Below are 142,688 nucleotides of genomic sequence, written 5' to 3'. Positions count from 1 at the left end.
TCGATTCCGGAAACATGCTTGTAATCTAAAGCACTCTTATATCAAAGCGATTTCCCCATAAGAAATAATGGAAACTCAGATGATTCGTTCCACAACCATTTATTCATAAATCCTTCAGTTTGTAGTCCATATAAAAATATTATAGCATTGCGATAGGTTATATAACCATAAAATGTCCATCCACAAATAGCCGCTTCCACAAGGGGATTAGAAGCAAAATCCAGCAGGAGCTACAGAGTATAAAAGAGAAGAGAGGCGCCTCTAAGTGTAGCAATATGGTTCCATTTAATGAAGGTACAACATTTAGCAACTCACATGGTTGATGAATAAAACAGGCAGGCAGGCATGCAAAAAAAGTATGCAGGCATCCGGGGTAAAGCTGTCCACATAGACTATCTTCTGCACTGCCGGCTGCCAGTCTGTAATCCTAACCGGGAAGACCACCCTGCAGTAAAGCGATCTGAAAGCGAGGGGCAGCATGGAAGGGATGATGTAGATGGCGGTGCAGAGGATGGTCTATGTGGACAGCTTTAGCCTGAATGCCTGCATCCTTAGATGTGCCTGTTCCAATCAACAACCATGTGAGTTGCTAAATGTTGTACCTTCATTAAATTTAACCATATTGCTACACTTAGAGGCGCCTCTCTTCTCTTTTATACTCAGCTGTGACTTGAGGCTACTTGTATATCAAGACATCGCTTGTATATCAAGTCAAAATTTATTTGAAAATTTTGCTTGTCTTGCAAAGCGCTCTTAAACCAAGTTACTCTCAAACCAAGGTTTCACTGTAATTTATAGTCATTTTAGTCATATTTTGATTAATTTGGGGCAAGCGCTGTATATAGCCTAGGCTATTTTTCTGTTATTCACTCTTCACTTCACAGCAGCTGCCATACACCATTTATTTAATTATTTATTTAATTACTTATTTAATTTATTTATACTGGTTTATAGCAACCTTTTGTCCTAGGCGGGGAGATACACTTTTTTTAGCCTAGTGTTATCTTTTTTCCATGAACACAGGGTATTGACAGGGTATTAAAGTCATAACGAGTCCTAAGGGAGAGAATACAAATAAATAATCAAAAATCAAGTATCCCTGTTAGGAAAGGCAATCACCTGCTAGTGATAAATACAGAGGCGCCTCTAAATGCAATCTGTAAATGTAATTTAATAGTAAATGACACACTGATTGAAAACTCACATTTCCCATGTGTGTAAAAAGCTTTTTAAAATAGGGGTGAATGGTCCCTCTATTGTGTCCTGGACGATAGAACTTGAAAGTCTCCAGCAGGTATAGCAAGCCGTCTCACCTTTGTCCCCTCTGTTGGTGTCTTGCCGGCAAAATACATTTACAGTCTGCATTTAGAGGCGCCTCTGTATTTGTTTCTTTTTCACATTTTTTCTTTCTTCTTCTTTTTCCTTTCTCTTCCTTCTTCTCTGTGTCTTGCCTGTTTGACACGCCTCTGCGTTCTATGCCAAATGAACCCTGTCTACCTACAATTAATGGAACCTACTCTAATATTGTTGCTTTTTCCCTCTTATTTTTATTGCTCTTCACACCCATTGAAGGGAATGTGCACATTTATGCTATCTGTGTATGGGAGACTGTTCACCTCCATTTTTATGACTTTCTTTATACTTATACGTCTGCTTACAAATGACTCATGTATTGTTATGCATTCCTGTTTGTTCTTCATTATGCTTCTTGCTTATGTGTTCCATTTTTCATTGTATTCATTCGTATGGCCTTGTTGTATACTTATGCTCGCTATACAATAAAAACTTTTGTAAAAGAAATATATTTTTTTCATTTTTCACCAAGTTATTACATACCGTGCCTTGAAAAGGTATATATACCCATTGAAATGTTCCACATTTTGTCATGTTGCAACCAAAAATGTAAATGTATTTTATTGGGATTTTATGTGATAGACCAACACAAAGTGGCACATAATTGTGAAGTGGAAGGAAAACATAAATGGTTTTCAAATTTTTTTACAAATAAATATCTGGAAAAGTGTGGCATGCATTTGTATTCAGCCCCCCTGAATCAATACTTTGTAGAACCACCTTTTGCTGCAATTACAGCTGCAAGTGTTTTTGCAACCTTTGTCGCAGTCTCAGTTTGCAGACTTTCTTCTAAGATTGCTCTGTATTTGGCTCCATCCATCTTCCCATCAACCCTGACCAGCTTCCCTGTCCCTGCTGAAGAAAAGCATCCCCACAACATGATGCTGCCACCACCATGTTTCACAATGGGGATGGTGGGTTCAGGGTGAGGTGCAGTGATCGTTTTCCACCACACATATCGTTTTGCTTTTAGGCCAAAAAGTTAAATTGTGACCAGAGTACCTTCTTCCACATGCTTGCTGTGTCCCCCACGTGGCTTCTCGCAAACTGCAAAAGGGACTTCTTATGGCTTTTTCTTTCAACAATGGCTTCTTGTCACTCTTCTATAAAGGCCAAATTTGTGGAGTGCACGACTAATAGTTGTCCTGTGGGCATATTCTCTCACCTGAGCTGTGGATCTCTGCAGCTCCTCCAGAGTTACCATGGGCCTCTTGGCTGCTTCTCTGAATAATGTTCTCCTTGCCCGGCCTGTACATTTAGGTGGACAGCCATGTCTTGGTAGGTTTGCAGTTGTGCCATACTCTTTCCATTTTTAGATGACGGATTGAACAGTGCTCCGTGAGATCTTCAAAGCTTGGAATAATTTTTTATAACCTAACCCTGCTTTAAACTTCTCCACAACTTTATCCCTGACCTGTTTGGTGTGTTCCTTGGCCTTCATGATGCTGTTTGTTCACTAGGGTTCTCTAACTGACCTCAGAGGGCTTCAAAGAACAGCTGTATTTATACTAAGATTAAATTATACACAGGTGGACTCTATTTACTAATTAGGTGACTTCTGAAGGCAGTTGTTTCCACTAGATTTTAGTTAGGGGTATCAGAGTAAAGGGGGCTGAATATAAATGCATGCCACACTTTTCAGATATTTATTTGTAAAAAATGTTGAAAACCATTTATCATTTTCATTCCACTTCACAATCATGTGCAACTTTGTGTTGGTCTATCACATAAAATCCCAATAAAATACATTTACAGTTTTGGTTGCAACATGACAAAACGTGGAAAATTTCAAGGGGTGTGAATACTTTTTCAAGGCACTGTATCCTAAACCATTTCACTTACTCTTCTATTCACTTTTTCTCTCTGTTCATTTTCTCCTAGCGTGTTCCCTCCTCCTCTCTTTCTTAACAGATGTTCTTCCCTCCCCTTGTTGGTATTACTATAATCTCTCTGATGAGCTGTATCTCCTTTCTGCTGCTTCCCTTTTACAGGCCACCAGCACCACTAAAAGGCTAGGCTGACCCCCTACCTGGATATGGGCACAATTACTTTGTAACTGCATCGAGCCATGCCAGAACTACGGAGAGGCCGACACATTTACCCAAGAAGTTAGAAAGTGTTGACTTCTAAGCAGGGTGAGTATCTGAGTTGAGTAGCTGATTTCAAATAACTAGAATTAGAACTGGCTTAGAACGCAGTGGTCAGACATTCCTACTAATTATCTAGTAGCTTGATTCTAAATTGCCAAATCTGAAAATATATTGTTTGTCTTCTCATTTATTTCTTACAACTGTAAAATCAAGTAGATTGGTTTATTCGGGCAATATTCAGATCTCTGTATGTGGTATGTGTGATGTACTAAAAATATCAATACGTGTAAAATATCTGTAAAACACGTCTAAAATGAACCGCATGAAACATGCAAAGGTGTGGATGTAGCCTTAAACAATGGGCATTGTGCAAGCCACATAAATTCATAGAAAACAATTAGATGTTAACATAAATATCTTTCACAACATTGTACTTTCCGGGAATGGGATCCTACTTCTTGCTATGTTCATTATTGCAGTATCTTTAGACTGTCTTGAAAAAAAAACACCTAAGCATGTCTGATTTTATAGTTAATTTCATATTAAATGCATTTGGAATCATTACAGCAAAAGTCTAGATCAGGCATGTCCAACCTGTGGCCCGAGGGCCTCATGCGGCCCGGAACCGCAGGCAATGCGGCCCACTGCTCCCTGACAATTTTTTATTTTTTTTGCTGGGGAGGAAGGAAGTCGAGTCGGGGGCACAGCCACAGAGCCTGCCTCGGAGGAGATCATCCACTAGTTGTGTTAAATTAGTACTGGGGGGGGGGGGGGCGCATCAGCGCGGGAAGGGTGCGGCGGCGTTTTATTACTTATATACCTTAACTATAGTATATATTTATATGCGGCCCTGAGAAGCCAAAAGGTTGGACACCCATGGTCTAGATAAAAATGTGTTTTAATTTTGGATAGGGTGTGGAAGGGTTATAACGCTTTCCTGTTCCTCTCTCTCTGGTAATATTGTGATGTGTGACTCCAATGGAGAGGATTCCCCTCACTTCCTGTGTGTTTGACAGGAAGTGTGGGGAATCACTCGAACCGGGCCACAGACAGAGTGGAAGGATTAGAACCCGTGTTGGGCTTTTATTTCTGTCTGTGTTCTTGATGGGAATATACTTCCTGTATGTTACTCAGGACAAGAAATGACAGGGAATATCTTCAATGTGGACTAAAAGAGATTATAATCCTTCCCTGCACTATCCAAAAATAAAAAATAGATAGATAAATTAAAAAAAGCTTTGGATACAGTTGGGTTTTTAACGTTATTCTACAAATGATTAAATTATTCTCCAAAAGGTTTAGGTCCCTTTCACACTTGTGCGACTTGTCCTGCATTTTGGGACTGCAAAGTCGAATGACAAGTTGTAGTCCATGATTTCCAATGAGTACCGTTCATATCTGAACGACTTCAAGTTGCAACGACTTCAAAGCAGTCCCTGCACTACTTTGGGATGATTTTAATGGGTTTTGAGGTCCAAAGACATAGGCATTGCTTCAAGTCCTGTCAAAATTACAGCAAAATCGCATTAAATCGGGGCAACAAAATCGCAGCAAAATCGCTGTAAAATCACGAGACTTTAAGATTACACAAGTGTGAAAGGGCCTTAGAGTCGGTTCACACCGGGGCGACACGACTCTGTACTACTTCGGGGGCGACTTGTGCATTCCCATGCACCACGACTTCGGAGCGACTTGCAGGGACTTCACATAATGGAAGTCTATGCAAGTCGCTCCGAGGTCGTCCCGAAGTAGTACAGGACCCTTTTTCTAAGTCGGAGCGTCTTGTGTCGCTCCTATTAGAACGGGTCCTGTAGCGGTCAATGGACAGCTGACAAGTCGCCTGACAAGTCGCGCTAGTGTGGACCGGCTCTTAATAAGATGTAACATGTAGCTAAACCTTTTTGTATCAGTACTGGTTGGACCTTATAAGAAGAGGGTTAAAGCGGAGTTCCACCCTGGATTTTTTTTTTTTTTTTTTAATACCCCCGGGACAGTCAGGGCTAGTGCATTCCACAATGGCTAGCCTCTGATCTGTCCCGGGTTGCACTTACCTGTTAGGACAAATACTTACCTTGCAAACGTCTTGTCCAGCGCTGCCATCTCAGATGTGGGCAGCTTGAAGCCAGCGCGTCCTCTTCGGCGTCTTCTTCCGCCTTCTTTGGTCCCACGATGCTCTGCGCCGGCCCCGACATCACTTCCGGGTCGTGCGGAACTGACGTCGGGGCCGGTGCAGGCGCAATGATTCCTGGGAGCTATGACGTCCAGCTCCCAGGAATCATTGCAGAGCCAGGAAGTGACGACGGGCCGCGGCCGAGGAAGGAGGAAGAAGGAAGTAAGGTAAGTATATTTTATTCGCTACGAGGTAAGTAAAAAAAAAAAAAAAATATGCGATTATCCATTTCTTTTTCAGGTGACCCGGAGCGAGAAGATGGAGGTAAGTATAAAAATAGGGTGGAACTCCACTTTAAACCCCAAAAGCCTGTCCTAAAAATGCAACTGTTTGTGCAAATTAAAAAGTATCATTAATGGTGATCAATTGTGTTGTTGTAAATGGACTAATACGGCTACATCACCTTAACCACTTCAGCTCTTGAAGGTTTACACCCCTTCATGACCAGGCCATTTTTTGCGATACGGCACTGTGTTACTTTAACTGACAATTGCACGGTCCTGCGATGCTGTACCCAAATAAAATGAATGTCCTTTTTTTCCCTGCAAACAGAGCTTTCTTTTGGTGGTATTTGATCACCACTGCGGTTTTTATTTTTTGCTCTATAAACAAAAAAAGACTGACTATTTTGAGAAAAATACTTTTTGCTATAAAACTTAATTTAAAAAAATCTTCAACAATTTAGGCCAATATGTGTTTTGCTACATGTTTTTGGTAAAAAAAAAAAAATCCCAAAAAGCATATATTGATTGGTTTGCACAAAAGTTATAGAATCTACAAACTGTGGGGTAGATTTATGGAATTTTTATTTTTTTTTTTTACTAGTAATGGCGACGATCAGTGATTTTTAGCGGGACTGCGACATTACGGTGGACAAATCTGACACTACGTGACACTTTTTGGGGACCAGTGACACCAATACAAAGATCAGTGCTAAAAAATGCACTGTCACTGTACTAATGACACTGGCAGGGAAGGGGGTTAACATCAGAGGCGATCAAAGGGTTAAATGTATTCCCCGGCAGTGCTTGCTAACTGTGTGGGAGTGCTTTGACTGGGGGAAGACAGAGCTCCGTGTTCCTGCTCAGCAGAAACACAGGATCTCCATCTTCCCCTCTCTGCCTTGTTTAAATTGGCAGAATGCTGTTCTGCCTCTCTCGGGAACGATCACCATCTCCCGGCGAACATCGGGTCCACCAAACCTGCTGATTGGCTCCCGCTGTGTCCAGTCAAAGCCGGAGCAGGTCACCGGCAGCACACATGCACGCCCCAGACCCATTAATGGAAATCATGTACAGGTATGGGATTTTGCGCTGAAGAGCCACCGCGCTGCAGTATATGTGCGTAGGGCTCTCTGGAAGTGGTTAACCATATCACCTAAAACCATAAAAAAGCTATAGGGCAGCAGAGTGACTAAATGGTTAGCACTTCCACCTAGTAGCACTGGGGTCCCCGGTTCAAATCCCAACCATGACACTACCTTCCTGGAGTTTGCATGTTCTCCCTGTGCCTGCATGGGTTTCCTCCCACACTGTAATGGCACGCTGGTAGGGTAATTGGCTACCGTCTATATAGGCCCTAGAATGTGAGTTTGGGACCTTAGATTGTAAGCTCCTTGTGAATGCATAATATAAATGTGAAGCTCAGCATAAATTGACAGCACTAGATGGGAACCTGTAATAAATAATACCTGTATATGCTAAACAACAGGGAAATTTAAACCTGATCTCTTGATATAATAAAGGCAAATAGACTGTGCAGTTGCAGTCAGAAAGAGAATTTGCTCCAGAGCTTAGTAAATGAGATGAAGCTTCACTGTGCAAAGAATACCCAATCGCATCCAAAGAAAATAAAAAACAAAAAAATGTTTGCTTGCACGTGATTTAATGATAGACATCAGCAGAGCTTCATCTCATTTACTAAGTTCTGGAGCAAATTTCCTTGCAGATTGCAACTGCTCTTGCAAAGTGTGTAGACTACTTGCCTTTAGTAAATGAACCTGACTATGCCCTAAACAAGAGCTTATACAGAGAGATATCAGCAAGCATCCAATTAATTCTAAGCCCACATGCACACTGGACATTTTTAACACTGCTGTTAGGGGCATCTGGTGTTTTTTTTTCTGCCTCTAAATGCCCCTACATGTTTGCATGTGACGCGTGTAAACATATTAAAATGCATGTTAACGCAAAGTGCAAGAAGCGCTTGAGCATTAATTTATTTCAGTGGCCAAAATAAAATATTATTTTACTTGCGTTTACAAGTGTCAAGCATTTTTTTTGCCTAAACACTGCTGCCAAGAGAAAAGGCATCTTGGAGAGATTTGCAAACACCCTGTGTGCATGAAACCTTAAAGTGATATTAAAGACAAAATTTTTGTTTTTTTTTGGTATACTTACCTGCCCTGTGCAGTGGTTTTGCACAGAGCAGCCCCAATCCTCTTCTTCTTGGGTCCCCCGCCAGAGCTCCTGGCCCCACTCTCCTGCCAAGTGCTCCGAGAGAAAACAGCTTGGTATGGGGGCACTCAAGCAGACTCGCTCCTGAGCCGCTGCTCTGAGTGTCCATTCACACACAGAGCTGCGTCTTAACCCCACCCCCTCTCTTTTCTCATTTGCTCACTGGCTGTGATTGACAGCAGCTGAAGCCAATGGCGTTAGCCCAGCACACCGCTCAATCGTGATGAGGCTCAGGTAAGTATAAGGGGGGCTGGGGGAAATGCTGCACACAGAAGGTTTTTTATGCATGAAGGTAAAAAAAACCTTGGGCCTTTAGAACCACTTTAAGCTCGCCATACTCTGATAGAAATTCGGCCTGTTCAGCAATCCCCACTTAATTGAAGTTGATCATTTGATCGACTTCTGTTAAAGGGACATGTTGGAAAATATTCCTCGATCAGCAGCTGCAGCCACTGATCGGTGTATTTGAATATAATGACCTGCATCCTATCTGTTTGTTTGTTTTTTTTGTTCAGCCCCATGGCCGAATGAAAAAAAAAATGAATCATGTATAAGCAGCTTAAAGGAGAAATACAGCCAAAGCTCAGTTCGTTCTGCACTCCTGTGACCCGCTGAAGTCTACTCTCTGCTGACGTCACGGATTCGGTCCAGGCTCGGGCATCATCATGACCATAGAGTCGGGATCCGCCCACATGCCTGGACTGACACCTGGCTCAGCCTCTCAGCAAGCTGCTGAGAGCCTGAAACAGCCAATCCCGACCCCTCCACAGCCCAGCGCTCCAGTGAGTAAGGAGGGGGCAGAGAAGAGAGCTGCTGACTCACAATCAGCAGCTCTCTGCTTGGGGAGCTGTGAGAACAGAGCGATCGGCGGTGTTCGATTGCTCAGTTCTCAGCGTAGAGGTGTCGGGGGACAGATGCAGCAGCCACCTAGGTAAGTATGTATCTTAAAAAAAAAAAAAAACATACATCTCTTTTAGGAGACACTTTAACTGCTTGCCGACCGCCGCAAGTAGATTTACTGCGGCGGTCAGCCCCTGCCAGGCAGAGTGATGTTAATTAACCGCGCGTGTGACCAGCGGACCCGATGTCCGCCGGCCACTCGGCGATCGTCGGGGGAAGAGGGAGAATGTCAGGCAGCTTGTGTAAACAAGCTGCCTGTCATTCTCCTCGCTGTAAAGACACTGATTACACGGATCTAGTATGCAGTGTATTTTTACAGTAACAGTGCATATGTATAGCACTGATTACTGTAGAAATGTCACTGGTAACCCCAAAAGTGTCAAAAATGTCAGTCAAGGGTCTGATCTGTCCGCCGCAATGTCGCAGTACCGCAAAAAAAATCGCAGATCGCCGCCATTACGCGTTAAAAAAAAAAAACAACAAAAATCTTTCCCTTTGTTAGTAAACGCGATAACTTTTGCGCAAACCAATCAAAATACGCTTTTTGCGATTTTTTTTTACCAAACATAGGTAGGATAAAACAAATTGGCCAAAAATGTTAAAAAATTTTGATTTTTACATTTTTTTTGGGGGGAATTTCATATAAAAAAATGTGAAAAATATTGCTATTTTTGCAAAATTGTCGCTCTTTTTTTGTTTATAGCGCGTGATCAAAAAAATCGCACAGGTGATCAAATACCACCAAAAGAAAGGTCTGTTTGTGGGAAAAAAAGGACGTCAAATTCGTTTAGGTACAGCGTCGCACGACCGCGCAATTGTCCGTTAAAGTCACGCAGTGCCGAATCGCAAAATACCCCCTGGTCTTTTAGCAGGAAAATCCTCCGGGGCTTAAGTGGTTAAAGGGAATCTGTAAGAAAGACTACCATTAACCAATCCTAAAATTAGTGCATGTTATGGGGAAGAGCTTATCTCAGAAGTCAATCATTGTCAGTCTGTAGAACTGGACGGGAGTCTTGGCTCAGAAAGAAAGAAAACTTTTAACAGCTCTTTAAACAGCCTCACACTGCTCTGACATGAAAGTCGCGCGACTTCCGATCCGACTTTGCCCTGCAACTTCAGATCCGACCTAATGTGACTTTTTACACTCTATGGCAGGGGTCTCCAAACGTTCTAAACAAAGGGCCAGTTTACTGTCCTTAAGACTTTTGGGGGGCCAGACTATGGCTATTGGGAATAGAAAAAGTCCCGATGTCAGTGGAAAAAAAAAACAACGCTTCATCTTTGGTGTCAGTGGGAGGAATTGTGCCCTATCGTTGGTGTTATTGGGAGGGATTTTGCCCCCCTATTATTGGTTTCATTGGGAGGAATTGTGCCCCTCCATTGGGGTCAGTGAGGGGGAATTATGCCACATTGTTGGTATCAGTGGACGAAATAGTGCCCCAAGGGCCAGATAAAAGCAAGCATAGGGCCGCATCTGGCCCCCCGGGCCACACTTTGGAGACCACTGCTCTATGGCACTGAAGTCGTAATAAAGTCAGACCAAAGTAATGCAGGAACCTTTTCTAAAGTCAGATAGACTTGTGTCAGATCAGTTTAGATGGCTCTCATAGGGAAACATTTAATTTGACATGTCATGCAACTTGTGCTGTCACAAGTCGGATCCCATGTCGCACCAGTGTGACCCAGGCCTAAGCCAGATTTAGGATCTACAGCTACCTACCTACTTCATTCCAAAATCCAAGTGGTGAACTGAAACAATTCAGTCTTAAATGAAAAATGTCCTACTTTGACAACTAAATGTGTGTTTATCAGATCTAAAGCAAGATCACATCATTGTAGAACACAAAAAACAAGACATTTCTTTTATTTTTTACATTTATCCTACCATTGTTGAGTAATCATTTGTATAAAATCATCACTTTAAGGCACTACTTGTAAGACAAGTCCGTAGCAGATAGTTGCATAGAGTCGGGAACTCTTAATATAGCTCTGTGTGAAAATGACATTCAAAATGCACTGTAATAATAAATACGACTCATTTCAATTGTTATCAGTGTGTTCTGTCCCCATGTAGCACTTGTTCTGTCTTATTATGTGCTGTTCCAGGCTAGCTGTAAGGTTGGACGGGTTCCCCTCCTAGCTGTCCGACAATGCAGCTAGTAAGGAGATGACTGTTTTGACTGACAGCATTTTTCTCTGTCACCAAGCACTTACACAAGACAAGCGTCTCACAATAAAAGCGGAGGGGTTGTTGTGTCAGCTAAAATGTTCAATTAAAGTGTGCAAGTGCTTGGAGATAGGGAAAAGAGCCGTCAAAGCAGCCATCTCTTTGCTAGCTGCGTTGTCGTTGGCTGTGCAAGGAGTGGGGGTTTCCTGTCCAACCTCACAGCTAGCCTTAGATAGCACATAGGAAGATGGAACAAAATACTACATATATTTTGTCCCGTTGGGGGCAGAACTCAATAATAAAAATGATATTGGGACTTCTCCTGTATAGTAGATTTAATCCCAATTGCTAAGATCTCAAATAATCTTGCTCACATTATTCAAAAGTAATTTTTATTATTTTTAAATATCTGCAGCTTTAACCACTTGCCGACCGCCGCACGACTATCTACGTCGGCGGTCAGCCCCTCACAGGCAAACTAACGTAGGGCTACGTTGCTTGCTTGTGAGGGTCTAGGGAGCGAGCGCGCGCCCCCCGGGGCGCGCTCCCGCTCCCGCGTGGTCACGGACCCCCCCGCGCGTGTGACCAGCGGACCCGATGTCCGCCGGTCACTCGGCGATCGGCGGGGGAGAGGGAGAATGTCAGGCAGCTTGTGTAAACAAACTGCCTGTCATTCTCTTCGCTGCAAAGACACTGATAAAACGGATCTGGTATGTAGATCCGTTGATCAGTGTCTTTACAGCTAGAGCCACAGCCAATCACAGTAGAAACCACGCCCCTAGGGACACACACAGCCCCTCCCTTCCAAATAAAGTTAACCCCTTCACTACCAGTGTATTTTTACAGTAACAGTGCATATATATAGCACTGATTACTGTAGAAATGTCACTGGTAACCCCAAAAGTGTCAAAAATGTCAGTCAAGGGTCCGATCTGTCCGCCGCAATGTCGCAGTACCGCAAAAAAAATCGCAGATCGCCGCCATTACGCGTTAAAAAAAAAAACAACAAAAATGACAAAAATCTTTCCCTTTGTTAGTAAACGCGATAACTTTTGCGCAAACCAATCAAAATACGCTTTTTGCGATTTTTTTTACCAAACATAGGTAACATAAAATAAATTGGCCGAAAATTTTTAAAAATTTTGATTTTTACATTTTTTTTTGGGGGAATTTCATATAAAAAAATGTGAAAAATATTGCTATTTTTGCAAAATTGACGCTCTTTTTTTGTTTATAGCGCGTGATCAAAAAATCGCACAGGTGATCAAATACCACCAAAAGAAAGCTCTGTTTGTGGGAAAAAAAGGACGTCAAATTCGTTTAGGTACAGCGTCGCACGACCGCGCAATTGTGCGTTAAATTCACGCAGTGCCGAATCGCAAAATACCCCCTGGTCGGAATGGGGGTAAAATCTTCCGGGGCTTAAGTGGTTAAAGAGGAAGTAAACCCTCCTCTGACACTTTTACCTATAGGTAAGCCTATATTAAGGCTTACCTATAGGTACTGTAAATATCTCCTAAACATGTACCGTTTAGGAGATATTTACCTTACATGCAGCCAGTGACGTCACTGGCGCATGCGCTCTGAAGGAACGGCCGCTGGTGCCGTTCCTTCAGAGTCCCGTGCCGTGACCGTCGGCTCCCGCGCGCGTGCGCGGGAGTGACGTCACCGCGGCTCCGGCCAAGCAGATGGCCGGATGCCGCGATCCCGGAAGACGGGCGACTGAACATGTCGCCCGTCATACAGGTGAGTGAGCGGCACGGCGGGGGCTCATTGTAAGGTAAGTATTTCATAATGAGCTAGTATGCGATGCATACTAGCTCATTATGTGTTTGTCTTTCAGGTTGTAAAAAAAAAAAAAAAAGTTAAACGAGTTTACAACCTCTTTAATTAAAATAACAGCTAGTAATCCTGCCATGAAGGCCCTTCCTTCCTTCCTTCCTTCCTGGAGGTAGCAATGTTTATTCCCTGTCTCCAAATTGCCACACTGTAACATTTTCTTACATTGAAGACGTAAGGGGGGATTTACTAAAATGGGAGATTGCAAAATCTGGTTCAGTTCTGCAAATAAACCGATCAGCTTCCATTTTTTTTTTACCGCAGCTTAATTGAACAAGCTGAAGTTATGGCCCGTACACAGGATCCGAAAATTGGACGACAGATCGTCCGTTTATCTTTGCATGCTAGTCACATATCGAAAATGGAGAGGTTACTAAAGTTATGAGGAGGGCCGCTGATAAGGCAGTACAGCCAGCCCTCCCGTATCAGGCCCAATCAGTTCAAAAGAGGGGCCCAGGCACCTGTTGAGCAGGAGCGATGGCTGTGCTGCCTTATTGCCAACTCTTGTGGCTCCCACTGCCGGCTTCTCCTTCTCCTTTTTCTTCCTCCAGCTGGACTGCAGAGGGATTTTTATCTGCTCCCCCACTGCTGTCCGGGCCTCCATGTGTGCCCTCCTCCCCTGCAGCATTGCCGGGTTCCCTGCTCTCCTCTCCCACCAGCAGCTACTGTAAGCAGACAGAGGAATGGAGAGTGGGAATTGTGCAGTAAATGTGTACTTATTACCAGTCCCTTCCTTTTCTGAATGAACACAATAGGTTATTGGCACTGATCACTCACTGTGTCCATTCATCACTGAAACATAGTAAACTGTGTTTACTATGCTTCGGTTTGTGAATAGACTGGGAGCTTCAGAGTGCTTCCCATTCATTCACTGTCCAGTGCAAGTGAGGCTGTCTGTGAGGGCGGCCCTGTCAACCCTGTCAAGTAGGCTGTACGGGGCCCCGTGATTTCTAACAGCAGTCCTGGTTATAAGAATTCTTGTACGATAGGTTAAAAATTTGAAAGTGATGTAATGTGTTGTAATGTATTTGTATTGTATTTTCAGACGACAACTGTACTGATTTAACGAAAATTGTAAAATCTGGTATCGTATGGGAAATATTTTCGTGCTTGTCCGATCAGATAATATCGGATGAAAATTTCGTGATCGGCTCTCGAAAGCTCTGTACTAACAATCCGATTATCGTATGATCTCATCTAAGGCCCCTTTCACACTTGTGCGACTTGAAAGTCACATGATTTTACCGCGATTTTGTTGCCGCGATTTTACCGCGATTTTTATGGAATTTTGACTGGGCTTGAAGCAATGCCTATGTCTTTGGACCACAAAATGCATTAAAATCGGGCCAAAGTAGTTCAGGAACTATTTTGAAGTTGCTGCAACTTTAAGTTGCGCATATATGAATGGGTATCATTGGAAAACATGGTGAACAACATGTCGTGCAACTCTGATGTCCAAAGTTGCATGACAAGTTGCACAAGTGTGAAAGGGGCCTTAAGTGGTATTTTACGCCCGATTCAATTAAATTAACCCCTAGGTTTTTTTGCCGATGATCAGGCCTCATGCACACTGGACATTATCAAAACATCAGTAGAAAGCTGTAGCTGTAGAATGAGCTTTTCAGCTTTTTTGCAGTAGCGTTTTCCAGGCGTTTTTAAGCACTTTTTTTCAGCTGTAGGATTTTTTAGCTTTTTTTAGCAAAACTATACTCCCACAAAAGCTTATGGCTCAAAAACTTTGATAATACGTTGAAACGTGGCAGAGTTAGAGCGTTTTTACAGTTGTAAAACGCCTCTTAAAACCCACTAGTTCTGGGGGGGCTTTTTCCAGCCAGAAAAAGTCCCTGCCAAAAACTGCTGATAACAGCCTATGTGTGCATGGACACATAGGAGAACATGCTGGGGAGTTTACTGGCTGCAGAAAAAAACATCTGATGCCAAAAACAGCCGCTGTAAAAATGTCCAGTGTGCATGAGGCCTCAAGCTTGCTCTGAGCAAGGGCCCGCAGCCACTACTGGAAAGAGGAAGGGGCTTTCTAAAAAAAAAATCATATTTGTAACAATTACATGCAGTTATGAGCAGATGATACTGTTTGCGTCCAGTGCTGCTTATCTGTTCAAATCAAAATAAGTATAGTTGTTGGATCAACACAACATCCCAAATTATACTGCAAAAACATTTTAAAAAGAAAAGAATGGAATTTAGGCTCGGTTCACACTATTGCGATGCGGGAAGGCTGCGAATTCGCAGCCTGTTCCCGCATCGCACACGCACCCCCGGCAGTTCACAGTGCCATATGCGATCCGCTGGGGGTGTCAATGTAATCTTAACGACACCCCCAGTTTGATCGCATATCGCAGTGCGATCGTGCAGTTCGCACAGGATCGGATCGCACAAGTGTGAACCGCTGTGCGATCCGATCCTGATGCGGCAGCAAAAATGCCTCCTGTGCGTCTTTGCTGCGGGTGCGGTGCGAATTTAGCCATACAAACTGTATGGCTAAACTCGCACCGCACAGCTGATCGCATGTCATGTCGGAGCAGTGCGCTCCGACATGACATGCGAACCCGGCACACGCAGTAGTGTGAACCGGGGCTTAAGGGTGCTAAAAACCTTCCAACAGAATAGTACACCAATAAACTTTTATTCTAAAACATTGTAATTTTTTTTACAAATTCAGTAAAAAAGTTTTCCTGGAGTATTCAACCCCTAAAAAACGTGAAAGTATTGAGCACACCATATTCATGATTGCAACCCCGGTTTGGAGGCCCTCCTCATATACAGTATCATACAGAGATGTTTATACGATAGAACATCACATATATCAAGAAAGAGAGAGAAAGGGGTGCCTCATCCCGATAGCTGAGTATGGTTGCTGAAAAGATCAACCATACTCAGCTGCACCCCTTGAACCCCTGAAGAAGCTTGTTGAGCGAAACGTGTTGGGAAAAGTCACCCCTCCCCCTCTCTTTCTTTATATATGTGATGTTCTATCCTATATACAGTACTTCTCTGTATGATACTGTATATGGGAGGGCCTCCAAACCAGGATTGCAATCATAAATATGCTGTGCTCAAAACATTCATGTTTTATAGGGGTTGAATACCACAAGATAACTTTTTTAACGGATTTGTAATAAAAATAAAATGTTTTAAAATACAAGTTAATTGGTGTAACATTCTGTTGGAAGGTTTGAACACCCTAAAATCCCGTTCTTTTCTTTCAAAATGTTTTGCTGCTTATCAGTTCCTAAGTGCAGGTATTTGCTTCATGTGCAACTACATGAGGACCACTATGAGCCTCTCAGCCTGTCATTCATTTGTACAAACTAAATGGCTGCAGCTGAACATAAGCATCTGGCTGTAATCACCACAGAAATATGCTGATCTGGTCGGTGTACGGCCCTGAAAAGCCATGTGTGTAAGCCCTTAAAGTGGATGTAAACCCTCACATATACCCAGTCAAGTAAACAGCCTCAGATGATACACAGAGATGAGGCAAATCTCCCTACATAAGTTTGACATGTATATCTGCTTTCTTTAGCTTTCTATATTTTTTAGAAAGTGCAGATGTGTTATAAATATTTCTTCCTGTTCCAGCAGTGGCTGTGGAGTCTTGGCATACACTTTGTGAGAGCTGATTGGAGGAAAGGCACACACCCCCTCCACATAAGAAAAAACCTGCAGAGCTGTGCCGTGAATAGACAAACTTTCTGCTTATCTGTCTCTAAGTTACCTCTCTGACACAAATTTCCAGCTGCTTTTATCTCTTGTGTTGGAGAACTTGTCAGAGGTTATCATGCTGATAACAGAAGAACAGAGCAGCAGAAAGACACTACAGATATATGTGCCCAGGGCACATTTAATTCATGGAGTTTACATCTACTTTAATGTCCCCCAGTTTCACATTGCCCCACTGTGGTTTCCCTGCACTGCAGGTGCAGTGCAGTGTACCTGCACTTTCCCATAGACTTCTACTAGATTAGGCCCTTTGGTGACCTTTCTGAAAGTGCACCAAATATGCCACATGCAGGACTTTAGGTGCTCTTTCAGAAAACGAACCAAAAACGCCCCATCTGATAAAAATCTATCGGAAAGTGCGGGTGATCCTCACAAAACCTGCAGGTACACTGTGCTGCACCCGCGCATCGGGGAAACTGCAGTGGAGCAGTGTGAAAACGCCCTTAGGGTTTATTTATGGAATTGTAGGCCACACTCCCGCATGACTAGCTTAACCACTTTACTACCAGTCACGTAACCTCTACGTCGGCTGACTTTGAGTGGTTATACCGGGATGATGCCTCTAGCTAGAGGCATCATCCCGGTACCGTTGTTTGAAGCCGACGGTCGGCTTTCCGTCGGTAACGATCGATGCGGCTCGGGAGCCGCTCGATCGTTACCCGGGGGGGCGGGAGGGGACGTCCCCCCCCTCCCGCCGCCTTCCGCGGCTTTGCTCGGGGCTACCGTCCCACCGGGAGCCCCGAGCACCCAGCCGGCACGTCCGCCGGCTGGATGGAGTCCCGATGAATGCCGGAAACGGCATCGATCGGGTCTCCGATGACGTAACCCGGAGGCGGCGTCCATGACGTCACTTCCAGGTTACTGTGCTGCAAAAGGCGGCAGATTTGAAAAACGGCTGTATGCAAAAATGCCGTTTTCGGCGTTTTGCATACAGGGAAGTGTAGTGGAGGGGTCTAGGGTCTTTTAGACCCTCGATCCCTCCATAAAGAGTACCTGTCACGACATATTGCTGTCACCAGGGATGTTTACATTGCTTGTGACAGCAATAAAAGTGATCAGATTTTTTTTTTTTTTAAAAACCTGTAATAAAGTTTAAAAAAAAAGAAAAAATAAATAGGAAAAAAAAAAAAAAAAAAAAATTTAGCCGTCCCCGTCACCGTTAGCTCGCGCACAAAAAAAAACGTATACGCAAGTCGAGCCGCAAATGAAATCGCTGTTCAAACCACACATGTGAGGTATCGCCGCGATCGCCAGAGCGTGGGCAATAATTAAAAAAAAGAGCTACACTCTAACTCTAAACTGGTAACCGTTAAATAAATTTAAAGCGTCGCAGATTGAGATCTCTATTGACCGTAGTTTTTCGCCATCCCACGGGGGGGCGCAATTTTAAACCGTAACATGTTTGGTATCTATTTACTCGGCGTGACATCATCTTTCACAATATACAAAAAAAATGGGCTAACTTTACTGTTTAGTATTTTTTAAATGCAGTGAAATGTGATTTTTCAAATTTTTTCCAAAAAAATGGCGTTTTAAAGACCGCTGCGCAAATACCGCGTGACAAAAAATTTTGCAATGACCGACATTTTATTCTCCAGAGTCTTTGCTAAAAAAATATATATAATGTTTGGGGGTTCTAAGTAGTTTTCTAGGAAAAAATACTGGTTTTAACTTGTGAACAAAAAGTGTCCGAAATAGGGCTGGGGCTAAAGTGGTTAATACACTGTGCTGCACCCGCGCATCGGGGAAACTGCAGTGGAGCAGTGTGAAAACGCCCTTAGGGTTTATTTATGGAATTGTAGGCCACACTCCCGCATGACTAGCTTAAATGACTAGCCTAAATAATAACACTGACTCACAGTTTGGCAAGAAAAGGCCGCGGCACACTTTATTGGTTTAATATAAATTAAATCATAAACATTTAACTGTTTGTAAAAAACACTCAAATACCGGAATAACTTTTAATTGCTCAGTTAAACAACTCGAGCAACAATAATCAATAAATTACCATTATGAAAATACAATGTCCCCCCTAGGATACCAGGGTGACCCAACCACACAAAGGTGCTCGCGACAAAGGGAGGGGGGGGTGGGGAACGTTCTTCTTCTTGCTCTTCGGTGCAAAAGGAAGCACCCCAGACCGGACCAAGCTTATATAGCCTATGCTATAGCCTACTAGAACCTTCCTCATACCCCTATTGGTTGACACCTGCTGCAGTGCACAGGTAAAATTTAACCCCATAATAGCCTAATCCTGCATACCTTATCCCCCTTATCGATCTAACCTAACGCTGCTAGGGGTGGCCACAATCCCACACCAGTGGCCACATAATGTGCCCCCTTTTATATTCTTTAGTTCAGACATGGAAAGCCTCAGTAAAGTGAGCCTTTATGACGTTAGTGAACTGATGGATGTGCAAGCACTGACGACAGGTTCTCTTAAAAGGTTAAATTCCTATTTACTATGTGATCCAGCATGGGAATGTCTTCACCTCATCATACATATGGTTCTTCTAAACTGTTATTTGTAGTTCCCCAATATACCCCACACCACCTGAGTTTTGTCTGACAACAGCTACATAACAGGAAAGACGCAGCACAGCCTGGTTATGGCTATAATCACCAGTCAAGAAAAAGCTCATTGGCTGCTATGTGCAATTTCTTTTTTTTTTTCTTCCTTTTGTTAGAACCAATCCATTGCATTTACCCCACACGTACTATAATAAACCTCCCACACAAAGCATTGATGATGTATTCAGTCCCCTTCTATGATGGTATTTGAAGGACTGTCAGTCTTTCTAATATTTATCATGGCGGCTTTACTGTTCATTTATAATGTGTGCGCTGCTGGCCTCGAGATGATCTTGTCACACACACTGGATTCCTGTGTGTCACGCTCAGTCAACACACAGGAGGGGGTGACAAGTCTACAGCTTTAAAGATTCTAATCCCCAGGATAACGGGTCATTAGTGACAGCAACAATCTGTGGGCAGCGTTCCTGAGATTATCACAGACATATAGGAAGAAGCACGCCTATGGAAGGAGTCTTCATTAGTCTAACATAATGTGTGTGTCTAATACATTTACCAGGAACATTATTACTGCCAACAAAACAGCAACTGACCTCACCTAACAACAAACGTCTCATATTTTCTCCCTTTTAGTCTGCTGGTATACCATTGAAAATACTGTATACTGTGCTGTATGTAATAAAAAACTTGTGAGCAGATAACTTTCTATGCTCTCTACCTGTACTGCTCTGTTAGAATTGTACAGAGCTACCCTCTTGAACTACAGAACACCTCCCCTTATGGTTTGGAAAAGAGAAAAGGGGGAATTGTTCTGTAGTCCTAATACACGAAGGCCTCATGCACACTGGGCCTGGGGTTCTAGCATCTTCAGTCTTGGCATTCTTATAAATGCACATGCTTACCTAACTGTAATTATCACTTAGGGTGTTTTCACACTAGCACTTTTGGTGCGCACCCGGGTTCGATTGACGTCAGAATTTGGTTCTTTTTGATGACGTGAACACTGTCTTTGAACTCAGGTGCGTACCCGCGAACCGTACCACTTACAAAAGGGCGTTTTATCTGCAGTCCTAACTCTAAATTTATGAGAGCCTTCTCAGAAGAAGCACATGCATTATAATAGATAGACAGAGGACAGGTAAGCCTGGAGGGAGCCCAGCCCTCCTTCAAGTCATAGGTAGGGGCACACCCAGCATACAGCACAATGGCAGCCAAGGTGTCCAGTGTGTGTGCCCCCCCCCCCCCCCCACCAGTACAAATGGCCACTGCCCCCTATAGGTAGGGGCAGTGATCATTTGTTTGTTATGTTTTACCTTTCTTGGTTCTTTCATTCCCCCTCATCAACATGCTAATAAAATTATTAATTAAAAGTTTTACTTTTCATTACATAGCAAATAAAGAAAAAACAATATAGCCTATACAATCGTGACACAAGTCATATTGTATTTGAATGTTATTAAAAATTATCTTTCCTTTTCAATCTGCAGCTGTTGTAATTTTCTGAAAATGCAATGCAATATGGCTACCTGGGGCTGTTCTGTACACAGAATGTATACTGACCACACCCCACGAACATCATTTCCTGCTTGTGTGATTGGCTCACCAATTTTCCCAGAAGTCTGCCTAAGATACAAGTCAGATTTCTGTCATCCCCTGCAAGAAAAATGACATTTTTGGTGAGATACTCCCAATAGGAACACATCTAAAGGGATGCAGACCCAGCAGGTTTCCTAATTAGTGCCCTGCAGCTGCCACAGCTGAAAGATAATTATGAAACCACTCCCATTTGACCCACTCAACACAGAGGAACAAACAATGATATCTTCAGAATAACAAAAGGTAGGAATCTGCAACAAAGTTTGTTACAATCCTTGTAATGTACAGAGATCACCCAGAGGGGAATGTTTTTTTTTCTCAACAAAAGTGGAGTTACGCTTTAATAAAACACCATACCATACATACCTAGACAGTATAGCCACGTTTTTCTGCTGCTTTTTTATCATTGCCTTCTAGGTGTAGTGTTTAGTGTAGCTGTAGTGTTTTGTCATATTCAGTACGGTGTTAGTGCTGTTATCCTGAAATCCTTCTAATTCACCGTGTCTTACATCAGCCGTATTTTCATTTGTCAGAGCTTGGAAGCTTTGCACTGGAGATCAGAACGCTGTGGCCATGCTTCCCTCGGCTGAAATCCTATTATTGACAGTCAGCCTTACTTTCCAAATGACTTCAGGTACAGTATACATATTATATTGCTGGAAGAAGAAAACTAGGAAGGGAGAGCCAATACTCTAATGGAACCAAGTATGACCACAAAACTCATGAACAACATTAACAGATTTATTTTTAAATAGAACAGAAAAAAAAAATAATTATGTGTGATAAGTGAACTCACAGAAAGGGTTTTATTTGTGCAAGAGTATTTTAAAGAGAAGTATGGACTTAAAAAACAAATCATCTATGTGGATGTTACATCTGTCCCTCGCCAGCTCTGCACCAAGAACTGAGTGATCAAACACTGCTGATTCTTCTGTTCTTCCCCTACGCTCTAAATAGAGAGCTGTGACTCTCAGTTGCCGGCTCTCTGCTCTTTCCCTCTAGCGCTCACTGGAGCGCTGGGCTGTGGAGGGGGTGGAAGAAGCTGGCTTAGACCATTGGCGGATTGCTGAGAGGCGGAGCCAGCCACCCACATCCATAGGCCCTGTACCAGCCAGCCACAGGTACTGTACCAGCGAGCCAGCCAGCCACCCACAGGCCCTGTACCAGCCAACCACCCACAGCACCTGTGCCAGCCACCCACCCACCACAGGGTGCCAGACAGCCAGCCGCCCACCACAGGGTGCCAGACAGCCAGCCACCCACAGGCCCTGTACCAGCCAGCCACAGGCCCTGTACCAGCCAGCCACCCAAAGGCCCTGTACCAGCCAGCCACTCACAGCCCCTCTGCCAGTCACCCACCTACTACAGGGTGCAAGCCAGCCACCCACCACAGGGTGCAAGCCAGCCACCCACCACAGGGTGCCAGCCAGCCATCCACCACAGAGGGCCAGCCAGCCACCCACCACAGGGTGCCAGGAAGCCAGTCATTAAGCATTAAACAAAAATTAACATGTTCAGTACCGGATTTGTGTCAAAAATTGTCTTTATTTTTCAAAGCTTTAAATGTACAAAATATCAGCCCATATCCGCCGATACCGATATGTTGTGACCAAAATATCGGTATCGGTATCAGCCCTGAAAAAACCATATCGGTCTATCCCTACTAAATGCCTTCTCTTATCAGCAGTATATAGCATTCTTGTGACTTCTATCAGTGTCTGGTTAAAGCTTGTAGGAGGAGTTTTCATACTGCACTGGCTGTCCTATCAGGCTGCAGAACACCCGACCCTCTGTCTGGACAGTGCTGATTGGCCCTGTGCTGATCACATGCACTCTCCCAAGAAAAAAAACCCTCTCTAGCAATACACACCAAACTGAGCATGTGCAGTCTGACTCCAAAGGGTTTAGTAACATTTTAAGTGCCAATCTATCCAAACATGATATTTTAGTTAAGCTGAAGCTTGTAGAGCTGGGTCAGTTCCTGATATGTCTGAGTTAGGCATGATTCTGCCTATCTTTGCATAATCTCCCAACTTTTCCCAACTCAACCCTTGAGTTAGACACGATTCTGGCAGTCTTTACACATTCCAGTTTTTCCTGTTCCCTTCTCCATAAGGCTTTGTTCGCACAGGTGTACTTAAAGTGTTACTAAACCCAGGAGCCTGCATTCACAATATCTGGTCTCCCACAGTACACAGAACATGCAAATGCAATTATTTTAGTAAATATAAACTGCTAAATACCTTTTCTCATCAGCAGTATATAGCAGTCTTGTTACTTCTATCAGTATCCAGCCAAGCACTTAGCTAAAGCTTTTAGGAGAAGTTTTTATTCTCCTCTGACTGTCCTATGAGGCTGCATGACCCCTTTACCATTGTCTGGACAGTGCTGATTGGCCCTGTGCTGATCACATGCACCCTCCCAAAAAAAACAAAAAAAAAAATTCTCTAGCAATACACACCAAACTGAGCATGCGCAGAGTGCCTCCTAGGACTCTGTTCTATCAGCAGATAAATTGTGGACACTAAAAGAAGGGAAGGATCAGATAAGACAGGATCAAACAGCCTTTTTACACAATACGGAAAATTAACCCCTTAGGTTCCACAGTGAGTATAACAAGCATGCTTTACTGTTTATACAGACTGATTTTACTGTTGTGGGTTTAATAACACTTTAAGCTTACACTCGTGCAAAGAACCAATTTTGCCCACACAGGATGCAAAGGGGAACCACTGGGATGCAGCGGCTGCATGGGCACAGTTTCTGTTTCCAATTTTACATACATGTGGTTGCCAGTCCCCAAACACAAACACTGTGAGTTTAGGGACAACTACCCACATGGATGTCAAATAGACTGCAACGGCTGTGTCCATGTAGCCGCTACATCCCAATTAATATGAATGATACTGCCTGCACGTGGATGCACAGAGCACCTATGCATCCCTTGCGAGCAAAGACAGTCCTTTTGGGTATACACTTAGGTATGCCTATGAAAAATTAGGTCTACTACAAAAAAAAAATAGTACAAAATCCAACAGCGACCCTCAAATGGGCAACAGTAGATGTGCAGACCTAAGAACTCAAGCACATATATCTCACCAATAAGGTCCCTGGGAGAAATAAAACATTTTTATAACAATGTAGGATGTACAGTGGTGGCTGAGTGGTTGGTAGGCTTCTTTTGCAGTACTAGGGTTCTGGGTTTAGTTTACACCACTAACTAACAATAACTGCATGGATCTTTTATGTAAGCTTTTGACCAAGCAGTAGTGTGCATAGTTTGTGTGCTTTGATAACTATTATAGGGACATTAGATTGTAAGCTCCTACAGGTTAGCTGTTTAGGTAATGCAGACACTGCATAATTTATCAAAGCTATATAAAGAAGATATATTATATTTGTTTTCCATTTACATATTACATGTCAGCATAATCCATGGAAGAGAAATATAAATCCGCGCTTAGTGTACAGTAGGGACATTAAAAATGAAGGAGGTGGGTGACGCTACCAAAGATGTAAGTAGGAAAGGATGAAAAATCCTTGGAATTAGTATATCTTGGGTCAGATAAACCTTATGTGAGGTAGATATGTACACTCTAAACCATTAAAAAACTACACACTATGTACATATACAGTAAATATATAAATAAAGGCAAATAAGTGACTTTTAATGTGATTTGAATGAGTGCAAAAAATTGCTAAAGTGACTGGGGGATTTGAAGAATCAATCAAGTGCGATAAAGCTGAAGGTGCATATTTAAAGTGCTGACGTGCTTAAATAGATAAATTAATTCTAGAAAGGTCACTGAGAATGTGCAAGTGGATGATAAATTAACTTAATATCCACACTAAGGTGACAATAAATAAATGATGTGATATATTTCAATGAAATGCGATATCAAAATCACAAAATAAAGGAAACAGTAAAAAATAAATAAAAATAAAAATGTGAAGCATATGATTACTAAAACAAAATTCAGTTCAAATCGCACCACTAAAAATTCCAGTGCTGGGTAATCTTTAATATTAAATAATAGTCCCAAATCGCATTAACAAAAGTGCTTCAGTGCAAATATTGATGGTGCAACTTCACAGCAAGGGTGATCTATACGTCTCCAGTGCTTCTTTAAGTGTGGCCGGTGTGGTGGGTCAGGGTGCTCCCCACTCTCCCAGGACCGCACTTACCAGATGTAGGCACCCCTACAGGGGTAATGGGCCTGTATAAAAATGGCTCCAATATCCTTCCCTGGTGGTTAAGCGGTTCCTCTGGTACCAATGGCCTCAATAAGAGTCCTATCAGGTGGATATAGACAGTACTGGGGATCGTGTACTGTGTATTCTCAAAAGCTCAGGTGTGGTCCGGGTAACATATGAGGAGAAAAAACTTGTATAGTGCAGTACTGTATTTAAAAACTTCCAAGTTTAATAAAGTATGTACTCACATTTACAATGTAAAAATCGGGCATTCAGATCAAATACAAGCTGGGAGACCGGCCGCTCTGTAGGACTTCCGGAACTCTATGCATTCCACCGCGACCTGGAAGTGCGTTCCAAAAGGGCGGAAGTGATGCAGTGAAGCTCTACGCGTTTCGTCATCAAGACGTCATCAGAAGTCATGTCAGACCTTTGTAAAATAAAGTGTCAGACTTTATATGTATGACTTTGCATGACTCTAGAATTTTCATATTCTAACTCTCTGTACCTTTCTTGCGTTCAGGAGATCAGTGCTCTAGTGGTAATAACATCTTCACAGAGATCCTAGAAAACAGTCCTAATGGGACATTTGTGGCTAACCTTAGCATGTTCGGGGACCCAGTGACCAGCACAGTAAAGCTCTGTCTCAGTGGTACAGATGCGGACTGGTTTTACTTGGATGGGAAGAACGTCTGGCTCAATGTGTCATCAGGAAAAACTCTAGACCGAGAGGTATGATATTGCTAACTAAGACATACTTCAATAGTATAGACTCATGATCAATTGCCCTCTTAAAGGGTAACTCCACTTTCGTTGAGAGAAAATTATTAAATTAAAAAAATAATATAGCATATACAATTGCGACACAAGTCATATTGTAATTGAAGGTTATTAAAAAAGACCTTCCCTTTTCAATCTGCAGGGCTGTAATTGTCTGTAAAGTAGAATGCAATATGGCTACCTAGGGGTGTTCTATACACAGATGGTGTACAGGACACCCCCCAGGTATGTCATTTCCTGCTAGTGTGATTGGCTTACTGTTTTTCCCAGAAGTCTGCACTGAGATACAAATTGATTTTAAGCATTCCCTGCAACAAAAATGTCATTTTGGTAAGATACTCCCAGAGGGAAATCACATCTAAAGGGATACAGACCATAGATGTGCGCATGTTCTGCATTAGGGTGTGCACCCCAAAGCTCAAACACACATGCCTTTCTTTGCAGCCTCAGCTGCATGGGACAGTGAATGAATAGGAAGTGCTCCATGCTAAAAGGCTTCCTGTTCATTCACAAACCGAAGCATAGTAAACACAGTTTACTATGCTTCAGTTGTGAATAAACACAAAGAAAGAGTGTGTTCACTGTGTTCATTTAGAAAAGGTAGGGGCCAGTAAATTACATATTTACTAGCCCCTTTCCCCTCTCTCCATCCTAAAACATCCTCTGCAGCAGCTGGGGGGGAGAAAAGGTAAGCCAGCAGCACTGCGGGGTGGGGGGGAGCCCGGGCAGTAGGGGGAATTGGCACCACACATATTGATCAGGGTGTGCCTAGGCACACCTGGTGCATCACCGGCGCACACCTATGATGCAGACCCTGCCACTTTCCTCATTAGAGCCCCACAGGTGCAGCAGCTGATTGATAATTACAAAAGCACTCCCATACAGATTAATTAAGCACATGGACACAGACAAACAAACAGCTATTTCTCAAGAATAACAAAATTCAGGAATCTGCAATGTATATCACCCAGAGTAGAATATTTTTTTCTCAACAAAAGTGGAGTTACTCTTTAAATGTGTTGCTCTTTAAACATCATAGTATGAATGAGGCTATTTAACTTTATCGTTCATTTTGTTTCAGGCACTAAATTCCTCAGTTCTCCTAGTTACTTTATCCTGCTCTGAAGAAGGATATGCTACGGTAACATACTTCTATAATATTATATATGTTATATATATATATTATATATGTTCTACAGAACTCTAAGGATGGGTCCCGGATGGACACTATATTTTGCCTATATTTGGGTTGTGGCCCTTTTAGGGGGATGACTGGTTGCAGTTGGTGTACTCAAAGGTTTTTATCCATGCAGAGTGAGGGGTTCTGGGGTAGTCTGGTCAGAGAGGAGAGGAATGATTTACCATTTTTTGGATTTGTAAAACCTCATTTGGGACCTGGAATTTGGGGGCTCGGAGAGCTTTTTGGGTGGGAAAGAGCTTCCAACCCCGACTACAGGGAATCTGTTCCTGAAATAATTAACCTACTTCCAGAAAGAGGCCCTTAAATACAGGAATCTCCTAGAGCAGAGAAAAATGCATTAGGCTTCATGCACACAGGGTCTCTTTAGCCCCTCTGAATGTCAGAACCCCTGGAAGGAGAAAGCTGCTCAAAGGCTCTGTATTGCACAGGCATTTAGGTGCGTCTAGTGTTTGAGCATTAATGCATTCCATTGGCCTGAATATTAATTTATTCTGGCCATTGAAATGCATTATTGCTTAAGCACTTGATGTGTTTACACACGTTTAAGCATGTCCAGCGTTTTTTCAGCTCTTTAGCTCCTCTCCTGAACACGCTTTTGGTGGGCAGTTTTTTCAGTCTGTAAATGCTCCTCTTCTAATATGTCTGTAAATGCCTTTGTGTGCATGGACACATACAGTGCACCTGGAAATTATTGGCAGTGCTTCACTTTTTCCACATTTTGTTATGTTACAGCCTTATTCCAAAATGGATTAAATTCATAATTTTCCTCAAAATTCTACACACAATACCCCATAATGACAATGTGAAAGAAGTTTGTTTGAAATCTTTGCAAATTTATTAAAAATACAAACTAAAAAAAAATCACATGCACATAAGTATTCACAGCCTTTGCTCAATACTTTGTTGAAGCACCTTTGGCACCAATTACAGCCTCAAGTTTTTTTGAGTGTGATGCTACAAGCTTGGCACACCCATTTTTGGGCAGTTTCTCTCATTCTTCTTTGCAGGACCTCTCAAGCTCCATCAGGTTAGATGGGGAGCTTCGGTGAATAGCCATTTTCAGATCTCTCCAGAGATGTTTAATCGAGTTCTGGGCTCAGGCTGGGCCACTCAAGGACATTCACAGAGTTTTCCTGTAGTTACTCCTTAGTTATCTTAGCTGTGTGCTTATGGTCGTTCTCCTGTTGGAAGATGAACCTTCGCCCCAGTCTGAGGTCCAGAGCGCTCTGGAGCAGGTTTTCATCAAGGATGTCTGTGTACATTGCTGCATTCATCTTTCCCTCGATCCTGACTAGTCTCCCAGTTCCTGCTGCTAAAAAACATCCCTGCAGCATGATGCTGCCACCACCATGCTTTACTGTAGGGATGATATTGGCCAGGGGATGAGGGGTTCCTGGTTTCCCCCAGACATGACGCTTGTCTTTCAGGCCAAAGAGTTTAAGAGTTTCATTAGACCAGAGAATTGTGTTGCTGTCATGTGCCTTTTACTGAGGAGTGGCTTCCGTCTGGCCACTCTACCATACAGGCCTGATTGGTGGAGTGCTGCAGAGATGGTTATTCTTCTGGAAGGTTCTCCTCCCTCCACAGAGAAACACTGGAGCTCTTTCAGAGTGACCATCAGGTTATTGGTCATCTTCCAGACTAAAGCCCTTTTCCCTGTTCCCTCAGTTTGGCCGGGCAGCCCACTCTAGGAAGAGTCTTGGTGGTTCCAAACTGCTTCCATTTATGGATGATGGAAGCCACTGTGCTCATTGGGACCTTCAGTGTTGCAGAAATTTTTCTGTACCCTTCCCCAGATCTGTGCCTTGATATAATCCTGTCTCAGAGGTCTACAGAAAATTCTTTGGACTTCATGGCTTGGTTTGTGCTCTGACATGCACTGTTACCTGTGGGACCTTATATAGACAAGTGTGTGCCTTTCCAAATCATGTCCAATCAACTGAATTTACCACAGGTGAAACTTCTCGAGGATGATCAGTGGAAACAGGATGCACCTGAGCTCAATTATGAGTGTCATGGCAAAGGCTGTGAATTACTTATGTACATGTGATTTTTATGGTTTTTGGATTTTAATAAATGTGCAAAGATTTCAAACAAACTTCTTTCACATTGTCATTATGAGGTATTGTTTGTAGAATTTTGAGGAAAATAATGAATTTAATCCATTTTGAAAAAAGGCTATAACACAGGCATGTCCAACCTGCGGCCCGGGGGCCACATGCGGCCCAGAACCTCAGGCAATGCGGCCCACTGCCCCCTGACAATTTTTTTTTTTTGCTGGGGAGAAAGGAAGTCAAGTCGGGGGCATGGCCACAGAGGCAGCCTTTGAGGGGATCATCCACTAGTTGTGTTAAATTAGTGCTGGGGGGGTGGGCGCGGCAGCACGGGAAGGGCGCAGCGGCGTTTTATTACTTATATACCTTAACTATAGTATATATTTTAGATGCGGCCCAAGACAATTTCTCTATACTCAATGTGGCCCAGAGAAGCCAAAAGGTTGGACACCCATGCTATAACATAAAATGTGGATAAGGTGAAGCGCTGTGAATACTTTAGGACTGCATGGAGTAGCTTTTACAGGCTAAAAAAACGCCAATGCCTGTAAAAAAATTTTTAACTCTGTGTGCATGAGTCCTAACTGTTGCACTCGGCTGGGAGCTGCTTAAACATGCTCAGACTGGGTAATACTTCCTGTGGGTGTGCTGCTTTTTTCCTATTGTGCTGAAAGTAAGCTGACCTTTATTTTGACGCTTTGCCGAAATTAAGCCATTTTCTGTTGGCTGCTGAAAGCATTGTTTTGTTTGGCTTTGCAGAAATAAAGACCTCCTGTTTGTTTAAAACTGTTTTTCGTGTGGTTCTGGAGCACTACCACTGTTGCTAATAACCCCAAACTTTACAATGAATCTAAATAAATATGCATTTAAATACTGTATATTTGCAGAATACTGGCACCCAGTTAGAAAACATGCTCAAAGTATACCCATTTATTGTGCTGAGTTTGTAATGTTATTATATACAGTCATGTAAGTGCCCATTCACACTACCACAACTTGTCAGGCGACTGGTCAGCCTGACAAGTCGCAGTCTATGCAGTGCTACGGGAACCGTTCTAATAGGAGCGACTCAAGTCGCTCCGAATTAGAAAATAGTTCCTGTACTACTTCGGGGCGACATCGGAGCGACTTGCATTGGCATTCATTATATGAAGTCCGTGCAAGTCGCGCCGAAGTCGCGGTGCACGCGACTTCACAGGTCGCCCCCTAAGTCGTGCCGCGGTAGTGTGAACCGGCACTAAGAGTAGACCTCAAAGAAATTGTTAACTTTTTCAAAATATTCAAACAGGCAAATGATTTATCAACATTTAAAGGGATTGTAAACTCAGAAGGTATTTTATCTTAATCCATTTTATGCATTAGGACAAAAAGCCTTCTGTGTAAAGCAGCCCCCCTAACACTTACCTGAGGTCCCACTCTGTCCAGCGATGTCCACGAGTGTCTCAGCCATCTGAGATTCTCCCTTCTGATGGGCTGAGACAAAGCAGTGGCACCATTGGCTGAGGCTGCTGTCAATCAAAGTCAGCTAGGAAATCAGCAGAGAGAGGGCTGGGGCCGGGGCCCGGGCTCCATGTCTGAATGGACACATGGAGCTGTGACTCGGCTCGGGTCCCCCCATAGCAAGCTGCTTGCTGTGGGGTCACTGAACAGGAGGGAGGGGCCAGGATCACAGAGGAGGGACCCGAGAAGAGGAGGATCCGGGATGCTCTGTGCTAATCCACTGCAACAGAGCAGGTAAGTATAACATTTTTGTTATTTTTATAGGGAAAAAAGGAGACTTTACAATCACTTTAGGTTATTACTTACAGAAAAAAGTGATATATTTAAATAAGAACACAAAAAGCCTGCTCAATTATTTACAAAATTTTGACCATTTCTCCATGTAAAACTCTTTCAGTTGCAAGATTCTTGTCATTTCATTGCATAAACTGCCCATTTAAAAAATCTCCCCATAACCCTTAATTTCTTACTTTTTGGCCCTTCATTGGTGGGTTTGCTAGTGTGCTTCACATCATTAGGATGCTGAAAGACTAATTTCCGGTTCAGCTTCAACTTTTGGAAAGGTGGCCTCACATTCTCATCAAGCACACTTTATTAAGATGCAGAATGTATAGCTGACTCAATATTTGAAGCTGCTGAAGCCCTTAAAGTGGAGTTCCACCCATTTTTGGAACTTTAGATCTTTGTAATCCCCTTTAAAATGGCTTTTACCAATGGAAACTTTTTTTTTTTTTTTTTTGCTAGTAAATACCTTAATTTTGGCTTTATTCCCCCTCTCCTCACTTCCTGGTCCGATCGGCGATGACGTCATTCGGCGATCCGCAGTGTCTGCTGGGATGTATTCTACTTGCAGTAGCTGTATCTGTACTGAGCCGTGCCTGCCCCGCCTCCGCCCCGCCTCCTCTCATTGAATTGCATTGTATGAATGTATTAAGGCTGTTCTCTGCCCAGCCTCCGCCCCGCCTCCTCTCATTGAGTTGTATTGAGAGGAGGCGGGGCGGAGGCTGGGCAGAGAACAGCCTTAATACATTCATACAATGCAATTCAATGAGAGGAGGCGGGGCGGAGGCTGGGCAGAGAACGGCCTTAATACATTCATACAATGCAATTCAATGAGAGGAGGCGGGGCGGAGGCTGGGCAGAGAACAGCCTTAATACATTCATACAATGCAATTCAATGAGAGGAGGCGGGGCGGAGGCGGGGCAGGCACGGCTCAGTACAGATACAGCTACTGCAAGTAGAATACATCCCAGCAGACACTGCGGATCGCCGAATGACGTCATCGCCGATCGGACCAGGAAGTGAGGAGAGGGGGAATAAAGCCAAAATTAAGGTATTTACTAGCAAAAAAAAAAAAAAAAAAGTTTCCATTGGTAAAAGCCATTTTAAAGGGGATTACAAAGATCTATGTATTCCAACCTATTAAAAATGGGTGGAACTCCGCTTTAAGCAGTAAAGCTATCCACAACCATAACATTTTCACCACCATGCTTCACAGTTGGTATGATGGTCTCCTGAAGTATTGTCTTTGGTGTGTAGCAAGCATGTCTAATGGTACTGTGACCAAACAACTTTTTTTTTTTTTGATCAGTCTTCAGTAAATTGTTCCAGAAGGCCTGGTATTTCCCTATATGTTCAATAGCAAACTGTAATCTTGTTCTAATATTTTTTTGGGCAGAAAAGGCTTTTTCCTAACACACCTATCATGCAGGTTGAAATGTTGCAATCTCTTTCTAATTGTAGACAAATACACGTTGACACAGAACTGTTACAAGAGTTATTCTGATCACCTCAAAATACATTTGGGAGTCTTGGGGTCATCTTTTAGCATCATACAATTAGCTCTTGGGTTGAGTTTGCTGGGCTAATCAGTCCTGGAAAATTAGCAGTTGTATGTCTTCACAATTTGCAGATTATTTTCTTTAAAGTGGAATGATTAATTTCAAATCATTTGGCAATCTTTTTAAATCCCTTGCCAGACTCATAGGCATTCACAGTGTTGCTTCTGAGGGTCTTAGAAAGGTCTAATTATTTTGCCTTGAAGCCACATGTACCCACAACCCCTGTATATGTGCAGATGTGAGGTGAGAATGCCCCCCCTACTTATTATTGGCTGTCCACAGTAATAGCTTCCTGGTGGGATAGATCAGGTTATTCACCGCGTGTCTGAACACACCTGAGCTCACCCCCACCCACTAAGAGGGTTCTAACTATTGGCACCTAATCTGGAATATTAGATTCAAATTTCAGTGGCGGTAAAAGTAGAGGTGTACTTACTTTTCTATATGACAATATCTACGCTTAATGGGGATTTAGAGACACTAATTTCCTATCAGGTCCATCCCTGTGTGATTGACAGCAGACAGATCCATAGCTATTTGAAAGCCTGCTATTGGTTATATCATCTGTCCACTACCTGCTGTTAATCAAAAAGTGAGTGTATCTGATAGGGATTAGGGAACTAATCCCCATCAGCTTTGACAGCTGTAAGTGTCAGCCTTGAAAGGAGCCTTTCAACTTCCTTGACACATATAAAACCCATTTACATTCTAGTATTTGTAGCAAGGAATGTTTCACAATGCTTTTTTTTATATTTTTTTAAATCAAAGATGACATATATAAAAAAAGATTATATTTGGCCCAAGGCAGTAAGAAACCAATGCTATAAAGGTATAAAAATGTCAGTGTCTATGACAGATTCATGTACCTGAAGGATACAGATACATGAGTTTGAGACATCCAGGGAGTGGCATTGAGGCCATTGTGCCCCTACAGCAAAAAGTGACCAATAGTTTTATCAGCATCATATATGTAGCACCACCCCCGCAGGAGCTGCTGATTATATTATTGGGTCTACACCCTGCCTAACAACCCAATCAAATTGGCTCGATCCCTCCTCAGGCACAACTGACCCAGAATAGGACTGGACTATCAAATAGATACACAGGTTGGAATACAATACTTCACTATGCAACAATACCTTGTTACCTTCTTGAATAGTAGTCCTTCTGGGTGACACAATGGAACAACGCACAAGATTGTAATTAACCAAACTTAGTTTACTATGTATCAAATTGAATAGGGGAGATACAATACAATACAATACAAGTCCATAAAAGGTTATTTAAAACAGCTTTAAAAAGGTAAAAGAATGCCCCCACACTCCTCCTGCATTAAGGCTAGACACAGTACCAGGTAGGTGGGCCTATCTGAGTCCCTCCCCCAGAGTTCTCTTCTTTCTTGTTGATCTTCGCTAGCAAGGTTATTGAATAGAGCTCATTTGTAATCCAGATTAGGAATAAAGATCAAGAGAGAAAAAACAACGAGCTGTTAGTTGTCACCGCAGGGTGTCTGCGTAACTGAGCAATAACTTCTGCGAGAGAGATAAGCCTCTGGCGACTCCTTTACAGACCTTATTGTTTGTCTATGAGTCTCCTGAGAGAGTATGGTGATAAACCCCGGGGTTTTATCACCTCCTGCTGCGCTACCGCTATCTGTAGATAAAACTGTCTCTTCAGCAGATAAAGTCAGTTATTGGGCATGTGCCCTCTCACCAACAGAAGTTTCTCCTTCGCGCGCTTCCACTGCGGTCTCAGTCCTTTGGCTATATGCCAGCCGCGCGGGGTCCTTCTGGCGGATGACTTCCGGTCTCGGCAAACAGCAGTATGACCTCCAGGAATGTGCCTCGTGCTTGAGATGGGACGGTTCCACGTCGTCCCTCCAGGCTAAAAGGCTCTGGCCCAATATCCAGTGTCAGTCCTTCACTCTCGCTCGCTGGTTCCTCAGAGTCCAGCGCAGAAAAGCCCCCCCCCTTCGCGCGCTTCTCTCTTCCTTTAAATAACCTCCCCCATAGTGCCGTGCGGTGCAGCCGTGCACCCTGGATCTTGCAAAGCAGCCTGGGAGATGTAGTTTCTTCATCTTGTGAAAAGGAAGTCACAGCCCGGGAAATTCCATGCAGCTACCACTAGAGGGAGCCTAGTTCCTGGATCTTGCAAAGCAGCCTGGGAGATGTAGTTTCTTCATCTTGTGAAAAGGAAGTCACAGCCCGGGAAATTCCATGCAGCTACCACTAGAGGGAGCCTAGTTCCTGGATCTTACAAAGCAGCCTGGGAGATGTAGTTTCTTCATCTTGTGAAAAGGAAGTCACAGCCCGGGAAATTCCATGCAGCTACCACTAGAGGGAGCCTAGTTCCTTCCCACATATCAAACAGTGTCTTTAGGCATGTTTAACCCCGCTACACACTCCCCCCACTTGAGAAACTTTGGTCCCCAAAGAGGTCAACAGTATGTACCCTAGTGCATAGGTTGGCATTATACAACAAAAACATTAACATTTTGCTGAAATAAGTCAATCTGAATACATCCAACTTTGTATTCTAATAGCAGTGCAACAGTAAAACGATAAAGTGCAATTAATAAACAAATAAGTGATTTCTACAGTGTTAATATAGTGCTGATTTCTAGTGCTTTTATATAGTGCTCCTTTAAAAAGCACATGTGCCTTTGCAATTTCTTAAACACTTACATCTTAAAGTTTGTGTTGAAAAAAAAACATCAAAAGGTGAGAAAGAGAAAAAAACATATAGTGAGGTCAGAGCAACAAAATGTGCGCAAACATTAACTCACAAAGTAAACCAAATTGTGAACATCAAAAACTGTGCTTATTATAATGGCCAAACCCAATATCCTTATGTACAAACTTAAATGCAAACGTTTTCTACTTCAATACTTTGTTCTCATGATCTCTCACAGACCCCCCAAAACTTGGGTGGCTTGTACAGTTGTGCCTGGGGGTGAGCTAGGGTTGTCCCCCACCAAATCTACAGTGGAGGAACTAGGCTGGTCAGGAGATCTTTTGGAGGTAAAAACAGCTTCTTCCGAACATTCACCCAATTGATCATAGGTCAGTCTCTTAGGTGGGTGAATGACTCTCCTTTCCCTCTGTTCCCGTGGAGGCATGCTCTCAGAGGTGCTAGGATCAGGCACTTCTGAGGATTCTTCAATGTCCCCCTCCTCATGTTCCAACACAGAGGAACCTGATGGTTCAAGAGAGGTCAGTTCTTCTTCAGAGAAGGGTGCAACCTCCTCCTCAGGATCTTCATCCTCAGCTGCTTCTTCTGGAAGCATATGAAAGGGTATGAATTCAGGGGCTTCTGCCCGAAGGGCTCCTCTATCAGCCAAGTCAGATGAAGACAGGGAGGCAGGTGTGGGTTCTGGCAACTGAGATGACCACAACCAGTCGGGTACCTCCTCTTCATCTTCCAAATCTTCAGATGGAGAACTTCCCTCTCCCTCATCTGGGAGCGTCGTCTGAGATCTGGTAACTGGTCTGGACCGGCGAGAAGTCGAAGGGGCCTCTGACAAGTCTTCCACAGGGGGCATACGAACCGCTTCAGAGAGAGGCAGCAAATGGTTCCGATGCCAAGCCTTCAATGGACCCACACTTCCTTCAGGCCGAATTTGGTACACAGGAAGGTTTGGCAGTTGCTTGCAGATAACATAAGGTTGGGACTTCCAGCGGTCTGCCAACTTGTGTTTTCCCGGGACACCCAAGTTTCTCAACAAAACCCTGTCCCCTGGTTGCAGGTCATGGATCCGAACTTTTAGGTCGAAATTTTTTTTATTCCGCAGTCCACGTTGATCAGATGTGGCCTGAGCCTTGTCATAGGCCGCTTTCAGACTCTTCCGCAGTCGGTCCACATATCCTCTATGCGATGCTGAAGAGGTATGATCAGGCGAAATGCCAAAGGCCAAATCCACTGGCAACCGAGCCTCCCTTCCAAACATCAGCCGATAAGGGGAATATCCAGTAGCATCACTGACAGTGCTGTTGTAGGCATGCACAATGGCAGCTACGTGCTTGCCCCAATGCTGTTTCTTCTCTGAGCTCAAAGTCCCCAACATATCCAAAAGAGTCCTGTTAAATCGTTCAGGCTGGGCATCCCCCTGTGGATGGTAGGGAGTGGTTCTAGTCTTTTGAATGCCTAACATATCTAACAGTCTCTTGATCAGTCTGCTTTCAAAGTCCCTTCCCTGATCAGAATGGAGGCGTTGTGGTAACCCATAATGTACAAAGAACTTCTCTACAAGAACTTTGGCTACCGTTGAGGCCTTCTGATCCCTTGTTGGGAATGCTTGAGCATATCTGGTAAAATGGTCTGTTACCACAAGGACATTCCCCTGGCCACTCAGATCAGGCTCTAAGCAAAGGAAATCAATGCACACCAGCTCCATGGGTCCCTGACTTTGTAGATGGCCCATTGGGGCTGCTTGACGTGGCAGAGTCTTCCTCTGTATACACCGGACACAAGAATGACAGTATCCTTCAACTTCGGCCCTCATACAAGGCCAGTAGAACCTGTCCCTGACAAGCTGAAAGGTTCTTTCGGGCCCCAGATGGCCATGATTATCATGAAGAGCGGCCAGAACTCCCTCTCTGTATTTAGCTGGTAAGAACAGTTGCCACTTCTCCTCCAGATCTTCAGATGGACCTCTCCGGTAGGCCACTCCTTCTCTGATCTGTAACCGGGTCCACTCTCTATGCAACAGACGGGCCCCCTGAGGGGAGTCAGTTAGAAGCAACTCAGGGCTCTGGATCTCCAGGGCTTCCAAGAGAAGTTTTCCCAAAGGGTCTTCCAACTGCTCCTTCCGCAAGTCCCTTTTGGACAGCCGGGGCAAACCCTCCCCTTCAACTTGGGTCACCTGGCAGTAGCATTTGGGTACTCCGATAGCCGAAACCCCAATCTCTTCTGCTCTTGACCCTCCTCGGGATCGAAATTCAGTTCCCTGATATAGGGCACGCACCCCTTCTGGAGCCAAATGAGTCCATTCTTCCGCAGGTTCCTGTGGAACATGCAACCTTCTGGATAGGGCATCTGCATCCCTATTTCCGATTCCTGGCCGATACTTCAGGCTAAAATTGAAGCTAGAGAGGGCAGCCAACCATCGATGTCCTGTTGCATCCAGCTTGGCCGTAGTCAACAGATAGGTGAGGGGATTATTATCTGTCTTGACAATGAATTCAGCTCCGTACAGGTAGTCTTTCAATTTGTCAACCACTGCCCACTTCAAGGCCAAGAATTCAAGTTTGTGAGTAGGATAATTCCTTTCAGCAGGCAGTAGGCTTCTGCTCACATAGGCAACAGGTCGCAGATGACCCTCATGCTCCTGATAAAGTACCCCCCCCAGCCCATCTCGGCTGGCATCAACATGCAGTTCATATGGTTTTGTGGGGTCCGCATAGGCCAACACAGGGGCAGTGGTTAGGGTTTCCTTCAGCTGGACAAAGGCCCCTTCGCATTCCGGGGTCCACTGATCCTGGATGGATTCCTTAGCCTTCCGGGGGCCTATGGTGGACTTCGCCGGCTTTACCAACTCAGGGACATCATCTTCTTCATTCTTCAGGAGCTCATTTAGGGGTCGGGCAATCTGGGCGAACCCCTCCACAAACCTCCTGTAATAGGAGCAAAAGCCCAAGAATGACCGGAGTTCGGTCACATTTGTGGGTCTCGGCCAGGAAGCAACAGCATCCAGCTTGTCCGGGTCAGTGGCCACCCCTTCTTCAGACACGATATGGCCCAGGTAATGGACCGAGGACTGATAGAATTGGCACTTCTCAGGAGAAAGTTTCAGACCTTCTTCATGTAGCCTCTTCAAGACCTTTTCCAACCTCTCCTCATGTTCTTCTAAAGTTCTGCCAAACACGATAACATCATCCAAGTATACCAGTACCTCTATCAAATTCATATCTCCAACGGTCCTCTCCATCAGCCTTTGGAAGGTAGCAGGGGCCCCGGACAACCCCTGAGGCATGCGATTGAACTCAAAGAACCCCACAGGGGTGATGAAGGCTGTTTTCTCCCGATCTTCAGGGTGCATGGGGATCTGATAATACCCACTCTTTAAGTCCATCACACTGAACCACTTCGCCCCTGACAGACTCTGTAGGGCATCTTCGATTCGAGGAGTGGTATACTGGTCTGGGATGGTTCTTCTGTTCAGCGTTCGGTAGTCGATACAAAGCCTCAAAGATCCATTTTTCTTCTGGACTACCACTATCGGGGAAGCATACGGGCTCCTGGATTCTCGGATAATCCCGATCTTTTTGAGCTCTGCCAGCTGTTGACGTAGATCTTCTAAGTCACCTAAGGGGACTCGCCGGACTCTCTCCCTGAAAGGCTTGTCCTCACTCAGGCGGATCTTATGAGTGGCGCTCCTGGCACATCCCACGTCAAACTCGTCCTTAGAGAATATTTCCCTACATCGAGCAAGTTGTGCCTTGGCCCTCTTCACCCATTCCGGCGGGAGGGCAGCGTTTCCAGAGCAAAGCTCCTCTATAACCGCTTCACCCTGTTCCTTTTCTTTGAAATCAATGGGGGCAACTGGGGTAGCCGGGTTGACTTGGCCCAGGAGCACTCTAGCCGGTACCTTCACTGGTGTAATAGAGGTGTTTCTGACACTCACTAAAACCCTTCCACGGTTTTCCTGTAACACCTTCAAAGGGATCACCTCAGGGATCACTTCTATCCCTCTCTGTCTCTCCTTTTGACCTGATTCAAAGATGATGAAGGGACCCGGCTGTTGCCATGTGAGTTTAACAGAAGCCTTAAAACAGGCCACCTCTCCTGGCTGTAAGACCTTTTCTGCTCTATCCAGCTTCCAGAGTCGTCCAACTCCTTCTGCGGGGGTCTCTTGCTCCAACACTAATCGTTGGTAGGCCTGCCGTAGCATGGGATGGATCCTTGGCGCCTGAGCATCTTGTCCCTGGACCAGTTGTATCAGAAGGCGCCTTACCAGGTCAGTGTTTGTTCCTACGATGAGAGAGCTTTTGTTGGCCCCTGGTGGACGAGGACAGACCACCGCTAAGGTGTCGAAGGTTTCCGCTTCACCAGCCACTGATGGATCAAAGGTCAACTTGATTGGCAGATACCCGTCATAGGGAAACTTTTGGGTCCCAATACCCCATATCTCCAGATCTTCCAACTTCTGCAAAGGTAGATGGGTAAGATATTTATCATAGAAGTCTCTATACAAAAGAGTCACCTGGGCCCCTGTGTCAAGGAGGGCTCTTGTGTAAATTCCTTCCACCTGAACCGAGACCACTGGGGAGGGCCCGACCAAGTTAGTTGGGAATTCTCTTGATGTAGCCTGGTTGTCTGATTCAGTTCTCTGTACCCTGGCCCTCTTCTCCTTTTTCTTCCTTGATCTGGGCCCCCGCTGAACCCGGTGTGCATTGACCTTCCTTCCCTCAGTAACCCGGAGTCTAGAACTGGGGGTATTATATTTGGGTCTGACCCCCTGACTCAGTTTCCCTGATCCTGCACCACTTCTGGAGTCCCTTAAGACTGGCGGACACCCGGTTGACTCCTTCACCGGTGTCCTCTGAAGTTTCCCGCTGGCTCGCGAGGTTTCGCGGCAGCATTTCCTGAGCTGGGACATACCCTTCTAACATGCCCAACTCCCCCGCAGTTGAAACAAGTTAACAATCTTGCAGGCCGTGGCTCTGGATCTGTGCTGAGACTAACAGGTTCATCTGGCCTCTCCGATATACTCCCCTTGGGTAGAGTGGATACCTGACCAGTCAGGATGGACACCATTTCTATCAACTGAGACACTTGGGTCTTTAGGAGTTCAACTTGAGAGTCACCCTCTTCCACACTTATCACTCCAACCCGGGCAGTTGAGTCAAACTGCCGACTTTTCTTCTTGTTGTCCAACATAACCTCTTCCTCTCTGACCATTCGAATCAGATCGGGGTATTCTAGAATGCCGCCATCTCGACGAGTTCGTAACAGTATGGCAATGGGATCTAAAGGTTGAGCCCCTTTCAGAACCTGTCGTGCACGAGTCTCATCTATTTTCCGGTGGTCTATTCCTTTCTTTAACAGAATCTGGTGGATAATCCTATCCAGACGTTTAATGAATTCGGACAACTTCTCCCCCTCTTCTTGATAACAGTGGTCCAACTGGTAGAGAAGTTCAGCCGCGTTCTCCGTCCGACCAAACACATCTTGCAGAATGTCCAAATAATCCTGTGCAGTGCAGTTCTTCTTGCTAAGCTTTAGATTACGTACGGCCTCTAATGCAGGTCCCCTTAAACTCTCTGTGATTCTCTGCTTCTTGTGCTGTTCTGGTACCTCCCATTCCTCCAAAGCCTGAGTGGCGGTATCTAACCACTCTTCGAACCCATCTTCTGCTGAAGGCACAGGCTGTTTCCCAGAGAATGTCCGGAGCTTCCTATATCCAGTCATCAAATAGCTCGAGGAGTCCCTACTACATTTTGCCACAATCTCCCCAAGAACAGCACACAGTTCTGAGCTAAAAGTCGACAAAGGTGATGACTCAGGATGCCCTTCTTGGACACCTTTTTCTTGGCTGGATACCCCAGGGGTGGTGGATGAGGGACCCGCAATAGGAACTCCTGGATGTATCAGGAAAAGTTCTGTTTGGTCAGTAGTTTTTACACTGTTTCCGTTGAAATAATCAGGGACCCCCTTCCTCCACTCACACAGTGCATACGTGTGTGGGACAGTGGTGTCAGTTTTCATGTCAATCACCCAAAATTTCCTGTCTGTGGATAGTGCCCTCAAAACAGGGAGGAGCTTTTCTTCAGTCCAGGCTTCTCCCTTGATTTCAACCACCAGGCCATTTTCCACTATGACATTCTCTTCCTTGCACCACTCAGCAGCAGCGACAGGATCCATTTCTGCGTGGGAGGGGATTCTATGGCTGAGAGGGTTGTATTGCAGGACTGTAGAAATCCCGGACGAGCCCCCACGTGTAGCACCACCCCCGCAGGAGCTGCTGATTATATTATTGGGTCTACACCCTGCCTAACAACCCAATCAAATTGGCTCGATCCCTCCTCAGGCACAACTGACCCAGAATAGGACTGGACTATCAAATAGATACACAGGTTGGAATACAATACTTCACTATGCAACAATACCTTGTTACCTTCTTGAATAGTAGTCCTTCTGGGTGACACAATGGAACAACGCACAAGATTGTAATTAACCAAACTTAGTTTACTATGTATCAAATTGAATAGGGGAGATACAATACAATACAATACAAGTCCATAAAAGGTTATTTAAAACAGCTTTAAAAAGGTAAAAGAATGCCCCCACACTCCTCCTGCATTAAGGCTAGACACAGTACCAGGTAGGTGGGCCTATCTGAGTCCCTCCCCCAGAGTTCTCTTCTTTCTTGTTGATCTTCGCTAGCAAGGTTATTGAATAGAGCTCATTTGTAATCCAGATTAGGAATAAAGATCAAGAGAGAAAAAACAACGAGCTGTTAGTTGTCACCGCAGGGTGTCTGCGTAACTGAGCAATAACTTCTGCGAGAGAGATAAGCCTCTGGCGACTCCTTTACAGACCTTATTGTTTGTCTATGAGTCTCCTGAGAGAGTATGGTGATAAACCCCGGGGTTTTATCACCTCCTGCTGCGCTACCGCTATCTGTAGATAAAACTGTCTCTTCAGCAGATAAAGTCAGTTATTGGGCATGTGCCCTCTCACCAACAGAAGTTTCTCCTTCGCGCGCTTCCACTGCGGTCTCAGTCCTTTGGCTATATGCCAGCCGCGCGGGGTCCTTCTGGCGGATGACTTCCGGTCTCGGCAAACAGCAGTATGACCTCCAGGAATGTGCCTCGTGCTTGAGATGGGACGGTTCCACGTCGTCCCTCCAGGCTAAAAGGCTCTGGCCCAATATCCAGTGTCAGTCCTTCACTCTCGCTCGCTGGTTCCTCAGAGTCCAGCGCAGAAAAGCCCCCCCCCTTCGCGCGCTTCTCTCTTCCTTTAAATAACCTCCCCCATAGTGCCGTGCGGTGCAGCCGTGCACCCTGGATCTTGCAAAGCAGCCTGGGAGATGTAGTTTCTTCATCTTGTGAAAAGGAAGTCACAGCCCGGGAAATTCCATGCAGCTACCACTAGAGGGAGCCTAGTTCCTGGATCTTGCAAAGCAGCCTGGGAGATGTAGTTTCTTCATCTTGTGAAAAGGAAGTCACAGCCCGGGAAATTCCATGCAGCTACCACTAGAGGGAGCCTAGTTCCTGGATCTTACAAAGCAGCCTGGGAGATGTAGTTTCTTCATCTTGTGAAAAGGAAGTCACAGCCCGGGAAATTCCATGCAGCTACCACTAGAGGGAGCCTAGTTCCTTCCCACATATCAAACAGTGTCTTTAGGCATGTTTAACCCCGCTACATATATATATCAATAAATCATGGGCGTAACTACAGGGGTTGCAGGGGGTGCAATTGCAACCGGGCCCCATGCTCCAGGGGGCCTTCACGGCTCCCCTGTACACCTGGGTAGGAGGGGCAGTGGGGGCAGGATGAAGAGAAATCACTGTCCTCCTTTTTCCTTCTGTAGCTGCAGGAGGAAAATAGAGGAGATTGGTTATTCTGTATGCTGCCCCCCCCCCCCACTCCTCCCATCCAGTTCACTTGTGTTCTGCTGTCTTTGCAGGACTTGTGAAAGGGTCCCACTGCGGGACCGTAATAAAGGGCCAAGCTACGAGAGTAAAGGGTCCAAAGAGCAGTGGGAAGAGCCCCAGGCTTGAAGGAAAGGGCCCTGGCCAGGGGTCCAGGGGCTCTTCATAGTTTCTTGCACCAGGGCCCTGAAGGTTCTAATTACGCCTCTGCAATAAATCACACTGAAAAAAAAAGTATATGAACCCGAGTCTGATTCAAAGGTAAGATCAGTGCTTCTTGTGGTACTTTGTGGTGGTTCTTATTACCCGTGTTAACTCAAAACAATTCCATGTCCCTGTGGAACCCTTCTGCCCCTAGTTCCAGGATGTATGTGAGGCCTTCACTGTCCACTGATGATATGACATTTAATGGTTGATTGACAAAGGTGGGTATTCATAATCTCAACATGGGCAAAAGTCAACTCATACAGCCTAAGCCCCGTACACACGATCAGATTATCGAACGATCTGTCGTCCATTTTTTTGTGGCATGCTGGTCTGATGTGGAAAGTGAAGAGGTAATTTTCATACAAATTTTCCCGTAGGACAGAATTCTACTTCAGAAGTGATGTCATGTGTTGGATTGCTTTGTACGTGTTCTTTCGTCTCTGAGCATGCCTAGTCTTGCTTTTAAGATTTTTTTCCATCGAAATCTGTACTAATGAGACGAAAATAGGACGTTGTATTACAGAGGACAAAAATTATATAGCCAGTACATCAGGATTTTGTCAGCCGAAAAGTCGGAGTTGGCTGTCGAAAGCACCATACTAACAATCCGAAAATCGGCAGATCGGTCGTCGGACGAAATTTCCCTTCAGAATTTCTTATCGTGTGTACGGGCCTTAAGTTTCAAGGGAGCTCTACAGGGGCATAGGGATTAATCTGAAGACTAACAGAGGCATCTGAAAACACCACAAGGTGCTGGTACTTCTTCACCATTCTTACCTTAGGAATAGCTTTCACCAGGTTAGGTTCACTGAACGGCTCTACCTTCTGTTCTTTGTTCTCTCACCTCTAAAGAAAACCTATCATTAGGGTAATATAAAGTTTGCCATTTCAGACTTTTCTTTCAGAAATGTGCCAATTACCCAGGCAGGGCAGCTGTTAAAGATCATGGGGCCCCGTACAGCCTGACAGGGCACCCCTTCCACCCCAAAATGATCAAACAAAATTTTTCGCAAAAAATACACTAAAATCAATATTGGTGGACACAAACACAACAAAATCCCTGCTAAATCTACAAGATAAAACTGTATTCATTTATTAAATATAGTTCTGTGTGTGAATGAGGTCTCCCTCCTGAAATTACCCCCATGTGTGCCCTCAGCTGCTGCCAGCGGGAGGTAGAGAAATGGAGGGAAGCCAGCAGCGCTGTGTGGGAAAAAGCACACAGGGTGGCCCGGCTAGCAGAGGAATGGGGATGATCTTATCAGTGGAAAGGTGGGGGCACAGAAACTTGAACCAGTCCTCCTGCTGTGCAGAGGTAAAGAGAGAGGAGGAGAAGCAGGTATGACTGCAATGGGAGCCACAAGAGGTGTCAGTAATACAGCAGGCCCTCATGCTCGGCAGGTGCCCGGGCCCCCCTTTTGAACTGATGGGGTCCAGGCCCGGTACAGGAGGGCTGGCTTTATTGGCTTATCAGCAGCCCAGTGCCCAGGTGTGATGCTGGTTCTCTTGCTTTAATATTTTGAGTCACCGAAGCAAGAGAAGCATGCAGATAACAAAGTTTGGCTTTTCCTAGTGGATCAGCATAACAGCAAGACAACAGATCAGCAATGATAGACACAGCATTTCTCTCATAATATATTTATGTCATTTATTTCTAGATCCAGTATAGGATAATAGTTCAAGTTCTAAATGAAAACGACAATAAGCCAACTTTTTTAGAAGAATCAATATTACCACAGAACATCAGTGAGGTAAGTAATAAGAACTTTTCATGCTTTGCACAATATAAAAGTGTACTCAAGTACAAACAGTGTTTGACAAATGGTAGGAATTCCCTTTATACAGGGCTTTTTTCAGCAGGAACGCAGGGGAACGCAGTTCCAACACCTCCACAACTAAATGTATGTACAAGCAAGGGGTGCTAAGGTGTGCTGGAGGGTCTATTGATGATAGGGAATCTATTGTTGCTGAAGGGGATCTATTTTTGCTGAGGAAGGGGGTCTATTGCTGCTGGAGAGGTCTTCTGTTGCTCGTGGGGGATCTATTGTGGTTGGGTCTTATGTTGCTGGGGGGTCAATCATTGCTGGGAGGAATCTACTGTTGAGGGAGGGGTCTTTGTTGCTGACTACTGGAGGGTCTACTGATGCTGGCTGCTGGAAGTCCATTGTTGCTGGGGTGGATCTATTGTCGCTGTTGTGTCCATTGTTGCTAGATCTATTTTACTGCCTTTCTTATTATTATGAACACATTCCATACAAAATACTTAGCACCACAAAATGATACTTGGTTCTGTAGTCTCTAAAAGGGTGGTACTATGAGGTGGGTAAGTGGTGGAATAAAGGTATGGTGTTCGGGGGTAGTCAAGGGTTGACTCAGAAGGGAGGAGTTCCTGCACCTATTCTTTGAGAAAAAAAAGTCCTGCCTTTATATGAGCTATACATAAGATAAACTGGGTAAAGATTGTCCTGTAAAGGGTCTGTCCACAGACTTTACACTTCACATATGGATGCTATTGGGATAAACTACCCATTGACTTCTTAGAACTCGCTCCTTCTTATAACAAATGCACTCCAACATGGAGATCTCCCTACTTTATTCCCTTAGTCTGTCCCTCAATCTCCCACTATTGAGCTGAAAGAGAATTAATAACGACGTTGTGTTCTTTTTAAAGCAAAGTAAATGAAAAAACAGCATAAAGACTGAGCAAGGTTATAGTTAAAGGGCAAGTTATATGCAGATATGACACCAGTGCAGAAACTTAAATAGCAATTGTAATTAGTGTTGAGCGAACACGGACTGTATTATTCGTGTTCGTACCGAATAATTGGATTTTTTTTACCCGAACACGGACACGGACACTTTACTGTATGTTCGGGTAAAAATCCGTGTTCGGTCGTTTTATTTCCGGGTTTTGCATGCTTTGGCGCTCTTTTCATGGCGGGCTTTCAACAGCCAATCAACAATCGTTTAACTGGTGTGCCTTAAGCCATCCCAGCCATGCCTGCAAATGTCTTAGTAGCTGTGATTGGCCGTCTGAAGCATGTGACCAAGTCTTTATAAGTTCGAGGCAGCCGCCGCAGCAGCGTCATTCTGCTGCTTAGCTAAGGGACAGAGCACACATCAATGTGCTGGCTGCTGATTAGGGAAAGATAGGCAGGAAAAAACCATTTGTGTCCGGATAGAATTGAGGGACAGGTCGGAGTGTTTAGGCAGGGCGAGTTGTAGGCATTTTAGGGATAGAGTCTGCTGAATTATAGGGTCAGTGTCTTCTACAAACTACAATCGATATTGCTGTGTGGGGGGTGGGGTGAATCTGCACTCAATCCTGATCTACGATCTCTTCTCAATCCTGTTAGGGACAGAGTCTGCTGAATTTTAGGGAAACTGTGTTCTACAAACTACAATCGATATTGCTGTGTGGTGTGGGATTGGAGATAGGCAGGTGTCAGTGATCCACATCCATTTTTCTGTGTGTGAGCTGCAGTGAACACAATCTTTTTGGGCTGCAGTGAACACAATCTTTTTGGGCTGCAGTGAACACAATCTTTTTGGGCTGCAGTGAACACAATCTTTTTGGGGTGCAGTGAACAAAATCTTTTTGGGGTGCAGTGAACACAATCCTTTTTGGTGTGCAGTGAACACAATCTTTGTGGGGTGCAGTGAACAAAATCCTTTGTGGGGTGCAGTGAACACAATCTTTTTGGGGTGCAGTGAACAAAATCCTTTTTGGGGTGCAGTGAACAACATCCTTTTTGGGGTGCAGTGAACACAATCTTTTTGGGGTGCAGTGAACAAAATCCTTTGTGGGGTGCAGTGAACACAATCTTTTTGGGGTGCAGTGAACACAATCTTTTTGGGGTGGAGTGAACAACATCCTTTTTGGGGTGCAGTGAACAAAATCCTTTTTGGGGTGCAGTGAACAAAATCATTTTTGGGGTGCAGTGAACACAATCTTTTTGGGGTGCAGTGAACACAATCTTTGTGGGGTGCAGTGAACACAATCTTTTTGGGGTGGAGTGAACAACATCCTTTTTGGGGTGCAGTGAACACAATCTTTTTGGGGTGCAGTGAACACAATCTTTGTGGGGTACAGTGAACAGAATCTTTGTGGGGTGCAGTGAACACAATCTTTGGGGGGTACAGTGAACACAATCTTTTTGGGGTGCAGTGAACACAATCTTTGTGGGGTGCAGTGAACACAATCTTTTTGGGGTGGAGTGAACAAAATAATTTTTGGGGTGCAGTGAACAACATCCTTTTTGGGGTGCAGTGATCAAAATCCTTTTTGGGGTGCAGTGAACACAATCTTTTTGGGGTGCAGTGAACAAAATCCTTTGTGGGGTGCAGTGAACAGAATCTTTGTGGGGTGCAGTGAACACAATCTTTGGGGGGGTACAGTGAACACAATCTTTTTGGGGTGCAGTGAACACAATCTTTGTGGGGTACAGTGAACAGAATCTTTGTGGGGTGCAGTGAACACAATCTTTGGGGGGTACAGTGAACACAATCTTTTTGGGGTGCAGTGAACACAATCTTTGGGGGGTACAGTGAACACAATCTTTTTGGGGTGCAGTGAACACAATCTTTGTGGGGTGCAGTGAACACAATCTTTGGGGGGGTACAGTGAACACAATCTTTTTGGGGTGCAGTGAACAACATCCTTTTAGGGTGCAGTGAACACAATCTTTGTGGGGTACAGTGAACAGAATCTTTGTGGGGTGCAGTGAACACAATCTTTGGGGGGTACAGTGAACACAATCTTTGTGAGGTGCAGTGAACACAATCTTTGTGGGGTGCAGTGAACACAATCATTGTGGGGTGCAGTGAACTCAATCTTTGTGGGGTACAGTGAACACAATCTCATACTTCTGAAGATTTGAGGGTGCTGCCTGTTCCATACTCCCCCTACTCCTCATCTAGCCTTTTAGGGGTACAAACAATAGTAATTGGGGCCTAGTGTGGTTGTGTACGTGTGATATACATACACTTTTTTTGGATCATATTTTCTATTCCGCTATTTAATCAAAAACCTTTGGGGATCAGTTAAATTGGGGGATAGTCTGTGTTGGTACGTGTGAGAGAGATCCACCTTTCCAAGTTGTTGGGGTTCATCTCATACTTCTGAAGGTTTGAGGGTGCTGCCTGTTCCATACTCCCCCCTACTCCTAGCCTTTTAGGGGTACAAACAATAGTAATTGGGGCCTAGTGTGGTTGTGTACGTGTGATATACATACACTTTTTTTGGATCATATTTTCTATTCCGCTATTTAATCAAAAACCTTTGGGGATCAGTTAAATTGGGGGATAGTCTGTGTTGGTACGTGTGAGAGAGATCCACCTTTCCAAGTTGTTGGGGTTCATCTCATACTTCTGAAGGTTTGAGGGTGCTGCCTGTTCCATACCCCCCCTACTCCTCATCTAGCCTTTTAGGGGTACAAACAATAGTAATTGGGGCCTAGTGTGGTTGTGTACGTGTGATATACATACACTTTTTTTGGATCATATTTTCTATTCCGCTATTTAATCAAAAACCTTTGGGGATCAGTTAAATTGGGGGATAGTCTGTGTTGGTACGTGTGAGAGAGATCCACCTTTCCAAGTTGTTGGGGTTCATCTCATACTTCTGAAGGTTTGAGGGTGCTGCCTGTTCCATACTCCCCCTACTCCTCATCTAGCCTTTTAGGGGTACAAACAATAGTAATTGGGGCCCAGTGTGGTTGTGTACGTGTGATATACATACACTTTTTTTGGATCATATTTTCTATTCCGCTATTTAATCAAAAACCTTTGGGGATCAGTTAAATTGGGGGATAGTCTGTGTTGGTACGTGTGAGAGAGATCCACCTTTCCAAGTTGTTGGGGTTCATCTCATACTTCTGAAGGTTTGAGGGTGCTGCCTGTTCCATACTCCCCCTACTCCTCATCTAGCCTTTTAGGGGTACAAACAATAGTAATTGGGGCCCAGTGTGGTTGTGTACGTGTGATATACATACACTTTTTTTGGATCATATTTTCTATTCCGCTATTTAATCAAAAACCTTTGGGGATCAGTTAAATTGGGGGATAGTCTGTGTTGGTACGTGTGAGAGAGATCCACCTTTCCAAGTTGTTGGGGTTCATCTCATACTTCTGAAGGTTTGAGGGTGCTGCCTGTTCCATACTCCCCCTACTCCTCATCTAGCCTTTTAGGGGTACAAACAATAGTAATTGGGGCCTAGTGTGGTTGTGTACGTGTGATATACATACACTTTTTTTGGATCATATTTTCTATTCCGCTATTTAATCAAAAACCTTTGGGGATCAGTTAAATTGGGGGATAGTCTGTGTTGGTACGTGTGAGAGAGATCCACCTTTCCAAGTTGTTGGGGTTCATCTCATACTTCTGAAGGTTTGAGGGTGCTGCCTGTTCCATACTCCCCCTACTCCTAGCCTTTTAGGGGTACAAACAATAGTAATTGGGGCCTAGTGTGGTTGTGTACGTGTGATATACATACACTTTTTTTGGATCATATTTTCTATTCCGCTATTTAATCAAAAACCTTTGGGGATCAGTTAAATTGGGGGATAGTCTGTGTTGGTACGTGTGAGAGAGATCCACCTTTCCAAGTTGTTGGGGTTCATCTCATACTTCTGAAGGTTTGAGGGTGCTGCCTGTTCCATACTCCCCCTACTCCTCATCTAGCCTTTTAGGGGTACAAACAATAGTAATTGGGGCCTAGTGTGGTTGTGTACGTGTGATATACATACACTTTTTTTGGATCATATTTTCTATTCCGCTATTTAATCAAAAACCTTTGGGGATCAGTTAAATTGGGGGATAGTCTGTGTTGGTACGTGTGAGAGAGATCCACCTTTCCAAGTTGTTGGGGTTCATCTCATACTTCTGAAGGTTTGAGGGTGCTGCCTGTTCCATACTCCCCCTACTCCTCATCTAGCCTTTTAGGGGTACAAACAATAGTAATTGGGGCCTAGTGTGGTTGTGTACGTGTGATATACATACACTTTTTTTGGATCATATTTTCTATTCCGCTATTTAATCAAAAACCTTTGGGGATCAGTTAAATTGGGGGATAGTCTGTGTTGGTACGTGTGAGAGAGATCCACCTTTCCAAGTTTTTGGGGTTCATCTCATACTTCTGAAGATTTGAGGGTGCTGCATGTTCCATACTCCTCTTCCTCATCCTCCCTTTAGGGTAGGAAAAAATTTAATCGGGCCTAGTCTGTGTTTGTACGTGTGAGATACACAGTTTTTTATCCTATTCCGCTATTCAATACACACCCTTTTGGTGTAAAAAACATTAAATTGCGGCATAGTTTGCATATTTGACATTTGCATATATTGTGCCTTGTTGCGCTGTTTTGGGTACTCCACCAACATGGCCAGTGGCAATGACGCCATTCTCAGCTTAACTATCCCACTTCTATGCCTCCTTGAAAAAACAATTTGGGCGATGATGGAAGAGGATGTGGCACAGGATGAGGAGGAGGAGGAGGAGGATGAAGAGGTAACATTTCAAAGGCTTTCAGGGCAGTCATTCGCAAGGGGCTCCGAGGGTGGGTTCCTGCACACACAAACGCCAGGGACACAATTGTCCAGCAGGGGCACAGTTCTGGAGGATGAGGAGGATGAGGAGGAGGAGGAGCTGGAGGAGGAGATGGAACCATGTTCACAGCAGGGTGGCACCCAGGCCAGCTCATGGCCATCACTGGTGCGTGGCTGGGGGGATACAGAGGACACGGACGATACACCTCCCACAGAGGACAGCCTTTCGTCGCCTCTGGGCAGCCTGGCACACATGAGCGATTACATGCTGCAGTGTCTCCACAACGACCGCCGAGTTGCCCACATTCTAACTTGTGCTGATTACTGGGTGGCCACGCTGCTGGATCCCCGTTACAAGGACAACGTACCGTCCTTAATTCACTCACTGGAGCGCGATCGCAAGATGCGCGAGTACAAGCGCACGCTGGTAGACGCCATGCTGCTGGCATTCCCATCTGACAGCGGGGCCACAGTGGAAGCACAAGGCAGAGGAGGAGGAGGAGGAGGTCGCCAACGCAACCAGGGCACCGCCAGCACCTCAGAAGGCAGGGTTAGCATGGCCGAAATGTGGAAAAGCTTTGTCAGCACGCCACAACAAACAGCAGCACCAGCAGCTCAGATGGAACGTCTTAGCAGGAGGCAGCATTTTACCAACATGGTGGAGCAGTATGTGTGCACACGCCTACATGTAGTGAATGACGGGTCTGCCCCCTTCAACTTCTGGGTCTCCAAATTGGGCACATGGCCTGAGCTTGCCCTTTACGCCTTGGAGGTGCTGGCGTGCCCTGCAGCCAGTGTATTATCTGAACGGGTATTTAGCACGGCTGGGGGCGTTATAACAGACAAGCGCAGCCGCCTGTCCAGAGACAATGTGGACAAGCTCACGTTCATTAAAATGAACCAGGCATGGATCCCACGGGACTTTTCCGTACCTTATGCAGAATAGCAATGGATACCGACCTTACCCACCCATTGTTCCATTTTTGCTCTTTCTCACTCTTTTGGGGTGTACCCTCATTTAAAATTTTTGAAAAGAAGCAGTGTTGGCTACCTCGTCCTCCTCCTCAGGGCCAGATTAATGTAGGGGCTATTGGAGCTGCAGCTCCAGGCCCCTACCTTTTATATAGGCCCCGGGTTGGCCATATTCACTGTTACCGCTCTTCTGTCACTTGTAAACACAGAAGTCTGGCTTCTATGCTCGCTTCCCCAGGCAGCACCCTCAGAACCTCCCCACACAGCGTGAAGGCCGGACAAGGAGGGACAGTTGGCGATGCATGGATGTGTTTATGGGCTTCAGAGACAGCATCCCATGTTGAATTAGGCATGCATGGCTGCACCCTTCCTCCTCTGGGTGCATGGCAAGGCACGGCCCTTAAGGCCCTTCAAAATCCTCAGCACCAAGCCCATGATGCTGTTAATCCGGCCCTGGTCCTCCTCCACCGCCGCTTCCACCTACACCGCCCATAGGTGTGTGCAGCCTATTGCATTAAGGTGTGCACCCCAAAGTTGAAATACACATGCATGTGTTTGCCAGCAGAGAGAGTAATGTATCGGGGCCATGTACCTGTAGGCAAGGAGAAATAGAGCAGAGCAGGTCCCAGGGAGATCTTTCCCATCTCCTCACTGGCAATGCTATGTGCCCTAGGTGATTAGGGTGTGCCCAGGCACACCCAGCACACCCTGTGCGCACGCCTATGTCACCGCCACATCCACCACCACCTCAACCTCCCTCCTACTCCATATGGGCCTCGTCCTTCAGAGATGAAGAAGAACATTGTTTTATTTTTCTGTTTTTTTTTGTTGTTTTAAGTTATTTCCCTATCCACATTTGTTTGCAGAGCACTTGCCATGCTCTTAATTACGTTTTGCTGCCATTTGCAGCACTCTAGCCCTTTCCTTTGGTGTTTTAGAGCCATTTTAGTGCCTTAAAGTTCGGGTCCCCATTGACTTCAATGGGGTTCGGTGTCCGGGAAAAGTTCGGTAAAAGTCCGGGACACGGACCCGGACTTTTTTTTAAAGTTCGGCCGAACCCGTCGAACACGGACATCTAGGTGTCCGCTCAACCCTAATTGTAATATATAACTGGTAAGCATGTACTATGGATAGAAATATCGGTATTGGGTAAACCCAAACATATTTTAATTTAGTTCTAAATTGGAAAAGTGTTGACTATAAAATAATGGATTATTGTTTCACCATTGCCTAATTTGTTTGCAGTGAAGTTTTACACCAAAGTATACAGCAAACTAAAAGGAGGACAGAATAGAATCATATGGTAGTCCTATAAATACACCATGTGATACTTTGGATACAGTCAAAACCCTGGAGAATTACTTGCATAGAAAAAGGTTCAGCCTATTATTTACACAGCATATCCCGCACTATACAGACTAGCCAAACAATATACTGTATATGCATTATACGAATGCAAATTACACATATGATTTACACATTAACCCCCTGTACTGTTTAGTACTGTCTACTTTTTCCATTATTCATGTATCCTGTATCAGCAAGGTTCTAACATTTAAAGTACCCTAGCATGCGGGGATGGGTGAATGGCTATGCTATGGTGCTAGCATCCCCGCATGCTAGGGTGCTAGGTGTTATTCTGGATTCTGAACTTTCCTTTAAGTCCCACATCCAATCACTTTCCAAGAATTGCTGCCTCAACCTCTGCAACATCTCTAAAATATGCCCCTTCCTAACCAATGAAACCACAAAGCTCCTTATTCACTCTCTGGTTATCTCTCACCTCAACTACTGAAACTCCCCCCTCATTAGCTTACCTTTACATAAGCTAGCCCCCCTTCAGTCTATCGTGAATGCTGCTGCCAGACTTATGCACCTTATAATCTGCTCAGCGTCTGCTACCCTTCTCTGCCAATCCCTCCATTGGCTTCCACTCACCCAACAAAATAAATTCAAAATACTAACAATAACTTACAAAGCCATCCACAACTCTGCGCCCAGCTACATCACTAACTTAGTCTCAAAATACCAACTATATCATGCTCTTCGTTCCTCCCAAGATCTCCTGCTCTCTAGCTCCCTCATCACTTCCTCCCATACTTGCCTGCAAGACTTCTGCTGAGCCTCTTGACGGAGAAGTCAGGGGAAGAGGCACATGTGGGAGGAAATATTATGTGCTTGGTTTTGGACAAGTTAAGTTTGAGGAAGTGGCGTGACATCCAGGCTGCTATGTCTGTTAGTAAGTTAGTGATGCTTGAGGAGACTGATGGAGTGAGCTGAGGGGTAGAGAGATAGATTGGGTTGCCGTCAGCGTAAAAAAATTTTTTTGAAAGCCATGGGAGACTATCAGCTGACCCGGGGAGGAGGTGTAGATAGAAAATTGGAGAGGTCCAAGAACAGAACCTTGGGGGACCCCGACGGAGAAAGGAAGAGGAGTGGAGGAAGTAGAATTTTAAGTGACACTGAAGGTGCGGTGGGATAGGTAGTGTGAGAGCCAGCTAAGAGCACAGTCACAGGGACAAAAGGGGTAAAGTTTTTTGAGGAGGAGGGGGTAGTCAGCCATATCAAAGGCAACCCGAAAGATCCAGAAGTAGGAGTACAGAATAGTGTCAATTGCTTTTTGCTGTTAGTAAGTCATTTGTGAGTTTTAAAAGAGCAGTTTTAGTGGAGTGTCAAGGGCCGAAATCCAGACTGAAGGGGATCAAGAAGGTTATTTTTAATGAGGTGGTCACTCGGTTGTAGACCAGGAATTCAAGGAGTATAGAAGAAAAGGGGAACAAGGAGAAGGGGCATAGATTGTTAAGATTGGTGGGGTCCAATGAAGGTTTTTCAAGTATGGGGTGACCAGCGCATGTTTTAGAGAGGTTAGGGAAGATGCCATAAGAGAGAGAGAGAGATTGAAGATGTGGGTTAGAGAGTGTAGGATGGATTCAGAGGGTGACCGTAGTATTTAAGAGGAAACAGGATCCAGGGGGCAGGTGGTTAGGTGGGCGTTACAAATGAGTTTAGCAACCTTGTCTATAGTAGCAGGGTTGAATAAGGGGAGTGTTGATTGTACCTGTTGACATGGGATGTTAAGTGGGGGAAATACCTGTAGAGTAGAGATTTCACCACAAATTGAATCAATCTTATGTTTGAAGTGAATGGTGATCTCCTGGGCAGTGAGTGAGCTAGTGGGTGAAGGCAGTGGAGGACAAAGTAAATATATTGCAGTTTACTAGTCCTGAAATGTGTTAGTTGCATTTTTTTTCTTTTTTTAAGGCCAAGTACAGAAAACTACCTGTTAATCATGCCAGAAATCTTGTGTGTTTGTAATTTGTTGTGCACTGAACTGTAGTCTCATCGTTGTTATCACCCTTCCCAGATGTCTTCTGTGTGCTACAGAACATCTCCCCTAAATGATAGATATAGGGAGAGGGAAGGCATTTGTAGTCAGGAGAGCAGCCTATGGGGACAACACTGCTCCTCCATTGATACAGCGCAGTAAATAAGCATTGCCATACTAGGACAGAAAGGAAGGGTGCTACTGGCAGGATCATCAATTGAAAATAAAGGAAAATTTGTAAAAGAAACAAATGCAGCCACCACCTCTAAAGACTGGTAAGCTGCAATATATGACATTTTTTTTTTGGGGGGGGGGGTTTAGATAGAATAGAGAATGTTCTAGTCTCTGAGGAGGTGGAGCATGTGCAATAGTGGAAGAGGCTAAGGCATGGTCTGAATGGATAGCAGCAACCGATAAGCTATGGGTGGAGGCAAACAGACATGTTGTGCTGAACACACTGAGAGGGACATGTTACAATATAAAATGTATCCGTTTGGATATGCGTGGCTCTTGGAAAACTGGGCGTCATTCCAGAGAGAAAGTGAACAAATGGGACACTCTGCCAGGGACATGTTGACAAAAGGAGCACTCTGCAGAGAACATGCTGAACACATAAGATTGTATGTTGTGGACATACTGACCACATTAAATTATTTGTAAAATGGAGAACATGCTACCAGGGATATGGTAAGAGTTCTCAGCCAAGGACACACTGTTTTCTGCAAGGACATGCTGTGCACAGTAAGCACTCTGCCAAGGACATGCTATGTAAAAGGAACATTCTGTCAGGGATGTGTTAAAGCAGTAATAAATCCAAAAGCAAACATTTATTATATTGCAGCTTACCATTTCTTAGATGTGATGGCTGCATTCGTTTTCTTTTTTAGGCTTTATTTCTTCTTTTTTTCATCTGGTGAACCTGCTGCAAGGAAGTCTAGCACAGTTTTTTTTAGCTCTCCAGCAGAATGTATTAATTTACATGGGTGAGACAAACCACTTAAAACAGGCAGGTGTGACTAAAATGATCAGCTTTTTGGTGAAATCTCAGGCACCTGGGTTAACTCTAAAAAAAAATCGGTTGACTTGAACATATCAGTCCCCCCAGCATTCTGGACTAACTTGCAAACGTCCTTCCTATTTGGTTGGAAAACGCTTTATATTCAATATCTTGGAATTTGCTTAACCGTGATGATTGAGCATAGGTACCCCATCAATTTTTCCAATCTATATAAGAAATTGCTGGAAGACCTGCATTGATGGAAGGTATTTGAACTGTCTTGAATAGGGAGGATACACTCTATTAAAATGACTTTATTACCTTGACTCCTTTACGTTTTCCTCTCGTTGCCAATTGCGATAAAATGTTCTGATTCACCTAAGTTTTATTCTCCAATTATCAGATATGTATGGGGCAGAAAAGGTCATATGCTTTCTAAAAAGTGTTGTTCCTCCCCCTGACCAAAGGTGGTCTGGTCTGCCACATTTCCTGCTCCACTATCAGACCATGGACCCAGCCTTATGGGCCATACACACTATAAGATTTTCTGAAGACTTTTTCCTTTAGACTTACCAAAACCATATAATATGAGGTCAAACCTAAACACTTTCAATTTGTATGCAATCTGGCAGGCCCTTGCACTTCATAGAAAAGGTAAATCTGAAGGAAATCTAACCACAAAAGTTGGATAGTGTGTATCCAGCTTTAGAATCATGGCATTCTTGTTTTTTTTAGGTCTTTTAAGGCTATATTGAATGTTTTCTTGATTGAGGCTACTGTTAAAGGTAAACCCAGTGGTATATGGTCCCCACTCGCCTGTCGAAATTTTACCTGGGTTCCTCGATGTTATGCTTTACGGCAGCAATGGTGAACCAATGATATATGTGACACAGCAGGCATGTAGAGTCCTCTCTGTGGGCACGCGAGGTATCAGTGCATAATGTCAGATGATTTTTCCCTATACAGGGCCATGCTTATTTTTCCTTTGCTTGGCTGGTTACCTGGGGATCGGGGAGTGTCTTCGCTGAGGGCTGGATTGTCTCCACCCAGCGCGTGGGGCCCATCAGATGGCATTATTGATGCTGGATAGAGCCTTCCTTCTGGGGGGTTCTGGTAGAGCAGCGCACGTACGCTGGGGAGACTTGGAGCACATGGTGCCGCCCCAATAGCCATGCGCTTCAGTTTTGGTTGGTCCATGCGCGGTAATCCCCTGAGCCGCGTGCGTGCGCGGGCATCTGGCGCCATATTTAGGTCCCCATGCAGGCTGTATTCACAGCACTTTGCCTTGGAGGAAATCGTTGGGACATCAGTAGAAACCACTTTTATTTACCAAAAGGTAATAACCATTTCCATCTTGGATGTAGGACCCCATGGTCCACATATATAGTATATTCATTTATGAAATGCACCAATGCTCATAATGAAGAACCCCATTACTGTCAATGGCCCCGCCCACACCTGAGCATTATGTCATTTAAAAAAGCACAAAAGGTTTTTTTGGGCAGAATCATAAGTTTTTGGTTCCTTAGAGCTCATTCAGAGGGCTAATCAGTCCCATCCTTTGTACAAAGCTGCTGGCAGATTTATTTCAGTGTTGGCACTTTGAAATAAATAAGCTGGTTTTGTGTTGCAGTTTGGGCACTCTGACCCAAAAAGGTATGCCATCTCTGCTTTAGGGGATGCCATATGCAAGGTTATAATATTCTATATTAGGTAGGAATATCCCCGATTGCAGGGTTTCTGGAAAAAGGTGTTTGCCCTGCTGAGACAGGTGACTGGTGTCCCTATTATTCAGTCTCTGGATATTACACTGTTAAATGAGCCTCTTCTTGAGCATGTGTCTGATGTGACCTAGAAATTTTGCTTTTTTATCCTCATGGCGGCCAGGCTTACCATTGCCCGGAATTGAAAGTAGACCTCAGTCCCCATATCTCAGGTACAGAAAAATGTTTCATGGATTATGAAAATCTTGCTAGCATAATCCTAGATTCACGGAACAGATTTGAAGGTATAGAGTCCTTGGGCACGCTATGCGCATGTTGACTTATGAATCTTATGCATTTTGGTGAATGAGTTTGCAAGCCTTGTTGTCCTTGGGATCCGTCTTTCTTTTTTTTTTACATCTTCTTTTTTTTCATCTTTGCTTTGTTTCTCCTCCTGATGTGGTTTTGCCAACCTCGCTTTGGCTATGCTAGATAATTTTTTTCTAGTCAACTGCTGAGCATAGGAAATAAGTTTTGTGTATGATGCATTAGTCTGGCATCTTGACATGCATCCCGAGATTCGACTACTGATCTTACATGATTTTTGTATGTTTTGAAACCAGATCATTATGGTTTTGACTATACTTGGACTTGTGAGATACCTATTTCTCTTGTTTTGTATAAACGACTAATGTTTTAAAAAAAATATTGAAAGTAAAATGATCAGCTTTTATTTTATTTATTTTATTTATTTATTTATTTATTTTATTCATGCAAAACCTTTATCCCAAAAGAAAAAAAAAATTGTTGTAAATGATTATAAGTGTGAGCTGGAGTTTGGCTTAAATGTATTGGTCTTAAATCTGCTAATACATTTTTCACACTAACCTCCCCTGACAATGCTGCTGTCTGCTGTGCCTCCTGTTCTCATTCCTCCTGAGTTGTGTCTCACTAATACAGGAGGTGTATTACTGGCCAGATCATCAGGTTAAAACAGAGGGGAAAAGGTCAAAGAAAAGAGAACTCATGCAGCCACCACATCTAAAGATTGTTAAGTTGCAATATCATACATTTTTGGTTTTTTGGTTTAATACCACTATAAGGATATAGGATACTCTCCCATGATTATACAGAGCCGAAGGGGCACCTTGCCAAAAGGTATGCACTTTTCTGAGAACATACTGAACAGAAAGGAAACTGTCTGAACCATGCTAGGCAGAGCCGTAACTAGAACCTTCAGGACCCCATGTGAAGGGCCCTCCTTCCTGACCCCCCCCCCCCCCTTCTATCTGAGCCCAGGCTTTCAGAATGTCCATGGACGCCCTCCTAGAAACTTGTCTCCTGCATGCCCCCTGGGACATGGACATGGGACACAGCTGATCACGGTAAAGGGCCAATCACAGCGGCCCTTTACCATGTGATCAGCTGATCACATTTAGACTGACTTGCCAGTTATCGAAAGTCCTTTCCTCCCACGCTGTGTCTGTGTGAGAAAAGGAGGGCTGTTAACCGGCAAGACTTTCTGTATATTGTTCACACATTATTGTTGATCATTAGTGCCCTGATTATTGGTGTAGCCCCATCAGTGTCCATCAGTGCAGTCTATCATTATCGCCTATCAGTGCCCATCAGTGTTGCCTTTCAGTACTCATCAGTGTTGCCTAGCAGTGCCACCTATCAGTGCTCATAAATGCTGCCTATCAGTTCTGCCTATCAGTATTCATCAATGCTGTCTATCAGTGCTGCCTATCAGTGCTCATCAATGCTGCCTATCAGTGCTCATCAGTGCCGCCTGTCAGTGCTGCCTATCAGTGGCACATATCAGTACTCAGCAATGTCACCTATTAGCGCCACCTATCAGTGCCACATATGAGTGCTGCCCATCAGTGCTGCCTGTCAGTGCCTCCTCAGCAGAAATCTGAGCTGAGAGCGTCTCTGTCACATGCTCGGATGGGAGAGGAGAGACCTGATCTATGTGTGAGCGGGAAGTGTCAAGAGCAGCAGCTGTATGATCAAATGTATGACCAAATTCAGCTTTTGGTCTTCACACTTTCCACAGTGCACACAGAAGGAGAGGGCCGGGAGAAGAGGGAGCAAATCGGGTCTCCCCTCTCCCATCCGTGCGAGGGAGGGGGAAGGAGGGGGGGACTGTCAGTGCTGGCTTTGGGCTGTATGAGAGAGACGCTCTCAGCTCAGAGCCCTGCAGCCAGCAACCACGCTGGGGACCCCCAACAGTGGTGAAACACCAGGACCAGGTCGCAAGTGTGACCTTTGTGTCCCTGGTTGTTCCATTACTGATGCTAGGCATGGGTGCCTGCTAGGGACATGCTAAGAACTACAGACACTCCTGTATTGCCACACTTGGCACTATGATCAGATATGCTAAGGACAAGAGACAGGCTGAACGCATGGGAGTTGATTTACTAAAACTGGAGTGCAAAATCTTATGCAGCTGTGCATGATGGCCAGTTAGCTTCTAACTTCAGCTTATTCAATTAAGCTTTGACAAAAAAACCCTGAAGCTAATTGATTTCTATGCAGAGCTGCATCAGATTTTGCACTCTCCAGTTAAGTAATCAACCCCATGATGGATTGTGCTAGGGACATCCAAAGCACATTGAGCTCTCTACTAGGAACATGGTGAGCACAAAGATAATTTTGTCAGGGACATGCTGTCTCATAGAATTTTTATATAGTTAAATATGGTCACATTGTGAGAGGGGACATCTTTGTATTATAGCAACTGTGCATTGACAGCAAATTATTTTGAAATGTTATGACACTGGCATAATCAAACGAACAACAGAACATTCTTTTATTACATTTTTTTCACATTTCTGTCATGGCACATTTTTTTTAATGTAAATAGAAAGTCTAATTTTGTAATATATTCCCTTACTCATATAATACCCTACTTCTAGCATTCTGATTTTTTATTTTGCTTTTAATTTGGATCTTCTTCTCTACAGCTGGCAGACATAGATTCCGTAGTATTTACTGCAAAAGCTGTGGATCGGGATGGAGATACCCTAATGTATGTCATTGACCGAACTATGGTGAGTACAGTCTGCTATTTCCTGCAGCTCTATATAAAGGCATTTTTAAACTTGCTCCTAAATATTTGTACTGCAAATACATGTTTTATAATCAAGCATAAGTTTGAATATAAAACTGGTCACCCTGGGGAAACCGTCACTTACCTATCCCTAATTTTCATCTTGGCATTCATTCGTTAGGTAAATCCCTGTGGTTGTCAGTTACTTCATATTTTGGAATATCTTCAAAATGGAACCTTTGTAGGAATCGTTTTGAAGAGCACTTATTGGAATCTTTGCAATGTGTTCCATGATTCCAGTCCAAAGTGAAGAAGTGTCATCAGCAAACCAAGGAATCCTCGTAAGGTTCAAAGCTTTATTCCTTGGTCACATAATAGATATGTAGCAACATTTTGGAGCCCCGCAGGGCCCCCTCATCAGGCAAGTGACGTCACTTGCCTGATGAAGGAGCCCTGTGGTGCTCCGAAACGTTGCTACATATCTATTATGTGACCTTGGAATAAAGCTTTGGACCCTTTCAAGGAAACCTTGGTGTGCTGATGACATTTCTTCACTTTAAGTATCCAAGGTTTCCAACCTATGGTCATTTCAGCAACTCACGGTTATCTTGAATGCGTGCGTGGGGAATATTGCATTCTGATTCCAGTCCACTGTAGCCTTGCCCACCCACAGTGGACCATGAGAAGAAAGTTATACACCACAAATTAATTGACTGATTAATATGGCTGAAAGATAAGTGTTCTTATTTATATGTATGATGCCATATTTATTTAAATAAATAGAACTATCAAAAATGTACCAGTGTCTCTTTGGAAGGGCAAGTCACTGCAGTGGCGGTGTTGTCTGAAGCATGCATCGGTGCAGTGGCATGAAGGCATTGGTGCAGTGGCAAATGAAGTGGGGGCATGAGGGAAAGAGCAGATGGGCATTGCAAAGGGAGGAACATGGGGCTCACCTTTGCTAGTTAGAATGTTGAGGCGGTAAGGTGGCACCAGGGCAAATTGATGGGGAGGTTTCAGGCATGATAGTGAGAAGGAGAGTACAAGTACACAGACGCAGTGGCGTTGGGGGCAGGGGAATGCTGGCATATCAGTGTTGGGGAGGAGTTTGAAGGCCCAGTGGTGGTGTATATGTGAGGATCTATCAGCTGTAACTTCATACAATATGTATTCCTCACAGGTAGTAGCAGAACTCAGGTGAAGGGTTAGTGGTGTGAGCTGCCAGGTCGGAGATTACAGTGCCTGTCTAAACTGAAACTGAAGCCAGATGGATAGGAAGGTGGTAGGGGCTGACGGGGACAGAAAGGCCATATGCCATTTAAAGGTACGCTCAGGAACCACACTAGATAGGCTTCCTGCTGGGTATGGCTGTTGTGGATAGGATAGTGCTAGTCTACATTTAGATGTAGATGTTATGGCACGTGCATAATAGCGACACAGTGTAAATAAAAGGAGTGCTACTACTGTGTGTGTTTGGGTTATCCCAACTTCTATACATTTTCCCTAGTGCAGGCCAATTATATTGGACCTGTACCATGTGATAATTGTGGCCAATCACAGTAGTAAGCAAGGTTTCATGAATTAAACCTTTAAACAGTGTTAGAGACTGCTTATTACAGTGATAATCAATGTAATAAGCAATCAGAGTATAAAAATAAATCCCAATCTTCTCCCCAAAAGAGTACATGTCACTATGGTGGCACTGTACAGCTCTGGTCACAGCATGTAAAAAAAAAAAAAAAAAAAAAAATCACCATGCTTCTTACAAAATACCTTGGGGTATTTTGGGGGGATATTTGTACTGTCCTGGCATTTTAGAGCCTCAAGAAATTAGACCATCAGTACATCAGGAGGACTAATACATTTTCAAATATATACCATAGATTGAAGACTCTATAACTTTACACTGATTTGGGTTATTTGTACCCAAGAAATATAGCAAAACACATTTTGGCCTAAATTTATGAAGAAAGACTATTTATTTGCAAAGACAGAGACAGAGACATTTGCTGGAGGGTGTCAGCTGTGGAGACTTGTCTGGAGAAGGACCCTTTCTTCCTCATTGGAGAGTGTCACATGGGTGGCAGGAAGCTGTCTTTGGACTTTAAAAGTAAGACTTTGATTATGGATCCCAGGTATGCATGTGCTTGGGGATGCAAGTACCAGAGCTGGCTGTATAAGGACTGGGACTGCTCACATAGAGTTCCATATTGATTGGCCATTCTACCACCAGCAGAGGCTGTTACAAGAGAATTTGGCTAATTTCTGCTGATGTTTTGGAGTACCCAGCACCCACACCCCTCTCCATGTTCAGATTTTCTGCATTAAATCCATAAAAAGACATCCCCTAGACCAGGGGTCTCCAAACTATGACCCTCCAGTTGTTCAGGAACTACAATTCCCATCATGCCTAGTTATTTCTGTGAATGTCAGAGTTTTACAATGCCTCATGTGACATGTAGTTCCACAACAGCTGGAGGGCCGTAGTGTGGAGATCCTTGCCCCAGACTAAGCCTATATTTGTCGGTGTTCTTTGAACTGTCTGGGTCTGGCAAAGGAGACTTGGGTCATAATTAGCAGCCCCTCCAGGTATGAGCGCTTCACACACATTTGCAGAGCAGTTGTGGCATGGCTTATTCACTTGAATGGATGCATTTGGTCGTGGTAGCACCTGCAGAATGTGGCATGCTATTTACCCTTAGCCATGGCCATGAAACAAAGTATCTTGGCTGTAGCATGAGTATAGCCCTGAGCAGCTGCATTGCTTTGTTTAGGTGGTCAGGGGGCTATAAAATTATGGGTAATTCGCCTGCTTATACTGTGCCTGTGGCTGCCAGCTCGAACGAGCCCTAAGGCCGGCAATATAGTACATTATATGACAACCAGAATTATGCTCCCAAATAACAGTCCAGTTTCTATTCTGTATAATAGAGATCAGGTTTATGACGTACATTCCAAATTTGTGTCAACTCCCACAATTAACTTAGGCTGGCCATACATTATACAATTTTCCTTTAGATTTACCAAACCCCATATAATATGAGGTCAAGCCTAAACACTTTCAATTTGTAAGAAATCAGGTAGGTCCTTGCCCTACATAGTTGAAGGCAAATCTAAAGAAAATTGAACAAGAAAATTATATAATGTATGGCCTGCTTAAGACCTACCTGATATCTGATATCACTACATATTACACAGTGAAACAAGATAGCATAAAAGTGAGAAAAGGCTTGCAATCTCCTATGCTTAACTGTGTTCCACTTTCTTAGAAAAAGAAATGCTAGCCACAGATCTGCTTCTCTGGAAAGGGGAAGTAAGTAAAGACATATCACTATATGTCAGAAACCTGCATATAATGAACTAACCCAGCTGTCTTTGAATTTTAGGTCAGTTATTCTATTTTAGGTAGACAGGAAGAGAAGATTTTTAACTGTCCTGTAAATGTGTCCATAAACGTATTACTTATAACATCACAACCAAAATAAATGAATGTATTGATGATCCAACTGGTTTATTTCTGCATACCGTACCTATAATCATAACTAACTGATCTGAACGTTCAGTGCCTGTGCTGCAGGAGCAATGTTAGGAGTGTACTGCATACACAGGCAGATCACCCAAGCACATTTGCTCTCCCATCCTTTGGATATCTACTGATCAACCATGTAAGTCATCATCTTCTGATTGGGTCAGTGATCAGAACAGTCCAACTAGTATTTCACACACTATGAACACCCAAACAGTTGCTGCTATATAAGCATGGTCTCCTTGGCAGGAATGGATAAAAAAAGTTAGCCCTCATTTACGTTGGAGGCAGGTTTGAAATGGTGCGAGTTCAACTGAACTGAGTTCATGCACAGATGTCTATTAAAATTGCCCCCCAAGCCACCAAAAGAAGTGCAGAAACTACTTTTGGAAATCGGTGCAGAGCCCTAAAGTCGGCGTTGCACCAATTCGGGCGGTGTCGTTGCCGCCAATAGGCTGTAATTTGACATGCGATTTGAAATCATCCTGATGTGAACGGGGGTTTAGGCAGTAATGTAACTGTCGGCACCTTATATCCTAAAAACCTTCATAGACTCCAAGCTGTCAGTTTGTATCTTTCATGTCATTAGGGACACATTACCTCCAACAGCACCCTACCCATGTATAGCATTGACTGTGGATGACAATTCATGATGGCTAGAATGTGTGCGTGAACTTTTAATGAGTTAAAGATCTGGTTCTAAACCCTAGTTTTGTTTTCAGGGTGACTACAAATACTTTCACATGGATCTTCCAAACAACGGCAAAGTATTGCTATCCCGCCCTCTGGATTTTGAAAGTATGCAACAACTGGAGGTTTTTATTCATGCTGTGGTAAGAATACATCCAGGCTCAGTTGCTAAACTCTAGCTGTGACTCGTGGGGGAGAGTCCGACTGCGGACACTGCAGACTCCTGCCTTGGGAGAGGGCTTTGTGCTCTTGCCAGAGCTGATTTTTATAATCAGGAAGACATTCAAAAACTTTAGATTATTGCACTCCAAGTATATCTGTTTAGTTAAAAAAAAAAAAAAAATACAGTTAGGCTTCAAACCAAACATTTGGTATTCAAATCAAAAATGTAATGTGTTGCAGCTTAGCAATTATTAGGTATAGGGGCTGTATTAATTTTCTTTTTTTAGGCTTTTTCCCCTCTGTTTTCCGCTGCTGATCTGGAGAGTAACACATCCCCTGAGTTATAGAGGCACCACTCTGGATGAATAAGCACAGGGGGCACATTTGGACAGCAGCATTGTCAGTCTAGGGAAGGGGAGTGTTAAAAGTTCTATAGAATTTAGATGCACAAATAAAATTGAAACCAAACTCCAGATAATACTTAACCACTTGCCGACCGCCGCACGACTATTTACTGCGGCAGTCAGCCCCTACTCGGCAAAGCGACGTAGTACTACGTCGCTCACCCACGAGACTCTAGGGGGCGAGCGTGCGCCGTTGGAGGCGCGCTCCTGACCCCGCTCGTTCCCTAACATCCCGGCGCGAGTGACCGGCGGCTCCGATGTCCGCTGACCACTCGTGAGCTCCCGCTGGAGAGGGAGAAAGGCAGGCGGCTAATGTAAACAAAGCCGCCTGTCATTCTCCCTGAAGTAACTGCAGAGACTATACGATCCTGCTATGTAGGATCGTATGTCTCTGTGGTTACATCACTAGCCACGCCCCCCCCACAGTTAGAATCATGCCCCTAGGGATACATTTAACCCACTGTTCACCAATAAAGTTAACCCCTTCCCTGCCAGTGTCATTTTTACAGTAACAGTGCATATTTATAGCACTGATTACAGTAGTAATGTCACTGGTACCCCCAAAAGTGTCAAAAATGTCAGTCAAGGGTCCGATCTGTCCGCCGCAATGTCGCACTCCCGCAAGAAAAAAATCACAGATCGCCGCCATAACTAGTTAAAAAAAAAAACAATAAAAATTACATAAATCTTTCCCGTAGTTAGTAAACGCAATAAATTTTGCGCAAACCAATCAAAATACGCTTATTGCAATTTTTTTCACCAAAAATATGTAGCAGAAAACAAATTGGCCTAAAATGTTAAACAATTTTGATTTTTATTTTTTTTTGGGAATTTCATATAAAAAAAATGTGAAAAATATTGTTATTTTCTCAAAATTGTCGCTATTTTTTTGTTTATAGCGCAAAAAGTAAAAATCGCACAAGTGATCAAATACCACCAAAAGAAAGCTCTGTTTGTGGGGAAAAAAAGGACGTCAATTTCATTTGGGTCTAGCGTAATTGTCCATTAAAGTCACGCAGTGCCGAATCGCAAAATAGGCCCTGGTCTTTGAGCAGCCAAATCCTCCAGGGCTTAAGTGGTTAATAAGCAGTTACAACAAAAAGTTTTCCTACTTTTTGGGATAGAGATACAAGCTGATAGTTTTAAGCACCCCTGGCAGTGGTAAATAGTCTCTCTAATCCCTGTAACTGCGATTGAGCTTTACGGTTAAAAAACTTAAGCCTCGTACACACTAGTAGTTTTTTTTTTTCCGTTCAACCCATCAGGGCTGAGCGAAAAAAAAACTGGCAGATCAGGAGGAGCCGTTGTACCAACTATCCAACATTAGTACAACAATCTCCCCTGCTGTGCTATTGTGTTCTAACAGGGGGACAGCCCCCCGCCAGAACACTCTAGTCAGTGCTCTCAGCTATTGGCCGGGAACTCTGATTGGCAGAATTTTTTTGGTCATGCCCCTTCCTCTGGCCGGCTTCTGTCGGACCGGCTGTACACACGGTCTGTGTGTACTAGGCTTTAGTGGTTGGATCACCAGGTGAAAATAGAAGAAAGAAGGGGGCGTGGCCTGGAGCGGCATGGAGTAGGACGTGAGTGAGAGCAGCTCCGCCGGTGTATACTCCTTTTCACAAATATCCTGCACCCCGAGATCCTCTCTGCCTCCCCGATATCGCCGGTCACCCTCTGGACCGTCCGCAGCATGTCGCCGCCCAAAAAAACAGCGGACACGGCTGCCAAGTTGGACAAATACCGCCGCACAGAGAAGGACTCCCAGTCCCAAGATGGCGCCCAGGCGGGAGCGGAGGTGAGCGCGGCGGGAGCCGACACTGCAAAGGTACTTGAGGCTATTTCACAGTACCAGGCTTCCTTGACCTCACGGATTGAGGAGGTGAAGATTGACATCTCCCTGGTCCGCCAAGATCTCCAGGTGGTGCGGGAGAGGGTGACTGAGGCAGAGCAGAGGATAAGCACTGTGGAGGACTCCCTGCCCCCCCTGCAAAATGCTTCTGATCGCCTCCAGCTACAGGTCGCCCAGCTCCTGCTCAAGCAGGATGATATAGAAAACAGGCTACGGAGGTGTAATATCAGGCTTATAGGATTGCCTGAGGGGGCAGAAGGAGCTCACCCGTCAGACTTTTTAGAAAAACTCCTGATTGACACATATGGCCGTGAAGCCTTCTCTCCTACTTTTGTGGTGGAGAGGGCCCACCGCCTGTCTGGCAGACCACCGCCCCAAGGAGCACCCCCCCGCACCTTCATAGCTAAACTCCTGAATTTCCGGGACAGGGATGCTGTGCTCCGTCTCAGCAGGGAGAAGGGCAATATCCCCTTTGGGAATGGAAGACTGGCAATATTCCCTGACTTTTCGGCGGAGGTTCAGAAAAAACGGAAAACATTTATTGAAGCAAAACGCAGAACATCAGGTACGCCATGCTGTTTCCTGCCTGTCTCTGTGTGGAGGGAGACGATAGAGTGCACTTCTTTGACGATCCAGAAGCTGCTATTTCCTGGCTGGAGCATCTTGAGGCTCGAGGTTGACCGTGCCTCGTGCCTCTTCCCCCCTTCTCTTGTGGCGGAATCTCCCCGGATCTATTGGACTCCTTCATTGTTCCCCTTTCACTTGCTCTGACTTGCTGTCTTCGCTTACCCCCTCGGGCCCTCTGGCTCCTGGCCTGGAGCTGCGGTCGTGTCGGAGGGTGTTTGGAACTATTTGGAACTGATTTGGCTCACGGGCTGGGAGGCCCATGACCCTCCTTTAGCCCTTTGATTCACCTAGCCGGACGCAAGTACTATTTTTTGTTGTTCTCCTAGTTCATCTACACCCGGCATGGACACTCCCATCCGTACAAGCCGGTGGAGCATTTGGAATCTCTCACTGTTTGTCCTATATGCATGTCTTGCTACCCAGCGAAGTTTCGCTCTCCATGTTCGCCTATGTTAGGCGCTTTCCCCAACCTCCCCTCTGTCACGGCACCGGGTGGCAGGGATGGTATTTCCACTGCACCAGTGCACCACTGTGCCCCTTGCTTCTACTGGAATATTTTGCTGCTCCTCCTTTTTTTTTTTCTCTTTTCTTTCTTTTCCTGTTGGTGGGCCCCTTTTTTGGGTCGCGCCAGGTGATTGATTGGGTTGGGTTCTCGAAAGCCCGCACCAGTTGGGGTAGGTGCAGGGCGGGGAGGGTGGGTGAGTTGTCTTTATTGTCGATGTATGTCATGTTATATTTTTTCTCGAGCACTATGCAACGCATTATAATACCTGTATTGTATGTTTCTTTAAAGCTGGGTGTAATTTTGACCTCTCTTACTGCTGCTATGTGGTTCCCAGATATGGTACTGTCGGGTGGCGGATTGGGTCGAACGGAATCCCCGGAGCTCCTGCTAAATGTCCCATTAGCCCCATCCTATGGCGCACCTTAAATTCCTTACCTGGAATGTCCGGGGCATGAGAGATAAACTTAAACGGTCGGCGGTGTTTGACATCCTAAAACGCCTCAGGGCCGATATCATAGTTCTGCTCGAGACCCATCTTGATGGTGCTCTCCAAAGGGCGCTGAAACGCCCGTGGATAGGCTGGACGTTCCAATCCCTGTTCACTTCCCACTCCCGTGGAGTGTCGATTTTGGTCGCCAAATCAGTGCATTTTGAGCTCCGGGGGTCCTCAGTAGACCCACTGGGAAGATATGTGTTTTTGGACGTACTGCTACATGGTGAACCCTATTTGCTGCTGGCCTTCTATGTACCCCCACCTTTTGCGGCCACTATATTACTAGAGGGTCTGGACTTCATGATGTTGCACCCCCGTACACCAGCAATCTGGCTTGGGGATTTTAGCAACACCATGAACCCCAGTCTAGATAGGTTACACACCTCCGGGCCTGCACAGCCCCAACCCACGACCACCAGATTTGCCCGCCTTATGGCAGAATTTAACTTGCTAGATACCTGGAGGGTTAGGTATCCCTCCCTCAGGGCATACTCATGCTTCTCGGCAGCTCATAATTCTATGTCCCGTATAGATTTCATTTTTATTTCCCCCTTTTTGCTCCCCAGACTTTTGGACGCAGGCTTTTCGGCCCGTAGTCTCTCCGACCATAGCCCCTATTGGGTCACGCTTAAGATTCAGTGTGAACGAGTTCGGCCGGCGTGGCGGCTGAACCCGTTTTGGCTCTCCCTCATCCCTGAGGGGACTGACCTGACCGCCGTGTGGCAACAATTTTTTGCTGAAAATGGTGGTTCGGCCTCCCCCTTGGTGGTCTGGGAGACCTTCAAGCTACATGCTCGGTCGACCCTGACGACCACTATCAATGCCATTAAATCGGACTCTGCCCGGGCTTACGCTGAAGCCACCGGGGCCCTGACAGTCGCGGAGGCGGCGTTTGCGGCTGACCCGACTCCGGCTGGAGCGGATCAATTAAAACTTTTGACTAGAGTAGTGGAACAACTGGATTTTGAGAAGGCTCGCAGGTCCCTTTTTTTCCAGAAACAAAAGCTGTATGAGCATGGCGAACACGCGGGCAAACTTTTAGCATATCTGGTTCATAGTAATGACAGACCTCCAGTGGTAATCACCCTACACTCCCCCCATGGTCCCCCCTTTACTGACCCTGGGAGGGTGGCGAGCTGCTTCCGGGACTTTTTCCGAGACCTGTACACCTCCACTGCCCCGGTTGATGACTCACCAATCCTACCGTTCTTGTCCCCAGACGTTCTCCCCCAACTGACGGCTGACCAGCTGACTCTCTTGGAGGCCCCGCTGGCACAGGATGAGATCCTAGAGGCTATGGCCAAGTTCCCTAGGTCCAAGGCACCGGGTATGGATGGCCTGCCTATAGAGTTTTACTCCACTTACGCCGATGTACTGGTGCCACACTTACTGACTATGTTTGAACATGCCTTTGAAACTTCCACACTGCCTCCTTCCCTACGGGAAGCGTTAATTGTGCTTATCCCCAAGCCGGGTAAAGACCCCCACCAGCCTGCCTCCTACCGCCCGATCTCTCTACTTCAGGTAGACGTCAAGATACTGGCCAAGGTCCTTTCGATCAGACTTAACAAAGTTATTTTGTCTTTAGTCCATGCAGACCAGTCGGGTTTTATGCCGGGCAGGAACACCTCCTTCAACCTGAGGCGCCTGTTCATGAACCTACAGGCCACTCATGATAATGCTGGCTCCAGAGTCGTGGTGTCCTTGGACACGGCAAAGGCCTTCGATTCGGTTGAATGGGGCTTCCTGTGGCGGTGCCTGGAGGGATATGGCTTTGGCCCAAACTTCATCCGTTGGGTCCGTGTTCTATATCAGGCTCCGATGGCTAAGGTTTCGGCCAACGGGTGTACGTCGGCTGGATTCCCCCTCACCAGGGGTACCCGGCAGGGTTGCCCCCTCTCTCCCCTTCTATACGCGTTGGTGGCCGAGCCGTTGGCGATTGCGATACGGTCACACCCCGACATACATGGACTAAGGGTGGGCGCCCTGGAGGAAAAAATCGGTATGTATGCCGATGATACACTGCTATACCTGGCCGACCCGGGCACCTCCCTCTCCGTCGCTCTCACCCTTATTGAGCAATTTGGTCGTTACTCTGGTTTAAAAATTAACTGGGACAAATCTCAAATCTTGCCTATCGACGATATATCCCCTTTCCCCATTGACCCGCTCTTTCCACTTCAGGTTGTGCCCCGTATTAAATATCTGGGGATCCTGGTGACCAACTCCTCGGGCGATTACATACGCGATAACTTACAACCCCTCTTTGCATTGCTAAAATCCAAGACCCAGACGTGGGAGCGCCTTCCTTTGGGGGTGCGTGGCCGAGTTAACCTCGTCAAAATGGTGCTACTCCCCAAACTATTGTACATCTTATGGCAGTCTCCGATATACCTCCCCCTTAAGTTTTTCCTTCAGATCGATTCTATCCTCAAGCCTTTTATATGGGGCTCTAGTAGACACAAATTGGCCTGGAGGAAACTTAAGAATCCCACTGACTTGGGCGGCCTCGCCCTTCCTGATTTCAATTTATACTACTTGGCCTCGCAATTGTCCCACTTCTTCCACCTTCACAACTCCGATAGGGAGAGGTTTCTGGCTCTCCTCACTCCTGCCTGGGCCCATGCATCTGCGGATCCCCTGTCACTGGTTCTGATGGGCATGCGGGGCGCCGCGTCCCGTGGGGACCGCACTTCCATGCTGTTCCAGTACAGGCGTGTCTGGGACGTGGTGTCCGCTAAACTGGACGTTCCCTTGCTTCATGCACACACGCCTCTGTGGCATAATACTAGCCTCCCCCAGTATGCCTCTATCCCGGATGCACATGTTTGGGTCCAGTATGGAATCAGCTACCTTGCTCATATAATCACTAATGGCACCCTTACGCCCTTTGACGCCCTGAAAAGCCAGTATGACCTTCCCAACCATACCTGCAGATTAGGCACGCTTTCTCCGCTCAATTCCCCTGACCTATGCCCGACCTGTCCCCGATCTCGGTATTGGAGGTAGTGATGGGATTTGAATCTAAACAACTCATTTCTCATATGTATAATGCCCTTCTGTTACCAGCTTCTACAGTCTTGGCCTACGCTGTTAAAACTAAATGGGAGAGAGATGTTGGGACCATGGATGATGAGGAATGGGAAGACGCCCTCGACAATTGTCAACTGGTCTCTCCAAAACTTTCGGATCGACTAACCCAATTGTTCATCCTTCACCGGGCCTACTTGACGCCAATAATGACGGCTAAGTACCGTAGTGAGGTGTCCGGGCAGTGCCCCGTGTATCGGCAGGAACAAGGCACCTTTTACCACCTCCTCTGGCAATGCCCGGAGATCCAGGGCTTCTGGGGACAGGTGGTTAGATTTCTTCATGACACCATGGGTTCCCCTCTGACACTGGCCCCGAAATTTTGCTTATTAGGGATACCCCCTGATGTCAGTATAGATAAATACACCACCCTGTTTTTACACGAAACGTTGTTTCTTGCCAGAAAATGCATTGCCAGTCGATGGATGAGAGACACTCCTCCTTCACTCCGGGACTGGCTCAGAGAGGTCAATACGACCCTGCCCTACAAAAAATTGGTATATACCCACAGGGGCTGCCCATCCAAATACAACAAGATCTGGGACAGATGGGTTCAGGCTCCGGAGACGTGTATATAGACCACACACTATTGGTGTGTGGTTTTTTCCCTCATACTGTGTGTGGTGTTTAGGCTGTTGCTGGTCATAGACTTTGTAGAATGCCACCCGGGTTTGTTTTCTGCCCTTGCTGTATCTGGCAGTTCTTCCATCAAGATGTCTGATTGTTATATCTGCCCATTCTCTGTTTATTGTGCTCACCCAGCTGTATTCTCATTGCATTCTCCATATGAACGGTTGTATTTTTGTTTTTTCTATCTTTGCATGTAATTTCCTTCCTTTTTTTGCAATAAAGACCTTGTTAATAAAAAAAAAAAAAATAGAAGAAAGAAAGCCTAAAAAAGGAAACTAATACAGCCACCACATTTAAGAATTGGTAAGCTGCATAGTAATAATTAATAATTACTGCTTTAATTAGACAGCTGTCCTCTTCTCTTAAAGTCCTCACAGAGAACAGTTTTAAAGGCTCATGGAACACTGGTCAGCGACTTTTCACATCACTGCGTGTATTACCATTTTTGGTATAGTCGCTATGTTAGTTAATATTTTAAAGGATGTAACGTATGCATCTTTGGTCTTTATGGGTATTAACTAAGTTTATTACAAGCTCAGTCAAAATTGAATGTATCGTTAAACCCCCATCCTTCATGCCAGCAACTCATCATCAGGTATTCATCTTTTCATTACCAAGGTACATACTAAATGTGAGGTTGTAATAATAATGTATGTATGGACACCTTTATTCTAAAAATATCTGGTAAAAGATCCAACTACCTATTGGGCAACTTGACAGGGACATGACAATTGTAAAGGGCACCATGCCGGGGTTATAAAGATTATCATGACCTTAAAGGTGATATTATCTGTGCTATCACTTAAGGGCCGTACACACTTGACGAAAATCGATGAAATATCCTCCGATTTTTCTCTGTCTTCTCAGCGTTCATAACCGTTTTTAGTTGACAGTGCATAAATGTTCACAAAATTTCTCGTCCGATTTTTCTTTTTTTTGGCACATTTGTTCCTAGACTTCCGGGTTGTCAGCAACTTCAGATCATGCGCGGTCTTTCGTACCAGATTTTTCACGGACGTGCTGCATACACATTAAATAAAAATCGGTCGTCTGGGGACGGACGAAAAACATTTTGATGTTTGTCCCTCCGTTTTTTTTCGTTCAAAATGTCGGCATCTGCTGATGAACGTTGTGTACGCACTAGGCGAAAATCGGACGATTTTACCTCGGACGGGAATTTTCGGCAGATTTTCTACTAGTGTGTACCCCACTTTAATGTTGTAGACTACTAGTGCTATGTTCTAATATATTAAAGTGTTGTCAAACTATTGCACACATTTATTTTCCAGTATCTGTACATTGCTCCCAATTAGCAATAGAGCACACTTTTGCTAGTGTCTTCTCTAATCCAGTATATCCTCATTAAATGGATTGAGCTGTTTCTTTTATGAAGGCGCTTGTTCGTTACTTTTCTTAAAACTGGTCGTGACATAATCTTATCAGTTTAGCACGAAGCTTGTATTAGTCGTATAGCTGTTGAACAAAAGAAACCTGAATAATTTACAAATTATATATATATATATTTTTTTTTTTTTTCAAATGTGGGCCATGAACAATTTGGAAATTGTCCATGTGGGTCAGAAGGCTATCTCTCAGTCAAGTTATTTTAGTGTGAACCCTTTTTAAATGGTCATTAAATAGACTTAACTATGATGATTGTAGTAAGTGAAGACAGATGCACACATTCTAGGTAGACGTAAGTTTTAAATAGATAGTAATCCTGGCTATGGGTGTCCCCCTCACACTGCAAGTAATCACATTTAACTTTAATCTGGTAATAGTATTGCTCATAAACCATTTGACGCTACTGCCCATTCTGGGTTTTGACTGGTTTTGACTAGGTCATTATAGGACTCCCCTGCTATTACCTTTAAGATTTCAGCTTAACATCCTGATCTTACCTATATATGGGTCCCATCCTCTTAACAATGCTGAAGGTATGTCAATTAGAAGACTAGCACCATTGTGTTTTCCTGCACCTTTCTAAACATAAGGGAAAAAAAAGAACAGCCACTATATTCAAGGTGACTTTGCAAGTCAAAGCTCTTCAAAGCTGAGAAATAGCCTTTTTTTCATTCTTTGATGTAAGGAAGGAAATACACTGGAGGTTTTAACCCTGTTCCTCTTGGCTTGGCTTTCTTTCTGTACATGAGGAAAAATAGAAAAAAAAAAAAATGAAGTCAATAACACCATGTAGGAGACCAGGCAGCCAAAAGGTTACAGGAAGTTTAGATGAGGCTCTTCAACCCTCACACATACAAATTAAAGGAGAAGTACAGCACAAGCTGTACTTCTCCAGTGGATCACAGGAGTGCAGTCCGTTCTGCACTCCTGTGACCTGAAGCCCACTGTCAGCTGATGCCACAGAGCCGATCCAGGCTGGGGAAAGATCGCAACAATATGGTCGGGATCCTCCTTATGTCTTGATGGACTGGCACCTGGCTCAGCCTCTCAGTGGGTAGCTGAGAGCCTGAGCCAGCTGCTCCTTCCCCTTTCACAGCCCAGCGCTCCAGTGAGAATGGGAGGGCAAAACTGACAGTCACGGAGCTCTCAGAACTGAGCGATCAGCAGTGTTTGATCACTCAGTTCTCAGTCTAAAGGGCCATACACACTAAGATTTTCTGAAGACTTTTTCCTTCAGATTTATATTTTCTATGTAGTGCAAGGGCCTGCCAGATTGCATACAAATTGAAAGTGTTTAGGTTTGACCTCATATTATATGGTTTTGGTAAATCTAAAGGAAAAAGTCTTCAGAAAATCTTCTAGTGTGTATGGCCCAATAGAGCCTGCATCCACCTAGGTAAGTATAATTTAAAAAAAAAACAGACTTCTCTTTAACCACTTTAGCCCCGGAGGATTTGGCTGCTGAAAGACCAGGGGGTATTTTGCGATTCGGCACTGCGTGACTTTAACGGACAATTGCGCGGTCATGCGACGCTGTACCTAAACGAATTTGACGTCCTTTTATTCCCACAAACAGAGCTTTCTTTTGGTGGTATTTGATCACCTGTGCGATTTTTACTTTTTGCGCTATAAACAAAAAAAGAGCGTCAATTTTGCAAAAATAACAATATTTTTCACATTTTTTTATATGAAATTCCCCAAAAAAAAATGTAAAAATCAAAGTTTTTTAACATTTTCGGCCAATTTGTTTTATGCTACATATGTTTGGTAAAAAAAAATCGCAAAAAGCGTATTTTGATTGGTTTGCGCAAAAGTTATTGCGTTTACTAACAAAGGGAAAGATTTTTGTCATTTTTGTTGTTTTTTTTAACGCGTAATGGCGGCGATCTGCGATTTTTTTGCGGTACTGCAACATCGCGGTGGACAGATCGGACCCTTGACTGACATTTTTGACACTTTTGGGGTTACCAGTGACATTTCTACAGTAATCAGTGCTATACATATGCACTGTTACTGTAAAAATACACTGGCAGTGAAGGGGTTAACTTTATTTGAGAGGGAGGGGTTGTGTGTGTCCCTAGGGGCGTGATTCTAACTGTGATTGGCTGTGGCTAGAGCTGTAGGACCAATGATCAATGGTCCTACATAGTAGAACCGTATGATCAGTGTTCCTACACAGGGGAGAATGACAGGCAGCTTGTTTACACAAGCCGCCTGCCTTTCTCCCTCTCCCCCGACGATCGCTGAGTGAGCGGCGGACATCGGGTCCGCCGGTCACACGCGCGGGGGGGTCCTTGACCACGCGGGAGCGGGAGCGCGCCTCTGAGCCAGAGGCTCAGAGGCTAGTGACGTACCGGTACGTCACTCTGCCTGTGAGGGGCTGACCGCCGCAGTATATGTACTTGCGGCGGTCGGCAAGTGGTTAAACCATTAAAGCTGAGTTCCAGGTATGAATATATATATATATATATATATATATATATATATATATATATGAATAGAGAAACTGTTCCAGCTAGGGCCAATGAAAGTATGTATGTTTCATACCTAGCTGATCCTTATGGAAGCTGGAAATTAATGTAGTAGGCAGCGCTACTACAATGATCGCTGCTAGTTTCTAGGTCCCGTGCTGAAGAGCAGTACTGCTGCATAGTAAACCCAGGAGGTAACAGGCACTATTCAAAGAAGACTTTGCATATTCTTAATTGATGCAAAGCATTTTCTGATTGTATGAGGGGGAGATTGTGACATTACCAACCTGCCCCTCCACCTGTCTAATCAGAAAACAATCTGCATTTTTTGAAAAAATGTTGTGTTCTCTGAATGGTGCCCGTGCTGAGATAGTGAACCCCTGGACCAATGTATTTATGCAAAAATATCCATACCTGGAATTCAGCTTTGAAGTTTAACAATAGATGTTACACATGAGAAAAATTTCAGCTTGCAGAACATTTTTATAGGCCTCAAAGAAAACATGAAAACCTTCTCAAACTATGGGACTGAAGGAAAAACTGTTTTTTTTTTTTTAATTTAGTAAGGTAAGGTTTTAACCCCTGTTTTTTTGTATCTGTGTCCCACTGGGGATATTTTCCTTTATTTCCTGTCCAATTTCCACAATAGGATGTGACAGGAAATCTCTCCAAAGTGAAGGAATCCCTGGTTTTCACCAGGGTCACCAGAACTGGTGTCCCCATTGGAAGATCTCAGACAACAATGAAAACTTAACAGGTGTTCTAATCCTTCTCCACGCTGTCCAAAAGATAAAAAGTTTTGCCTTTAGTTATTATTTCAACACCAACTCTAGTAGAGGAAAAGCGGAGGCCATATTAGTCTAGTCCAGCTGATCCAGAGGAAGAAAGAAACACACTCCTATCTGGTGGCTTCAAATCCATAGAAAGACATGCAATTTATACTTTCTGGAAATTTCAAGTAATAATATAGCCTTCATTATATTCATTGTTATATTTGAGAGACAAATTGACACTTTGTCATACTGTTCTTCTGCATGCATAAACGTATTGGGCAGAGTGACATATCTATTACTTTCAGGGACGTGCAGTCAGGGGAGGCAGTGCCTCACCTGCCATTAAAATAAAAAAAATAAAATTATGATCAAGCTCCCAGGGTGGTAGCTCGGCGACCTGGGGTCACAGAGCCCACAAATTTGGGGGGTATTTTGGGGGTAACTGGTCAAAATTTGGGGCACCTTGCACCTATGGTTCCGGAGATACGGGCTCCTTGTTCAGCCTGTCAGAAAAATAATATATTATTATGCTATATGGTATAACATAATCATTTATTATTTATCTATTTACTGTGAAATTACTGGTTTGAAGTTATAACTTCAAACTTCAGTCACTTGTCCATTAAGCCACCTGCTTGAGTAGAGTTTTTTAAAATATAGTAAATTACCTTAAAAACAATATATAATAATTATTTGTTTATTACTTACTTATGGTAATTTACCACCCAGGCCAATTCTGACACTTCTCTCCTACATATAATATATATATTTATTTATTTATATATATATATATAAATATATATATATTTTTTTTTAGCAGACACCCTAGGGAATAAAATGGTGGTCATTGCAACTTTTAATGTCACACAGTATTTGCGCAGCAATTTTTGAAACGCATTTTTAAAAGAATGAATTAAAAAAAAAACACTAAAGTTAGCCTGATTTTATAATGTGAAAGATGATGTTATGCTGAGTAAATAGATACCTAACATGTTACACTTTAAAATTGCGCACACTTGTGGAATGGCGCCAAACTTCAGTATTTAAAATCTCCATAGGCGATGCTTTAAAATTTTTTACAGGTTACATGTTTAGAGTTGTAATGTTTAGAGTTAAAGAGGTGGTTATTGCTCTCGCTCCAACATTCGCGGCGATACCTCACATTTGTGGTTTGAACGCCATTTACATATGCTAAAACAAGTCCTTATGCTGGTTAAATTAGTAAACTATTGGAACTAATGAAGGTGCTATATATAATCCATATAATCAGAGAATGGTTCAGGTTCTATTCTTTTATTTTATAGATTATATATAGCACTTTCATTAGTTCTCACAGTTTACTAGTTTAGCCAACATAAGAACTTGTTTTAATAAAATCAGGACTGTTGGTAGCTATATAGAGCACAGTGTAATTTTTATTTCTGCATTCTGTAACAGCCCTGTACTTGACCAGTGAAATTTCAGCATTTACGGGGCTGTTACAGAATGCAGAAATAAAAAATAAAAATCTGCTGTCCAATAGATTCCTTTTACCAGATGCTTATTTGTCTGGGGGAATCCGACTGTCTGCGTCCTGCCGTGTGGGTTTTTAAGCGTAAGCCAACTGGCTGAAGATGAAGATGACATTTTTCATCTCGCAGCGCTCGGCTATGCTGTGTCGGTTTATTCACTAATTGGCGATGTGGGGTTCATTCACAAAATAATGTGGGGGTTGTATCTGGCTCTGATACTAGCCAGTGCCTCACCAGTCACTGACCACACCGCACGTTCCTCACTACTTTGAAGTGGGTAGCCCAATCTGTAATCTGTTCAGTCATGCCCAAATCTGAAAGATACTTGAAATCCGCACATGCATGAATAAAATAGCCATGAACAATTGATAACATATACCTGCTCTTGTTGCATATTCCCTCCTACCTGTGTGATATTTCAGCAGGACTCTGTGAGCCACAAATGACTGGGAAAGCCCATAAATGACCCAAATAAATGGCTGATTATATCTAAAACAACCATAGTAAGTAACCCTGAGGTAATATCAGTGAAACAAAATCTAATGTACAATAGATGATTTCCTTTGTATTTTCAATAGGAGATGACAACCAGAGAACGTCAACGCACTACAGTTAAAGTGCGGGTCATTGTGCTGGATGGAGATGACCAATATCCACAATTCCTGCCATGTAACTTCATGTCTCATGATGGTCTTAATGTCTGTGTTAGCCCTAAATACTTGGTCAACATCACAACAGGAAAGGAGCTAGTGAGTATTCGTGGGTACAATGTTCCACCTCTATCTTTGTAAGGCAGTATTATGAAAAGATTGTGTAGTGGATATGAATAATGCACTTCTGTCTGTATTTTTAGACAGGGCCACTTGTCTTCTCTCCTGGACCTATATTTGCTGAAGATGGTGACAAAGGAATCATGGCTCCCATCTCATACTCCCTGCTGTCAGGTGAAATTTATAGAGATTAAATGGGCTCATATGGTTTGAGTCACATGAGGGGTTTGCAATGAGCTGTGGACACAAATCTGTTATCCTTTGCTGGTTTTTAACATGCTCATGTAAATATAGTGATTTTAAATCCATTACTAGAATCTAAAAGATCCTGAAGTTCCATTGACAGTGTACTTCCCTTGAGTTTCATGAGATCCCAAGGTACACAAGAATCATACATATTATTTTATTGCATTATATATAATTTTGCTAATTAAACAAAATATGTCTCACTAATTCTATCTGAATCCCTTGGGACATACCTGCTAATCCATATGTCTGTTGTGCCGTAATCTTAGCAGTTCTTGCCTGTGGTCTATCAATCTAAACATTTTCTATTTATGTCTTGATAGGTCCTGACAGTGATAAATTCCAGATCGATAATGTAACTGGGTCTGTGTTCCTTACTCACACCCTGGAGAGCAATCTGGCCCCTATAACTTTTAATCTGAAGGTTATGGTGAGCATAGTCTTTTCATTTTCGTGCATAAAAAGATATATGTTTAATTCATTCTCACAGGCAATTAATTCATGCAACGTAATATACTATGTGAATTATAAAACAGCAGTTGGTGTCAGAATCATTAGAAAAGTTGTATGAAAGTTTTCAAAGTCAGATGTCAGCATTGCCAGGACAAAGTCGCCCAACGCCCAGGCCAAAAATGCCAAACTGAGCCCCCTTCTCTTAGGGTTAAGGGTTAGCAGTGATGTCGCTGTCACTACTCCTGTCAGCCTTGTAACAGAAGCAACTGCTAAAGGGTGCCCCCATCCCTACAATAAACCAGTGTGCCCAGAGCAGCTCCCCCTCCTGCCCACCTCTTGTCCCGGCCCTGGATGCCAGGCCAGGAATATAAACTTGATTGAGGAATAAGAGAAGCAGTAGGAAGAGTGAGGAATGAAAAGTTGACAGGGTATAAATCGGGAAACTCTATTAAACACACATCAACACAAGCAGCACAGAAACATAACAACATGAAATAATGTCATGAGAAACGGAGTAAGCAAGGATGCCATCATTTGTAAACAACAGAATGCCGAATACTGAATACTGGTAGAGAAGCAAGGAACTCAGTTCCACATTCAGTTTGCCCAATACCAAGGGATCTTAGACATATACTAGTAGGATGAAGTGCAGCCAACATATCGAGCACTTGTTGCTCGAGGCAATTTTAGGGCAAACAGAAAATGCCCGCAATGTAATAGTAAGAGTATAACAAATCAAAGCGACAGTCTGAAAGACTCACTGACAAAAACTGACTGACTGACTTTAGACACCAGATGCTTATCATCTGATTTGGTCATTTTCAGCCTTATTGTATAACAGTTTAAGGTCTATGGCAACATCAGACCCTCTCTCTTGGGACCATTCTTGGGGAAAATGCCAGTCAGATAGGTTAGAAACCAATCCAGTGACTATTATTTTCAACAAGATAGCTGGCACTGGGCACAGCACCTGTGCGGTCTCCTTCTCCCCATTTAATTTACATAAACATGAACACTGGGGAAAGCCCATTCTACATGCCTTAGTGAGGCTAGAGCTGCTACAACACATTCCTTTGTGCAATTGTAGTGTGTCTGCCTCACATAGCTGTGCGCAGCATATTACATTAGGTAGTGCACCCCTAAGGAGTTATATATATATATATATATATATATACACACTCTCTTATAAATAAATGTAAAGAAACATTTTAAAATGTATTAAAACATGGAGGTTGTCAGTAGGGCAGAGGTTGGTGTCAGTCTATATTGAAATATTTTTAGAGCTATGTAAGTAACTAGGTAATTGCCATCATCCCTGACATAACTTGTAAAGAAGAGGTTGGTCCCTCAAACCAAGAAAAATTGGGATTGTGCAGGCAGTGGTATTGTATATAAAATAGTATTTATTAAATCATCAAAAGTAGAAAGAAAATCATTTCACATTCATATAAGTGCTGTACATATTAAACAGTGGCGGCAAGGCCGCATGGTTCCATATTACTTTGGTGCTCTAGAGGGCCCCCCCTGGGTGAAGCTCTCCCCCGTAATCCTCACACAGGTGTCTCTGCACAATCCGAGTTTGGTGATTACCTTGAAAAAGGCAATTTTTTTATATTAAGCCGAAACGCGTCGGAACCCTATGTTCAGCATCGGGAATCACCACACCTGCACCAAAGTAATATGGAACCATGGGGCCTAGCTGACACTGTTTAATATGTACAGCACTTATATAAATGTGAAATGATTTTCTTTATGCTCTTGATGATTTAATAAATACTATTTTATATACAATACCACTGCCTGCACAATCCCAATTTTTCTTGGTTTGAGGGACCAACCTCTTCTTTACGAGGTTGGTGTCAGTAGGACACTGGATGGTGTCAGTCAGTTGAGCAGTTGACATGTCAGTAGGACAGTGGATGATGTCAATCAGTAGCTCAGTTGTGAATAGACACAGGTGCGATTAGTACCGATCACTCACTGTGTTCATTCAGAAAAAGGACGTGGCTGGTAAATGACATATTAACTGACCCCTTTCCCCACTCACCATCTTGAAACACCCCCCCCCCCCGGGGAAGGAGGGGGGGGTAAGCGGCAGCAGGGGGAATTTACCCTGCACTGGGTGATTATTGTGTGCCCAGGCACCCCGCCACACCCTTTGCGCACGCCTTTGCTGCCGCATCTAGCTTCCCTCATATGTGTATGGTCTGCTTTAGGGCTTGTTTAAAATTGCAAATGCAACATACTATTAAGTGAATAAAGCTTGCATTTAGGTTCATGACATGCTTTTGAGATCATAATGAGTTCCTTGAAAGGTGCTTCTGACCTCTAAATGAACATTTTTCTTAGCTGTATCAAGCTGCTATTGAATTTTCGTTGACTTCTATTGGGAGAAAAGCAGTTCTGATGCAAACAAATGCCCATGGGCAAATGTGCTTAGACTAGAAACAGAAGACTTGGACAGACAGACAAGATTGTCAAGGACTAGACAGAGAAGAAGTAAGAGCTTGATAAGATAATGCTTAAATATATGTACCAGTAAATAGCTTTGTTCAGTAGTTTAATCCATGTCTACTCTACATTAATCTTTACTTTACATATGTTTGTATAGCAAACTCACATTACTTTCTTGATATACATTCATTGCAGGCCTCGCAGGTTGGTGATTCCAGAAAATATTCATTGGCGGAAGTACTGGTACGATTGCTGGCAGCAAACAAGCATGCACCACGGTTTGTTGTTACTCAGTACCAAGGATTTGTTCAGGAAGATAACAATCCCGCAGCCCTGGTCAGCACTTACAATGGACATGTGCTCTCTGTCATACCTTCAGATGAAGATTTCCCAAATGTAAGTCCAGTACATGCCATGACATAATGTCTATTGCTAAACATTGATAAATGGGAAATGTTAGCATTTTCCTTGGTAACGTGTGACTGGATATTCTGCTTCATCAAGTGCAATACATCAAAAATATATTAGGGACCCTATGACATTTTTAAATATACATACTTACCATTCTAGACTTGTAAAGCTGATATGGTTTACTGTCTATAAATCTAGTTTTTCTCTTTTTCTGCTTCGTGGTCTGATGGTTACAGAACATCTTGATCTTTTTTCAGGGAACCAATCCTCAGATTCGTCTCAGCCTAGCCTCACAGTCTAATCATAGTCAGCTATTTGACATAACAGAAAGTGGTCTGCTTATAGCTAGAGCAAACCAGCTGAAAGTAATGGAAACCTATCCTCTAAAGGTAAGATACGCAGAAGGATATACAAAGCAAGAGGCTGCATTACATCCAACATATACTGTTTATATGTGTTACTATTATACAGTTTTATGTAATAAAAACATTCATGTAATTATTTCAAAAATTTGGCTTAAATCCACAAACCACTTTTTTTTTTAATTAAAAAAATGGCACCATATATCATCTTATCAGGAGTTTTAAACATTGTGATGTTAATCCAATTATTTCTTGAAATAGGACTGTTGTGTTTGGATGCCAATACTTTTGGTGTATACGATAAGTAGGGCCTGGTAATCTGCTCTCAACTCTGATGTTCACGACGATACCTCATATGTGGTGCAATCAGAATTTACAAATGTTTGTGGGATTTACTGTATGTTTACATTCGCATTTCTGCATGAGCACGGGAGGACAGGGGCACTTTAAAAAAAAAATGTTTTATTATTTATTTTATTTACTATTTCTTACTGTCCTTTTATTTATTTATTTTTTTGCAACTTTATTGCTATCACAAGGGTTTAACAACCTCCCTTGTATTAGCATTATAGAGCGGTCTGGGGTCTATTAAACCCCAGATCTCTCCTCTGGCCCCCAAAGCAGCCGATCAGACACAGATCGGTCTGATCGTCTGCTTCACTCGCCCTTCCGCCGTCTACAGAAGTGATCGAGTGGCTGTGCAGCCTTTGAATCACTTCTGCTTTACAAGGCATCAGCTGCTGTAAATTGTGATACTGGGATGCAGGTATCATCCCAGTATAACCGCTGAAAGCCTAGGACGTCATACGACATCCACCTGGGTGAAGTGGTTAAGGGCTAGATTTGAGTCAGTGTTGTGATTAGCTTCTTTACTAAGAGTTCATGTCCAAGGTCTAATTTCAAATTCACTTTAAGTGTTCGAGGGAGGTTAAACTCTAAAGTATAACTAAAAGCAAAACTTTTTAGTTTTGGATATAGTGGAGAGGGATTAGAACCCCTGTCAGTTTTTATTAATGCCTCTCTAGTTGTGCTGTTTACCATTACCATTGAAAGTGAAAGTAAAGAAAAACTCAAATGTTGGGTTGTCCCCAGAACATCTGATGTATCAGGTTCCAGTATGTATTGCATACTAAGCACTGTGACTGAAAAGCTTTAAAACTGTCCTCGAGCTACACTAACAAGGCAGACTGATCGCACCTGCACTCATTCAGGGGTGGCCGAATGGGCATGGATTTGAATGTATAATAATAATAATAATAATAAAACAATCCATAAAATATCAAGAGATTATTATACACATATATATATATATATATATATATATATATATATATATAGAGAATATGACCACCGCCTTTAGGTGTCGAGTAATATAAAATAAAATAATATAAAAAGCATGCCTAAGACTAAGCTAAAAGTTGAATAGGAGGATTCAATAAAATTGCACTAAAAAATTGAGAAATCCGTAGCAAGGTGCACATGGATGTAATACACACACATATACACGCATATATACTGTATATACATATATGCACACACACACATATGCATACACATATACACACATACACAATTGTATATGCACACGAACATGCAATATGTGTCTATGGAGTTTATATACCTGCATGATTGACTAAAACTAGTGCACTTGTGTGCGCACGTGGGCACATAAGCTCATGTACAACTGACTATATGTGCATGGAACAGAGGGGGGGGGAGGGAAAAGGAGGTAGACAGAAACACCAAGTTGTAACCTAAACTACTGAACTAAGTTGTGAACCTCAATGTCCTCATTCAGCCCTTTAGGTGCCATGCTGCCAAGAGTAAAGATCCAAAAGTTTTCACACTTACAAAGCTTAAGGTCCTAGTTCTTGTCCACATCAGTGCCTGACCTTACAAATGCGCTTCTGGAAGAATGATCAAACATTCCCATAGACACACTCCTAAACCTTGTGGACAACGTTCCCAGAAGAGTTGAAGCTGTTATAACTGGAAAGGGTGGGCGAAATCAATATTGAACCCTATGGACTAAGACGCCATTAAAGTTCATGTGTGTGTGTAAAGGCAGGCGTCCCAATACTTTTGGTAATATAGTGTATATGGAAGTTAGATTACTGTTTAAGCCTAAGATTGAGAGGTAGTCCTATTCCTACTGCTGCAAATTAGTTTTTTACTGTTTTGAAAGGATTACATATATCATCCCTTGTTGCAAGCTGCTTTTATTGCTAATACGGTTGTTGACACTAGCGTGGACATTTTAAGATTTTATACCCAACAGGTATATACTTATAGCTAGTATAACATACACGCTATGGAGGATTGGAAGCAGAAGGGTCCAGTTCCTTCTGATTTCATGATTTGTTCAAGTATCAATAGTGGTTGGCAAATGATTTTGCATATATTTAACATGTATACAGTTCAGGCTTTTAAGTCACAGATCATAAAGCATTTCTACAACTAATACAAACAGGACTGACTCTTTTTCTAATTGATAAAAATTCTGTTTCTTCATCGATTTTGAAGAACCTTTGCTTACCTACTCTCTTCTTCTAACTGATACTGTTTTTCCTGTTCAGTTGCTTTATATTTACATCAATAATCAAAAAAATCCCATGTTCGTGATCTTTTCTGGTAAAACATTTTATTTCCTTTACTGTAACCATAAATGATTAAGACAGCAATGCTTCATGTTCCAACAAACAGTTGTTAAAAGTGATTCATGCTACCAGCAATGGCATTCTTTCTGTGTTAACTATAGATAATTGCAAGAGATGAAGACTCTGGGGAAATAGCAAACTGCACAGTGACCGTGAAGGTCTTGGCTCATGGGCAAGCAGGTAAGATATGTGTCACCTCCAATGACAAACAGATCTGTAAATTACTATATGGACCTCAGTACATAGTTTACTTTGTGTGTGTGTTTGTGTTTGAAATTCCTATACACCATATATAAATCCACCACTTCCAGACCTAGATGATTTGCAGCTTCCACAGCTTTTACTAAAAACACAATCTCTCCATCAAAAAGAGTGTTTGGTCCCATATACTGAAAAAATGGATGGGCCTAAGATATTTTTCACACCTGTAAACATATAAATGATACAGCAGCATCCATGAAAGGGCATAAATGCTTTTAAATCATGGGAGTTACTTAAGTGAACACCACCAAAACAGATTTCCTCTTACGCATCCACTCCTCTAGCAAACAGAATTTTGAGATGTCCCCGATAGTTAGATCTCCACCTTCAACTCTGTACCATAGATTTATAGCACCATAAGGGAATGTTGTTAAAGCCATCAAGCATGCATAGTGACATTCAAATATTCCACATTACCAGATCATTTTTTCCTTTTTCTTTCTTAAAGTGATTGATTGTTTAAGTAAAAGCTGGCATTATATTTTTGTTGGTCCCCATCATTCTGCCTGTCGATTCCCTAGAGGTAGAATACTCCTTAAAACGTATTGTTTGAGACTTTCTCTATTTCTTGTTATTTACTTGTTTTCTTAGCACCTCGGGATCCATCAGAGCCAAGAGCCATGTTCACTCTGCCAGACTTTCCCATGATAGGTGCTGGACTTGGGGTTTTTGGCATAGTGTTTGGGTTGTTGCTGTTCCTTTTAATAAGAATTGTGAAGAATCGTCGACAACAACAGCAACAGATGAGCCAAACTTCACTCGTCACAGAGAAACATCCTAGTGTGGTATGACATTAGTGGTCTTGTGTCTACCTGATGCTAAAAAAGGATGTATTACATAACATAATCTGATTCTATGCAATACAACTTATGTAATATGCAACCCTCAGGCTGCTCTTACCATTCTTGTATATCAGCTAAGCTTAGGGACCTGTCTCATCCTCCTTCCTACTTTTTATTAAAAAAAGTACAATCGCACATGCCAAGAGAATCAGAATTTTCAATAAGCTTTTTTCTATGCCAATGGGGACAAACACCATTCCTTTTTCTTCCGCTTTGATATGTTTCACCCACCCAGAAGCTTAAATGAGAAGTATGGCCAGATGCCTTTTGACCATACTTCCCATGTGGATCACAGGAGTGCACTTACTTGTGACTTAGAATCAGCCGAAAGTGAGGTAAAGTCCGCTGTTGGCTGACATCACAGAGCCGGTGTCCTGCCAAAAACTCCAATCTGCTCAAATCTCCAACCACGTTATTTCCGGTGAGTGTACACTGGGAATAATTGGAGATTTCGAGCACTTGGTGTTTTCACACAACACCGGCAGCCTATACACCCGAGTACATGGTATAATTAGTGCAGATTGTTACACTGCCTGCTAGTAACCAAAAACATGGCCGCCTCCAAGGGCGGCGACAACTACGGGATGGAGTAAGAATCTGCACTAATTATACCATGTACTCGGGTGTATAGGCTGCCGGTGTTATGTGAAAAACACCAAGTGCTCGAAATCTCCAATTATTCCCAGTGCACACTCACCGGAAATATCGTGGTTGGAGATTTGGGCAGGTTGGAGTTTTCGGCAGTACACAGGTCCAGGCTGTGCAGGGATCTTAACCGTAATATTGTCGATATCTGCCCAGATGCCTGACCAGCAGCTGGGTCAGCTTTTTAGCATGCCGCTGAAAGCCTGAGCCAGCTGCTTCCACCCCATCCACAGCCCAGCACTTCAGTGAGTGCTGGAGACTGAGGCAGAACAGAGAGCCAAGGACTGACACTCCGCACTGTCTGCTTAAGGAAGACCAAGAACTGAGCGATTAGCAGTCTTTGACTGCTCATTTCTCAATGTAGTGGTGGCAGGGGACAGTTGCAGCATCGCATCAATACTGCAGGCGTCTAGGTGAGTATAAATGTTTATTTTCTTAGATTTCCACACTTCTTTAATCAAGAAAGTTAAGGAGCTGTGTACACATTTATATCCAATTTCCAATAGCAATAATAACATTGGTATAGTTACAGCACATATGTATAACATCATTGTATAACACCAGTAATAATATAATCAACCCAGTTATTTCCATTAGCTATAAAAATTAACCTTTATTCTATATACAAAATCAAAACTATTACAAAGAAACCAATATACACTATATTGTCAAAAGTATTGGGACGCCTGCCTTTATACGCACATGAACTTTAATGGCATCCCAGTCTTAGTCTGTAGTATTCAATATTGAATTAGCCCACCCTTTGCAGCTATACCAGCTTTAACTCTGGGATGGCTGTCCACAAGGTTTAGGAGTGTGTCTATGGGAGTGTTTGACCATTATTTGTTTGACCATTCTTCCAGAAGTGCATTTGTGAGGTCAGGCACTGATGTTGGAGAGAAGGCCTGGCTCGCAGTCTCTGCTCTAATTTATTCAAAAGGTGTTCTATCGGTTGAGGTCAGGACTTTGTGCAGGCCAGTCAAGTTCCTTCACCCCAAACTCGCTTATCCATGTCTTTATGGACCTTGCTTTGTGCACTGGTCCAAATCATTTGATAAAGGGGGGATTATGGTGTGGGGTTGTTTCTCAGAGGTTGGGCAGACAAAGGAGTGCGCGTGCCCGGACCGGGTATCGTCGCATGCTTGGAAACGCGTTGTGAGCCCAGCCTGCCCTCACTGCCCTTCTCTACATCCGTGACGTCAGACGCCGCTGGCCACTGTACAAGCCTCTCCGCTGTGTCCACCCAGAAGACGCCAGAGCGGGCCTCTCGAGTCCTCCCGGACTGCCGAACACCATCAGGACTTGGCAGATATCCACATCCAGCCTCCCGAGCGTGAAGCCCATGCATGATAATACTAACTTCTATGTGAGTTACTACTATTTTATTGCAAATAAATTGTTTACAACACTCAAGAGGCGCTTTCCTCTCTTCCATATTTCTAATACAGAGTGGGCTTCACTCCTCCGGTCAGCTGCCCTGAGTGTCCATCCATCCATCCCTCCATCCATCCATCCCTGAGACTACCCTGGATCCCCTCCTTCCTCACTGGATTTCAGGATAGCCCACCACTACCGTTGGTCCAGGGACTTGCACATGGACTCTTAATCCCCTCCTTGTGCCTATACTTTTATAGTTTATCATGTGATGCTGCATTATATCCCAGTTTTATACCCCGGATACACCGCTTGGCATTAACCCCCATTAGCAGCAGTCCACCTTACAGCACTACCTCTGAGCGCCAATACACCTCCCTTATTTTTACGTACTAAGACTGGGATGACATTAAAGTTCATGTGCGTGTAAAGGTAGGCGACCCAATACTTTTGACAATATAGAGTATGTTCAAAATCATTGATTTATCCCTAATATACAATTTACTTCAACATTGTTCTGTATGGTTGCCTAATCTTGTTATTGTCATTTAGCTGCTAATGTATCCCATTTACAGATGTGTAAACATAAATAACATTCTATTAAAATATTTTCCTAGGTAGTGAACAAAGTTTTTCACAGGTATCACCATTACATATATTACCTATATCAAAGAAAAGGGAACGGGGTGAAAAAGTGAAAAAAGATAAAAGTGGAGAAGAGGGGGTGGGAAGGGGGAAACTGGAACATCTAATGAAGCTTATTGAAAAGCCTGATTCCTATAGGCAGCGTAGCTGTACTTTTTTCATAGGAAGTAGAATATGATTCTAACTAACCTAGTCTATCTAGCGATCAATAGCCAATTGTAATTTTACATTTGAGTAGTTTTCTGAACAGTTGTTTAGCCCTAAATGTTTAATAATGCTATTATTTCCGAAGGTGTGTTTTTTCTGTTAACAACCTTATCATAGTTATTATTAAATTTATATAGCGCTGACAATTTACACAGCACTTTACTTACACACACACACACATATATATATATATATATATATATATATATATATATATATATATATATATATATATATTTATTTATTTATTTATTTATTTATTTATTTTTAATTCACATCAGTCCCTGCCCTCATGCAACTTACAATCTTATGTCCATAACTCACATTCATACATACACAGGCCAATCTAGACAGGAGCCAATTAACCTACCAGCATGTCTTTGGAGTGTGGGAGGAAACCAAAGTACCCAGAGGAAACCCACACTCCAGGCAGGTTGGGCGGTGGCTGGGATTTGAAGCGACAATCCTAGTGCTGCTAGTTATTAATGAAATATTAGAAAGAAATAAAATACTATTAATTATTTCCTAAACTGTCTCAGACATTCTCTTCAAACACTGCATGGGCAACATTTTTGGATATGGCAATGAGCATGGTATACATTTGTTTTGTTTTGTTTTTTTTGTTTAGTACATCAGCTTAGGTTTTTGCAGTGCTTTACTGTAGGCTGACAATTGGCCTGAATAGTGAGCATCTAAACCAGCGCACAGTTAGGTCAAGGCTGCCACACTGGATGAGATATACCGTTTGCTGCTTATAATGTATAGAAGGATTTATTTTGGCTTTAGCAGAGTCCTTTTGTGGAGAATGTTCGGATGCATTTCCTCCAAACTCTGGCCACACCTTTTTCAAGTATAAATAAGTCCGTAAATAATCTGAATTATTTGTTCCAAAAATGTGATGTGATTTTAATTGAATTGGAGAACCATATTGAAATTATAATAAAAATCACTATCCTACTTACCAAATAACATAGACCACTTCAAATTGGTGTGTCTCTGATAAACACATAGTTTAAACAAGACCTGGCTTTTTCCGGCACTTTTTGTTAACAAGTTTAACTCTTTATTTTTGCTGGAAAATGACTTATAACCCCCAAACATTATCCTTTTTTTTTATTATTTATTTTTTTTTTTTTTAGCACTAGGACCCTAGGGAATAAAATGGCGATTGTTGCAATTTTTTATGTCACACAGTATTTGCGCAGCGGTTTTGCAAACACAATTCTTTTAGGAAAAATACTAATAAAATAATAATTAAAAAAAAGCACCCAATATATACCCCAATTTTTCTTGTAAAATGTGAAAGATGATGTTACACCAAGTAAATAGATTCCTAACATGTCATGCTTTGGAATTGTGACAAACTATGGTACTTAAAAATCTCCATAGCCAATGCTTTAAACACCTTTATAGGTTACCTGCTTAGAGTTACAGAGGAGGTCTAGTGATATAATTATTGCTCTTGCTCAAACATTCATGGTGATGACTCACATGTGTGGTACGAATACAGTTTACATATACGTTCATTACTTACGTATGCGCTGTCTTCTGCCAAAGAGCACAGAGAGATGGAGGAGCTTTTCAATTTTTTTATCTTTTGCATTAAAAAAAAATAGTTTATTTCCAGCCTGGACCAAAAGTGACATCATGACATCACTTCAGTCCTTCAAGGCCAAGGAGGCGATCAAAGAGGATTTATTCTTTGATCACCTCTGGAACTAGTAGGCCGCACCATCAAATTGTTTCTCGGGTGAACAGCTGAAACAGTAAGCCTGAGAAACACCGGCTGGGGGGTCAGGGGCGGTGTGTCAGGATGTCGCCGGTGTTTCTTGGGCTTACTGTTTCCGCTGTTTGCCTGAGAAATGATCCGACGGTGCGGCTGGCTAGTCCATAAGCCACTCGCAATGCTTTCATGTGTAAGCCAGCTTCCTGCTATAAAAAACAATACCGGGGGTTACGGCTGATACCTTCAGCCATAATCCCGGTAATCCACTTCAAAGCCCCAACGTATGTATACGAATTTTGGTCTTGAAGTGGTTAAGAGAAGAAGAATGTTGCAAGTGACCAGGACAACTAAGTTTAATTGACCTAGTTGATTTTGATTTGCCAAAGTGAAAGTCACAGGAGTAGTCAACATACTTCACGGGCTTACTAGTGTTGACTACTTCTATGACTATGATTTTGCAAATAAAAGTCAACTGGACCTATTAAACTTAGATGGAGTGCTCACTTGTTGACCACATTTTTTTTGCATCACTACTAACAGCGACCTCTGCTGAGTGCACCTGATTTACAGAGAAATGCCCTCACTATATGCATGCAAGTCATTCTTTACACTAGTGTCAAACGCCCCACCAACACTTCAGTCTACACAGTATTTGTGAGATACTTGGGACTGGTGAGGACCATACCCTCTAACCCTGACTAATTGTGGACACATCCATTTTTGTCCCTTTTCCAGAGGAGGTCTTGATGTCTGGTGCAAAATTCTCCTCTACTTTTGTCACCAGTTGACTTGCCCCAATCAGAATTCCCTCGGGTCTGGGCATTTCCTGTTATCCCCCTGCTCTCAGATTCTTCTTTATATTTCTGGACATCCCTCTGTACTTCATCTGCCACACCCTGATACTTTACAAAATGCAGAACAGGGTTTACAATCATAGGCCAATTTCTGCTCACTGTTTACAAAATATCTGTGATTGTAGGCTCCATCAGCCATTTTGCGTGAGTCTGAATTTTAAATTGAGACTTTCACTGGCACAGGCTGCAGGTGACTGAGCGTGGTCAGGTACAGAAAATGGTCATAGCAGTTTGGAAACCACTGATTTTAATAAAGGCAACTTAAAAGATCGTCATCGGAGTCACTGTTCCAACCATTGAAACAGGTGTAGGAATTAATTTAGGCATGGACTTTCCACTGCCCCATAGTATAAAAGGAGGTACACAACAGAATAAATTTAAAGTCCTATTTGACATAGGAGTGGCCAGAAGTTAAAAAAATACCAACATACCTGATAAAGTCTGGTAAAGCTTGAAATGACACAGCTATGTAATTTACTAGAAAAATGTCAGTCAGATATTTTGTACAATAATTTTGGAATTTAAAATTAGAAGATAAATAAGAAACGTAATATCTAACGCTGATTGCAAATTCAGTGTTATAGCTTTAATTATATGAATGCTAACTTGCATCTCTTCTTTCTCCTGTGCTGCAAAAAAGAGCTTGAAATGGTTTCAGTCAGTGAGTATTGGTTGGGAGGGAAAACAATACTTCAGAATTTACATCGAAATTTATCTCAAAATTTATTTCAAATGTTCATTTTTTTTTTTCACAATTTAAAACATCTAATTTCAAAGGTTAGGGGTCTATGGGTTAGCAGCTACAGGTTCAGAGAAGCACAGTTATTATTAGACATATGCACTTCATTTCAGTCCGAATGTAGATTTGGTTATTCAGAGATTTAAATGTATCTGAATCTCTGTATAAAATATAAAGAAATTTTGTTTAATTTTGTTTCGCATATTCGTTTTATAATGAATTCCACATTTTTGGAACCATTCTAATTCAAATCAGTCGAAAAATGATCGACCGAATTGAATTCTGTGTGAAGAATAGCTGGTTGTTAAGTAGCTGGCCGGGAAACCGGCTATCGCGTCCTTAACCAATGACTCATCAGCTGTCAGTGAGCTTCAATGCAGAGAGCTGAAATGTAACAAAAGAATGCTGACAATGAAAAATTCTGAAAAATCACAGTGTTCCCCTGCCCTCTCCCCCCCCCCATCCCCCATCCACACCAGGTCTGGTATGGATTTTAAAGGGAACCCCATGCCAAAATTTAAAAGGGAAACACCGGCGTGGGCCACACCTCCCCCCTTCCAGATTTTGATAAGCCCCCCACCTGCAGATCCACCAAATCTACCACCCAGGGTTGTGGGAAAGAGGCCCTTGTCCCACTCAGCATGGGGACAAGGTGCATTGGGGTGAGGGATCAGAGCTCCCCTGGCCCAAAGTACACCACCCATGTTGAGGGCATGTGGCCTGGTATGGTACAGGTGGGGGGCACTCACTCACCTCCCGCTTTTCCTGGTCTGCCGGGCTCTAAGCTCGGATAAGGGTCTGGTATTGATTTTTTATTGGCAGACTGCCTTCTCCCCTTCTTTGAACTCAGGGCTAAATTCAAATTGCAATTGCAAATTCAAGGTTGGTTTCAGCACAATGCGTCATGCAGCCCAATCCCAAAATTCAAATTGCAATTGCAAATTCAAGGTTGGTTTCAGCACAATGCGTCATGCAGCCCAATCCCAGTTCCCTGTCCCTAGGGACAGTCTCACTGTGGACCCCATAGAAGAACTCCTAGCTCAGGAATTGTTATCTAAACCGTTGTCTGCTCTTTACCTGGCACTACTGAGTGTGGACTCGCCTAAGATGGAAAGGCTAATGGAACTATGGAAAGCAGACCTTCCTCCTGACCTTGATAGGGAGGACTGGCGGGAGGACTGTCTTGAAGATAGTACCAAATTGTTAATTTCCTCATGGGACAAGCTTATTCAGGTAAATTCTTACACAGGATTTACTATACCCCCCCCCCCCAAAAAAAGACTGCGCAGAATCTAACCTCAGAGGTCACAGGAATGCCCTAGATGTAGTGATATATATACATATATTCTGAAATTGCCCAGGGGTAGCTCGGTTTTTGAGAGAGGTGGTCGAACCTATTAACTTTCATCTTCAGTTTACTCTCCCGATCTCTCCAAAACTGCCACTGTTGGAAATTCAGCACGATGAACAGAGGCCTAGATGCACTAAACTGTTGATACCCTATTTGTTCTAGTATACTAAAAGGGAAATCCTTCCCAAGTGGAATGCCTGTTTCCCCCTCTACGTAGGTTCCTGTGAAAAACTTAATAATGCTGTCCTTCTTATGTACGAATTAACCTACATTAACAGGAATTGCCCTAGAAAGTTTGACAAGGTATGGCAGCCATGGACAGCCTAGGTGGAGGGGTTTCTCTCCTCGACTCTTTGGACCTGTTTCTGGTATGGCTACAATACCTTTTTATCTGTTCTAGTCCGAGCTCTGTTGTGGGCACTGCTTTCCTCATGTGTTGTACTTTTAGTTCTATATGTAAATGTTTATATAATATGTACTTTGAGTCTTTTAGTAATGTCCGTGTGATGTATCCCTTGATTATATCTATGCCAACGATTTTGTATCATGCCTTTGTTTCAATAAAGGAACATTCTGTTTGTTAAAAAAAATTTTGGTGTGGGGTTCCCCTTAAAATCCATACCAGACCCAAAGGGCCTGGTATAGATTGGGGGGGTCATGCTGGGTTTTTTTTTTTTTTAATTTTTCACTGCCAGAATTCTTTTGCTTACATTTCAGCTCTCAGTGGGGAAGCCTGCTGGCAGCTGATTAGTAATTTGTTGCTAAGGACCCAGCGGCCGGCTTCCCGGCCTGCTCCTTAACAACCGGCTATTCTTCACGCAGAAATCAAATTGGTCGATCAATTTTTGACCGATCCGAATTCAAAATGTTCCAAAAATTTGGAATTAATTAATAAATTAATAAACAAAACTAAATTAAATTAAAAGAAATGACTTCCAAAACGAATGAATGAAACTAAATTAGTAACATAATGAATCTATCCAAAACTAAACAAATGTTTCAGTTCTGCACATGTATAGTGTGGTTTCCATATATATATATATATATATATATATATATATATATAGATATATATATATATATATATACATACACACACACACACACACACACAGTGTATATATGCATTTCCAAGGACGCAGACCCCTCCCCAAATCTTCGTTTTAAGGCTTTCTTGGTCACCTTTCTATAAAGGTTTACAATAACCAAAAAACCTTATACTCACCTAGGTGGAGGCAGCATTGATCTGATGCTGCATCTGTCCCCCACTGGCTCTGCAGTGAGAGCGATCAAACACCACTATTAATCAGTTCTCCCCCTCCACTATGAGCAGAGACTGTCAGTCTCCGGCTGCCTGCTCTGCACCTCCAGTGCTCACTGGAGGGCTGGACTGCGGAGGGGGCGGCCCAGCCTCTGGGCTGATCGCTGAGAGGCTTACCCAGGTGAGGTGCCGGTCCAGGTTTTTGGGTGAATTCCTACCATATGGTCAGAATCTTTTCAGAGCCTGGATTGGCTCTGTGATGTCAGCCGACAGTGGGTTTAGCCCGCTGTTAGCTGAAAATGGGTCACAGGAGTGCAGAACGGACTGCACTCATGTGATCCAAAGAAGAAGAACAGCCAAAATAGCATTGGCTGTACTTCTCCTTTAAAAGAAATTTCCAAACATCATACAATGAGTTACTCTCAGGAGTTTTCAGCTTTTTTCTGCAAAACAAATACTTCATACCAGCCTCCTGGCTTGTTTGGCCTCACAGGCCTCTGTTCCTTGTCTGTTTCACCCACACAAAATTCTCAAACACACTCTTGTGCAGATATGCATCATCCCTAGCTGCACTGGCTCCTACCCTCTCCTAAGTGAAGCTGTCCTGTCTCCAGTGTGGAGCCCTGAGCCACGGTCACTTTCAGGCTAATAGCCTATTTGCAGCTGGTTACTTACAAAACATGGACTCGGGATTGGAGGCTTCTTTCCTCCTGACTTTTTACAAAGCCTCCAAACTCAAGGACCCAGACCAGGATTTATTATTTCCAAAGGAGATTGAACCACCAGCCTTTCAACCTGTATGGATAAGATTCCTGGGTGACACTTAACCCTTCTCATATACATCCTTATAAAATATATATATATATATATATATATATATATATATATATATATATATATATATATATATATATATAATTTGTATATCATATATTTTTATAATTGTTAATAAAAATACGTTCCCATCATAGCACTATAAACCCACAAGGTATGAAGAGTCCACAACCTACTTGCCTTCTATAGGTGCGAGTATTTTGGAAGGGTAACCCCTTTTTTTCTGATCACAACTGGCTAAGAGGGGTGTTTCCTTACTTTGGAGAACTTTTCCCTCACTTTGTATTGTGTGTACAAAACAGGAAGAAAAACCTCCCTAATAAGACACAGATGCTATAAAATGTCCTGTGTTCTTCTGGGTTTGAGATGATGGAACTCCCACTCCTGTGAATAGGGGTCAATTCATCCCAGCACCAAAGAATGCCAGTGTACAATCTTTAGAAATTCACTAGCAGTCAGTTAGGATGCGTTTTATTACAGAAGAGACATACTGAGCCTCTTCTGCAATAAAAGCTTTTCTGCTAGTAAATTTATTTTTCTGACCAGGACCTGACGGAATTTACTAAGGCAGCTGTGAGCAAAGCCTTGTTTCAGGCTAAGAGACCTACGGTATCTTACAGTATTGAAAGTCAGAGCAGACACCAACCAATAGGGAGTGGATCAACCACATGGGGGATACCCTCCACCTGGAACAAGTGATGTTCCAGCATAGAGGGTGCCCAGGGAAAATTGAGACGCTGTAGTGAAGTTAGAAAAATTGTTGGAGTGGATCAGGCAAGGAATTTAAAGGCACCAAAGTAATTTTTTAATAAAATAAACAATTTATTAGTGAATTGATTAAAAACATCAAACTTGGTACGTGGGCCCCAAAGATTAGGGCATTAAGCTGTTGTTGCAATATATACAGAATAAACAAAAATATAATAATTGTATAGATAATTTCCAAGATACATCACATCAGAAGAATCTCGTGAGGGGTGACAGGTGAGGAAACTGCCGTCCGTCAGGATCAAATGATGTTGTATTCGAGAGGTGAAAGATAACTATTCATAAGGCTCGACATGTTTCGCTACAATAGCTTCATCGGGAGCTTATAAAAAGATATTCTGAATATTATTGTAGTTCTGTGGAATGGGTTAGTACCAGCAATATAGAACGGTGTTGAGACCGTAAGCAGGATCAGAATAAGTAGCAGGTGCAGAGATGCTATCTTAGTAAAGGACTGCATTAAAGACAGGCTAGATGCATATCCAGCAGTATCTTTAAACTGGCTAAAAATCTTGCATGACAGGTAAGTCAAAGGGGTAGGTAAAAGCCGCAGTAAAGATAAACCACAACTGAGTAAAGCAGGTGTGGAAATGCTGGAATATGAGCTGGTTGATTCTGCATGGAATGTGCACCTTCCCCGGATGGGGAACCACCACCATGATGCTTTACTCAGTTGTGGTTTATCTTTACTGCGGCTTTTACCTACCCCTTTGACTTACCTGTCATGCAAGATTTTTAGCCAGTTTAAAGATACTGCTGGATATGCATCTAGCCTGTCTTAAATGCAGTCCTTTACTAAGATAGCATCTCTGCACCTGCTACTCATTCTGATCCTGCTTACGGTCTCAACACCTTTGTAACAATCCTACAGGCTCACCTGAGTCAGAGGACTGCTGGCCGGAGGTAGGAGTGGAGCCCAGTGGCAAAGACCGCAGGCAGTTAGTAGGTGCTGGATACCGGATGGATACTGCGTAGTACTCTGATGAGGACACGGGTTCACCTGAGGTGCGGAAACTAAGTGCTAGCTGGTTTTCACTAGAGCCCCAGATGGTGGGGATAGACTGCGCTGCAAGCTAACACCAGGACGCGGTCCTCAGGATCACCCAGCCAGGCAGAGTGTAGGTTCGGTCCGAAGGCAGAGGAGCAGACAAGGGATAACCAAAGAGAAGTCAGACGAGCCAAAGGTCGGGGCGGGCAGCAGTAAGCGTGGTCAGACAATCCGGATCGGCAACAGAGGTAACAGTTCAGTAGGTAGGGACAAAGCAGAAGAGTAGTCGGTAGTCAATTCCTGGTCAGCGTTGGATTTGTGGTAGTAGATAAGAGCAGCAGGTGAGGAGTAGCTTGATCAAGGCTCAGGAGCTCAATAATCAGCAAACTGGAGTGCAAGGTGCTGGACTTATATAGGGAAGTACCAGGTGTGGGGAATCAAGGGTGATGAGCAAGGCTTGGCAAGACTAAGGTTGAAATAATAGGCTTCAGGGAAGAATGTTCAGGAAGGAATGTTCAGAGCGGATGGTAGCCTAGTAAGCAGGGCTACCGCCTGGGATGTGGCTGGTCACAGGTTCGAATCCCAACAGTACTCCCCCCCTTCCAAGGTGACCTCCGGGCACCGCAGGGGCAGGCTTATCGGGGTGCTGTTGGTGGAACTCTTTTACCAGTCTGGGGGCGTGGACATTTTCTTCTGGTTCCCACGAGTTATCCTCGGGAGGGTAGCCCTCCCACCCAATTAGGTATTGTAGTCTTCCCCGGTGGATCCTGGAGTCGAGGATCTTTGCGACAGCGTATTCTTCTTCACCCTGTACCCTCACGGGTGGTGGAGGGGGCGAGTGGTGGCCTGTGAAGGTGTTCTCCACGTATGGCTTGAGGAGGGAGCAATGGAAAACAGGGTGCACCCTAATGGAGTCCGGAAGATCGAGCCGGAACGTGACCTCGTTAATTTGCGCAGAGATCCGGAATGGACCCATGTATTTTTGGGCCAACTTTTTGGAGGGGACCTTCAATCTGAGGTTCCTGGTGGACAGCCACACCTTGTCTCCCACATGGAAGCCCGGGGTGGGTCTGCGGCGTCTGTCTGCTCCCTGTTTAAAGCGGCTCTGGGCGAGCTGGAGGTTGTTTATAATGTTCTTTTGTGCCTCCTGTAGGGTTGTTAGGCGTTCGGCCACTGCTGGGAGGGTGGAGGCAATGGGTAGGTGGGGAATGAATACCGGGTGCGAGCCTGTGTTAGCAAAGAAGGGGCTGTGCTTGGTTGAGCTGTGCTCCGCATTGTTGTAAGCGAACTCGGCCGTGGAGAGATGGTCAAGCCAGTCATCCTGCAGGTGGGAGCTAAAACAGCGTAGGTACTGCTCTAGGGTCTGATTAGTTCTCTCCGTCTGCCCGTTTGACTGAGGGTGACCACGTCGTCCGGGATCCCATGCAGCCTGAAGACCTCTCTGAGAATAAGATCGGCCGTCTGTTTGGCGGTGGGTAGGCCTTTGTAGGGGATGAAATGGGCCATCTTGGTGAGGCGGTCGACTACGACCAGGATGGTGTTCATCCCTTTTGAAGGAGGAAGGTCTACCACAAAGTCCATGGAGATCGAGCCCCAGGGGCGGGAGGGAATCGGGAGAGGTTGTAACAAACCCACGGGAGAGGAACGAGGAGTCTTATTGCGGGCACAGACCGTGCACGAGGAGATGTACCTCTTGATGTCCTCCTTGTATGTTGGCCACCAGAAGGAGCGGGAGAGAAGCTCCTGGGTCTTTCTTGTGCCTAGATGGCCGGCCAGCTTGGAGTCATGGTTGAGTCTGAGTACTTCAAGCCGTGCGATTTCTGGTACATATAACTGTAGGTCCTGATGAAACCAATGACCGTTCTTAAACATAAGGCTGACATTCCTTGTGGGATGGGCAAGGAAGGGGTCATTTTCGTATCCTTCTTTGATTGTGCCCAGGAGTTCTTTAGAGTAGGTTACCCCTACGACCCTTCTCTCTGGTAGGATGTAGTTTTGGCCCTTGTTACTCTGCGAGGGCTCGGAAAACATTCTGGAGAGGGCGTCAGCCTTACCATTCTTTGATCCGGGGCGATAGGTGATGAGAAAGTTAAAGCGGGAAAAGAATAGGCTCCATCTGGCCTGTCTGGCTGAGAGTCTCTTAGCACTGCGGATGAACTCGAGGTTCTTGTGGTCAGTTAGTACGATTATGGGGTTGGTGGCTCCCTCCAGCAGGTGTCTCCACTCAGAGAAGGCATCCTTGATCGCCAGTAGTTCCTTGTTCCCGATGTCATAATTCTTCTCGGAGGGGGACATCTGGCGGGAGAAATATGCGCACGGGTGTAGTAGCATCTTCTCCCCTGTCCGTTGTGACAGAACAGCCCCCACCGCAGAGTCAGATGCATCCACTTCGACTGTAAATGGCAGCTCGGGGTTTGGGTGGATTAGGATTGGAGCAGAAGTGAAGAAGAGTTTCAACTTGGTGAAGGCCTCCTGTGCCTCTGGTGTCCAGGAGAAGGGGACTGATTTCTTGGTGAGTTGGGTAATTGGTGCTATGATCTTGGAGAAGTTCCGGATAAACTTCCGATAGAAGTTGGCGAAGCCAATGAATCTTTGTATCTCCTTCTCGTTTCTCGGAACGGGCCAGTTCATCACGGCTTGGACCTTCCCCGGGTCCATACTTAGGCCCTCTGGGGAGATGATGTATCCGAGGAACTGAGTGGTGGTTCGCTCAAACTCACATTTCTCTAGCTTGATATAGAGAGAGTTCTGTCGGAGTCTCTGCAGTACCCTGCGGACGTGTTCGCGGTGCTGCTCGAGGTCTTCGGAGAAGATCAAGATGTCGTCCAGGTAAACGACTACAAACAGATCGAGCATGTCCCTGAGGACGTCATTAATGAAGTGCTGGAAGGTGGCAGGAGCATTGCAGAGTCCGAAAGGCATGACTAGGTACTCGAAGTGACCATAACGTGTCCGAAAGGCAGTCTTCCATTCATCCCCAGGGCGGATTCGGACGAGGTTGTAGGCCCCTCGAAGGTCAAGTTTGGTGAAAATCTTTGCTGCCCGGAGTCTCTCGAGGAGTTCTGAAATCAGTGGAAGTGGATACCGGTTCTTTACGGTAATGTCGTTAAGCTTCCTGTAGTCAATGCAGGGACGCAGGGAGGAGTCTTTTTTCTCTACAAAGAAAAAGGGGGCTCCCGCAGGGGAGGTAGAGGGCCGGATGAACCCCTTCCTTTGGTCCTCGTCCAGGTACTCTTTCAAGGCCTTGAGTTCAGGCTCCGAGAGGGGGTAGATACTGCCAAAGGGTATTTCAGCCCCGGGCAACAGTTCTATAGGGCAGTCGTAGGGTCTGTGTGGTGGCAGCTTGTCTGCGTTTTTCTTGTCGCAGACATCCTGGAACTCGCGGTATTGAGGGGGTAGCAGATCCTTGACGGAAAGTTCAGAGATGGTGGTGTCTTCGGTTGGAAGGACGGGTTTGTGGGAGCAATTTAGCGAGCAGAACTCGGACGGGAACCGTATGCAGTGGGTTTCCCAGTCCACCGCGGGGTTGTGGGTGGCCAACCATGGGATGCCCAAGATCACCGGGAACTTCGGGGAGGCGATCAGCGAGAAGTGGATCTTCTCGTGGTGATCGGGTTCTATAAGGAGTTGTAGTTCGATGGTCTCGTGAGTCGCCGGCCCCGAGGAGAGTGGGGATCCGTCGACGGTTTCCAGGTCAACAGGGGCTGCCTTGATTGTCAGTTGAATGTTCTTTTCGCGGGCGAAGGTTAGGTCCATAAAGTTGCCTCCCACCCCGGAGTCTAACATCGCAGAACAGGGGAGTTGTCGCCCCTCGATGTCGATGAGGATGGGGATGATGAAGTGGGATCCATGAGCCGTCGTGTTGTTATTTTCAGGGGCTGCTGGCGGGGTTGGAGTCTGTGATAGCTCCTTTAGCTCCGTGACGGCAATAGTTCTTCGAATCTTATTGGGACATTTGATGGCAAAATGACCCGGCTCTCCACAGTAGAGGCAGAGGTTTTCGGCCAGCCGTCTCTCCTTCTCAGCTGTGGATAGAGACCTCCGTAGTGCGTCGACCTGCATAGGTTCAGGTGCTGACTGTGGGTCGTGCTGGGTGGTAGAGGAGAAGGAGTAAGTGGGTCTGTGGTCCAAGGACCAGAATCTTTCCCTCTTCCTCTCGGAGAGTCTTTGATCTATCCGGATGCATACTTGAATAAAGTCATCCAGATCGTCCGGGGCTTCAACTCTGGCGAGTTCGTCTTTTATTGCTTCGGACAGGCCTCGCCGGAATTGGCTCCTCTGTGCTGCTGGGTTCCAGGTGGTGTCCGTGACCCAACGGCGAAATTCGGCGGTATATTCGGCGACGGAGCGTCTCCCTTGTCGCAGACTATGTAGTCGCGCCTCGGCCGTCGCACAGCGGTTGGGGTCATCGAAGACTAGGCTCATGGCAGTGATGAAGTTGGTTAGGTTGTCCAGGAGCAGATTGCTAGACTCCACGTATGGTGATGCCCATGCTAATGCTTCATCCGTCAAGAGATTGATCATGAATAGCACCTTCTTTTTATCGGTGGTGAACGGGGCCGGGTTCATCTGAAAATAGATGCGGCATTGGTTCAGAAATCCCCGATACTGGCGTCTGTCACCGCCGAATTTTGATGGGAGTGGCATGCGGGTGTCTGCGGCCGCGCCGCGGACGTCTAGGAGTTGCCTCTGTAGTTCAATAATCTCCTTCTGTTGGCTTTTGACTACTTCTTGGAGCTGGGCAAATTTCTCCTGATACGTAGTACCAAATTCTTGAAGTTCAGTGACCTGTCTACACAGAGTGGTCATTGCGGACTCCATAGTTGGGCTGATTATTCTGTAACAATCCTACAGGCTCACCTGAGTCAGAGGACTGCTGGCCGGAGGTAGGAGTGGAGCCCAGTGGCAAAGACCGCAGGCAGTTAGTAGGTGCTGGATACCGGATGGATACTGCGTAGTACTCTGATGAGGACACGGGTTCACCTGAGGTGCGGAAACTAAGTGCTAGCTGGTTTTCACTAGAGCCCCAGATGGTGGGGATAGACTGCGCTGCAAGCTAACACCAGGACGCGGTCCTCAGGATCACCCAGCCAGGCAGAGTGTAGGTTCGGTCCGAAGGCAGAGGAGCAGACAAGGGATAACCAAAGAGAAGTCAGACGAGCCAAAGGTCGGGGCGGGCAGCAGTAAGCGTGGTCAGACAATCCGGATCGGCAACAGAGGTAACAGTTCAGTAGGTAGGGACAAAGCAGAAGAGTAGTCGGTAGTCAATTCCTGGTCAGCGTTGGATTTGTGGTAGTAGATAAGAGCAGCAGGTGAGGAGTAGCTTGATCAAGGCTCAGGAGCTCAATAATCAGCAAACTGGAGTGCAAGGGGCTGGACTTATATAGGGAAGTACCAGGTGTGGGGAATCAAGGGTGATGAGCAAGGCTTGGCAAGACTAAGGTTGAAATAATAGGCTTCAGGGAAGAATGTTCAGGAAGGAATGTTCAGAGCGGACGGTAGCCTAGTAAGCAGGGCTACCGCCTGGGATGTGGCTGGTCACAGGTTCGAATCCCAACAACCTTCCTCGTTAGTTCTATATTGCTGGTACTAACCCATTCCACAGAACTACAATAATATTCAGAATATCTTTTTATAAGCTCCCAATGAAGCTATTATAGCGAAACATGTCGAGCCTTATAAATAGTTATCTTTCACCTCTCGAATGCAACATCATTTGATCCTGACGGACGGCAGTTTCCTCTCCTGTCACCCCTCACGAGATTCTTCTGATGTGATGTATCTTGGAAATTATCTATACAATTATTATTTTTTTGTTTATTCTGTATATATTGCAACAACAGCTTGATGCCCTAATCTTTGGGGCCCACGTACCAAGTTTGATGTTTTGAAACAATTCACTAATAAATCTTTATTTTATTAAAAAATTACTTTTGTTGAATTGAGCCACTTGGGCCATTGAGGCCCCACTGGGGTAGGCTTGAGGGAGGCCGAGTACTTCCTTAGGGATGGCCACCTAGTTATGCCAGCTGGAATCCAATGCGCTGATTCTGTGACCCCTTCCTCACCCCCCTTTCCTCTTCCCCTTTTCTTCTTTCTTTCTCTCTTTCTCCTTTCCCTTCTTCCTTCTTCTCCTCCCCGTCAAGGTACTAGTTTATAGGTCTCTCCATGGGGACGACGGTTCATGGTGGCCTATGGGTCAGAGGCGGTGGGTCCCCCCACTCCCCTATACTTTCATTGCCCTGTATTGTTTTTTGTCTAGGATGGTGTGGAGTTGGAGCTGAAGGGGATGGACGGGGGGGGGGGGGGGGGGTGCATGTTTTGGGTTGTTTCTCTTGAGCCCGCCCATACTCCCATGTTGCTAAAATATGTTTTCACACATTGACAGCCTCTATCGTCATGGACCCTTTATCTGTTTGATGCTGTCAGTTTATGTTATTGTCTCCTACGCGGGGGCCATTCTCATGTTTTCCATGTATGGCATTGTGCCTTGCTTTTATACTTGTATTGTTGTGCCTCTTTTACAAAACTTTCTAATAAAAATGATTGAAACAAAAAAAAATTACTTTTGTGCCTTTAAAGTCCTTGCCTGATCCACTCCAACAATTTTTCTAGTTTATTTGGGATGTGGCACTTAACTACATGTTTTAGCGCTCAGAGTGCTGCTATCTGACTGCGCAATACAACTTTAATGCTGTAGTGAAGTTGGTTGGTCATACTGGGTCTTCCCCCAACAGTTCTTATCAAAGATAGGATTTTGTAACTTTAATGCTTGTGGAATTCTTGTCTAATGCTTTCATGCTTGAAGTAATTGCATGTCTGTCAGACCTTATTATGGGTAACAGATTATAGCATATTGAACTTCTCAAATTTGTACCGCATTAGTGATGATTATGTATGTGTCACACTTTTGCGCTTGATGTCTTTGATTGCTGTTCTCTCGCTCTGGAACATTAATATTGTTTTTGACTATGTACATACAGTATGTTAACAAGCTCAATAAACTTTCTGATTTAAACAAAAAACAAATCTCTTTCAATGCTAAAGTTCCATTTTAGGTTTACAGATTCATAGCTGTGAATGACATTGTTTATGGCTTGACCTTTGCAGGTAAATACCAGCAAATCTTCACTACAGGGAGCGGAGAAAGGCTACCAAAATGCAGCTTACAGTGAGAGCCCCGATGAATTGAAGACTTGTGAAGAGCAAGATAAGGGGATGTCACCTAGCCAACAAAGCAAAATAAAAGAGTTAGGAAAGGCAGACGGGAACCTAAGCAAGCAGCAAAAGAGGACACCAGCCGTAGCTGTGATCTCACCTGGAAACCAGTGTCTTGGAAGCTCACCATGCACAAACAGACAAGAATTGTCAGGTAAATACTCAAACCCAGTAACAGAAAAGCCTATTCTAGCTTATTGCATTTCATATGTAGAATGGGACTAATATGACTTATTATTGTCTAAGTGATGTAATATTATGCCTGCCAAATTTGCCACCAGGCATAGTGAAGTTAAAGGAAATCTTACATATATTTTCTTGGATGTGGCAATATTTTCTGTTATATTCCTATAAACCCCACCCCTTTCATTGTAGCTGAGCCTTTGAATAGAAATCAATGTACCCACCAGGAAGCGACCCCAACAAAGGAACTCCAATCAAAACAAGTTGCGATTACCCAAGCCCTGGTGATCAATGAGGAAGTGGACAGCAGTGACCAGAAGCCTCCACTAGATGATGACCTCAGTAGCTGTCTTCAGGCAATTAATGATGCAAACACTGCTGCCAATGAAGAAGTATCAGAGAACTTGGATACCTCAGAAATATGGCCTGAACCCCCACAACTATCCCGGCTGCCCATTGTTGTAGAAGTGAATGAGGAAGTGACAGAACATGACAGAGAACAGAATGCTCAAACTCCACCAATGGGCAGTGAGATTATCACTCCTGGCTCTCTCATGCAGTTACTGGAAGACTCAATTGAATGTTAATCCCTTGAAGCCTCATGCCTAAAAGAAAATAAATGGAAAATCTGACTGATTTTTGTGGACAACAAGGCATGAGGCTGGAATCTATGCCTTGGTACAGTCTAACCCTGAATTTAAGGCTGATATTGTTGTGTGAACTATAATAGGATTTGTTCTGATAAACATTACCCTTTTTATACTTGTCCAGGACAATTTTCATTAATCAGTAATGGTGGAGGGTCATACCAATGAATAGCTCAGTCTACATGTGCATTACTGTATTAGCTGCACCAATCTCACTCCTGTACTAACTGCAAACATACAAGCTGATATCAATAGTTGTGAAGTCTGCTTTGTGTTATAAAATACAGCAGATTATGTATATCACCAAGACCCTGTTTCACATTAAATCTGTAAAAACAGTTTGTGAGAGGAATGTGCACGTGTAACATATGTGTCAGATAAATCCATTTTTTACATTGCATGAATTGCCTGATATGTTTATATGTATCGTGAACGTCCAGTGAGGAACGCAGCAAACATAATGTTTCTTCATAGCTATCTTTCTGCCTTTAAAACATCTATCCCCATTTTGGTCTAGTCAATGGGGGATGGAAGTTCTGTGCTGGGATGTCAGGTTGCTGCCAATTTGTGCCAATGAGTTGGTAACTTTACTGACTGTCTGACAAAATTCGAATGCCTGTTTATCATATGTGTTTATTATCAATATATCAATATTTATCAATATTTTCACATTGAGAGATATCAGTTTACCCAGCACTTCAACAGAACAAGTACACTAACTTATGCACAGTAGTCAGCTAAACTGCTAAAAATGCCACCTAACATCAGAATACATATACCTACAGAGTAAGCATTACTAAACATGAATGTGTAGAAAAGCATGTGGAAGCCGAAGTTAAGATAAATGTACTGTGTATATATATATATATATATATATATATATATATATATATATATTTTAATTAGCACCAGGGCTGGTACTTACATTGGATGAAAGGTGTCCCTTGTGCCCCCTGCATTCTCCTGTAGCTGTGATCTTCCAGTGCTGTGGGGGTTATTACAAGCCTCTGGACCTTTCATCTAGTAAACCAGCCAACTTTGCCCACTCTCTTTTTCCCCTGCTCTATTCATAATAACTGTACTATCCCTTCCCACAATGGAAAGGCTCTATGAATGAAGGAGTCTGACTTTTATGGTACAGTTTTTATGAACTAAGCAGGGGCGGAAAGGGTGGGCATAGTCTGCATTTTTGATGAGTGGCTGTGATGGGTCCAGCGGCTCATATTACCCCCAACATTAGAAGATCACAGCTGCAGGGGAATCTGGGGGACAAAGGAATGAATGGGGATTTCAGCGATCAAAGCAGCCACCAGCACAAGGAACACATTTAATTCAATGTAATTACCATCCCTACTGCTGATTTTATTAAAAATTACTTTACTTAAGCTTTAAATGATTCCATACTTGATTTCAAGCGTTATGAGGAACAAGCCAAGACTTGATGAAGCCACCCTGCTAAACAGTGACTAAGTATAGACTGATGCCATAACGGTAAAGATAGAAATGCAGGGGAACTGTCTGTTGTTATATACCAAATAGATTACAGCCTCAGTAAACAACGGTCATCATCTACTGATTAGTGCATGAAGTATTAATCACTACTGTGGAATACTGTTGGGTAATATCTAATGGGACAATTTTTTTTACAATAAATAAAAGTTTTAAGTTTAAATCACATGAAAACTAAGTGTATGTCATTGAATACTTATTCTGTATTTTAGTTTAAATTTCAGGTATTATATCTCTTCCATTATACTAATATTGGTATTTAGCAGTTATCTTATTATCCAGCTCATTTCTAATTCACCTGCAGTTTTAGGGTTCTAGATATCAATTGATGAGGATTAGAGCTCTCATTGGATCCAGCCTCAATGTTATTTAGTATTGTGTGGAGTCCCAAACCAATGTACTAGTACATTCTCATGGACATGAACGGGGAATGCACTAACCTGCTTCTTTCTTGATTTAATATTATACTAATGTAGCACCCTACAGGTAGGTGCTAGGTAAAGGTATAGATGGCGTTGGCTGCCTAACAGCAGGGCTGTGATTTAATAGTCAGGGTGTCATGGTTTGCAGGTGTGCCTGCTGAAGGGGGAGTCTCCCCACTGGCTCCTGTGAGAGGCTTCTCATAGGGCGGTGGAGGAAACCCAATCAGGGGACACATCCAGGCTTGTAACTACCCCAGGAGGCAGATTGTGCCGCAAAGGATTCTGGGAGTGTGTATAAGTTTGGGGGTGGCACATGACACAATGTCTTTGGCGGGAGCAAAGTCCCAGGAAGGAGAGTGTGGCTGTCTCTCCTCCTGTCTGAGGAAGGTGGATGTCTCGGGGTGTCGTCTGAGTGTCCAGAGCATGCTGAGTGAGCTGAGGGGATCTGGTGTGCCGAGAGCCTGCGGAGAGAGAGAGAGGGGTCCAGTCCCAGGAAAGCCTACACAGGTCGTGAGTACTGAGGATTGCCCCTGGATGTCTGCCTGAAGTTAGAGGGGATCACTCCGGAAGAGGTTCTGGGATCCAGTGCCAGCTAGTTGTAAAGGGGGTACCTAGGTTGAGGACCCTGAAGCTACAGAGGGGGTACATAGTCAGTGGACCCTCAAGAGTTCAAGGTCAAAGGGGGCACCTGCAGTTTGGGCCCTGAATTGTAAAGAGCGTGCCAGTTAAAGTAACAGCTATACAGAGTTCTACTACATACTACCTCAAGCTGTGCCAGGCGGGGGAAAGTATACAGTGACTTTTCACAGTGCAACAGTGTCAGGAGTTCTACAGTTCTCAGTCTTGGATCTTCTGGACTATAAATCAAGGATTCAGCACTTCTTTGTTCTACAGAGTATTCTCAGTGTCAGTGAGCGTTGGCTGGCGCCGGCTGGCGTTAAGGAAGCGCCAATGGCCATTTTTGAAGTAAAGCCCCAATTGTAATTAGTTTAAGCCTCAAGGAGTATCCCACTCATTCCCTTCTCCCATCCCCTTTAACTTATAATAAAAACCGCAAACAAAGATGCCGGAGTTGTCGCTGCTTCAGTAGCGTTAGGAAGCCAGGAAATAACCACATAGGATAGACTTAAATCGCTGAATCCCCATTAGATTAGATAGTAGGTACAATGCCCGGCGGGTGTGGGGATGCGACTCGGTGTACATCTTGTGATATGTATGCGTTCCTCGGTCATGCGATCGAGGGCGAATACAAATGCGCAAAATGTGAGCACGTTGCTTCCCTGGAAGCTCAGGTCCTGAATCTAGGGAAGCAGCTGGCAACAATGAGAAGAATGTCCATACTGGAGGAGAGCCAGGATTGTACCAGTCAGGTGCAGGCAGGGGTCTGCACAGAGGTGGGCGGAGTATCGGAGGTGCAGGCATCAGAGCAGAGCAGAGGGGTGACAGTTAGGAGGGGTAGAAGGGGACAAGTCAAGGAGGCTGATCCTGGGCTGGAGCACCCCAATAGATACGCCCCGTTGTGTGATGTTGGGGAAACCAGTCAGGGACCAGCATTGCTGGAGCAGAGCGACGCCCCTAGCTGCCAGGGGACGAACTCCTCCAGTGAGGCCGGGAGAAAGGGAAAGGAAAGACAGGTGCTGGTGGTAGGGGACTCAATTATTAGAAGGGCAGACAGTGTAATCTGTGACAAAGACCGTGTGCGCCGAACAGTCTGTTGTTTGCCGGGCGCTCGGGTTCGGCACATCGCATCGCGGATCGGGTGAACAGATTATTGGGTGGGGCTGGGGAAGACCCAGCTGTCATGGTACACGTGGGTACCAATGACATAGGCAGAGGAAGACGGAGAGTCCTAAACGATTTCAGGGACTTAGGCGCTAAGTTGAGGACTAGGACCTCCAAGGTAGTATTTTCCGAAATACTACCGGTACCTCGAGCCACACCAGAGAGGCAGCGGGAGATTAGGGAAGTTAACGAGTGGCTGAGGAGCTGGTGTAGTAAGGAGGGTTTCGGGTTCCTGGAGAACTGGGCCGACTTCTCAGTCGGTCACCGGCTCTTTGGTAGGGACGGATTGCACCTAAATGGGGTGGGTGCAGCCGTACTGGGTGAGAGGATGGCCAAAAAGTTAGAGGGGCTTTTAAACTAGGGAATGGGGGGGAGGGTACAGATGTAGAATTAGCCAGTGGAAAGCAAGTTTCAGAGGGCAGAAATGGGGGCATTAGCGGTAGGATGTTCGGAGCTCCTATACCCAGGGTGGGTACGGGGAAAAATCAAGAGAGCAGCCTAAAAACATCAAAATTACGAGGCTTATATACCAATGCCAGAAGCCTGGCCAACAAGATGGGAGAGCTGGAGCTGCTGATGTTTGAGGAGGGCTTAGATTTTGTGGGGATAACTGAGACTTGGTTTGACAGCTCTCATGACTGGATGGCGACCATTCAGGGGTATTCCCTTTATCGCAGAGATAGAGAGGGTAAAAAAGGGGGAGGGGTATGTTTGTATATTAAGAACAGTATACAGGTAAATATGAGGGATGATATTAATAATGGAGCTATGGACGAGGCAGAATCCCTATGGGTAGAGCTTCAAAGGAAAGGCACGGTGGGGAAGGTAATATTGGGCGTATGCTATAGGCCCCCAAACCAGAGGGAGGAGGGTGAGGTGGACCTCATGTTACAGATAGGATTGGCAGCAAGGATGGGAAATGTCATTATAATGGGGGACTTTAATTATCCTGATATAGACTGGGCAGAAGGAACCGCGCATTCAGCCAAGGCTCGGCAGTTCCTAAATGTTTTGCAGGACAATTTCATGGGTCAGATGGTGAATGCACCGACAAGAAACAATGCGGTACTTGACCTACTGATTACCAACAATACAGACCTGCTCACGGATATAGAAATACGGGACAACTTAGGGAACAGTGACCATAGGTCAATTGGTTTCAGTATTAATTACAGTAATAGGAAACACAAGGGTAATATAAGGACACTGAATTTCAAAAGAGCCAATTTCCCTAAACTGCGCTCGCTGCTAGAAAATATCAAATGGGATAGAACCCTGGGAACAAAGAACACGGAGGAAAAATGGGAGTGCTTCAAGAGCATACTTAACAAGGGGGTGGGCCAGTGCATTCCACAGGGAAATAAATTTAAAAGAGCAAAACTAAACCCTGGGTGGCTAAACTCCAACATAAAAATGTATATTAGAGCTAAAGAAAAGGCCTTCAAAAAATACAAGACTGAGGGGTCATTGGCAGCATTTAAGCATTACAAAGAGTGTAATAAGAAATGTAAAGATGAAATCAGGGCGGCTAAAATAGAACACGAGAGACATATAGCGGAGGAGAGTAAAAAGAACCCCAAGAAATTCTTTAAGTATATAAACAGTAAGAAAGCGAGGCCAGAACACATTGGCCCCATAAAAGATGATAAAGGAAAAATGGCCACTGAGGACAGAGAAAAGGCGGAAGTGTTAAATAATTTCTTTTCTTCAGTCTTCACAAAGGAATCGGGGGGCTACACGAACCCCGCTTGTAAGGCCGAACTAAATAATACACCTCAGGAAGTGCCGCCATGGCTAACAGAGGATAGACTTAGAGCTAAACTAGAGAAACTTAACATAAATAAATCCCCGGGACCGGATGGCTTGCACCCAAGGGTTCTAAATGAGCTCAGTCAGGTGATTGCCAGACCATTATTCTTGATCTTTAAGGATAGTTTACAGACAGGTATGGTGCCAGCTGATTGGAAAAAAGCCAACGTGGTACCAATATTTAAAAAGGGGCCGAGATATATCCCGGGTAACTATAGGCCGGTCAGCCTAACATCTGTAGTCTGCAAAATTTTGGAGGGGATGATAAGGGACCACATACAAGACTTTAGTAATGAAAACGGTATTATAAGTAGTAATCAGCATGGATTCATGAAAAATCGTTCATGCCAAACCAATCTATTAACCTTCTACGATGAAGTGAGCTGCCACTTAGATAAAGGTAAGCCTGTGGATGTGGTGTATCTGGACTTTGCAAAGGCCTTTGACACCGTTCCCCACAAACGCTTACTGTACAAACTAAGGAAGGTAGGTATGGACCATAAGGTGAGTACCTGGATAGAGAACTGGCTCCAGGGGAGAGTACAGAGGGTGGTGATTAATGGGGAGTACTCGGATTGGGCGGGTGTGGAAAGTGGGGTCCCCCAGGGTTCTGTCCTGGGACCAATCCTGTTTAATTTATTCATAAATGATCTAGAGGAGGGGATATCTAGTACAATCTCAGTATTTGCAGATGATACTAAATTAGGCATGCCAATATCTTCTATGCAGGATGTGGAAATCTTGCAAGCAGACCTGAACAAAATAACGGGGTGGGCAACTACATGGCAGATGAGATTTAATGTAGAAAAATGTAAAGTAATGCACTTGGGGGCCAGAAACCAGAAAGCAAGCTACTCACTAGGGGGGGAACCTCTGGGTGAGTCTAGGATGGAAAGGGACCTGGGGGTACTGGTAGACAACAGGCTTGGAAGTGGCATGCAATGCCAAGCCGCTGCAAGCAAAGCCAACAGAATACTGGGTTGTATAAAAAAGGGGATTCACTCCAGAAATAAAGAGATTATTCTTCCACTCTACAAGACTCTGGTCCGGCCACATCTGGAGTATGCTGTCCAGTTCTGGGCACCGGTCCTCAGGAAGGATGTGCTGGAACTGGAGAAAGTCCAGAGAAGGGCAACAAAAATAATTAGGGGAATGGAGGACATCGGCTATGAGGAAAGACTACAAGCACTGAACCTATTCTCTCTGGAGAAGAGACGCTTGAGGGGCGATATGATATCAATGTACAAATACTGTACTGGCGACCCTAGCATAAGGAACAAACTATTTAGAGTAAGGGAATACAATAAGACACGTGGCCACTCACTAAAACTAGAGGAAAGGCGGTTTAACCTTAAAGTGCGTAAGGGGTTCTTCACTGTAAGAGCGGTAAGGATGTGGAATTCTCTTCCGCAAGCAGTCGTATCAGCGGGGAGCATTGATAGTTTCAAAAAACTATTGGATGGACACCTTAAAGACCACAACATACAGGGGTATACAATGTACGGTTAAAAGCAAACACACACACATAGGTTGAACTGGATAGACTTGTGTCTTTTTTCAGCCTCACTAACTATGTAACTATGTAACTATGTAGTTGTCACACCCAGGGACTCAGCTCACATGGGCTGGAAAGGATTCCGGTACTAATGGCAGACCCACATCAGACCACAGGCCTGGAAACCTTGCTACACTAAGATTTCTATATAAAGAATGCTTTTCATAAAAGTGAGTAAAAGCACTTTAAAACAAACCTTTCCCAACCTCTCTAGCTGCATGTACTATGAAGGAATTTATTCTCAAACATCCGTAGGACTAATTCAGATGGACGATCTGGGGAGTATAGACTTCTCTGTTCAGAGGTAGCTAAATGCTTTCTCTAGATGCAGCAAAACTTTGTGCTGTGGTGCATATAAAACTTGCCAGCTAGCTGCAGCCAGAAGCACTGTCCAGAGCCAGTCAGAGTTCCTAATTCTATGTAATCACTTGAATGAGCGTTTTTTTTTTTAAATAGTAGAGGTGCCTGACAGTCTGTTATTTATTTGTACAGGCTGCTGGCTGCAGATTTTCTCACACACTATTTTTGCAGCTATCCCGGATCTCCTGTGAAAAATAATTGGTGCGCTAAACTAACTATAATGGTATTATTCACAATAGTGCAAATATAATGAAAACATATGTGAATAAAAAGTCCAAAATTAAGAGTCCATCCATGTGTAATAACGTGCAAAAAATGAACTAATAAACTTTTGTGACTTGAATGATGATGTGAATCTTGTTAACTCAATTCAATAATTGTGATATCCACGTGAGACGATCCCCACCACCGACAGGTTAATCTTCTTACCAGATAAAACTTATATATAGTGTGAGTATTCTACATATAAAAATGTCAACTCGATTCCCATGCACCTTCACCCGGTGTGTATGCACACTGCAAGCCGCTTACCAGATGTCAAATAAACTTAGCATAGGGAATAGAGTTCTCCTCACTCCAGAATATAGCTGTCAACTGATACAACGATCCCAAGATAGATGGTGTCCTGTCTCCTTATGGCTCCGCAATTGGTACATGTAGAAAGATTCAAATGGACCAACAATAGTGCATTACCCCCAGTTTATTGTGTATAATACAGGCAGTTACACTTACATGTATCCATGTGATTACGGGCATGTAGCAACATTGAGTCTTGAGCAATCCCGCGTCCTGCTGCAGTACGGACACACGGGATGACGCGAGTGACGGCGCGACACGCCTCCTCTCTGACGCGTTTCCTCTGACGAGACTTCCACCGAGATAGGAGGGACGTGCGCGCCGTCACGCTCGTCAATAAATACCTCCTAAATTGGATGAATACTTCCGGTGTCCGCAGAGAACTACAGGAAGTGTTTAAACAAGTGTTGCACTATTGTGAATAGTACCATTGTAGTTAGTTTAGTGCACCAATTATTTTTCACAATCATTTAAGCACAACACCTTGGTAGTAGCTTTACGGAAGTTTATCAGCGCACCTTTAATTTTACACATAATCCCAGATCTCCTGTCTGAATGAGTACTTAAAGGATAACTCCACTTTAGTGGGGAAAAAACAAGCAAATAACAAAAAAATAATATAGCGTATACAATTGCGACACAAGTCATATTGTAATTGAATGTTATTAAAAATGACCTTTCCTTTTCAATCTGCAGCTCTGTAATTTTCTATAAAATGCAATGCAATACAGCTACCTGGAGGTGTTCTGTACACAGCATGTGTACTGATCACACCCCAGAAACATCATTTCCTGCTAAAGTGATTGGCTTACCAATTTTCCCAGAAGTCTGCACTAAGATGCAAGTCAGATTTCAGGCATCCCCTGCAACAAAAATGTCATTTTTGGTGAGATACTTCCTATAGGAAATTACATCTAAAGTGGGTTACACACTATAAGAAAACTGGGCAAACGATCGTCCAATTTTCCTCGTAGTTTGGTTTTAATTATTTTTATTACATTTATTCACATACATAACAAATGTAGATGAATTTTGTGATGATCTATATACTAAAATAATTTTATTTAAGGGTATATATACACACATACCAACTAATTATAATACGAAATAATATTCCCATGTTAGTGCTAAAAAATTTAGGGGGTGTATATCAGGTTAAAAAACGTAGTTATCCACCCCATTCCACTCAATAAAATGTGAAGAAAAAGGAAAAAGATTTTTTGTGAATTGTACACTAAACTAATTTTATTTAAGGGTATATACATACTGTGTATATATGTGCCACAGGAGTCCTCTTCTACTCCTCCATGACTACACGACGAAGCTGGTGGATGTTAGAGACCTTGTGCTCCTCCACCTTCCATTTGAGGATGCCCCATAGATGCTCAGTAGGGTTTAGGTCTGGAGACATGCTTGGCTAGTCCATCACCTTTACCCTCAGCTTCTTTGGCAAGGCATTGGTCATCTTAGAGGTGTGTTAGGGGTTGTTATCATGTTGGAATACTGCCCTGCAGCCCAGTCTCCGAAGGGAGGGGATCATGCACTGCTTCAGTATGTCACAGTACAAGTTGGCATTCATGGTTCCCTCAATGAACTGTAGCTCCCCAGTGCCGACAGCACTCATACAGCCCCAGACCATGACACTCCCACCACCATGCTTGACTGTAGGCAAGACACACTTGTCTTTGTACTCCTCACCTGGCTGCCGCCACACACGCTAGACAACATCTGAACCAAATAAGTTTATCTTGGTCTCATCAGACCACAGGACATGGTTCCAGTAATCCATGCACTTAGTCTGCTTGTCTTTAGCAAACTTTTTGCAGGATTACTTGTGCATCACCTTTAGAAGAGGCTTCCTTCTGGGACGACAGCCATGCAGACCAATTTGATGCAGCGTGTGGCATATGGTCTGAGCACTGACAGGCTGACCCCCCCACCCCTTCAACCTCTGCAGCAATGCTGGCAGCACTCATACGTCTATTTCCCAAAGACAACCTCTGGATATGACGCTGAGCATGTGCACTCAACTTCTTTGGTCGACCATGGCGAGGCCTGTTCTGAGTGGAACCTGTCCTTTTAAACCGCTGTATGGTCTTGGCTATCATGCTGCCGCTAAGTTTCAGGGTCTTGGCAATCTTCTTATAGCCTAGGCCATCTTTATGTAGAGCAACAATTCTTTTTTTTTCAGATCCTCAGAGAGTTCTTTGTCATGAGGTGCCATGTTGATCTTCCAGTTGCCAGTATGAGAGAGGGAGAGGGAGAACACCAAATTTAAAACACCTGTTCCCCATTCACACCTGAGACCTTGTAGCACTAACGAGTCACATGACACCGGGGAGGGAAAATGGCTAATTGGGCCCCAATTAGTCATTTTCACTTAGGGGTGTACTCACTTTTGTTGCCAGCGGTTTAGACAATAATGGCTGTGTGTTGAGTTATTTTGAGGGGACAGAAAATTTACACTGTTATACAAGCTGTACACTCACTACTTTACATTGTAGCAAAATGTAATTTCTTCAGTGTTATCATATGAACCGATATAATAAAATATTTACAAAAAGGTGAGGGGTGTACTCACTTTTGTGAGATACTGTATATATCAGATATATCAAGGACTGTTTAAATTCTATCCAATTTCTCCATATCACGTGAAAACTCAATTCAGCATCCTTTTGCATACTTATTTGTTCTTTTATGAGCCTAGTTTTATCAATCTCCCTAAACCATTCTTGAATAGTCAGAATTTCCTTTTGTTTCCATTATTTAGGGATCAAAAGTTTTGCTGTATTTAATAATACTGGGATAATAGAACCCCTATATTTTTTCCTCGATTCAACTGTAGTATGAAACAAACATTGCCAAGGATCATGTCCAATCTCTACATCACTAATTTTCTTAATTACCCCTAATACCTCTTTCCAATATGGCTGTATCGAAAGACAACTCCATCATATATGGGCATGGGTTCCCTCACCTCCACACTCTCTCCAACACAGGGATGAAGCATCTTGATCAATCTTATGCAATTTAGATGGAACATAATACCATCTCGTTACCAATTTATAGTTCGCCTCTTTTATTCTTGTATCTACTGAAGTGGAGTGTACAAAATCCCTAATCTTATCCCTTAATTTCTCTGGTAAAGATTCGCTCAACTCGTGCTTCCAGCCTCCCTGGAGACCCCCGGGACCAGTTTCCTCATTGTTTTACAGCAAATAAGAACTGATGAAAGAAATTTCTCGTATGACAAAGGGCTTTTTTTTTTATTTTTTTCTGATCAAGCGCAATCTTTCGTTTCTGATTTTTCTCATACGAAAATTGTACAAAAACGGTACACATTAAGCAAAAATCGTTCATTCTGTTCCTGTACGAGAAACTTTTTGGGGCCTGTCCATTTGGAAATTTTCATTCAGAAGGTTGGAATCGGCTGTAGAAAGTTGTTACACACTATACGAAAATTGTACGAAAGTTCTTTGGACAAAAATTCTCACCCGATTTTCTTATAGTGTGTATGAGCCTTAAGGGGATGCAGGCGATGCAGCTTTCCCCATTAGTAGGTGCACAGCTTATTGATCATTTTAAAACCACTCCCAGTAGACTCACTTTCCCATATGGATACAGACAAACACACAGGGATTTCTTCAGAATAACAAAAGGTAGGAATCTGCAACAAAGTTTGTTATAATCTGTGTAATGTACATAAATCACCCAGAAGGGAATGTTTTTTTCTCAACAAACGTGGAGTTACATTTTTGTTGAGACAAAGGAGTCTAAAAAGGAAATCTGACAAAAAAGTCTAAAGTTTCTGCTAAGATTTCTGTGTCTCTATTATGAGCTTTGAGTGCTCGTTAACACCAGCAGCGGCAGTGATCGAACGCCACTGGAGTGCACTAGAAGGAACAGTGCGCCAATCCCAGCACATCACACTATTTACGTTGCGACCAGGTGTGTCACAACATGATGGACTGAAAAAGGCCTCATACACAAGAGAGGACTGGTCTGTACACCTGTAGGAAGGGCTGTTTTCACCTATATGGGATGCACATGTTCCATGCAGCTGCATGCAGGCAGCCTGTTAAAATCAATGACAGGCAGCCAGTTGCACAGCTGCATGGATCTCCAAGCACATCCAGGAGTGAACATCTGCAAGGTTCCAATGTATGGTTCAGAACACAGACAGACTGTGCATGAAGCCAAAAAGTACTGCATGCATGCTTTAAAACAAACCTGTTTTTGAGGGCAAAGCAGCAGGTTTGATTTAACCACTTCACCTCTGGTAGATTTATCCCCCTTCATGAGCAGGCCATTTTTTGCGATACGGCACTGTGTTATTTTAACTGACAATTGCTCAGTTGTGCAACACTGTATGCAAATAAAATGTATGTCCTTTTTTTCCCACAAATAGAGCTGTCATTTGGTGGTATTTGATCACCTCTGCATCTTTTAATTTTTGTATTATAAACAAAAAAAGACCAACAATTTTGGAAAAAAAAAAACAATATTTTTTACTTTCTGCTAAAACACATATCCAATAAAAAAGAATTTAAAATCTGAATTTCTTCAAAAATTTAGGCCAATCTGTATCTGCTACATATTTTTGTTAAAGAAAATCCTAATAAGCGTATATTGATTGGTTTGTGCAAAAATTATAGTGTCTACAAACTATGGGATATTTTTATTTTAGAAGAAAAGGTAGCCGGAAACTCCAGAATCCAGTAAAACAAATGATCTTTATTGCTACATATACATGGGTAAAAACAGCGCACATGTCTCTGCACAAAGCCTTGATCACAGCATGATTATGCTATTATCAAGGCTTTTGGCCGAAACATATAAGCTGTTTTTATCTATCAATATGTAGCAATAAAGATTTTTAATTTATCTGGAGTTGCCGGCTTCCTTTTATCCTGAATACTTGTTACAATGGATAGAGATCCTTTAAGCTTGTGCACCAAGCGGAAAGACTCCACTTCAGATTTGTCGGAAGACTCCTTTGTTGTGAGCGCTGCTCTTTTGTGTAGTTTGTCTATTTTTTTCATTTATTGATTTTACTAGTAATGGTAGCAATCAGCGACTTATAGCGGGACTACGATATTGCGGCGGACAATTTGGGCACTAACTGACACTTGTGACACTAATACAGTGTCACAAGTGTCATGATACTAATGACACTGGCTGAAAAGGGGTTAACATCAGGGACGATCAAAGAGTTAAATGTGTGCCTAGCCAGTGTTTTTCTAACAGTGGAAGGTGTTTTTACTAGAGAAAGGTATGGATCCATGCCCTGCTTTGCAGAAACACAGGATCCATGCCTTCCCTACTGAAAGAATGGTGATCTGCCTTGTTTAGAACACCACTCTGCCTCTCTCCTCGATCATCTGTGGGTGCAGAGGACACCGATTATTGGCATGAGTCATCTGTGAAGACACAGACTGCATTAAAAACTTGACAGAAGTTCTGACTCCTACCCAGTCTGATGAAAGTTAAAAAAAATACTTAGTTAGAGTTGGGCTTTAACTAGATATGCAACAATATATTTTTTATTTTTTTTCCATGACACTGATATGAAGAAATCCCCAGGCAAAGTTTTATCTGAAACCGATATAGGGGTCGTTGGAGGAACCAGTGAGCACAGGGGGGCGATCAACACTCTCTTAAGAGTTGGTTTCACAGGGAACTTCACTTGGGGATTTCTCTGCATCACATCGGTGATTGGCAGTGTGGGCAGCAGGAGAGGTAAGTACGTTGCTTGCTTATTTGCAAGTAGATCTTTTTTTTTAAGCAACTTTGTTTAAGCAACATAGTCACTATAATACTGAATATTTCCAACTGGGTTCAATGGACATTACGAGAACTTGTATAAAGAGAAATAGGATAAAGTTTAACATACCAAACTTAAAACAGGAGGAAGACCTTAAAGTGAATGTTCACCCAAAATATTTTTAATTTTTCTAGTTTAAGGGTTTTTCTCTTATTCAGTGTCTATTTTACTGCTGCTCAGTGTTTATTATACTGCTATTAAGGAGGCCATACATGTAATGATCTGGGTGAACAATTCTTCACAGGATCAGATAATATGATCATATCCTATCATACATACTGTGCCATTGATCAATTTGAAAAATGATCAAATTAATTGAAATTATTCTGATCAGTCTGAATACAAAATCTGAAGTGTATGGTGCGTGCAACAATGTTTTCTATCTTTAGATAATATTCCTAATCGGACAGGGAATCTATCTATAATTGAATCGATATAAAATCATTCCATGTATGGCCACCAATGGTGGCCATGTATGGCCACCATTACCTCACTTTCTGTCTTGGTGACAACAGTTTCTGTCTTGGTAACAACAGTTTCACCAGACATGGAGTAAGTAGAAATCTTCTATTAGAACTATAGCAAAAATAAATTATATAAAAGGTAATTTCTGGAATTTGAAAATGTCACTAGAAGACAACAACACAAGTTAACTAATCATTTATTGTATTACTGGCCAGTAAGCCAAGGTATATTTATATAAAGTGAACCTAAGAATGAGAATGCAGAGTGTTTCAAAACATTTTAATTATGTAACTGGGATTTCCCTTGTATAAATCTGTGCATCACTGTCATTCCAACTTTTTAATCTTGATGCAAGAAGATACACACATTACCTCATCCATCAGGATCTTTAGTGTGGCATCTGTTGCACTGGCTGACCTCTTCCCTAATATAGGCTCTTGTTTAGTCCGGGATTATAGCAGCAATTCACATTCTATTTTAATGCCAAAGTCTGACTAATTCTGTCACCAGAATTAGCAAGCTATTAAAAAAAAGTTATCAGCATTTCCTCTTTCATTCTAATTATGAAACTTGAAATAAAAATAGATGCTCATGCAACCATACTATTACAAAGAAAGTCCTATGGGTTCTGAAAAATGATTCATATTTGTTAAATCAGACAAAAAGTTAGTAGAAACATATGTAGGCTACCATTGCTGGTTTCCTTCTGACAATGGTAATTCCCTAAATGTTTGGCTGATCCTTTGGCTCTGATGCATTGAGTCAGGCTCCATTTACAATAAAAGGGTTCAAAATGCATGCATTGCATATGACACACTTGTAGCACCCTCCTAGGTAGGTGCTAGGAAAAGTATGTGTGTGGCCCTGTCTGCTTATCAGGGGGGCCTGATCTTTTAGTTAGGCTGTCATGTGTTTCCTGGTGTAGTCTGTTGAGTCTGGGGAGTCTACCCACTGTTTCCAATGAAGGCTCTTGTTGGACAGTGGAGGAAACCTGCCCAATAGCACACCAGGGTTTATGGCTGTCGCAGTGGGCGGAGTCCACCGCAATGCACCCTGGGATTGGGTATAAACCAGAGGGGAGAATGTGACAGAGGAGGGAAGCAGAGTCGCAGGAGGAGGCTGACGGCTGTCTCTCCTCCTGCCAGAGCGAGTGAAGGTGTCCTGGGCAGTCGGCCTGAAGGACAGGAGGTTGAGATGGCCTGCAGAGAGGGATCCAGAGTGTTGCTGACCAAGTGGAGCTACTGGGCAGGATTTTCCAGGAAAAACAGTGTCGTGAGTACTCAAAATATGCCCAGGGGTCTGCCTAAGAGAGGGGGCCACTCCAGAAGGTCAAAGGGATCCAGGAGCCAGCTAACCGGTAGTTGTGGCATAGAAAGGAGGTGCCAAGTGTTAAGCCCTGAAGATAAGGGTGTGAAAGGGGGTGCCAGTGTGGGCCCTGAAGCCTTCAGCAGAAGGAGTACCTAAGGCAGCTAAGAGAGGATTTCTTGCGTTGAAGCTCAGTTATAAGAATAGTTCAGCGTTAACCAGCATCCGGCCAGCATTAACCAGCGTCAAGTCAGCGTTGGCAGGCATTCAGCCAGCGTCAAACAGTACTTCTTAAGTGTCTCCGCCAAATTGTGCATAGTTGAGTTAAAGGAGTATCCCACTAATCTCTTCTGCCACCCAAGTTCCTAAATAAATCAAAAACCCAAAGACACTGGACTGGTCGCTGTCTCAGTGCTCACAGTTGGAGAAACATGCTTAAATGTGCTGTTGTTGTTAGCGGTAACCCAGGGGGACCCATATCCAGCAAAACGGCTGGGAATTGTGCTACACACTTATAGAAGAATTCCAGGTATATATATTTGTACATAGGTACATTGGTCCAGCTTGGACTGATGTAACTATGCATATAATATACCTGTGGGATCCCTCTAAAAGCTAGAAATCACTAAGAAACATGGTGATCAGCTTTAACCGCTTGACCACTGCTCACTGTGCTGCTACTGCAGCAAAGTGGCTCATTAAGGTCTGGCAATGTAGACCGTCACCAGACTCTCCCCTCTCTCGGCGCCGCGCGCCGCCGGAGGCTCGCTCCCGCTGTATTCAGACACAGCGGCTGTCGGGCCAGGGGAAGAGAGGCGGTGATCACCGCCGCTCTTCCCCGATCATCGGGGATCGAGTGATGAAATCCGCCCGCTTGTGTAAACAAAGCGGGCGGATCTCCTATGTGACAGACAGTGACCGATTACAGGATTCAACATAGCCCCTCCCCCCACACACGTCAGTAAGCATGAGGCATACATTTAACCCCTTGATCACCAATAAAGTTAACCCCTTCCCTGCCAGTGTCATTATTACAGTAACAGTGCATATTTATAACACTGATTACTGTAGTAATGTCACTGGTATCCCCCAAAAGTGTCAAAAATGTCATTTAGGGGTCCGATCTGCCGCTGCAATGTCGCAGTCCCGCAAAAAAAAGAAACGCAGATCGCTGCCATTACTAGTAAAAAAAAATAAACAATAAAAATGACAAATCTTTCCCGTAGTTAGTAAACGCAATAACTTTTGCGCAAACCAATCAAAATACGCCTATTGTGATTTTTTTTACCAAAAATATGTAGCAGAAAACAAATTGGCCTAAAATGTTAAAAATGTTTGATTCATAAATTTTCTTTTGGGAATATTATATATCAGAATGTAAAAAATATTGTTTTTTTTTTTTCAAAATTGTCGCTCTTTTTTTTTTAAATTAAAAATCGCACAGGTGATCAAATACCACCAAAAGAAAGCTCTATTTGTGGGGAAAAAAAGGACAAAAATTTAATTTGAGAACAGCGTCGCACGACCGCGCAATTGTCCGTTAAAGTAATGCAGTGCCGAATCGCAAAATATAGCCTGGTCAGGAATGGGGTAAAATCTTCCGGTCATAAAGCGGTTAAAAATATGCTCATTGAGAAATTTTTTTGTCAAAGACATGTAGCTAAATACATTTTGGCCTAAATATATGACAAAAATTGAATATATTGGATATTTTTTAACTGTCAAAGTAGAAAATGTCAATTTTTTCACAAATTTTTTGCTCTTTTTTTATTAATATCGCAAAAAATGAAAAGCGCAGAGGTGATCAAATACCACCAAAAATAAAGCTCTTATTGTGGGGAAAAAAGGACTTAAATTTTGTTTGGGTACAGGGTTGCATGACCGCGCAATTGTCAGTTAAAGTCGCGCAGTGCCAAGTTGCAAAAAGTGGCCTGGACGTTAAGCAGGAAAATCCTCCGGTGATAAAGTGGTTAAACAGGAATTCCAATTGTGAATCCTTTATACATACAGTAGTTACATTGGGCCATATCTGGTATACCAAACCTGGCCAATGCCCCTGGAAATAATTGTAGTAGACACTGCTACTCCAGTTATCTCTACTTGCTTCTGGGTCCTATGCTGGGCGGCTGACCTGCTGCAGTGTGAACACAGGAGGTTGGCCACTCAACACGGGCACCATTCAGAAATCATTTTGCATTTTCTCAATGAATGCAAAGCCTTCTCTGGCTGGACAAGGTAGGGAATCAGGGTGGTGACACTACACTCTCTACCTTGTCTAATTAGAGAAGCTAATGGACAAAAGCCCATTAACACAGGCCCTTAAGCACTTCAGCTCCAGAAAGTTTTACCCCTCTAATTACTAGGCCATTTTTTGAGATACGGCACTGCTTCGCTTTAACTGCTAAGCCCCGTACACACGTACCGATCGACGGCCATCTTTTGTCCAGGGCTGTCGGTGTCTGTTGAAAAGTGCAAAAGACTGCACAAGAATTTTGTTCGCCGACTACAGCCGACTGCAGAAGTGATGTCATGTAATGGTTAACTTTCCCTGTGTTTTTTCTTTTCTGAGCATGCCCAGTCTTGCAAATCTGCTGTCTGTCGGCCGAATTCTGTACTGACTGGCGAACAATCGGCCGTTCTGGTGTCGGCATACAAAAATTTTCATGCTTGCAAGACAGATTCTTTTCGGCCAAAAGTGCGCTGTCGGCTGTCGGAAGCATCATACTAACAAGCCGAAAATCGGCCGACCGTTCGGCGGCCGAACATTTTCGGCCGACAATCGGTACGTGTGTACGGGGCTTTAATTGCGTTGTCGTGCGATGCTGTAACCAAATAAACTTGATGTTCTTTTTTTCCCACAATAAGCGCTTTCTATTTTTCTTTCTTTCTGCTACAAAACATACCCAATAAAAAAATTTAAAAAATCAAATTTTTTCATCAATTTTGGCCAATATGTATTCTGCTTTCTGCTACATATTTTTGGTAAAAAAATCCTAATAAGTGTATATTGATTGCTTTGTGCAAATTTTATAGCGCCTACAAACTATGGGATAGATTGATGGACCTTTTTTTTTTTTTTATTGTTTGTACTAGTAATGCCGGCAATCAGTGATTTTTAGCGGGAGTGCGACATTGCAGCAGACAAATCTTACACTAAGTGACACTTTTCGGGACCAGTGACACCAATACAGTGATCAGTGCTAAAAAAAATACACTGTTACTTTATAAATGACACTGGTAGGGAAGGGGTTAACACCAGGGGTGATCACGGGGTTAAGTGTGCTCCTAGGGAGTGATTTATAACTGTAGGGGGAATGGATGCACTAGAAAAGAAAAAGAGAAAAGAGAGATCTGTTTTGCAGCTTAGCTGAAACCCAAGATCTTTCTCTTCCTCTGTGCCAGAATGCCAGTCTGCCTTGTTTACATAAGCAGACCGCCGTTCAGAGATGTATAGTAACGAAGTAGAACTACTTAAGTATTGTACTTAAGTACCGAAATGCGGTATCTGTACTTTCCTAGAGTAGAATTTTTTTCTCCTACTTCTACTTTTACTTCACTACATTTTTTCGATGATTTCGATACTTCTACTCAAGTATTTTTTTTTTGTGCTGCATAGTTACTCGTTACTTTAAAAAAAATTACCACTGCCAGAACAGTAGATGGCAGGTTGCATAAAGCTCAATAAAATGTGCATAATGTCATGTGTAAATCAGCGCATACGAAAATAAAGGCTGTGTATAATAAAAGCTGCTATACCAAATCTTTCCAATAAAAAGAAAATATGAAACAAACAAATAAATGGTGCTACAGCGCTTAAAGTGCATCAAGAAACTACTAACAAACACAGGTTAATCATTTGAATAAATCATTTGAAATAATAAAAACAATATGATGTTCAAACTTTTGACTTATTTCTTTAATAACTACATAACACAGTACTTGTACTTCTACTTTCAGTACTTGAGTAGAAATTTTTTTTCAAAACTACTTGTACTTTTTACTTTTAGTACTTAAGTAGCAAATTTTTTGAAAAAACTACTTGCAATACTTAAGTAAAAAAAATGTTGAATACTTTAGTACTTCTACTTAAGTAACTTTTTCTGCGAGCACTTCCACTTCTACTCAAGTAATTTTTTGATCGAGCACTTGTACTTTTACTCAAGTAGAAATTTCGAGTACTTTATACAAGTCTGCCGCCGTTCTGTCATTCCGCTGAATGATCTGCGGTCCCGGCGGCCATCCCAGCTACCAGACCCACTGATTGACTCCCAGACATCTCCAGCACAAAATCACGTACATGTGCCAGAAGTCTTATTTATGTCAATTGGTTATATGGATACAGTGGATGCTCCTAATTTGACAGCCATCTTGGACTGGGTGCGTGGCTTCGAACGTACACTGTCTGCTGCATCCCAATTGACATGAATGGGGCTGCCTGCACAGGGATGCACAGAACACCTGTGTTTCCCTGCGTGTGGGCAAGAAAGTCCCTCGCGGGGAAATATGTCTAAGTACGCCCATGTGAACTTTGTCCTGTAGTGAGGCAGACAATGAATGAAGAAACCTGTGTTCATCATTCAACCCAGAAAACTAATACCATCTACTTTTGGAACCAAATTTCTGTAAGGAAAGCGCCAGAGAGAAAATATCGCAGAGCAGCTTTTTTTGTTTTAACACTTTCAGGGAGGCTACTTAACCACTTTAGCCCCGGAGGATTTGGCTGCTCAACGACCAGGCCCTATTTTGTGATTCGGCACTGCGTGACTTTAACGGACAATTGCGCGGTCGTGCGATGCTGTACCCAAATTAAATTGACGTTCTTTTTTTCCCACAAATAGAGCTGCCTTTTGGTGGTATTTGATCACCTGTGCGATTTTTATTTTTTGCGCTATAAACAAAAAAAGAGCGACAATTTTGAAAAAAATCAATATTTTTCACATTCTTTTATATGAAATTCTCAAAAAAAATGAAAAATATCAAAATTTTTTAACATTTTAGGCCAATTTGTTTTCTGCTACATATTTTTGGTAAAAAAAAAAAATCGCAATAAGCGTATTTTGATTGGTTTGCGCAAAAGTTATTGCGTTTACTAACTACGGGAAAAAGTGCGCGCTCGCCCCCTAGAGTCTCCTGAGCGAGCGACGTAGTACTACTTTGGTTTGCCCAGGAGCGGCTGCCTGCCGCAGTAAATCTGCGGTGGGAGGTCGTCAAGTGGTTAAAGTTGAAATCCTGTCAAAATCTGGCTGTACCTGGACAAGGCTGAAAGCCATACTGAGAGGTACCTGCATTTAGGGTCCTATGCATTCAGGACGAAGGTCCGAAATGCAATATACCTATGATTCAAACCTTCATGTCTCAATGCACGTGGTCTTTAACGTGTACAGCATTCACTGCCATCCTAAAACGGACTTTCACAGAGTGCCTGCAGCAGGACTGGATGCTGAATCTCTCTCTCCAGGGCACACTTTAAGGCTCCGTTCACACCTGGGCGTTTTCAGCTCCAAAAAAAACGTTTCCAAAACGCCCAACAAGTAAAACCCCATTTATTTAAATGGCCCCTGTTCACATCTGAGCGTTTTAACACCTGAAGCAAAACGCCCAACGCTCAAAAAAGTACATGAGCTTCTTTTTGGGCAGATTGCAGGCGTTTTCCATTGGTTTCTAGTCAATCTAAAAACGCCTGCACAAAAAACGCCTGTAAAACGCCTGCAAAAACGCCCATAAAAACGCCTGAAACAAAAACGCCCAGGTGTGAATGGAGCCTTAGGCTAGGAGTGACGCACTGCTCCTAAATGACCCTGTGTACAAGGGGCCTAAGGCTGTTCAAGTAGCTGGGTAATAAGGAAGTTGGTAAATTGGTAAGGAGGTTTTGCACGAAAGGGTAACTTATACTGTGTTGCATATGTGTGAAACCCATGAAATTGCTGACCAAAATAGACATTGCTTGTTAGAAATAGAAACTTTTTTTAATGTAGATGCTAAATTCACACTTCAGCTGAGCATCTTTGTTAGTTTTACAGTTTTTTTTTTTTTTACATTTGTAAAGGTGTTTTTGTGCATTTGATGTGGGATTCTAAAGCTTGAGCATTTTTTAAAATTATTTTTCAACTGTGGAAAGCTATTTACTAGGAAAAATGCACAATATATACGTTTTGACGTGTGTTTTTCAGGCATTCCAACTGAAGTCTATTGGGGTCAAAAAAGGTAAAAGCGTGTAGCTCAAAAAAAAAGCTTGTGTACTTTTTTGAGATACAAGCTTCAAGGGACATTACATTCAGGTGTGAACAGACGCAATTAAAAACCATAGAATTTTGGACGCTGAACAATTTGCCGCATAAAGCTGTGAATGGGGTCTAAAGACCTGTACACACGGGCCGAATGTCAGGTGGCATTGGCCAGGTTTGACCCCAGATGATGTCTACTTAGACGAAATGCGTCGGGTCTGCTGCTAATGCCATCTTTTATGTACTTGTACAAGCGCTATACCATCAAGTCTGTGTAAGTGTGTTTCTTCTTTTTTTTACTATTAAATGTTTTAAAAAGATACACACTATGTGAGCTTTTTATTTTTTGAGCGTCCGGAGGAGGATTTCTTGCTGCTCTTACTGCTCTTACTGCTAGTGGCTATAATATTCCATATTATTGGATGATGTTGAAGGATTGAGCCATTGATCTTTTCATGTATTACTGGTATAAAGCTCATCTATTTCTTAGAAGCTTGAATGACCCAAAAGGTGTATACTTTATTGGGTCCACTACATCTGGTAAGCCTTATCAGCACCTTTGCATATTTATGCTGGAATTTGTGGACTTTATGCTATGATGAGCATTTCACATTAACCTTCTTAGCGGTATTCCCGAGCGTGGCTCGGGGTTAAATTTAAGAGCCAAAAGCGGTAGCCCCGAGCCACACTCGGGGTACCGGCAGAAGCATCGATGGATCCTGAAAGCGGGGTTACTTACCTTGTCACCGGGATCCAGCGATGTATCCCGGCGGTGTCTAGCGGCGGATCTTCCTCCCGATCCTCTCCGCGCCCCGACTTCCGTCTCCTGCGATGTGACGTTCGCAGGGGGGTGGAACCGGCGGCAAATTCAAATGTAAAACACACATAACACACTGATACAATGCAAAATAAAAAAAATCACATTAGTTTCCTGCAGTTTTACTGTACTTTTCATGTATATATATATATATATATATATACATACATACTTTAGCTTATTTATAGTTTTTTATTATATTATAATTTATGATTTTGTGTTTCAAACTTTATCATACCCGAGATGTTATAAAGAAGAACGCACAGTAAAAAAAAAATCATCTAAATAGTTGGTTTGGGCTGTTCATTCTTAAGAATTACATGCAAAATAATGGTACCCCTTTCAGCACCTAAAATCCGAAAGAATCATACCGCCAGGGAGGTTAACAGCATCAGCCACTTTATCACTTATGCACTTTTATATATTCTTTATATATTTTTTTATGATTTTGTGGTCTAATTTTGCACTTTATTGCCTAGTACTACAGTAATTTTGTGGTTCTTATGTAATTTTGTACTTTATGTATTGAAGTATTAAGATACTTTATAAGTTGCACATTTCAGCACTGTAATTATGTGATTTTGCACATAGTTTATGCACTTTATTATTTTTTGGTTAGCATATATGTATATGCATTAGCACCATTGCACATAACACAATCTAACAGCGCTGCAAATTTTTGCTTTTGCCAGGTCACTAGAAACTGGACGACATTCGGTCCATACTGTATGTACTGGAGCTGGCCTGCTTCTTTCGAAGGGGAATGTCCGAAAAAGATCTGCCGACCGACTCCCGATCAGCGCTCTCAGCCATTGGCTGAGAGCGCTAACCGGAGTGTTCTGACAGGGGGTGGGGGGGCGTCTCCATTTCATCAGATTGTCAGTACAGTGGCTCCGACCTGAGCAGTCACTTTGTTTTTTCGTTCAGCCTGCTGAGTTGAACGTAAAAAAAACTAGCAGTGTGTACCAGGCTTTAGCATTCGTTCACACCTGAACAGATCATATATCTGGTGATTTTACAGGCAATTTAGATGTGTATCAAGCTTTAATAATTTTTTCTTGGGCTGGAAAGTACAGTTCTATAGGACAAGAATAATTATTCATGTGCAAAAACGTGCACATAAATGTGCATTTACAGGTGTCCCATTGAAGTCTAGGGGATCAAAAACGCTGAATGGTTTAGAAAGAGCTAATGTACTTTTTGAATGTTGGGTGCCAAGTGTGAACAGGCATATTTAGAAAGAATGGGATTCTGTGTATTCAGGCGTAGTCAGGCATAGGGCAGGAAAACAGGGCTTTATTGATTTTTTTTTTTTTTCTTACTGGCAATACTGTACATATCAGGCCACGTGAGATCGGATTCAAACTCCCCATAGATTTCTGTTGCAACAGGTATTTTTGTTGGAAGAAATTTGCAAACTTTTCAAAGGCATGATAAAAGCACAAGCAAAGAAAGTACAATAACACAAATATTGTAAAGATAAGCATTCAAGGACAAAATAACCTCTACTGTTTTAACTTGCGAAAGGTGCATGGCTGCTTATATAATTTTATAAATATTTACTTTACAGTATGACCAGGTCATTCGCTGACTCATGCGATAATGACAAGACTACGCAAAATACTTTGTTGTAGAGCAACATAAATATTTTTAAGTGCTTGTCAGTATCTGGACTATCCAGTTGGGCATAGGTTTCCCATTTTGATGCCAATTGTCCCATAATGAGGAGAGATGACTAAAGGAACCACTTCCTGTTACAAGTACTCATTTGACTTCATGACACAGGCAGGCCCTGGCCCAGCCAAGGTAAATCCACACCCTTTATTACACTTCACATATAGAATGGCATGTTTCTAAAAGACGTGACTGTGTTGTTGGTAAAACTGCATTGTCTTGTTTTCATAAATCATACCAAGAAATTTTCAAAGTTGTAAGCAGTTATAATATCGATATTTTAGAAAAAGTATAGGAATACATTTCAAAATACAGTTCTGCTAAGGCTGGCTATAAACTGCGCAAATTTCTTTCCTGCAATCATGGGCTGCATGATTCTCCAGAATAGACATGGTAATAGGAAATGATACTCTTGTCCCTATGATAGCAAATGTTAGATAAGAGGCTAGGGGATTGTCAGACCACTCCCCCTTGGTCCTGACATTAAGGTTGGGGAAGAGTGGAGGCAGGGGAAGTGGAAAGCTAATTCTTTCTGGCTACAGTTTATTTCCCCTAAAGATCGAATGATAGAATCACTTTGGGAGTTTTTGGAGTATAATAGATTAACAGCAACACATGGTATAGTGTGGAATACCCCTAAAACCTATTTGAGGGGAATTATAATTCAACAAATATCTAAAAATAAGAAATCCACCAGGGACTGGGAACTAAATGTAGCACTACTCCCTTGGGAGCTGCTGGTTATGGGTTCCCCTGGGTTACCATTAGCAACAACATTTTTTCCCCAAGTGTTCAGTTAGGAAACAGTCCAGTAGCTTTGGTTTTTGTGTTTTTATTTGGAACTTGGATAGGAGAAGGGAATGAGTGGGATACTCCAACTTTATACATTATGCACAATAGACTGGGATGACTTGAAAATTCTGAGTAAAGCTGAGTAACGCTAGTCACAGATAGCCTGCTGTATCACTTTGCCCTTAGCTGTGAAGTATATTTGAATGAGCTTTCTGAGGTACACTGTATCCTGAGGTAAACTATACTGTGCTGCAGAACAACTTCAGGGCCCTTCCTGGCACGCCCTTTGTTCCTAATCTTCAGGGTCAGCTACACCGCACCCCCTTTACTGATACACTCCTTGTGTGAGCTAGCTCTTTGATCCCCTGACTTCTCTGGAGTGGTCCCCTCTCCTAGGCAGACCCTTAGGCAGATCTCCTGGTACTCACGATACTGTTTTTCCCAAGATGATACTGCCAGAAGCTCCACTTGTCAGCACTCTGGATCCTCTGCAGCTCAGCTCCACACCAGGTACACTAGGCCGACCGCCTTAACCCCCTCCCTCACACCTGCAGGAGGAGAGACAGCCGTCCACCTCCTCCTGGGACTTTGCTCCCGCCAAAAGACACCCTGTCACATGGTCCCTCAAGATTTATTGCCCATCACAGGATGCATTGCGGCAATGCCCGTCCACTGGGATAGCCATAAACCCTGGTGTGCTATTGGTCAGGTTTCCTCCAGTGTCCAACAAGCTCCCTTATTGGATACAGTGGGGAGAGTCCCTTAGACCCAACAAATCACACCTGGAAACCTGTGACAGACCAAACTAACAGATCAGGCTCTCCTGAGAAGCAGAAAAGAGCCACAAAATGCGTTTTCCTAGCACCTACCTAGGAGGGTGCTACATAAATATAATGGGGAAAGTAACTGAGATGAAAAAAATATATGTAGAGGACCCTTCACTAGATAATTTAGCTAAATGGACGGAAATACAGCAGCTATATCAAATACTGTAGGTGAAGAAGGCCAAAAATAGGTTTTTCTTGAAACAGGCCCATTATGAAGAGGGAGAAAATACTGGACACATGCTGGCCCTCCTGGAGAGGTCTCAGAATACGGGTATGTCTACCGCAATGTCTGTAGAGACACAAGCTGGAAGGGTTACCATGTGTCCAGAAGAAATAGCCAAGGTCTTTAAGGATTACTATTAGGACTTTTATAAGTCTAGGTTGGTGGAGGAAAAAAGAGAAATGGAAGACTTCGTACAGGGTCTGTCCATCCCGCAGCTCTCAGAGATAGATATAGCATTTTTGGAAATGATTGTTACAATTGATGAGCTGCGAGAGGCAGTAACGGATTTAGCGAACCATAAAGTGCCAGGGCCAGATGGAATGCCAAATGAGAGATATAGGGAGTATGGAGAAATAATGTTGCCAGAGCTGCTGCAGGTGCTAGCAAAATTAGCTCATTGGATTAATAGATTAAATTCTAAGGTACCTCATCCCTAGTCATAATAGAGGGAATATCGAATATTGGGGCATAGGTTGGGATTTTAAGGGTACCGTTTTAACAACCAATATACCACAAAGACAATGTGTGATCTATAATTTATCTAAAAAGTTTGTCTTTATTGTTTACAGACATTTCCCAACAACGGGATACACGAAAATAATAAATAAGACAAAAATGGTACCAGACAATATATAAAATATGCCATAGTAGCAAACATTACAGTGTCAATATAAGATCAAATCCTTGATTAGGTGGGTGGACTCATCAAAGGTCACAGCCAGCCGGCTTGGGTGACCGTAGCCGGTGTGTGGCCCTCTAATGGATCCAGACTCCACTACCCGACATGTTTTGCGGTGTGTACCGCTTCCTCAGGGGTACAAGGGATAGAGCTTAATAATGAACAACTAGAAGAATAAGAAGAAAATACAGAGTTATTATAATAGATATCACAGTTTACACTTTGTCATCATGCGATTTTGTTATTTCGAATATCAGTGTGTGTCAAGTATGGAGTCTTAGGCTATGGCCCCTCCAACTTGTGACACTTAGACGTCATGTATTCGATCACAATTAACAAAATTACTTACATAGATAAAAAGGAAGTTCATCTACATTGGCATACAGGCCGAGGCATATGCGATGCTCCCAAATGATGAAACTGTTGTATCAAAACATCCGAGGTGTAGGTGCTGGATGCCAACTAACGTCCCCCTGGCGGGCATGGACGACCACAAAGGAGAGTAGCCTGGCCTAGATGGTAGAAGGTATATACACTATTTACCATGTCAATAGATAACAGTATATATGAGTCCACTGCTGCTTTAATTGTAGTACAATTATGGTGGTAATATAAAAATATAAAAAAAATATATATCAATACCTACCGCAATGTAGGCCAGAACTTGCGTACTGGTCAGACGATGGGGAATGACAACTTGGATCTAGGGACCAATTTAATAACCCCGGAGAGGTGCCCCATTGAATTCAGGTCTCCGGATGACTTTGTGGGTGTCTGTAAAAATGTACATATAGATAAAGGAGACAATATGAGCCATAGAGGGAGACCCCCTTAAGTCCCCAACAATGTGGACCACCAAGCCGGTATATAGACACATCAAAAAGTGTGTGTATTGGACTCAGCTGCATCCCCTTGGCGGCAATGCAAGGACCGCATAGCCGCCCAGAAGCTCAAAAGCATAGGGGGGAGTCCGTAGTGTGTAGCGACATACCGTGGGTCCCAAAATAACAAGTCTTTAGCGTTACCACCACCATTACCTTCACTAGTCCATGTGTCAAGCTTCCATCGTCTGCACCATGATAGCATGCTACCGCTGCTTATATGTGTATCGTCAACTCCGCTGTCAACAGAGGGCGACGCGCGCCATGATGACATCACGGGGTCCGATGTACAACTGCGCATGCGCGTCGGTAGACGCTGTGCGCAGCTGTGAATAACAAAAGTGGACCAACCCTCTTGCGGTTGCTTGGCAACCCAGTGACCCCGGAACACAGCGAACGACGCTGTGGGTGGAAACGGCGTTTGTAGAGGGAGGTCCATCCATGTAAACAAAGGGATAAAATGATATCATGACATGCCCAAATGTTTGGGCTTTTGTGAATCAAACCATTAGAGAACTTAAACAGACACACTGGTCACCAACAGATCAAAACCTAACAGACAAACAACGACAAGCATTATACGATCTACAAAATAACCCACAATTTATTATCAAGCCTTCGGATAAAGGAGGGAACATTGTGATTCTCTCTCATCCCCAGTATCAAAATATGTGTATGGAAATCTTAAATAATAAACGTTGTTATAAACGAATTGATTCTACCCACATTGATACCTTTGTCCGTGAATACAGAGATCTCTGCCTACAGGCGTTTATCTCCGGTATTATTGACAAAGATATCTATGAGTATTTACCGAACAAGTATCCAAGAACTCCCACGTTCTATACTCTCCCCAAGATACATAAGAACCCCACACATCCCCTAGGTCGCCCAATTGTGTCAGGGATAGGATCCCTTACTGAGCAAGCAAGCAGGTATGTGGATTCTATCCTAACCCCACATGTACGCTCTTTACCATCGTTCATTCAAGATACATCTGATTTGCTGAGACATATAGATGATATCGAAGTACCCCCAGAGGCCCTTCTGGTCTCTGTTGACATAGAAGCACTTTACTCTAGCATCCCCCATGAACAAGGAATAGCATCTACTGCACTTTTTTTAAGAGAACTCGATCATTCTCTATGGCCTCGCAACGACTTTGTCCTAGCTCTGTTGAGATTTATTTTGACACGAAATTTTTTTTACTTTTATGGAAGACACCTTTTTACAACTACAAGGCGTAGCCATGGGCACTTGTTGTGCCCCTTCTTACGCAAATCTTTATTTAGGTCACTGGGAATGATGGATCTTTTCCAGCGACGCATATGCGGAATATCTTCCACATGTGTCGTGCTGGTTCAGATACATCGACGATCTTTTTTTGATCTGGACAGGACCCCAAACACTATTAAAAGCGATGTTGGAAGAATTCAATAACAACCAATTTAATTTAAGGTTCACATACAATATTAGCTCAGTCATGATCCCATTTCTAGACATTGAAATTCGCCGATCTAGCACAGGTAGAATCACCACAAGTTTTTATAGGAAACCAAATGCAGGAAATACCCTATTGCATGCCACAAGTGCACACCCCAATACACTAATTAAAAGCATACCTTATGCACAATACCTGCGGATACGCAGGAATTGTACTGAGGAATCAGACTTCAAAGCTGAAGCAGATAAATTACAACAACGCCTGTTAATAAGCGGTTATTCGAAAACAACACTTAGAAAAGCGTATAATAGGGTGAAAATTCAATCTAGGGCTGACCTGCTTTACAAACATAAAACAAACAAGGAAGAATCCATGGTAAGATTGATAACAAGATTCTCAGATAACTCTACACAATTCAAAACGATTGTCAATAAACATTGGCACTTACTCCATCCAATCCAACATTATCAAAATATATAAAAGATCGTCCAGAGCTAGTATACAGACGGGCAAACTCGTTAAGAGACCGCTTGACTTCTAGTCACTATAGAGAGAGTAGACAAACCCCTTCAAACGGCCCAAGAGGCACATATAGATGTGGGAACTGTGCCCGTTGTCCATGGGTTCAGGAGGGCCATACCACTATCCTCCCCAATGGGGATTTACATAGAGTGCGTACATATGCCGATTGTACTACTCAGGGGATTATTTATTTAATGACATGCAAATGCAAAGCCTTTTACGTAGGCAAAACTATCCGCGAGTTTGGCCTTCGGATACGAGATCACATTTACTATTCGGGCAATGGCAAAATTCTGACGCCGGTAACTAGGCATATTGGTCTACACCACAAATTCAATAACACTGTAGTGTCATTTCAAGTCCTTGAGGTCATACCCCCTGATCCACGGGGTGGTGACTGTGACAGACGGATTTTACAAGCCGAGACTTTATGGATTGAGAGATTAAATGCTCTCGATCCTCCAGGACTCAACGAGATGCATACCTTTAAAGCATTTCTATAATGATGTATTAATAGAGAGATGTAGATCTGTTTCTGATGTTATATCCGTTTGACGGATCCTGGTGATGGTACTTTGTCTTTTCACTCCTCACTATTCATTTATTCTTTTCCTTTCTTTCCCCCCCCCCTCCCGTCAGTGTTTCCCCCTTGTCTATTGCTGGGTTTCCCCCTTTACTTTCCCCCCCCCTTTCCCAAACCCTCCTCTCCCCCCCCCTCTTCATATACAGGGTTGCTCCAGGGATGTATCCCAGCCACGACCGATGATCCCGTTGCGAGCATAGTCCCTATACGGGCGGTTTCTTGGCATTTGCACTGAACATAGGTCTTGTGTTATTTTATTGTGGTGGGCTACACAATAATGTAATATTATGTCAAAAATATGGCAATTGTACTCATGCTATTTTTTTTTTATAATTGCAGAGATGTAAACCTTGGCATACAGCTCGACTCACAGGCATCGGGTGACGTCCCTTTGGAATTAGAGACCATCCCGAGATTTGGTGCAATGGATTGCCTATGAGGTCCCACAGGCGGGCATGCGATGTACAGAGGTTTGTGTTGGCATAACCAGCCCCACGTCCCTTTGTTTACATGAACGACCTCCCTCTACAAACGCCGTTTCCACCCACAGCGCCGTTCGCTGTTTTCCGGCGTCACTGGGTTGCCAAGCAACCGCAAGAGGGTTGGTCCGCTTTTGTTATTCACAGCTGCGCACCGCGTCTACCGACACGCATGCGCAGTTGTACATCGGCCCCCATGATGTCATCATGGCGCGCGTCGCCCTCTGTTGACAGCGGAGTTGACGATACACATATAAGCAGCGGTAGCGTGCTATCATGGTGCAGACGATGGAAGCTTGACACATGGACTAGTGAAGGTAATGGCGGTGGTAACGCTAAAGACTTGTTATTTTGGGACCCACGGTATGTCGCTACACACTACGGACTCCCCCCTATGCTTTTGAGCTTCTGGGCGGCTATGCAGTCCTTGCATTGCTGCCAAGGGGATGCAGCTGAGTCCAATACACACACTTCTTGATGTGTCTATATACCGGCTTGGTGGTCCACATTGTTGGGGACTTAAGGGGGTCTCCCTCTATGGCTCATATTGTCTCCTTTATCTATATGTACATTTTTACAGACACCCACAAAGTCATCCGGAGACCCGAATTCAACGGGGCACCTATCCAGGGTTATTAAATTGGTCCCTAGATCCAAGTTGTCATTCCCCATCGTCTGACCAGTACGCAAGTTCTGGCCTACATTGCGGTAGGTATTGATATATATTTTTTTTATATTTTTATATTACCACCATAATTGTACTACAATTAAAGCAGCAGTGGACTCATATATACTGTTATCTAGAGACATGGTAAATAGTGTATATGGAACACTCAATCACATAAATCATACCCTGCTAATCTGTGGAATACTTAACAGTATTCAAAAGAATCAAATATACTTGTTCATCAGTACAATATGTACCTTCTACCATCTAGGCCAGGCTACTCTCCTTTGTGGTCGTCCATGCCCGCCAGGGGACGTTAGTTGGCATCCAGCACCTACACCTCGGATGTTTTGATACAACAGTCTCATCATTTGGGAGCATCGCATATGCCTCGGCCTGTATGCCAATGTAGATGAACTTCCTTTTTATCTATGTAAGTAATTTTGTTAATTGTGATCGAATACAAGACGTCTAAGTGTCACAAGTTGGAGGGGCCATAGCCTAAGACTCCATACTTGACACACACTGATATTCGAAATAACAAAATTGCATGATGACAAAGTGTAAACTGTGATATCTATTATAATAACTCTGTATTTTCTTGTTATTCTTCTAGTTGTTCATTATTAAGCTCTATCCCTTGTACCCCTGAGGAAGCGGTACACACCGCGAAACATGTCGGGCAGTGGAGTCTGGATCCATTAGAGGTCCACACACCGGTTACGGTCACCCAAGCCGGCTGTGACCTTTGATGAATCCACCCACCTAATCAAGGATTTGATCTTATATTGACACTGTAATGTTTGCTACTATGGTATATTTTATATATTGTCTGGTACCATTTTTGTCTTATTTATTATTTTCGTGTATCCCGTTGTTGGGAAATGTCTGTAAACAATAAAGACAAACTTTTTAGATAAATTATAGATCACACATTGTCTTTGTGGTATATTGGTTGTTAAAACGGTACCCTTAAAATCCCAACCTATGCCCCAATATTCATTATTCCCTCTATGCTGCAGGTGCTAAATGAGGCGTTGGAGAAAGGAGAATTAGCGCTGTCAATGGCATAGGCTACAATGATAGTAATACCAAAAGAAGGGAAAGACCTAACTCAACCTGCATCATATAGACCAATTTCTTTACTTTGTACAGATGTCAAATTATTGGCTAAAATATTAGTGATTAGATTAGGTAAAATAATCAATACTTTTATTCACCCTGAACAATGTGGATTCATTCCAGGTAGATCAACATCATTAAATGTTAGGAGATTGTTTTTAAATCTACAAATTCCATCAGAAAAAAATGGGATTACGAGCCATATCGAGTGGAACTATCTGTGGCAAGCTTTGTCGCTATTTAATGTTAGTCCTACCTTTCTAAAATGGGTTAAGCTGCTGTACACTGGTCCAAGAGCAAAAGTGAAAATTGGTGAAAGTTCTTCTGAATGCTTTCTGTTGTTTCGTGGGCCGAGGCAGGGGTGCCTATTTTCACCCCTGATTTTTGCTATAAGGATGGAACTTTTGGCCATAGCTATTAGAACAGCAGAGAGTATAAGAGGCTTTAGAAAGGGGAAAGAGGAGGAAAATGTCTCGCTATATGAGGATGACGTTCTTCTTTTATTGGAGGGTGTGAAACATTAATTGATTGCGGTAATGGATACTGTGAAAAGATTTGGTTTGTTCTCGGGACTCTCCATCAACTGGGAGAAATCAGTTCTTCTCCCGGTTGATGAGCTGGAGCAAGAGCTACCAGAGAGTGCTAGACATCTGCAAGTAGTAAAGAGCTTTAAATACTTGGAAATAGTCATAACAGTTGACCTTGGGTTGTATTTACTGGAAAATCTAGAGCCCTTAATAAAATCATTTAGAATAAAATGTGGGACATGGAGCCGTCTTCCCCGCTATTAGTAGTTTGTTGTTGCAGCCTAATTAAAATTATATGGTTGCCTCAACTGCTATACATTTTGCATAATTCTCCAATATGGATCCCTGGAGTGTGGTTCAAGAATCTGGAGGGTCTTTTTATGAAATTGATCTGGAGGAAGAAGCAGGTTAGAGTCCGCTTGCAAACATTACAGCTGCCAGGGGGGGCGTTCCCCATCCTAGGAGCTACTTCCTAGCAGCCCAGCTACAACAAATAGGGGGCTGGGAAGTAGGTAACAAGCAAGCTCTCGAGCAAGCATTGCTGGCCTATACCCCACATACATTGTTCATAGAGAGGCATTGGATGCAAACGCGGGGGGGGGGCAGGTCAGTGTTTATCAGTAAAGCTATTAGGGAAGGTATGGAAAAAACAAAAAACTAAATCAATACTTGGGTATTTGAGCCTTACAGGGTACACACCTATTAGGGATAACGAAAATGTAATTGAACCTAGGGGATTGGAGAATTTTAGTAATTGGAAACAGAAGGGAGAAGAATATCACAAATATATAAGGCAGGGTTACTGACGACATTTCAAGGATTGAAAGAAGAATTTAGGCTCTTGAATAGAGTTTTTTTACATGTATCTGCAACTGCGGCATGTGCTGGCAACACAATTTAAGGAAGGAGGATTAGAATGGAGCAAAATCCCTTTATTGAAAAATTTGATAGAGGCTACATCTTTAAAGGGGCTGATCTCACAACTATAGAGAAATATACAGGTAAGGGTACTAGATAAGGACTCTCAGTTGGCTAGCAGAATAAAATGGGAGGAGGATGTGGGGGCAATTAACAGATGCACAATGGGATGGTATAGTAACCTCAAAAGATACATTATCCCTTTCAGCAACCCAAAAGCTCACACAGCTTTATATACTTCATAGAGCATTTATACGCCCAAAAGACTGTTTTTGTTTTGGGAAAGATCAGATGCATTTTGCCCTAGATGTAAAACGGCAGTTGGGGATTTGAGTCACATGTTTTGGAGGTGCCCCAAATTAAATAGATACCAGAAAGAGATGTTGGATAAAATAAACGTAGTATTTGAAATAAATCTACAGTTAGATCCGGTGCTATGTGTATTGGGATACATGGAGCAGAGAGGAAGGAGCCTATACCAAGCTAGAAAAGCCATAACAGGGAAATGGATAAAAACAGAACCGCCATATATAACAGATTGGGTGAGAATGATCTCCTCATTACTTAACGTGCACTTCGCTTGGCTTGTCTCATCCACACCCTCCAAGGCCACAGTTGTAAAAACTCACCAGCGACAACAAAAACGTTTGCACTAAAAATATTTGTACAGGTTGCTCTGATGCTGGCAGGTTGAGCAAGCTGACATCCCCTCACTGAAAGAAACACTGTAGAATATCACTCACCAGCAAGAAAATTACATCTTGCTCATCCAGCTAGCGACCTGTTGACCTGTGCAAACATATGAGTATTTTTATGCACCTTTTAGTAATCCTGACATTAAATTGTCATCAGCTAAAGAATTGCAAGTGTGATATTGACCTAAGATGACATGTGTGATATTAGATTACCTTTAAAAAAAAATCAGTAATCAACCAGTTTCCTGACATCCCACCCCAGTTTTAATCCGGCAAGGTGGCTCGGCTGCGCGAACAGACGTAATCGCGCGCAGGGGTAGGGGGCGTGGGCACCCACCATTCCCTCAATGTTCTGATTTGGTTCAGAACCGATCAGTCATTAGGTCCAGGCCAATGATTTTTGGCCTGGACCTGGTGATCTGTTCTGACCAATTGTAGAATGTCCTGTGCCTGTGTAATGTAAACACAGGCACAGGAAATTATGCAATCTTCTCTCCTGGAGCCCTTTTCGGTTCCAGCGTGAGAAAAGAGAACATCAGACAGTGAGTACACAAGCACTACACTGACACCAGTACACAGATGTTTGTCCCCCCTGATCACCCCCCAGTTAACCCTTTCACTCCCTGTCACAGTGTCACTATATACAGTATACAGATCATTTTTTTTTTTCAAATTATATCTTTATTTCTTTAAATTCAGTTACATAAACATTTAATACATGTTAACTTCCAAAATTATAATATACAAAACATCTATGTCCCGTATTCGGGACAAGTATCTTTCATAATTTCTATAACTGAACCCAAATCTCCCCTTTTTCCTTATCTTTTCCCTCTTTTCCCTTCCCCCCTCTCCTCCGAGGTCCTAACAACAGACAAACTACAAAACAAAAAAAAAAAAAAAAGGGGATAGTTAATACTCTGTTATTCTAATTTATCTATTTTCTGTATGCTAATGGGCTGGTTCTTGCTCTATGATTGCGGATTGGCCTTCCTCTGAATTAGTATAATCTATCCACTGTTTCCATTTCTTCTCATATTTATCCGTTTGTTGGCGGGCTGATAGTACCAGTTTCTCCAGGCTGCTTATCTCCTCCACTTTCCTCATCCACATGTTTATATTAGGTGGCTCAGTCTCTCTCCATCTAAGGGGTATGCATAT

General features: G+C 43.4%; 1 protein-coding gene across 1 annotated transcript; it reads left to right on the top strand.

Moving 5' to 3' along the window:
- The first annotated feature begins 21,380 nt into the window (after positions 1-21,380).
- LOC309554453 (cadherin-related family member 5-like) lies at positions 21,381-107,539 on the top strand. Its single transcript, XM_082256190.1, has 16 exons — positions 21,381-21,478; positions 25,562-25,770; positions 26,900-26,959; positions 44,876-44,968; positions 60,727-60,813; positions 65,061-65,171; positions 79,529-79,699; positions 79,804-79,894; positions 80,290-80,396; positions 83,069-83,269; positions 83,542-83,673; positions 86,405-86,483; positions 87,156-87,349; positions 93,498-93,518; positions 105,909-106,170; positions 106,392-107,539. The coding sequence occupies exons 1-16, from the start codon at positions 21,418-21,420 to the stop codon at positions 106,784-106,786; spliced, it is 2,274 nt and encodes a 757-aa protein (XP_082112316.1). The 5' UTR covers positions 21,381-21,417; the 3' UTR covers positions 106,787-107,539.
- The last annotated feature ends 35,149 nt before the right edge of the window (positions 107,540-142,688 follow it).

Source organism: Pelophylax lessonae, assembly GCF_965119305.1.
Source record: "Pelophylax lessonae genome assembly, chromosome: 4".
Lineage (NCBI taxonomy): Eukaryota > Metazoa > Chordata > Amphibia > Anura > Ranidae > Pelophylax > Pelophylax lessonae.
The sequence above is the reverse complement of the archived record's forward strand: the minus strand, read 5'-3'. Positions and strand labels throughout refer to the sequence as shown.

What these genes read in the sequence shown, in the direction of transcription:
- LOC309554453 (XM_082256190.1), top strand. Translation starts at nt 21,418, where the DNA reads ATGCTTCCCTCGGCTGAAATCCTATTATTGACAGTCAGCCTTACTTTC. An exon ending in TACCACAGAACATCAGTGAG is followed by an intron (nt 44,969 to 60,726) that starts GTAAGTAATAAG and finishes TCTTCTCTACAG; the next exon opens with CTGGCAGACATAGATTCCGT. An exon ending in TCACAACAGGAAAGGAGCTA is followed by an intron (nt 79,700 to 79,803) that starts GTGAGTATTCGT and finishes CTGTATTTTTAG; the next exon opens with ACAGGGCCACTTGTCTTCTC.